This window comes from Ovis canadensis, chromosome 6, assembly GCF_042477335.2.
Source record: "Ovis canadensis isolate MfBH-ARS-UI-01 breed Bighorn chromosome 6, ARS-UI_OviCan_v2, whole genome shotgun sequence".
Taxonomy (NCBI): domain Eukaryota; kingdom Metazoa; phylum Chordata; class Mammalia; order Artiodactyla; family Bovidae; genus Ovis; species Ovis canadensis.
This window is the reverse complement of record NC_091250.1, coordinates 75,147,235-75,273,932: the sequence shown is the minus strand read 5'-3', so window position 1 is coordinate 75,273,932 and position 126,698 is coordinate 75,147,235. Positions and strand designations below refer to the sequence as shown.

The following is a 126,698-nucleotide window of genomic DNA, read 5'->3' as shown; positions in this document are numbered from 1 at the left end:
AAAGCAGTGAAACTCCAGCAGGTATGAAGGGATGGTACCTTATTATGAATACCATAGTGAATAGTTCATCAGATTATCTGTTGTGGACAGAACTGAGTCCCCCTCACCCCCCACCAACATTCTTACACTGAAGCCCTAACCCACAATATGGCTGTATCTGGAAAGAGGGCTTTTAGGAGTTAATTAAGGTTAAATTAGGTCATTAAGGTTAATTAAGGTTAAAATAGGGTAGACAGCTGATGCAATAGAATTAGCGTCGTTATGAGAAACTGGAGAACTTGTACACTCTCTCCCCACCTGCACTCCGAGGAACGGCCACATAGGACAGAGTAAGAAGGTGGCTGTCTACAGAGTCCAGGAAGAAGCCTCACCAGAAACGGGTCGGCTGGCAGTAAAACATTTAAGGGATGGGGCTTCCTCAATGACCCTGACCCCATCTCAGCAGTAGGAGACTCCAATGGCCTGCTTCCAGGATGGTTTTCTTCCTCTTCCCCATGGGACAAGGATTTTTCTTTTTCTTTCTCCAGCCTCATTTGATCTTCACTTGTAGTCTGGTGTGAAAGGCTGCTCTCCTTCTCAAGCAGATACTGCTTTTCTTACCTAGCAGAGATGAACCTGGGCAGGGCTTGTTTTTTTTTTTCCATAGCAGCAGTTTCTCACCTCCCCCTAGCTTGCACTACCAAGAGTTTCATCTCCGTTCTCCACTAGTATTGGGTGTTCCTTGTGAGTGCTGATAGAGGACCACGTAGAAGCACCTGCATGTAGGCATGACTTCCCCTGTGTGTCTCAGGCACCGGTCTTTAAATTTTAGGCCACTGGGTTGGCTCAGATCATGAACTCCTTATTGCCATATTAAGACTGAAATTGAAGAAAGTGGAGAAAACCACTAGACCATTCAGGTATGATCTAAATCAAATCCCTTATGACTATACAGTGGAAGTAAGAAATAGATTTAAGGGACTTAGATCTGGTTGACAGAGTGCCTGATGAACTATGGATGGATGTTCATGACATTCTACAGGAGACAAGAATCAAGACCGTCTCCAAAAATAAGAAATGCAAAAGAGCAAAATGGCTGTCTGAGGAGGCCTTACAAATAGCTGTGAAAAGAAGAGAAGCGAAAAGCAAAGGAGAAAAGGAAAGATATACCCATTTGAATGCAGAGTTCCAAAGAATAGCAAGGAGAGATAAGAAAGCCTTCCTCAATGATCAATGCAAAGAAACAGAGGAAAATAATAGAATGGGAAAGAACTAGAGATCTCTTCAAGAAAATTAGAGATACCAAGGGAACATTTCATGCAAAGATGGGCTCGATAAAGGACAGAAATGGTAGGGACCTAACAGAAGCAGAAGATATTAAGAAGAGGTGGCAAGAATACACAGAAGAACTATACAAAAAAGATCTAAATAACCCAGATAATCACGATGGTGTGATCACACCTAGAGCCAGACATCCTGGAATGTAAAGCTAGTGGGCCTTAGAAAGCATCAGTATGAACAAAGCTAGTGGAGGTGATGGAATTCCAGTTGAGCTGTTTCAAATCCTGAAAGATGACACTGAAAAGTGCTGCACTCAATATGCCAGCAAATTTGGAAGACTCAGCAGTGGCCACAGGACTGGAAAAGGTCAGTTTTCATTCCAATCCCAAAGAAAGGCAAGGCCAAAGAATGTTCAAACTACCACACAATTGCACTCATCTCACATGCTAGTAAAGTAATGCTCAAAATTATCCAAGCCAGGCTTCAGCAATACCTGAAAAGTGAACTTCCAGATGTTGAAGCTGGTTTTAGAAAGGCAGAGGAACCAGAGATCAAATTGCCAACATCCTCTGGATCACGGAAAAAGCAAGAGTTTCAGAAAAACATCTATTTCTGCTTTATTGACTATGCCAAAGCCTTTGTGTGGATCACAATAAACTGTGGAAAATTCTGAAAAAGATGGGAATACCAGGCCACCTGACCTGCCTCTTGAGAAACATGTATGCAGGTCAGGAAGCAACAGTTAGAACTGGACATGGAACAACAGACTGGTTCCAAATAGGAAAAGGAGTCCGTCAAGGCTGTATATTGTCACCCTGCTTATTTAACTTATATGCAGAGTACATCATGAGAAACGCTGGGCTGAAGGAAGCACAAGCTGGAGTCAAGATTGCCAGGAGAAATATCAATAACCTCAGATATGCAGATGACACCACCCTTATGAAAGAAAATGAAGAACTAAAGAGCCTCTTGATGAAAGAGGAGAGTGAAAAAGTTGGCTTAAAGCTCAACATTCAGAAAACTATGATCATGGCATCCGGTCCCATCACTTCATGGGAAATAGATGGGGAAACAGTGGAAACAGTGTCAGACTTCATTTTTCTGGGCTCCAAAATCACTGCAGATGGTGACTGCAGTCATGAAATTAAAAGACGCTTACTCCTTGGAAGAAAAGTTATGACCAACCTAGACAGCATATTAAAAAGCAGGAACATTACTGCCAACAAAAGTCCGTCTAGTCAAGGCTATGGTTTTTCCAGTGGTCATGTATGGATGTGAGAGTTGGACTGTGAAGAAAGCTGAGTGCCAAAGAATTGATGCTTTTGAGCCATGGTGTTGGAGAAGACTCTTGAGAGTCCTTTGGACTGCAAGGAAATCCAACCAGTCCATCCTAAAGGACATCAGTCCTGGGTTTTCATTGCCAGGACTGATGTTGAGGCTGAAACTCCAATACTTTGGCCACCTGATGCCAAGAGCTGACTCACTGGAAAAGACCCTGATGCTAAAATAGATTGAAGGCAGGAGAAGGGGACGACAGAGAATGAGATGGCTGGATGGCATCACAGACTCGATAGACATGGGTTTGAGTGGACTCCGGGAGTTGGTGATGGACAGTGTGCTGCGATTCATGGGGTTGCAGAGTCGGACTCGACTGAGTGACGGAACTGAACTGGGTTACTTCAGTTCTCTGATGGATTCAAGAAAAATTATGACTTTGTGGATTATCTGCCTTTTCTTATTAGAGTGGGAATCACCCTCTTTATGGCTTTCTGCATTCTAACCAGAAGGCAGAAGCCTGAAGCACCTGGATTTAAAATAATGAAATGAAAGTAAACTTCAATCACAGCAAACTTGCCATTCTACAATTTGGAATTTTTGTGTTTAGATTTTTTTTCTATTCAAGTTGCTAGAATCAATCCTTAAAAGCAAAATGTTGACAGCGTTGCAATTTCTGGAATATTCTGTGATACGGGACTTAATTTTTGACACTATCCTTAAATACTTTTCCTATAACTGGTAATCTATTGCTTCATGCAATACTTTTCAAAATTAAAACAAAAAGTTCTTTATTCAACTATGAGTAAGGACAAATAAAAATGAGTAAAATCTTTTTTGAACATTAATATGGGCTTCCCTGATATCTCAATTGGTAAAGAATCTGCCTGCGATGCAGGAGACCCTGGTTCGATTCCTAGGTCAGGAAGATCCCCTGGAGAAGGGATAGGCTACCCACTCCAGTATTCTTGGCTTCTCTTGTTGCTAAGCTGGTAAAGAATCCCCCTGCAATGTGGGAGACCTAGGTTCAATCCCTGGGTTGGGAAGATCCCCTAAGAAGGGAATGTCTACCCACTCCTGTATTCTGGCCTGGAGAATTCCATGGACTGTATAGTAAGGATAAATGAAAATCTGAGTATAATCTTTTTGAACATTAATATAGAAAGATCAATTTTGATAATATTACTAAATTTAGAGAAGATTCAAAAATTGCAATATTCATTGTATATCATTCTAATATGGTTTTCCTCTTTCTCAAAAAATATATTAATATAAATTAAAACTATTTACTTTTCCTTATTTGCACTGAGATTTTAAATTTTACATACATGAAGTTCAAGAAAAGAAAAATTTCACTGTATTTTATTATTATTTCAATGATTCCTGCAAATCATTGATTCCTCTGTAGCATAAAGGGTGTTAAAAAATGATCCACTGCAGGTGCTGAATAGATTGGGTATGTTATTGATAAAAAATAAAAAAGGAACAGTAGTTATTGGAATGATTCCTCTACATTATTATAACAAATAGGTAAATGAGTTGTTATTGTTCAGTTGCTCAGTTGTGTCCAACTCTTTGTTACTCCATAAACTGCAGCACGCCAGGCTTCCCTGTCTCTCACTATCTCCTGGAGCATGCCCAAGTTCATGTCCATTGCATCGGTGATGCCATCCAACCATCTCATCCTGTCACCCTCTTCTTCTGCTGCCCTCAATCTTTCCCAGCATCCGGATCTTTTCCAATGAGTTGGCTCTTTCCATCAGGTGGCCAAAGTATTAGAGGTTCAGCTTCAGCACCAGTCCTTCCAATGTATATTCAGGGTTGATTTCCTTTAGGATTGACTGGTTTGATCTCGCTAAGGGACTCAAGTCTTTGCTCTTGACTCTATTCTCTTCTTGACCATTACATAATTATTTTACCATTAATATATTCTTCTTGCTTTTAAAACTTGTCTCAAATCTATTCTGATACTTGTCAAGGGATAAATGAAGAGGAGTATGGGAAGGAGCTAGAACAGAAACAGATCTTTACAAGAAAAATATAGGACTTCCCTAGTGGTCCAAACGTTAAGAATCTGCCTGCGGTGTAGGAGACACAGGTTCAATCCCTGGTCTGGGAAAAGTTCATATGCCATGGGGCAACTAAGCTCATGCACCACGAGAGAAACCACCACAAAGAGAAGAAACACAGAGTAGCCCTGCTCATCACGACGACAGAAGGCCTACGTGCAGCAAGGAAGACCCACCACAGTCAAAACTGAATAAATTCTAAAGAAAAACAAACGAACATAACATAGGGCCTTTTGAATAGAGCTATTTTACACTCAATCCACTTTCCCCCCTTTTCTAAATCATTTCTTAGAATAATGCTTTGCCTGATTTTCGTAGTGGCCTAGAAGCTGAGCACTCAGCCCTAAAATCACCAAAGTACTGAAGGGCTTTTACGCTGAGACTTCTGATGGCCATTTAGATGCCTCTTATTTTCAAAACTGTGTCCACAAACATAACCTGCGTGCCTATGTTTGGCATGGCACATAAATAGCACCTTAGGGACCATGTCCACAGGTCAAAATGGTTCATAATTTCCATCAGAAAACATTGAGCATTCAGTTCAGTTGCTCAGTCCTGTCCGACTCTTTGTGACCCCATGGACTGCAGCACGTCAGGCCTCCCTGTCCATCACCAACTCCCGGAGTTTACTCAAACTTCATCGAGTCAGTGATGCCATCCGGCCATCTCATCCTCTGTCATCCCATCCTCTGTCATCCCCTTCTACCCTGCCCTCAATCTTTCCCAGCATCAGGGTCTTTTCCAATGAGTCAGTTCTTCACATCAGGTGGCCAAAGTACTGGACTTTCAGCTTCAGCCTCAGTCCTTCCAATGAATCTTCAAGACTGATTTCCTTTAGGATGGACTGATTGGATCTCCTGACTCTCAAGAGTCTTCTCCAACACCACAGTTCAAAAGCATCAATTCTTTGGTGCTCAGCTTTCTTTATAGTCCAACTCTCACAGCCGTACATGACTACTGGAAAAAACCATAGCCTAAACTAGATGAACCTTTGTTGGCAAAGTAATGTCTCTGCTTTTGAATATGCTGTCTAGGTTGTTCATAACTTTTCTTCCAAGGAGTAAGCATCTTTTAATTCCATGGCTGCAGTCACCATCTGCAGTGATTTTGGAACCCCCAAAAATAAAGTCATCCAGTGTTTCCAGTTTTCCCATCTATTTCTCATGAAGTGATGGGACCAGATGCCATGATCTTCGTTTTCTGAATGTTGAGTTTTAAGCCAACTTTTTCACTCTCCTCTTTCACTTTCATCAAGAGGCCCTTCAGTTCCTCTTCACTTTCTGCCATAAGGGTGGTGTCATCTGCATATCTGAAGTTATTGATATTTCTCCTGGCAATCTTGACTCCAGCTTGTGCTTCTTCCAGCCCAGTGTTTCTCATGATGTACTCTGCATAGAAGTTAAATAAGCAGGGTGACAATATACAGCCTTGATGGACTCCTTTTCCTATTTGGAACCAGTCTGTTGTTCCATGTCCAGTTCTAACTGTTGCTTCCTGACCTGCATACATGTTTCTCAAGAGGCAGGTCAGGTGGTCTGGTATTATCTCTTTCAGAATTTTCCAGTTTGTGGTGATCCACACAGTCAAAGGCTTTGGCATAGTCAAGAATGCAGAGATAGATGTTTTTCTGGAATTCTCTTGCTTTTTTGATGATCCATCGGATGTTGGCAATTTGATCTGTGGTTCCTCTGCCTTTTCTAAATCCAGCTTGAACATCTGGAAGTTCACAGTTCACGTACTATTGAAGCTGGGCATGGATAATTTTGAGTATTACTTTACTAGCAGGTGAGATGAGTGCAACTGTGCGGTAGTTGAGCATTCTTTGGCATTGCCTTTTTACTGAGCATTAGTACTCTGCCAGTCTCTGTGCTGGGGTTACAGGTAAAAAAGATGCGGCTCCAACCCTTAGGGAGTAAAAGACTGACATGAAAACAAACTCTGCTAATACAGTGTGATTACAGGCCTGCTATAATTAACCTTTACACAAAGAAGTTCAAGAGTCTGGAAAAAATTTATTGTGTCTGAAAGAGAGGGACTTCGGAGAACTTTAAGAGGAAAAGATTCAGAAAAGTGACATTTAGTTAAAAAGGGATTTAATTAGCAGGGAGACAGGATATTTCAGACTGGGTTGGAAGATGTGAAGAACATGGGTTTCGAGATAAGTCTGAATTCCAGCTACTTGATTAACAATGTACACATGCTGCTGCTGCTGCTAAGTCGCTTCAGTCGTGTACGACTCTGTGCAACCCCATAGACAGCAGCCCACCAGGCTCCCCCGTCCCTGGGATTCTCCAGGCAAGAACACTGGAGTGGGTTGCCATTTCCTTCTCCAGTGCATGAAAGTGAAAAGTGAAAGGGAAGTCATTCAGTCATGTCCGACCCTCAGCGACCCCATGGGACTGCAGCCTACCAGGCTCCTCCGTCCATGGGATTTTCCAGACAAGAGTACTGGAGTGGGGTGCCATTGCTTTCTCTGAATGAATACATGACACTTAGGCAAGTCACATCTCAATGTGAGTTTCTCATCAGTAAAAGCAAGAAAAATTGCCTGAAAGATCTCTATGGCTCTACGTACTTCCTACAGGATCTATTTACAGCCATCTACACTCTAGGCTCTGGAACTCTGCATTCAGGTGCTTATATCTTTCCTTTTCTACTTTGCTTTTCGCTTCTCTTTTCACAGCTATTTGTAAGGCCTCCCAAGACAGCCATTTTGCTTTTTTGCATTTCTTTTCCATGGGGATGGTCTTGATCCCTGTCTCCTGTACAATGTCACGAACCTCATTCCATAGTTCATTAGGCACTCTATCTATCAGATCTAGGCCCTGAAATCTATTTCTCACTTCCATTGTATAATCATAAGGGATTTGATTTAGGTCATACCTGAATGGTCTAGTGGTTTTACCTACTTTCTTCAATTTAAATCTGAATTTGGCAATAAGGAGTTCATTATCTGAGCCACAGTCAGCTCCTGGTCTGGTTTTTGTTGACTGTATAGAGCTTCTCCATCTTTGGCTGCAAAGAATATAATCAATCTGATTTCGGTGTTGACCATCCAGTGATGTCCATGTGTAGAGTCGTCTCTTGTGTTGTTGGAAGAGGGTGTTTGCTATGACCAGTGCATTTTCTTGGCAAAACTCTATTAGTCTTTGCCCTGCTTCATTCCGCATTCCAAGGCCAAATTTGCCTGTTACGCCAGGCAAATTACTCCTGTTTCTTGACTTCCTACTTTTGCATTCCAGTCCCCTATAATGAAAAGGACATCTTTTTTAGGTGTTAGTTCTAAAAGGTCTTGTAGGTCTTCATAGAACCGTTCAACTTCAGCTTCTTCAGCGTTACTGGTTGGGGCATAGACTTGGATAACTGTGATATTGAATGGTTTGCCTTGGAAACGAACAGAGATCATTCTGTCGTTTTTGAGATTGCATCCAAGCACTGCATTTCAGACTCTTTTGTTGACCATGATGGCTACTCCATTTCTTCTGAGGGATTCCTGCCCACAGTAGTAGACATAATGGTCATCTGAGTTAAATTTACCCATTCCAGTCCATTTTAGTTCGCTGATTCCTAGAATGTCGACGTTCACTGTTGCCATCTCTTGTTTGACCACTTCCAATCTGCCTTGATTCATGGACCTGACATTCCAGGTTCCTATGCAATATTGCTCTTTACAGCATCAGACCTTGCTTCTATCACCAGTCACATCTGCAGCTGGGTATTGTTTTTGCTTTGGCTCCATCCCTTCATTCTTTCTAGAGTTATTTCTCCACTGATCTCCAGTAGCATATTGGGCACCTACTGACCTGGGAAGTTCCTCTTTCAGTATCCTTCATTTTGCCTTTTCATACTGTTCATGGGGTTCTCAAGGCAAGAATAATGAAGTGGTTTGCCATTCCCTTCTCCAGTGGACTGCATTCTGTCAAATTGCCAACATCTGCTGGATCACGGAAAAAGCAAGAGAGTTCCAGAAAAACATCTATTTCTGCTTTATTGACTATGCCAAAGCCTTTGACTGTGTGGATCACAATAAACTGTGGAAAATTCTGAGAGAGATGGGAATACCAGACCACCTGACCTGCCTCTTGAGAAATCTGCATGCAGGTCAGGAAGCAACAGTTAGAACGGGACATGGAACAACAGACTGGTTCCAAATAGGAAAAGGAGTCCATCAAGGCTGTATATTGTCACCCTGCTTATTTAACTTCTATGCAGAGTACATCAGGAGAAACCCTGGACTAGAAGAAACACAAGCTGGAATCAAGACTGGCGGGAGAAATATCAATAACTTCAGATATGCAGATGACACCACCCTTACAGCAGAAAGTGAAGAGGAACTAAAAAGCCTCTTGATGAAAGTGAAAGAGGAGAGTGGAAAAGTTGGCTTAAAGCTCAACATTCAGAAAACTAAGATCATGGCATCCGGTCCCATCACTTCATGGGAAATAGATGGGGAAACAGTGGAAACAGTGTCAGACTTTATTTTTGGGGGCTCCAAAATCACTGCAGATGGTGACTGCAGCCATGAAATTAAAAGATGCTTACTCCTTGGAAGAAAAGTTATGACCAACCTAGACAGTATATTCAAAAGCAGAGACATTACTTTGCCGACTAAGGTCCATCTAGTCAAGGCTATGGTTTTTCCAGTGGTCATGTATGGATGTGAGAGTTGGACTGTGAAGAAGGCTGAGCACCGAAGAATTGATGCTTTTGAACTGTGGTGTTGGAGAAGACTCTTGAGAGTCCCTTGGACTGCAAGGAGATCCAACCAGTCCATTCTGAAGATCAGCCCTGGGATTTCTTTGGAAGGAATGATGCTAAAGCTGAAACTCCAGTACTTTGGCCACCTCATGTGAAGAGCTGACTCATTGGAAAAGACTCTGATGCTGGGAGGGATTGGGGGCAGGAGGAGAAGGGGACAACCGAGGATGAGATGGCTGGATGGCATCACGGACTCGATGGACATGAATCTGAGTGAACTCCGGGAGTTGGTGATGGACAGGGAGGCCTGGCATGCTGCGATTCATGGGGTTGCAAAGAGTCGGACATGATTGAGTGACTGAACTGAACTGAACACTCTAGGCTTCCCTGGTGGCTCAGCAGTAAAGAATTTGCTCACCAACATGGGAGATCCAGGAGATGGGAGTTTGATCCCTGGGTCGGGAAGATCCTCTGGAGAAGGAAGTGGTAACCCACTCCAATATTCCTGCCTGGGAAATTCCATAGACAGAGGAGCATGGTGGGCTACAGACCAGAGTCACAAAGGGTCACACACGACCTAGCAACTAAATAACAACAATGTATTTCTTGATTTCTCTTCCCACCAAAAGATAATTATCCTCCCTCTCCCTAACATCTTCAATTCCTCTCTCCCTATGGCATTTCTCTTTTGGTCACAAAGAGAGTCTGGGTAGGAGTTTATCATACCTTAGAAAGAAGGCTCACCTGATTCTACATAGTAATTACTTTCAACAGCCCAACTTCTCAAGTTTCAGCTCACCACTGTAACTTCTAGACTATTTGTTAATCCTATCATGTGATCAAAACTGCTCAGACTGGAAGAAAACAACTAAGAAAATGCAGAAAATATTTTCCCTATGAAACAACCAGCTCAGATCAGTTCCATCTTTCTGATGCCATTAATGTTGCTGGTGATGCCTCCTTAGTCCATTCAGTTCAGTCGCTCAATCATGTCCAATCTTTGCGACCCCATGGACGGCAGCATGCCAGGATTCCCTGTCCATCACCAACTCCCAGAGCTTGCTCAAACTCATGTCCATCGAGTCAATGATGCCATCTCATCCTCTGTTGTCACTGTTCTCCTCCTGCCTTCAATCTTTCCCGGCATCAGGGTCTTTTCCAAAGAGTGACAGTAAAGTAATGTCTCTGCTTTTTAATATGCTGGCTAGGTTGTTCATAACTTTTCTTCCAAGGAGCAAGCATCTTTTAATTTCATGGCTTCAGTCACCATCTGCAGTGATTCTGGAGCCCCAAAAAATAAAGTTTCTCACTGTTTTCATTGTTTCCCCATCTATTTGCCAAGAAGTGACGGGATCGGATGCCATGATCTTTGTTTTCTGAATGTTGAATTTTAAGCCAACTTTTTCACTCTCCTCTTTCACTTTCATCAAGAGGCTCTTTAGTTCTTCTTCACTTTCTGCCATAACGGTGGTGTCATCTGCATATCTGAAGTTATTTATATTCCTCCCAGCAATCCTGATTCCAGTTTGTGTTTCACCCAGCCCAGCATTTCACATGATGTACTCTGCATATAAGTTAAATAAGCAGGATGACAATATACAGCCTTCACATACTCCTTTCCCAATTTGGAACCAGTCTGTTGTTCCACGTCTGATTCTGTTGCTTCTTGACCTGGGTACAGATTTCTCAGGAGGCAGGGAAGGCAGTCTAGTATTCCCAAAATTCTCCTGAAGAATTTTCCAGTTTGTTGTGATCTACACAGTCAAAGGCTTTGGTGTAATAAAGAAAGCAGAAGTAGATGTTTTTCTGGAACTCTCTTGCTTTTTCTATGATCCAGTGGATGTTGGCCATTTAATCTCTGGTTCCTCTGGTTCCCATTTCGTCTGCCCTTTTTGATACTTTTCTTCAGTACACACATAATTCAATTCATCTGACATTTATTAAGTACCCAGTTTAGGTCATGAGAGTAACAAGATTGTATCTAAGGAGTTTACAACTTAAAAAAAAAAGTGGGAGTTTACAGGGAATTCCCTGGCAGTCCAGTGGTTATGACTCAGCACTTTCACTGCTGTGGCCCCAGGTTCAATTCCTGGTAGGGCTCCCCCAGTGGCTCAGCAGTAAAGAATTCACCTGCAATGCAGGAGACACAGGAGATGCAGGTTTGATCCTTGGGTCAGGAAGATCCCCTGGAGGGGAAATGGCAACCCACTCCAGTATTTTTGCCTGAAAAACCCATAGAGACAGGAGCCTGCCAGGCTACGGTCCATGGGGTCGCGAAGAGTCAAATGCGACTGACTAACTGAACATACACAAGGGAAATAAGATCTTGCAGGCAATGCAGTGAGACCAACAACAAAAAGTTTACAATCAACTGGGGAAACAACTAACAAGGAAATAAGGCAGAATGTAGACTAGTACTGGAACATTTATGGAGTCCTTTCAGAGACCTGGGGTGGTAGCATTTTGGGGCAGACTTGGAAGAAAATATTTCAATTTGTGGAAATGGAAGCAAATCATATCCAAAAGAAGCAATATTCATTTTAAATGCACAGTGACAGAAAGTACAATGTGTACTTGGAGAAACATTGCTATACAGTGAAAATGGAAGCTCTTTTAATATAAACACTTTATAAAAAGAAAAAAAATGATAGTCAAAGAAACAAGACTTACAGTGAAAATAATAGTCTTCTGCCCAGCCTTTTGTCTCTGATCCTCCTTTTTATAGATAAGCTTTCTCAACCATTTCTTCAGACACTGGCCATCATATTTTAAAATAATGTACTTTGAATACTGTTTCTTAGTTCATAAATTCTGGATATATCTACAATCTGCTCTGAGATGAAAATCTGACATTTTACTTGGGGCTTCCCAGAGGGTGCTAGTAGTAAGGAACCAGGCTACCAAGACAAGAGATGTGGGTTCAATCCTGGGGTCAGGAAGATCCCTTGGAGGAGGAAATGGCAACCCACTCCAATATTCTTGCCTGGCAAATCCCATGTACAGAGGAGCCTGGCAGGCTTCAGTCCATAGGGTCACAAGTTGGACATGACTTAGCAACCAAGCACACACAAAAGCACCAGCTCTCGTCTTACAACTCAGATTTATCATTGCATTTGGTTAAATCGATTATCAGTGTTTATTGCCTTGCAAATGTTGTTCATGAAGTACCAAGCTGTATAGTTGAAATGCTATATTTCTCCTCTTGAAAGGATTATTAGTTAACAGTAACGCAGCTCTGCAGCCATACTGGAGTTCAAACTCTGAATAAGGCAGTTCTTAGTTAACTTTGAGCAAGCTATTTATTTTATCCCTCTGCCATTTCCTCATGTGCAAAGTGAGCACAGGACCTACAGGGTTGTGATAAAATTAAATGAGTTAGTACATGTAAAAGTACGTAAAACAATTGCTAGTACTTAGTATATAGCCAGAAAATGTTAGCTATACCTATTACTTTGGGTTTTGTACTAGAGTTTACATTTATCTTTCTCCTGTGCTTTTCCAGTTGCTCCATCCATGCGAAACTATACACCATGGGGACCCACTCACATGGGAACAATAAACGTGGTTATAAGGCAATGTCTCCATATCTTAGTATTTTATCAAGTCTTTTCTTCTAAGAGTCCTCCCTCCCAAAACCTTGTCCTGCTCCAGTAGTTTTTTGTGTGTGCTGTCATCATGGGTCTTTCCTGTATTACTCTTCTGGATTAGATTCAGCTTCTTTGATCTCAAGTATCTTTATTTCATGATATACTCCAATTTGCTACAGCTTATCTACAAGTAACTTTCTTTTTAAAACATATATTATACATTTCAAAATTTCATTTATTTTTGGGCATGCTGGGTCTTTGTTGCTGCATGTGGAGGATTCTAGTATGCTGTGTGGGTTTGCCAGCTTCTCTCTGGAGTAGTTTCTCTAGTGGAGCACAGGCTGTAGAGTGTAGGCTCAGCAGTTTGCAGGCTTCTCTCTGGGGTTGCTTCTCTTGTGGAACATGGGTGCTAGAGTGCAGGCTCAGCAGCTGCAGCACACTGGGCTGATTTGCCCTGCAGCATATGGAATCTTTCCAGACCAGGGATCAAACCTGTGTCCTCTGAATTTGCAGGCAGGTTCTTAACCACTGCATCACCAGAGAAGTCCTACAACCAACTTCTAAAAATGGTGTATATAAGTAAAATTCTAAGTTTTTGTTTCAAAAACAGTTTTATTCCAGCCTAAGAAATGACAAATCACTGCAGATGGTGATTGCAGCCATGAAATTAAAAGACGCTTACTCCTTGGAAGGAAAGTTATGACCAACCTAGATAGTATATTCAAAAGCAGAGACATTACTTTGCTGACTAAGGTCCTTCTAGTCAAGGCTATGGTTTTTCCTGTGGTCATGTATGGATGTGAGAGTTGGACTGTGAAGAAGGCTGAGCGCCGAAGAATTGATGCTTTTGAACTGTGGTGTTGGAGAAGACTCTTGAGAGTCCCTTGGACTGCAAGGAGATCCAACCAGTTCATTCTGAAGGAGATCAGCCCTGGATTTCTTTGGAAGGAATGATGCTAAAGCTGAAACTCCAGTACTTTGGCCACCTCATGCAAAGACTTGACTCACTGGAAAAGACTCTGATGCTGGGAGGGATTTGGGGCAGGAGAAGAGGAAGACAGAGGATGAGATGGCTGGATGGCATCACAGACTTGATGGACCTGAGTCTGAGTGAACTCCGGGAGATGGTGGTGGACAGGGAGGCCTGGCGTGCTGCGATTCATGGGGTCACAAAGAGTTGGACACGACTGAGCAACTGAACTGACTGAAGAAATGACTGACAACTAAATGAAAATTTAGATGAAAAGTTTTTATCAGTGGTTAAAAACTCCTCCACTAACTCCTTGAAAATAGTGTAATTTTAAAGAAATCTGATGCTATTGATCCTTTTCTCTTCCAAGGAGCTTTTAGGATCCTTTCTTCTGTGCTCCAAAGTCTGACAAAGATATGTTTTGTGTTTTTAATTGATTACACTAAGCTACTGTATCTTTCAACCTGGAAATGTGTGTCCCTCAGCTCTCCATTTTTCTTGTACTATTTCTTTGGTAATGGAACCCCTCGTTTCTCTGTTCTCTTGGTGGACTTTATTCTCTTTCTGGGATCAGTTGTTGAAACATCTGGTTTGGTCCATTTCTCGTATTTTTGCTTTTATCTTCTCCATTTTGGTTTTGTTTTTTCCATTGACACATCCTCTACTACCTTTCTATTCATTCATTCACTCACTCAACAAGTATTTACTGATGACTAACCTACTACATTCTTCTACATCCCAGGCAATGTTCTGGCAACTGGAGATAAAGTAATACGTGAGATAATCCCAACCCTTAGGTTGGACAAAATTGAAAAGTAGGTTAATAGTGCCATAATGTACCATAAGAAAAATTAAGCAGTCAAGAGGAGATATGAATGGAAGTAAAAGCTGTTTTAGGTAGAAGGATCCAGGGAAGGCCTCACATTTGAACAGCAATGTAAATGAAATGATTATGCAAGACATGTAAGGATCTGGGAGAAACCATTCCAAGCATCGTTGACTCAATGGACATGAATTTGAGCAAACTCTGGGAGACAGTAAAGGATAGGGAAGCTGGTGTACTGCAGTCCATGGGGTCGCAGAGTCCAGAGTCGGACACGTCTGAGTGACTAAACAACAATTCCAAGCAGAGAGAACAGGCTATACAGGTTGTAAGAAGCCTGGTGTGTCTGATAAATACCAAGAGGCTAGTAAATCTACTGTAGGATGAGCAAGGGAGAGAAAGTGATTGATTTCCTTGGAGGAACAGTCAGGAACAGATGGGGTGGTAAAGTCACATTATGGACATGGTAAGGAATATGGGTTTTATTCTAAATTTAGCCATTGTGAACAGGTTAAGCACTACTTCATATGTGATACTGGCTTGGTTAGGTAAGTGGCAGGCAGCGATAAGTGGAAATCAGAACCAGAGTATATTTAAAGGCCGAGCTAGTAAGAGTTGTTAATGAACATGGGCCATTAGGTGGAAAAAAGGAGGAAAGGATGATTTGGGAAGTTTTTACTTGAGCAACTGAATTAATGATCTACCATTAAACCCCATAAAGAAAGAAAAAGGAAGCAGCAGATTTGGGAGGTAATGGAGAGGGAACAGGACTCTGTTTTGTTTTTTTTTTTTCATTTGTTTTGCTTGCTTGCTTGTTTTGGCTACACCTTAGTTCCCCAACCAGGCATCTATCCTAAGTCCCCTGCAGTGGAAGCATGGAGTCCTAACCACTGAACCACGAGGGAATTCCCAGGATTGTTTCTTAACCGTAAGTTTGAAATGTCCTACATAATGGTTAAAAGCAAGGAGGTGAGATGCATGCATGAGTTCAATTCCTAGACTGGATGGGGTTTGGAGCCTACAAAGATTTCCTTTTTCTCTTTAAGACAGAGATATAAGAGGAAGTGTGTAAACTGAAGTAAAAGAAAAAAGAGAAATTAATAATTCAGGAGCAAGATGTGAGTAAAGTCCTTAAATAGACTACAGGGAAGACAGAGGGAAGACAGAGTGTGTTTGTAACACAAGAGGCAGTTTCAGTTCAGTTCAGTCACTCAGTTGTGTCCGACTCTTTGAAACTCCATGAACTGCAGCACACCAGGCCACCCTGTCCACCAACCCCCAAAGTTTACTCAAACTCATGTCCATGGCCTCAGTGATGCCATCCAACCATCTCATCCTCTGTTGTCCCCTTCTACTCCTGCCCTCAATCTTTCCCAGCATCAGGGTATTATCCAATGAGTCAGTTCTTCACATCAGATGGCAAAAGTATTGGAGTTTCAGCTTCAGCCTCAGTTCTTCCAATGAATCTTCAGGACTGATTTCCTTTAGGATGGACTGGGTGGATCTCCTTGCAGTTGAAGGGACTCTCTAGTCTTCTCCAACACCACAGTTCAAAGCATCAATTCTTTGGCATTCAGCTTTCTTTATATAGTCCAACTCTCACAGCCATGCATGACTACTGGAAAAACTATAGCCCTGACTAGACGGACCTTTGTTGGCCAAGTAATGTCTCTGCTTTTCAATATGCTGTCTAGGTTGTTCATAACTTTTCTTCCAAGGAGCAAGCATCTTTTAATTTCATGGCTGCAGTCACCATCTGCAGCGATTCTGGAGCCCCAAAACATAAAATCAGCCAGTGTTTCCATTGCTTCTCCATCTATTTGCCATGAAGTGATGGGACCAGATGCCATGATCTTTGTTTTCTGAATGTTGAGCTTTAAGCCAACTTTTCCCCTCTCCTCTTTCCCTTTCATCAAGAGCCTCTTTAGTTCTTCACCTTCTGCCATAAGGGTGGTGTCATCTGCATATCTGAGGTTATTGATATTTCTTCCGGCAATCTTGATTCCAGCTTGTGCTTCATCCAGAGGCAGGTAGGCAGATATATTTGATAATGAAAACATGTAATGTTCCTGGCTTCTCTCTCTCAATAATACAAAAATTAGTTGATTAGTTATGAGCCATTAGAAGCTGTTGGAAATCTGAGCCAAGTATTGACTAAGTAGTGCAAAAGTCACCTCAAAGAGTGCAAGATTGAAATGATCAGAGAGATACAAGATTCTAGCTAAGCGCTAAAGGCCCACTTCAAAAAAGTGGTTATCAGTTGACTGTGAGAACCATCAGCACAACTGTGTCTTTCTCCAGGTAAAAATAGCCATGCAGATATATGTAGGAGCTGATTAGTCAGAGATGAGATAATGCGAGCAAATAATAAGGGGATGGTTATAAGGATGGTTCATGAAATCTAGACTGGATTGTTTAGATTTCAACAAACTTGTTATCAGTGTATCAGGTTCACCTGCAGGAATATGGAATGTGGAATCAAGAATAGTTACTGAAGGCACTTCCCTGGTGGTCCAGTGGTTGACTCCGAGCTTCCAATGCTGAGGGCATGGATTCGACCCCTCATGGGGGAATGAAGATGCTTGCAGCAGGATCAAAAGAATAGTTACTGAAGATTTTAAATCAACTACATAAATTATCACTTTTGATGTAAATGATCGAAACACATCAATTAAAAAAGGACTGTCAGAGTGGATTTAAAAGATCAAACTGTATATTTGCTAGTGATAAGAAATCTACTTAAAAAAATAAATATATTAAAAGTAAAGGGACAGGGACTTCCCCGGGGGTCCAGCAGCTAGGATCCCTCCCTCCCAGGGCACGGGCTCTGAGTTCGATCCCTGGTCAGGGAACTAGATCCCACACGCCACAACAAAGGTCCTATATGCAACAACTAAGACCCAGCACAACCAAATAAAAAAATATTTTTTTAAGGGATAAAGATATACCATGCAAACATTATCCAGAAGAAAGCTTGAGTGTTCATATTAATTTCATATAAAGTTTCAAAACTACAAATACTATCAGAGATAAAGAGGAACACTAGAAAATAACAGGTCAATTCCCCAAGATACCACGACACTAAATGTGAATACACCTAAAACAAGTGAGCTTCAAAATACATGAGGCAAAAATAATAGATATGAAAAGGAAAATATATTATGTCCGTAAACATAGTTGGAGACATCAACATTCCTCTCAGTAATTGATAATACAAGTAGGCAGGAAATTAATAAGGACACTGATGACCAGAGCAACACTATTAAACACCTTGATCAATTGACATTCAGAATATTCTACTCAATGATGTCAAGTTACACTTGTTTTCAAGTACACATGTAACCACTCACCAAAACAGACCATATGTTCCACACTATAGATCAAATCTTAATAAACTTAATAATAGAAAATCTGAAACAATATGTTATCAGATTATAATAGAATTAAACTAGGAATCAACAGCACAAATATCTGCAAAACTCCCAAACACCTGCTATCTAAGTAACCTTTGAATTAAACAGAAGTCTCAAGAGAATTCAAAAAATAATTTAGTCTGGAAAAAACGAAAATAACAGTGAAATTTGTGAGATGCACCTAAAGGAATACTTTATACTTTTTTGTAATATAAGTATTAACTGCTTATATAAGAAAAAAAAGAAAGCTCTAAAACAGCTTACACTTCTACCCTAAAAGAGCACATTAAATCTAAAGCAAACAGTAAGAACAATAAAGACTAAAGGAAAATTAATGAAAGTGAAAACAGAAAAACAGTAGAAATATTTAAGGAAAAATACTAAATTTACACAATGTCTTCAAGAAAATGGAAAAAAAGGAAACATTTTCATTTTATGAGGCCACTAATAATAAAACCAAAGACATAATAAGAAAAATACAAACCAATATCCCTTATGATCATAGATGAAAAATTCTCAACAACATATTAGCAAACTGAATTCAGCATCATATAAAAATAATAATGCATCATGACCAACTGGGGTTCATTTCAAAAATGCAAAGCTGGTTCAATATTTGAAAATTAATCATTGTTTAAACAGACTAAGAAAAGCCACATGATCATCTCAATAAATGTAGGATATGACAAAATTCCACATCCATTAAGGTTAGAAGGAAACTTTTCTAAATTAATAAAGAACATTTGTAAAAATCTACAGTTAACATAATGGTTAGAGGCTAAAGGCTTTCCCCCTAAAACTGGGAACAATTCAAGGATGGCCTCTGTTACCACCGATACTCAACATCACATTTAACAGGTTGAAAATGAAGTAAAACTGTCCTTAGTCATAGATTACATTATTGTCAACATAAAAAAGTACAGGACCGATCGGGGATGGTGGGGGCTGGGGAACTTCCCTGGTGGCTCAGCAGTCAAGACTCCGCCTGCAATGCAGGAGACTCAATCTCTGCATTGGGAAGAACCCCCAGAGAAAGAAATGGCAACCCACTCCAGTCTTCTTGCCTTAGAAATCCCATGGACAGAGGAGCCTGGCTGGCTACAGTTCAGGTTACAAGGGTGAGACACGACTTAGCAACTAAACCACCATCACCACCACCACCAGTTGAGAAGACTCAGGGAAAATGGCCTCATGGAGTAAAGCTTCAATTTCATTATGGCAATTTCAAGAATTAGGCATGGTGGAAGGATGTGGAGAAGGGTCAATTAGTAAGACTGAGTCAGATTAGGAAGTAAGTTTCTTAGGGTTAAAATCTATGTGCTGTCAAATAACCTTTGAGTCTTGTTTAGTTATGATTATACCTTCCTTCTCGGGATGGGTCCCTTCGGTTGATTGTGATGATAAAGTGTGTGACAGGTCATGGTGGTCTTATAAGTATTACAAGGCATTACTCTGGATCTCCCTTAAATGCTGTCAGGACAGAAATAAATTTGAAAGAATTTTTTCTAACGGTCATTTTTTTAAAGCTCTCATTTCTTAAAGATTCTTTTTTCACAGCAACTTGTATCGTATGGATCCAAAGAATTCTTCAAGGTCATCTTAACTAGACCTTTAAACTACTCTTCTGTTCCTTACATTGTTTCCACTCTTTTACATTGTCATTTCTCAAACTTTTTATCTTAGCTTTAGCATATGGTTAAGAGTGAGGCACTGAAAGACTGTGATTTTATTAGCTACCATCAGATCATCTATCAGTTCCTCATTTTATTAATCTTTCCCCCCATTATTTCATCCTTCTAGTTCTGTTGGTACTAAAATGGCTGTTCAAGGCTGCAACACAGCTGGCATGCTGGACTTCTCTTCTTCATTCCAGAAATAATTAGCTGATGTTGTACCTCGCCTTTCTTCCGCAAGGCTTACTTCTCTGTTTTGGTGGAGTCTATCATTCAGGTACTTACCAAGAAAGGGGCAATGGAAGACAAAAAGTTCTTGACACCTTGAATATATGAAAGCGTTCTACACTTGACAACTCAGCTTGAAATAGAATTGTTAAAAATAATTTTCACTCAGAACTTAGAAGCATCGCTTCCCCTTTCACTGATGAGAAACTTGATGCCATTCTTATTCCCAACTCATTTTAGGGGCCCAATTTCCACATTCCAATCCCATTTTTTTTTGGACTTTCTCATCTCGCCTTATGTTCTGAAACAAAACATGCCTTATCGTGGATCCTTTTCCATTAATTGAATTCATTTTACTAAGTGCTCTCAAAGTGGCATAGTGTGTCAAGTGTCCTTAATTACTTTGATACTTTGCTTTAAGAAATTTGTTAGATGTTAGACTTTCTGGAGTGATTTTTTTTTAAAATAAAATCCATCTTTTTGTATTTTTATTTTTTCATAATCCTTAAACTTGTTTTAAATATACTAACTTGTACTGTATTTTACAAAATCTATTTTCTAAGGCATTCTATAGCTTCTTCATGGATACAATCTCTTATCTTTGAAAACATTCATTTTCAGGTTTTCATCTCTATATTGATTGTTTTGGTTTTTATTAGTGTTGGGTCAATCTTCAATAATCTGATTTTTTAGTTTATTCATAGTCTAAAATTCACTTGATGGGGACTCATCTTTCTCATTGGAAAATCTTCAAATGTCCAGAGCTCTTTCCAGGTATTTTGTCTAGGACCACTGAGTTTCTACAGAAAATGTTCCTCCCTCTTTTCCCCTGAGACCTAACTGTTCTATTCTAGAAACTATGAATATGCCATCCAAATAGACAGAATTTATCTTCATTTTCATGTCTGGTTATCTGTTTGAAGATTTGTTTCAAATTCACAAAACACCAATTTTCATTCTACAGTAAAAGGTAAACTATCTAGCTACCTAACTGCATAGAATTAGGCTTTCAATCACCCCTATTTCCAGCTTAAAATCTGATCGCCACATTCAGCAGCAATTTTTCCCCCTTCCCATTTCTAGGTTGTTTTGAATTTTAAGGAGCAAATCAACTTGCTTCTAAATAAGCATTCCTTCTGTAGTTAATTAGGTTTACACTTCCTCTACTATACTGAAATCAGTTTCTACTCCTTAGTCCACTGTCCAGCTTCCATTCTCTGGCTCCACAGATTTATACCTTCAGAAATATGTCATTTCAGTGGAGTTCTATTGAGGAGGCAGCTAGTACTAAAGCATTTGTGGTATCCATTATGTTAAATCAAAGTCCAGGCAGCATAATTTGTAATAGATAAAAGTGGTAAACTATCCGCACAGCTAATAGGGTAACCAATATGTAAAATATGGCAGCCCGACTCAATGACTTATCTATAGCTATTTAAAATAATTACACAAAGAATTTTTTAAATTTTGGCTTCACCATGTGGCTTGTGGTATCTTAGTTCTGCAACCAAGGACTGACCTCAGGCCCCAACAGTGAAAGCACCACATCCTAATCACTGGATTGCCAAGGAATTTTTTAAAAACTGTGATTATCAGTTTTAAAGTCAAACACTGACAATCATAGAGCATTAACCTGTGTAAAACCATACAGCAAGGAGAGACTATCCCAAAATACTTAATTCTAGGATGCAGGGTTTAAACTTTTTGGGGTCTAAAACAAGAAATATGTATATAGAAAACCCAAGTTCTTAGTCAGACAAATTTCTTATCATTTCCAGGCAAGTCAAGGCCTCATTTTTTCGTATCTAATTGGAAGTGAAGAGCAATAGGATTTTCAGACCAAATTAAGTATTATGATGAAGGCCAGGCCCAAATGGAGTTAATGAATAAAGAAAAGGTACAAACTATTCAGGAAGCAGTATTTTATAAATGTAATAGGAAATGGAGTAGGAAAAGGAAATAAAAGTATGAATAATTTTATAAAAAGGGATAGTGTCAAAAAACCTCTAAAAGACCTACAGAAAGGAATTAACAGTGTAAGGAGGTATCCTTGGGAAGAGAAGCTTACTCAAAGAACCAGTGAAGAGCATCATCACTCTACTGAATTGAGCTGAAAGGGCTGGGGCTAGAATGTAACTTGAACAGATTAAAGATTACCATTTAGGGCCAAGGTCTTTGCCTAAACTTCCTACATATGCCTTCCCACACAGGCATTCTTTCCCCTTCCTAGCCTCCCTTCCAGAGGTTCACAACCTTGATCTTTTACTACATCTTGCCTTTCTTTCATCAACTCTCCCCATCTCTTCATCTTGTAATTAATACCCCAATCTAGCTATCAGTTTTCCTTTCAGTTTACTTTTGAATCCTACCTCTACCTCATTTCCAAAGCAGTTTGTTTCAGTGAGTAAATCCTTACCTGTACATTCCCTGCCCCTAAAATCACACTACTTTCTCAATGCTTTTGTGCATTCAACAGCCCTCCCTCAATATAAATTCCATTACTAAATGAAGATTAGGGATATAGAGAGTGAAGAGATACTAGTTGTAACTGATGCTACAGAAATGTAACTAACTTACTGTTATAAATAAAACCTAGAGTTAAAAGAGTAAGCATATTGTTTAGTCACCTGGAGGTAATTAACTTAAAAAAAAAACCAAAAAACAAAAACCTAAGCAGAGGAATTTAGAAGCTATTGTCTCTATGGACTAGTAGTAGAGGTAGGAAAAGGATCATACATTATACACGGAGGATTCTCTGCTACTACAAATTTTCAAAAATACCTCTTATTTGAGAAAAATTTTTAATGGAGAAAATCAACCCTCACCTCAGCAGATGATTCTCCTGAATGTTTATTAAAACTTTGCCCTTTAATTTTACCTCCAGGTCATACATGACATCTTAAGGTTAAACCAAGAGAAACTACCTCTTCTCACATACACAGAAATATGACGTTATGAAATTAAGAACTAAAGTATCTGTAATGGAATACAATGACTTTTAGGGCCAATTAAACTGTGCTATTTAGATAATCATTTTCTATGGGTCCCATAAACCAAAAACAATGGTATTTATTCTATTCCTCCAAATATCAGAAAAGTATTTTGTGCATGTGAAGCAAGTTTAGTAGAAGGATACTCTACAGTTGAACCTAGTTCATCAAAACATGCTATTCAATTCTCACCACGAGAACTGGTTTGTATATACTTTCCTTGAAGACCTCTCACCTGAACTCTTTTTCCTTTTCATTCATGCTTGCAAATGATCCCTCCACATTTCCTATTTTTAAGGAAAACAAGAATAACATTTCAGGTCTCAAAGACCAGGTTTAGTAGGCAAACATAAATAACAGTATTACGGGATTTCCCCCCAAAATAACCTATGACTAAGTTCCCTGATAGCTCAGTTGGTAAAGAATCTGCTTGCAATGCAGGAGACCCTGGTTCGATACCTGGGTTGGGAAGATCCGCAGGAAAAAGGATAGGCTACCCACTCCAGTATTCTTGGGTTTCCCTTGTGGCTCAGCTGGTAAAGAATCCACCTGTAGTGTGGGAGACCTGGGTCCAATCTCTGGGTTGGGAAGATCCTTTGGGAAAGGAAAAGGCTACCCACTCCAGTATTCTGGCCTGGAGAATTCCATGGACTGTCCATGGGGTCACAAAGAGTCGGACATGACAGAGCGACTTTCACTTTCACTGGGTATCCTACTTCCTTTAATTGATCTATTTCTAAAAAGGAGACTGACAGGTCTCCCTTTCCTTAAAATTCTGCAATCCTATGAATATGGCTAGGAGATACCAGTGGTATGTTATTAATCCTATTCCTCAGTATTAACCACTATAATACAAATAATGAACGTATATAGCAAAGGAATATATATTCACATATTAAAAATGGAGAGCTGAGGATTAAATACAATAATCAGAACATCAGCTATGTAAAACAAAAGGCACTATCTGTTGCCCTTAAATAAAAATTAGGTATTTTCTCTATATACTGTAAGGAAGAAACAAAGTACTAAGTATATTAACTCAGCAAGAAATAAAAAATTCTTGGGTTTCTGAAATTTTGCCCAGTTTTTTAGTGTTCACCCTGTTTTATCTGTGTTCTTGAAAAAAGGATCTACAACCATCAAGTATCGTTAACTGATTTTAAAACAGCTTGGCCTTCTTGACTTTGGTCAACATCCTATCAAAAAGTAATTTACTGTAATAGATAAGTAAAATTATAATGTTGTGCTTTAATGTATTTTTACTGAAATTAAATGATGGGAAATGAACTTTACAATATCTGAGTAGATGGTATATTACTACAGGACATACTCTCAGAAAATTTTAGAGAATTCATGTTAATTCTTTAATGAATGAAACAAAGCACATACCAAGTGTTTACCATCCTTTAGATTTGACCATCCTGTTCTAGGGAATATCATGAGTGGTCTTGAATTCCATTTGTTTTCCTTGACTACATAAAGATATAGCTTGCACAATACTTAGCCCTTCATCCTGCTACTCCAGTGAGAAGCAATTCCATCTCCAGGCTATAGTAACTCATAGGCCTGCTGAAAGCTGGTTATAAATGTCCTAGAGACACAAAGTAACAATCAGTTTGTCATCTGAAATAATTAATACAAATCCTAACAATATAGCCTCTTCTAATGATGAGTATCAACAGAGGCAGGAGTAATCCACAAACAGAATAACCCACTTCTGAAACAATTCAGTCCTTTCCATTGTAACAGGCAACCATTTCAGAAAGATTTTTGTGCTTACATGAAAATTAAAATGACTACTTTCAGTATCAACTACCTCTAGATTATTCTAAATTTCTGAATCAGAATCTAGCCAAATAATGTTATATTTTCAAATAAATTAATCAATTAAAATTAACTCCAATTCACTTTTAATCAATTGAAATTAACTCCAATTCAAAGGACAAATTTAATTTACTGCACTATCAACATACACTCATTACTATAAAGCTGTCTAGTAAAACTATCTACCGGTTCCTTTTCTTATTTAAAGTAATGTGGAGGCTTAATTGCCTGTTCATTGCTGAGTACCCAGAAAGAAGATATAAACCATTTTCAGGGGAAAACACGCATGCATTTATTTTTAAGAATTCCCAGTAAAGGGGGAAAAAAATTCAACATCTTTAAAAATGTGTTTATTTTTTAAAAAATCAGTTGTGTACAAAAGTGTTTCGTAGTTTTTAATTCTCAAGACAAATACCCAGCCCTCCACCCCCGGCCCACCCTGCTTCAATGGTCTTTCTGGTAACCCACCCATTATCCCCTTACAGGAAGTTAACGGCTCAGAATAGATCCTCCTATAGAATTTATCATCACTAACAGATTGTTTAGAATAGAGATCTAGAGAAGCTAACAAGCAAGATTCTTTCTCAGTGAGGTTAATGAGTATCCCTATAATGGCAGTAGACTTCCAGCAGACACCACAACAAAGCACCATCAATTGCTGAAAGCTAAAAAATAGATATTATTTTCAATAGTATTCCATTTTCTATTGGAAAAGTCTTTAAATTACATTAAATAAGTCTCTTTCCCCCCAAAGAAATAGTCTAGCTTTTATTACGATGCCTGTAAAAAGTAGGTAACAGCAAGCACACAAGGATCATTTAACAGCACAGTGCAAATGATTTTTGAATCCATTCATCCCCAGGACCAACTGATAAACTGTGCCACTCTGATTATATACAGCAGCATTGAATATATACATATACAGATATATTCAATGCCTGGTTGGAATAACCAAGCAAAAGGTGACACATTCACAACTTAACATTTAGGTGATGATCACAGGTTTATGAGGGTAGATCAGTCCAACAGAACAGTAACAACAAATGGGACAAGTGAGATGCTGACATTTCTCTAGCCCTATGCCACAAGATTTTTGACCCATATTGCAACAGTGCAAATAGAACATGTGACATAGTATGCAGACAAGGCAGAAAAGTCATACTTTAGAAAAGGCTATTTATCAGTAAATATTTCAAGTTAACTTCTCCCCCAGTGATAGTAAACAGCTGATTTAAGCATTTATTTTTAACTAGTACTAAAAGAATGGAAATGCAAATTTTCAAAGTCAATGGTTTGTACAAGAAAAAAGTGATTCATACATTATTTTGTAAAAATCCATGAAATAAAGTTAACTGTAAACAGCTTCCTCTTTCCTATCCAAACACTGTTTCCATCTATGTACAAGAAAGTATACAAAGCTCCAACTGTCCCATGCCCAAATGTATCTCTAAAACAAAAACAAAAACAAAGCTTGTTTCCTGTGTTACTAACAAGGATTGTGGACACATTATTATACCCCTATTGCAGAGTTTTAAAAGCTCCAATCAGGCATACACTTAGAGCTAAGAATTGCTTTTCACACTGATAAACTTGTTAAGCAGCAGTAACACAACATGCTGCGTTCTGTACTGCATAAATAAGCAATATGTATTTTATCTGCCAATTCTTTCTCATACTTTAAAATTATTTTGCATAGTTTAATGCACTATCAGCAATCACAAATGTGAAACACGTCCCCCCCCAAAAAAAACACAAAAAACCAGCTTTTCATTTCACAGAAAATGCTTCTCAAAAGCAAAATGGTCAGAATATAAACACACATACATATACTCGAATGCATTATGTGTTTATGTAAATCACAGCCACAATTCCAAACATTTGGGAGAGCCAGCATGGAGCATCTAATTTAGTACCAAGTTCATCAAATATTTATATACCTTACCGTATACTTATCTGGATCACAAACTGCTACTTATTCAGTCTGTACTGAAATACTAATACAACTAATTATTTGTTCTTTTAAAAGTCAGACACACACTCAGGAAATAGACCTGATCATCACAGAAGACTATTTGAGTATCAGTGACTTGCAGCAAACTGTCTGCCCAGATGGGATAAAACTACACATACATTTAACTATAATTTTTGAAGCCTTTACAACTAACAAATCACAAACCACTGAGAATTATAAAAATAATTTCCAACAGGGTATACTTTCCCTAGACCTGCACTTTTACTGTTCTTTTTCTAAACATACATAAGACAGGAGAAAAAATCAACTGCCTTTATTTTTATGTTTGGGGAAATAAATCTATCTGTAGAAAATAAGAGAAAATAGGAAAAAAACAAAAACCCGGTAAGAAGGCGATAGTGGGAAATGTACCAGAAAACAGATAATCACATTAAATGTAAATGAGGTAAATTTTTGAAATGAAGATCCATTATGGAGAACCTCTCATACCAAATATTGTAGTTTTCCATTTCCTGGACACTGGGGATGTTGAATTGCAGTTAGATGAGTATACCCTAAGGGGCTAATGTGCATAAAAGTCATAGGCAAGTTACAGCTGCCGCCAAGAGCAAAGTATACAATGCTTGATCCTTAGTAACTTCTGAGTTCTCTCTCTCATTTGTCAAACCACAGGACAATTAAATATACCCTGATAATACAGGCAAATAGTAAACTGGGTAGAGGTGTTTGATATTTAAAATAATGCAAATATTACTAACATTACCAAGCCACCCTCCACTAAACAAAAAAAAAATAATAATTCTAAACAACAATGGAACAAAAACTGTCCACATTTTCACACAATTCCAACCTTACCTCAAAATATAAAGAAAAGTACATGGTTTTAGCTATTTAAAATAAATAAAGAAAATCTTGTTTCCTTTGGCATCTTTAGAAAGTAACTAAATTACAATTAAAGAAGGTGATTGTATAAAGAAATTTATACTTAGGCAAACAAAGGGGAAAAAACAGCAACTCGTGTTTAGTATGCAATAAAATCAACTACAAGAGTTTTACTACTAATTAGGAAAACCTTATGTTTCTGGAAGAACCTTCACATCTTAACATTACAATATATTTAATAATGGTTCTTTTTATTGCTTCTAAGATTATTGAGAAGTCAAATGAAATTATGCTGAATTTACTGTTCAAAACTATTTTCCAAACACTTAACCATTATAATTTAGGATAAATAACACTTGAAGAAAGCAAAAACCTTTTATAATATGACTTTCCATATACAGCCTTACTTTAATTCATTCAGATTTCATTACATTTTTGTTATTTTTGCATTGGTCCTGAATATTTAATAAGAACTGTGTTTCTATGTATAGAACTGCCTACACAAATCCATTTCACCCTTCATAAAATGTTCACATTAGTGTTAGAGCTTGCAAAACTAATAATTTTCAAACTTTAAACTTGGAGTGAAGTTTAACTTTAATACGTATAGAAAGTCTGACTATGTACAAGAGAAGGTAAAGTTTTCAATTCTCATATTATCAGAAACATCATAAAGAAAGCTAGATTTATAACACACTTCTATTCCTATGTGCATCTGAAGTATGTACAGTAAAACACCAACACAGCTTTCATGTGTTAATAGGGGGAAGTGCAAGCAATCTCTATAAAGCCAAAATCAGGCTAAAAAACCTGCAAACAGTTGATTTCATCCTTGCAAGTTCTCAAAGAAAAAGTCCATCAGTTTAAAAATCAAAAGACGTTAAACTCACTGAAAAATTAAGCTGGGTTCTTTTCATTTAATCTGGGAATACTGCAACATCAAGTATTTACTGTTTTTACAAAAAAAAAAAAAAAAGAAAATTGGCAGCTCCATTTTTACAGTATTTATATAGGAAAGTTTTAAGAGTGGAGAATTGTGACAAAACATTCCAAATGGATGACCTAAAATGGAGCAAGGGATACTGTCCTTCAGCACATTTCCCCACCAAATATAAAGAAATTTATTATTAGAATATTAGCTGTGTGTGGAAAGAGGGGAAAAACAGATATGTTGTCCCAGTCTGTTGACAAGGACAAAAAGGCTCTGACTAGGTCACCATCTTCATTTCTGGATAAATCTCATATCGAAGAATTCTCAAATGCTTAAAATGGTGGTCTTTTCAGCTACCCATCCTAAGAAGTCAAGTACAAGCATGCAAGTAAATTCACAGGCACAGAGGATCCATGTTAAAAACAGTTAAGGTAGCTGTGATGCAACACCAACAATTTGAATGGCCCTGACACACTCAAAATATTATCTTAATTATTCAACGAAATCCTGAAGCAAACTCTTGCTAGTCTTGGTATACTGCTAAACACTAAAGTAGCATGTTTTTTCCATGGTTTTAGCTTAGCTCAAAAGAATTTTTACACTATTAAGTAAGAAAAAAATTAAAGTATTTCCCCTTTTTAAATTTACACAGACGTTTAATTAGCTTTATTTACAGAGCAGGGATTTTTTTCAGTCTCCAATGGTGCCTAGATAACATCATTAGGCAAGAATGCCAGTTTAAAAGAAATCTATGCAGAATCCTAAAAATAACAGATGTTGATGCTCCTCCAAGAAGGGGCAAGCTTGACTATATCAGCATCTCTCTTTATGTTTCAGTTACTCAGAAGCAATTCTGTTGCAGTCTCTACATCCCATGATTTTGAAGACAAGGCCACTATTACCGCATTCTGTAGAAAAGAAAAGGGGACAAAATAAAGTCTCAAGGAAATATTTTAAAAATACGGTATCACTCAGTCTTTATATTAAAGAAACCACACCTTGTTTTTTCATTTTTAAGTTACCCTGCACTTGTAGTGCATTAAAAACTCTAAAACCAATGGCTAGAGCTTCTTTGGTGGCTCAGAAGTAAAGAATCCGCCTGCCAATGCAGAAGACACAGGTTTGATTCCTGGTCGGGGAAGATCCCACATGCAGTGAAGCAACTGAGCCCACGTGCCACCATTACTGAACCTGTGCTCTACAACTCAGGAGTCACAACGACATGTGCCGCAACAAGAGAAGCCATCACAATAAGCAGCCCGCATGCCACAACTAGGGAGTGGCCCCAGCTCGCCATAACTAGAGCAAAAGCCCAAGCAACAGTGGAGACCCAGCACAGCCAAAAATAAGCAAATAAAATTATTTTTTAAAATAAAAAATCAATGACTGGAACCAGCCAAAGTTAAAAAAAAAATTACTAGTTTTAATAACAAAGTTTGCTTATCAAAATTAGATTCAGAGCACCACTGAACCACTTTTGTCAGCCAAGGATTTGCAACAATAATTTAACAAATAAATAAAAATCAACATGCCTGTATGTACTTACCCTATCAAAGCCCATAGCACATAGGTTTTCTATTTTTTTGGTGTACTCTGGACTAGAAACTGGTGCTCCAGCATACACATGTGCCCAAAGTCGAGCTGTCTGTTTGAACATTTCAGGATTTTGTTTGTACTATATGGAGGAAAAATTGTTTGATATGACAATGCAGTTATAGTATTCAAAATAGGAACTCATCTCTTAATTGCCTAAAAACCTGATTTTTCTAAATAAATATAGATTAGATTTTTTAAATGTGACTGATTCACTTTCCATAGCAAACTATGTCACTGAAGGAAAGACTGTTTAACGTGAACTTGCAATTCACAAGTTGCACTGATGAAAGAAAAACAATGATAAATATTTATCAACTTTAATCTCCAATTTCGACAAAGTAGTAGAAAACTAACAATAAACAGAGTTATTAGAGATGCCTCTAATCATCATGCAGTGGGAAACATTACACAGATAAACAGAATTACTAGCTTCTAAAATTAAGTGGACAGTAAGTAACTAATAAATGTGACCAATTTTTGTATTAATCACAGCTTGGGCTAGAATACAGAGTTGGCTGTTTTGTTAAGAGTTGTATTACTGTAGTGATTTAAGGAAACCCCATGTGCAGTCCTAACTTATAGCACATGTTTTAAGGTGATTATGAACTCACGACAGAGCACTTTTTAAAATGTAAGATTCTTCATATGCATTGGAAGAGGTAAATTTATTCTCAAGTATTCTGAGAATACCATTACTTAATAAAGCAAATTGTAAATTTAAAATATGAAATTCACTTTACTATTTAAGATGTTTTATACACACTGCGTTATTTCTATACATTAAAATAATAAATCTAGTTTCTACCATTATTAACAAGGAAATAAGTGAGAAGACCCAACAGAGTCAAAAGAAAACTGAGTCCAATCTTAACCTCTGAGGCTCAGAACTCAACAGGAAATCAAAGCTGAGGCCCAAGCCATGCTTCTATCAAAACTGAAATCAATAGGACATATATAACATGTTAAACCATAGTTCTAAACACTCTACGGCAAATAATAGTAGGACATATTAACAAGAATATACATAAAATAAGGAGTGAACAGTTTTTCAAAGGAAAGGAAGAAGTTTGCAAGAGGAAAAGTTTTCTTAGGCAGGAGGCATGACAGACTGGGTAAAATGACATGTAGGAATGAACATCTTGAATAGCATGAGTTTGAGGAACAGTAAGAATTTAGAACTGTGGTGTTGGAGAAGACTCTTGAGAGTCCCTTGGACTGCAAGGAGATCCAACCAGTCCATCCTAAAGGAGATCAGTCCTGGGTGTTCATTGGAAGGAATGATGCTAAAGCTGAAACTCCAATACTTTGGTCACCTGATGCGAAGAGCTGACTCTTTGGAAAAGACCCTGATCCTAGGAAAGACTGAGGGCAGGAGAAGGGGACAACAGAGGATGAGATGGTTGGATGGCATCATCGACTCGATGGACATGGGTTTGGGTGGACCCCGGGAGTTACTGATGGACAGGGAGGCCTGGCATGCTGCTGTTCATGGCGTCGCAAAGAGTCGGACATGACTGAGCGACTGAACTGAACTGAAGAATTTAGTAGATAGTTCAAATCATGGAGGAAGTTTTCAAACTAAATAATTTGGATTTACCAAGCAGGTGACAGCAGAGGTATTAATAGGTTTTTAATAGTAAAATGAAATAGGATTTGAACTTTATAAAGCTAACTGCTATCAGTGTAGAAGGTAAAGAGAAGAGGCTGAGGTAGGAAATTCCATCAGAGCAGTCAAGTAAGAATTTTTAAATATGTGAACTAAAGCAGTTAGAGAAGTATTATGACAGAGATATTGAGATATGAGAGAAAAGGAGACACAGAGAAGTACTCCATATCTGTGACTTGGATATATAAACAAGCTGTCTATAGAAGGATGGACAGGTTCACAGGGTTTATGAGTCTGCCTTCAGTTACGGGAATGTTGTACTAAGGTACCCATGGGATATTCATATAGAGCTCTCTGGTTCCAAACAGGTTTTTGGGTTTAGGAGAAAGGTCAAGCCTGACTATTGTTATCGACATACAGGTGACAACATCAGTGTGGATATGATCATCCAAATGAGAGTATAAAACAGAAAGTAAAAGAAAGGATGTAATAAGAACTGAGGAAGTGTATTTAAAAGGGAGGAGAGGGAATTCCCTGGGAGCTCAATGATTAGGACTCCACACTTCCACTGCAGGGGCGAGGGTTCCATTCCTGGTTGGGGAACTAAGATTTTAGAGGGCGGCAACATGGCCAAAAAAAAGGGGGGCGAGGGAGTAATGGTAGGAACTAAGAGGGAACAACCACAACTACAAAGATAGCAAGAGAAGTCAAGAGATGAAAAAAACTTCTGGGTTAAAAGAAAAAAACCCCTACAAGGCTCAATAAATCCTAATGGTTTAGAGTAGGAGCTGGCAACCTTTCTTACAATAATTATTCAGGCTTTCAGACCATGTGGTCCCTGTCATAATTATTCAATTCTGCCACCTTCTGCTGTAAACAAATGGGGGTGTTCCAATAAAACGTTATTTACACACCAGTCTGGTTGTAATTTGCTAACCTCTGCCTTGGAAATCAAAGATCAGAACTGAAAAATATTGATTCCATTTGGCAACTACAAGGTCCTAGATAACTTTCACCATGCCACTTCAGTGCCACAGCTGGAGCTGATTAACAGTATCATCAGGGAAAGATCATCACTGAATTAAAAGACAAATGGACACACACATGAAGTAAACTGTTAATCATAGAATCAAGACAGTAGGCAGATAAATGGATGTTCACTGTGTAACTCTTAAAAACGGCACAATATATTAGGAAAAAGCAACTGACTGTACTGGGTTTATTTAATACACCCAATTAAACTACTATGTTAAAAAAAATCACTAAATTAGGTTTTCCCTATTATATGTAATAGAATAATCTCACAGCAAGAAAGGAAACCATTTCCAGATTTAGTTTCAATAGACATATGCTTATGTCCTAACATTGCAAACCACGAGGTAAGGAAGTCTTTCAAAAGGAACCATCTTACCTGATTCGCCACCACTGCATCTTGTGGGTCGTCTGGTTCTGCAGCTGCCAGCAGAGCTTGTAATGACAACAATACCGTGCGCAGAGTCATCGCTGCCGCCCTAAAATTCAAAACCGGAAGATACCCCAGTTGAAAACAGTTTGCATGACAAAGTAGATGTTTTCTGAATAAATATGGAAACTACTGGAGCTAAAAAAGACTTTAATCTCAATCACATAATTAAGTCTTAGAAATGAATAATTATATATCTGCCTACCATACATATATATTTTTTAAAATAATATATATATAATACACAAATATATATATTTTAAAACAAGTAAATCTTTCCATTTCTTAAGATAACTCAAATTGCCTTAGCTTCCCTCCTGCCCCCATTACTGTTGCCAATATTCTGGTCAGCTTTATCTACTGACTTAACTTTCTATCCATTTCTCTAGACATAAACTTAAAGGGACAAAGTAACATGTGAAACTTCCTTTCTGTGTAACTCTAAAAACAAGATACCATCAAGCAAATATCCTTTACTTTCAAGAAAGTATAAAATTACTTGGAGGGCATTATGCTTAAGTGATATGTCACACACAAAAAATATAATAACATTTAAATGTGTAATCTAAAAAATAAAACAAACTAGTGCCTATAACAAAAAAGTAAACACTAGTGGTTAGCAGTGGGAGAGAGGAGAAGGGAGGGGCAATATAGGAGTAGGGATGTGTTAGGGTTAGTTATTCAGTTGTGTCTGACTCTTTGTGACCCCATAAACTGTAGCCCAGTAGGCTCCTCTGTCCATGGAATTCTCCAGGCAAGAATACTGGAATTAGTAGTCATACCCTTCTGCAGGGTATCTTCCTGACCCCAGGATTAAACCTGGTCTCCTGCACTGCACAATACTTGATCATCTGAGCCACCAGGGAAGCCCAGGGATGTAAGAAGTACAATTTATTAAGTATAAAATAAGCTGCATGGATATATTGTACAACAAATTCCACGGACAGAGGAGCCTGGCAGGCTAAAGTCCATGGGGTTGCAAAGCATTGGGCACAACTAAGCACTCAACAGTAACATAGCCAATCTTTTATAACTACAAATGGAATACAACCTTTAAAACTTGAAAATCACTATACTGTACACCAGTAACTTAGCAACTACAATAAAAAATTTTAAATGAAGAACGAAGGAAAATAAATCACTCCATAACATTCTGAAAAAAGAAAGCATTTTGCTTAATATTCATGCTTCTAAATGTTTATAAAGCAAATATTTATTTAGAAAATGCTGCCTACCTAACTAGTAAGGATTCTGAGCATTTCTGTTAAAAAATTATTCGACCAGTTACTATAAAAGTATTTATGAATACAACAGTGAAATAACATAATAGTGAACTATTTTAAATGTAGATTGTTAAACAACATGTCCATTTTCACACGTTCAGTTCAGTTGCTCAGTCGTGTCCGACTCTTTGTGACCCCATGAATCGCAGCACGCCAGGCCTCCCTGTCCATCACCAATTCCCGGAGTCTACCCAAATCCATGTCCATCGAGTTGGTGATGCCATCCAGCCATCTCATCTTCTGTCGTCCCCTTCTCCTCCTGCCCTGAATCCTTCCCAGCATTAGGGTCTTTTCCAATGAGTCAACTCTTGGCATGAGGTGGCCTAAGTATTGGAGTTTCAGCTTCAACATCAGTCCTCCCAAAGAACACCCAGGACTGATCTCCTTTAGGATGGACTGGTTGGATCTCCTTGAAGTACAAGGGACTCTCAAGAGTCTTCTCCAACACCACAGTTCAAAAGCATCAATTTTTGGCACTCAGCTTTCTTCATAGCCCAACTCTCACATCCATACATGACTACTGGAAAAACCATTGCCTTGACTAGATGGACTTTGTTGGCAAAGTAATGTCTCTGCTTTCAATATGCTATTTAGGTTGGTCATAACTTTCCTTCCAAGGAGCAAGCGTCTTTTTTTTTCTGAGTAAGCATCTTTTAATTTCATGGATGCAATCACCATCTGCAGTGATTTTGGAGCCCCCCAAAATAAAGTTTGACACAGATAATTCCAAACCAGTCTTTTTCAGCTGGGTTCTCCATTTTAATAAGAGAAGAGAAAATTAAGTATTGTCTCGATTTCCCTAAGAATGGTTATCTAAATAGTACCATCTCATGCTTAGGAAAGTTAATTTATTATCAGCAACAAATTTCTTGATGAACTGTGTCTCATACAGTTTCTTCAAGCAGTAGTGTCAGTATCACCTGGGAACTTGTAAGAAATGAAAATTCTTAGCCTCATCCCAGATCTACTGAATTAGAACCTCTTGGGTGGTTTAACAGATATTCTAAGTGATTCTGATGTAAGTTAATTTCTGAGAAATACTGCTCCAGTGCATACAACTTAAAGCTAATTGAGAAAGGCTGTTCTAAACTGAAATAAAATCAGTGCCACAAACATAGGACTATATTTTATCTATTAGAGAAAAATTATAATACAAATAGTTTTTTATCTAAATGCTGTTGGAACTGTCATTTATATTAAACTCCATAAAATGCAAATTAATCTGTACTGATAGCAGATAAGTGGTTGCTGCGAGATGGGGGAGCAGGAAGTCTGGAAGAAGCAATTACAAAGGAACCCACTAGAAAACTCTGGAGTATGTTGATTGTGTTCACTATCTTGATTTGTGAGTTTCATGGATGTATATGTGTCTAAACTTATCAAACTGTATATTTTTAATGTGTGTAATTTAAGGTCAATTAAACTTCAATAAAGTTTTTAAAAGTTGTGTTTTAAAAACCCCTACCTTGCCTTGTATCCTATATAAAAACAGAGAACTATGCTCAGTATCTTGTAATGATCTACAATGGAAAAGAATCAAAAAAGAATATGTATGTACAACTGAATCACTTCACATGTGAAACTAACAACATGTTAACCATTCTTCAATTTTTGAAAAATCAGAAAAAAAAAAAAAGAAAAAAATCAGTTCAAAATGGATCAAAGTCCTAAACCTAAAACTATTTTTGGCCACTGTGCCTGGCTTGTGGGATCTTAATTCCCCAACCGGGGATCAAACCCCACAGCCTGCAGTAAAAACAGTGAGTTCTGACTAGTGGACTGCCAGGGAATTCCCAAGACTAAAACTTCTTATAAAACTCTTAGAAGGTGAAACTAGGGTGAAAGCTCCATGACAGTGCAGCATGCCATGACTTCCAGCATATCAAAGGACAGGCAGAAGCACAGTTAACAGAGTAAAAACTAGAAAAATCGGCCTACAACTGTATCAAAATTAAGAACTCCTATGTAAAGAAAAAAAAGTTTTAATATAAATCTTCCTATGCAGTGAGTATAATCAATAGTGAAAGGCAACTCACACAATGGGGAGAAAATATTTACAAAATCATACATCTGACAAGGGAATTATATACAAGAACTATATATACAACTATGTAAGAATTATATATATATATGTATATATAAGAACTCCTACAACTTGTTAACAAAAAAATAAAATAAACTTCACAGACTACCTTATATCCATTTGGCTGGTTTTATTAAAAAATAGAAAATAACATTTGTTGGCAAGGATGTGGAGCAATTGGAATCCTGTACATTGTTGGTGGGAATGCAAAGGGACAGTTTGTTCTGAAAACTGAAGAAAAATCTAGAGTTGTAATTGGGTTTAATTCATAACAATCTTGATGAGAAAAGTCTTAAGTCTCCTGTATGCTTGAAAACTTTCATAATAAATGTTGGAGAGGTATTCATAAACCATTAAGAATTAATTGGTTTAAAAAGAAATTTAAATGCAAAGTTCTTAAGAGTTGAACACAAAATCAATGTAAACAACAATTTTTTCAAAATTAGTTGTAATACAATTAAATTAAAACAAAACTTATTCTTCTGGCCCTAAATACAATAGAAACTATAACATCTTTGATGGTATAAAGATATGTGTACATTTTTTGACTACTCCACATGAAATTTTGAATCTAAACTTGGCAATGTGAAAAAAAAGACAACTAAACATACAATCTTCAGTTTTCATTTATTTTTCTTTTCACAAAGTACTGATTAAATTCATACTACTAAAAATAAATAAATAAATTCATACTACTGATAACTTCGAGATTTTTAGCATACAATGTGTAACATTAGCATAAATCTATTAAAAACAAATCCTAACAGCCAAGAAGGAGTATGAAATTTCAAAATGTGTTAGCTAATTTTAATCAGTGGATATGAGTGAGCTGAAACTCCAATACTTTGGTCACCTGATGCAAAGAACTGATTCACTGCAAAAGACCAGATGCTGGGAAAGACTGAAGGCAGAAGTAGGGGACGACAGAGGATGAGATGGTTGAATGGCATCACTGACTCGATGGACATGAGTTTGAGCAAGCTTTGGGAATTGGTGATGGACAGGGAAGCCTGGGGTGCTGCAGTCCATGGGGTCGAAAAGAGTCAGACACACTGAGCAAATGAACTGATGACTGATGACTGAGTACTTTATAAACTATCTTCAGTAAATTAACTTTGCTCAGATCTCAAACTTGAATAAGCACAGTTAATATGGCTACTTATATATTCATTCATATGGACTGCCGCCGCTGCTGCTGCTAAGTCGCTTCAGTCCTGTCCGACTCTGTGTGACCCCCATAGACGACAGCCTACCAGGCTCCCCTGTCCCTGGGATTCTCCAGGCAGAACACTGGAGTGGGTTGGTGTTTCCTTCCCCAATGCATGAAAGTGAAAAGTGAAAGTGAAGTCGCTCAGTCGTGGCGACTTGTCGCGACCTCATGGACTACAGCCTACCAGGCTCCTCCATCCATGGGATTTTCCAGGCAAGAGTACTGGAGTGGGTTGCCATTGCCTTCTTCATCATATGGACTAGGTGGGGCCTTTAATATGTACAATAAAAAGCACTGAATTGTTTGTATTATAGACTAACTTGTCTGTCAAGGATCTTTCAGAAGACCATCAATAAATAATCTATTTTCATTCAAACACTGAATGCTACCTAAAGAGCATCTACTTAAAGAGAATGGCAGTTTTTTTTTGTTATAATTTTTTGTTAAGGTATACTAAGAGTAAACTGCCGGACAGCTAGATGAATTTTTATATATGTATATATTCATAGCAATCACCATCTAGATAAAAATATACAGTACTTCCAGCACTCAAAAAGCCTCCCTCTTGAACCTCTTGTTCACGACCCTTACCTATCCCCAACGCTGTCATAGTTTCTATCACCCAAAATTAGTTTTGACTCATCTTGAATTTCATAAAATGAAATCATAGAGTATGTACTTCTTTGTGTCTAGCTTTTGTCACTGAACATGTCTGAGAATTATTCATGTTATTGTGTCAACATGAACATGACTTTTTTTCTTACTGCCATGTAGTGTTTCGGTGTACAATTAATCCATTATATAGCCATTCTCTTGCTTATAGACATTAGGGTTACTTGCAGTTTGAATAAATCTGCTATGAATATTCTTGAACAAGTCTTCTGGTGGCCATATGCACTCATTTCTCTCAGATTTCTCTGACATATAATACTGAGGAGTAGAACTGTTATGCCATATTGAAGGTATATGCTTTGGCAGGAACAGCTGGTTGAGTGTCTGAAACACATTATTACCAGCAACGCCTGAGGACCATTTACAAGTGTGTAGTGGCATCATGGGCTTTTTTGGTGGCTCAGTCCATCAAGAATCCACCTGCAATGCAGGAGATCGTCTGCAGCACAGGAGACCTGGGTTCAATCCCTGGGTCTGGAAGTTCCTCTGGAGGAAATGGTAATTTACTCCAGTATTCTTGCCTGGAAAATCCCATGGAGAGAGAAGCCAGGTGGACTATAGAGTCCACGGGCTTGCAAAGAGTTAGATACGACTTAGTGACTAAACCACCACCACTACAGTGGTATCTAACTATGATTTTAATTTGCAATTCCCTGATGACTAATGGTGCTGAGCACAACTTATCAACCATACAAATGTTCTCTGCCTGTTCATGTCTTTTGAAAGAGCAGTATCAATGAGTGCTATTTTTACGTGTTGTCATTTTCTTCCCCAGTAAACAGACACCTTTAGTCATAAGAGGTGTCAGGGGAAAAACATTAGAAAATAGTTTGCATGTAGGGTTATGTTATGAAATAAAGAAATAAACCATACTAACATATAAGCCATCAAATATTAAAGGTAAATCACCATCCACATGTACTAATAAAAGATTCAGATTAACAAACTGTTTTCCAACATAATGATTCCAAATTAGCCTAAAAATTGACGTTTACAAATACACTGAAGGTCTATTACCTCAACAAAGCTGGTGGGCCAGGGGGAGGGCCAGTAAACCCATGGATATCCAATCTCAACTATTTTATCTGATGTCTCTGATACCTTTTATTATTTGAACGATAGAGATATGAAAAAAAAAATTCAGCTATATGATCCGCCTTAGAAAATGAAAATAGCTGACAACAGTGATCTGATACAAAAATTCAAGTTTTCTGTCTCTATATACACCATAATCTTTCAACTATTTATAGGAAGGTAATCAGAAGTGGTAGTACTGCTGGCCAACTCAGCAAAAAGAGAAGACAGTGAATAATTTTAGTGTGGAGTTTTGTTTTCAGAGAGGCAGAGGTTTTATTCTGTCTGCTAAGAATAGCCTGACTGAAGTTAAAAGCAGAGGGACAGGCTACCGCAATCATCCAGGCAAGAGGCAATGCAACTTGGACCAGGGTAGTAGTAACAGACTACCAATAAAACGCTGTTGGTTTCAATAACAGGATTTGCCAATGGAGTATAAGGGTACCAAAGAAAGAAAGAAGCATCACGGTGAGGTCTGGCCTTAGCAACTCTAAGGATGTTGCTGCCAAAACTTAAGATGGAGCAGAAATAAGTTTGGGGTTGGGGAAATATTACCAACAGTTTAGTTTCAACATGTTTTAAGTTTGAGATGTCTATTACATAGTCAACTATAGGTGCTATGCCTGGAGTTCAGAAAAGATAAATTTGTGAGCTGCTAGTATATAAAAGCTGAAGTTATGAAATCAGATGAGCTCACCAAGAAAGTGAGTACAGATGGAAAGAAGCAGAGGCCATGACTTAGCCCTGAGGTATTATCATGTGCAAAAGCTCAGGAGATCAGGGAGGAGCTAGTTAAGTCTGAGAGTGAGAAAAGGAAGGGGAAAAAAGAAGAAATGATGTCCTGGCAACCAACTGAAAAAAATGACAATGTCTCTAACACTGCAAATTTTCATTAATATCACTGAACAATAAGAGCTACTAGGGACCTTTGAGATGACTTTAAAGATAAAAACATGGAGGCATAGAAATTCAACAAATTATAAAGTTATAAATCAAAAGAATCACAGAAAATAGTTAGGTCTGTTCCATAATGTTCAACGTTTAAGAGTATGGAAACACAGATCAAGGAACTGGATCTCAAGAGATGATCTACTGAGGAAGAGGCTTTACTCAGATGTGCTATCAGAATGGAAAAACAAAACCAGGAACTCATGTCTGTTCATCCAGTTTCTAAATATACCAACTGACCCATATGCTAAATGTTGTCATTCCTATTCTATCTTATTCAGCTTCCATTCTTTCCCTTTCTTGACAAATCAAACACATAACTTGTTTTCTTCCACTCCAATGACTTTTTATCTCTTGTCTGAATTTTTCAATCTGTATTTCCAGGCTTTACTCAAAGAGAAACACATAAAACAACTCATTTAAGCTTCTCAATAGCCCTATGGAACAGACAGTAACCTCATTTTTTTTTTTCAGATAAGGAAATAAAGGCATAAAGACCAGGTTTACTTAAGACCACACAAGTAAGTAAATGGCAGAGCCACAATTTTAACCTAATGGTTAAACACAATGCTGCTAGGAAATCAGACAAAGTATGTGAAAGCACTGTACAAATGAAGACACCACCTATAGAGGCAGTGCTTCATAGAATCTTAGAACCTTAATCGTGTTCAATTAGCACAACTTCTAACATTTTGGTGCCTACACTCCACCCAAGTCAGAGCTGATTACTTCAATACTTCAGTTTTGTCTCTCATAAAAATCTTCCAAAGATAGCAAAAAATTAAAATTACCAAAACAAACAAAATCCAAGACTTTTCAAGATGTCAAGTTAGCATCTGATATTTCCTAATAAATCACTATTTAAATACAGATTCCAATTTCAATTATAACATATTTTCTCTAATGTACTTGAGAGATTTCATCAAGTTTTAAAATTACTTCCCAAATAAGAGAAAGTATAATATGCTTATGCTTTGAGGCCAAGTACATATTTAACACTCTAACAGACTTAGAATCATATGAGGCTTGAACATGAATTCAAAATCTCTTACCATTGATCTTTCAGGATATCCAAACAAATAGCCCCTGTGACGGAACTAATATTAGGATGCCATATTTTAGTGATAAACCGGACCTAGAATATAAAGCACATTTGAGTTTTTAAGTAACAGGAAAAAAAACCAACCATATAATTTAAGTAAAACTTCAAAAAAAAAAGAAATCCTCAAGTTTGTTTTTTTTTTAAAAAGCCCATACTTAACATTACATCATTTTGCCTAGGTCAAGGGATGGGTGTAGAAGACAAAGCATTCGGTAAGTTGAATGCTGTCAATGACGTACGTTAATAAATGCTCAAAGAAACCCACCAATTAACTATAACTAAAGGTGTTTATAATTTACCTAGCATAGTGTTAGATGTTATAAGAAATTTAACATGAATTAAGATCTATTTCGGTAGTACATAAAGTCAATATAGATAGCAAATGATGTTTTTTTTTTTTTTAGTGTGACAAAGGGTATAGACTAGGTTTGAAGGAAAAAGCAAAATCAATACATGAAAACAGATGTAGTAAGTGATGGCAAGATTGCTTCTGATTTTTCTGTAGTATTTTTTCCTCAAATACTTTAGAAAAATGTAATACTTAAAGGTCTACTATTATTTGCCAGGCATTGAGGCTTCTAAGAAATTTATTCAATATCAAATAACTAGCTAGCAATGGAAAATACAAACTCACACAATCTAATCTCAGATTCTAAATGTACCTGTTTGTCTTAGCATGAAAGAGCAAGAAATTAACAAGTGAAAATGCTAACTCTGAAATGAAATTAGGTTCATCAGCTCTTACTTATAAGCTTCTGGAGGAGGAATAGGAGAAGATGAAGGAGGGTTTTATCTGACATGTATATGATAGTCACCTAAGTCAAAATTCTTTAACACTTAACAGATTACTACAAGCCAAACCTAAAAGTACCTTGCAACAATTAATTCATCAATGTATGCTCCAATCTAAGCTATAAATAGAAAGTAGCTAAAATATTTACATTTCTGCTTCTCGTGATTTGTCTATGCTCCTGCTGCTAAATCACTTCAGTTGTGTCCGAATCTGCGCGACCCCACAGACAGCAGCCCACCAGGCTCCTCTGTCCACAGGATTCTCCAGGCAAGAATACTGGAGTGGGTTGCCATTTCCTTCTCCAATGCATATATGCATGCTAACTCGCTTCAATCGTGTCCAACTCTGTGCGACCCCATGGACAGCAGCCCACCAGGCTCCTCTGTCCACAGGATCCTCCAGGCAAGAGTACTGGTGGGTTGCCATTTCCTTCTCCTTGTCTATGCTATCTGTCCCTAATTCCCCACAAATTCACTAACATATTTACCATCTGAAAAAGCACTTTAAGTCACCAATGACTTCAAAATACCTAAAACTAATGGAGACTTTCCACTCCTAGTTCTTTCATAATTCTTAAAAAATTACACTTACTGCTTTCACTGATACCTACTTCTTTCCATCCACAGAACACCATTTCCTTAAAGGAGACTATCATTATGCTCCTGGCTTACTCAACAGTTTACTGACTTTACTGTTTTCAATTTTGTTCCCTCTAATCCATTTTCTACAGTGAAACCAGAGAGCTCTTTAAAACAAACCAGATTCATGACACCACTCACTTAAGGCCCCTTAAGGACTTCTCATTTCCTTTATGTAAGCCCACACTCTTAAACTGGCTCTAGCCTACCTTTCAAACCTCACTATCACCCCACATTCAAAGCAAGTACTCAATAAATCCTATTTGCCTCAGGGCCTTCATACATTTCTTCCAATAACACACCTTAATATCCTCTTCTGGCTAACTCACACTGATTCTCCAAGTTTCAACTTCCATAACCACTCTCCCCGACCTGATCCCATAGCATCCTGCACTTTTCTTTTTCACAGTACTGATCACACTTCTATAATCTCTTCCACATTTGCCTAGTCTTCCCTAAAATGCATGGTGTCTATTTGCTTAGTAGAGCACTCCAAGCATCTGAAGTGCCTCACACTGAATAAATATACAATTAAAATTAACATTACGACAAACTTGTTATTAAAAGGCTAAACATTATCCTTCTCAAATATAGTGAAGATCAAACAAGACAGGCATATAGGGCTCATGTACAAAAAACATTTCTGGTAACAGATATAACCATGATATTCACATCGTAATTTTTACCATTTGAGTTCAAAGCTTTACAATGATATAACAGTAAGCCACAATTTCAGTGACACAAGGATAGCAAAGCATTTTGATTTTTAATATTTTCAACAAGATTAGAAAAAAAAGAAAATTTCTTCTCCTTTTTGGCCACACCCACAAGGCATGCAGGATCTTAGTTCCCCTAACCAGGGAACAAACCTGTGCCCCAGGCAGTGGGAGCTCCGAGTCTTCAGCACTGGGCCACCAGGGAAGTCCCAAGGAAAACAATTTTAAACACTGACTACTGAGGATGTCAAAAGGTTTATGATTTAGGCTGATGATCTAAGGATGTGTGGATTGTGTACTGCTGTTTAAAGAAGCTTCAGTACACGATTCTCAGTAGACTCTACATGAAAACTAATATGCATATTATTATTAATATGTAAAATTATTAAACTTTATTTCTTTGTACTACGATCTACAATTAGGAACAAGTAACTCTGAATTTGGAGATAATAATAAAGAGAATAATTTTCAAAGTCGCTCCATTATCTACTAGCACAGATATAACTGTCCTGTAAGTAGTTCTTTGTGTGGTCTTCCACACACTTTTTTTTTAATTGGAGGATAATTGCTTTACAATGTTGTGTTGATTTCTGCTATACAACAACGTGAATCAGCCATAAGTATACACATATCCTTTCCCTCTTGACTCACCTTCCCTCCCACCCCACCCATCCCTCTAGGTCTTTACAGAGCACCAGGCAGAGCTCCCTGTGTCTGCAGCCACAAAATTAAAAGACTCTTGTTCCGGGAATTCCCTGGTGGTCCAGTGGCTAAGACTCTGAGCTCCCAGTGCAGGGGGCCCAGGTTCGATCCCTGGTCAGGGAGCTAGATCCCACATGCTACAACTAAGACCCAGAGCAGCCAAATAAATAAATAAAAATTAAAAAAAAAAAAAAAAAGACTCTTGTTCCTTGGAAGAAAAGCTATGACAAACCTAGATATCATATTAAAAAGCAACGACATTATTTTTCTGACAAAGATCCGTATAATCAAAGCTATGGCTTTTCCAGTAGTCATGTAGGAACGTGAGAGCTGGACCATGTGCTAAAGGCTAAGCGCTGAAGAACTGATTGATGGCTTTGAATTGTGGTGCTAGAGAAGACTTTCAAGAGTGCCATGGACAGCAAGGAGATCAAACCAGTCAATCCTAAAGGAAATTAATCCTGAATATTCATTGAAAGAACTGATGCTGAAGCTCCAAAACTTTGGCCATCTGATGCAAAGAGCCTGATGCTGGGAAAGACTGAGGGCAGGAGGAGAAGAGGGCAACAGAAGATGGTTGGATGGTATCACCAACTCAATGGGCATGAGTCTGAGCAAACTCCAGGAGATAGTGAAGGACAGGGAAGCGTGACATGGTACAGGCCATGGAGCTGCCAAGTCTGACATGAATGAACAACTGAACAATAATAAAAACAAATGGTACTAAAATACTTTTACAAGTAACAAGTCAAGCTTCCTTATTTTCACAAATGAAACCAATAATAGCACCATCTGGGTAACTTGACAACAATCATTAATTCTGAGGAGCTCTTAAAGAATTTAGAAACAAAAATCTTAATACCATGTACATAATGTGACCAGACTGAAGTGAAGGAAGGGGACTATTTTTCATTCTCTATATTAGTGCACCATCATCAGTAATCTTATCTCCTCCTACAGGATGTATCCTATTATTTTTACACTCTTTAATTCAACAAAAATTTCACCTTCTACCTCATGGCAGATATGAACTCTATTTCCATCAGGAATTTCCAGTTTCAAGCTTGGAACTCATGGAAGTTACAATATTAAACCTGCTTTAACTAACTTGTACAAAAGAAAGTGCTATTTTAAATATGCATATGCAGAAGAGAAGACTCACTAAAGGTTATTATTATTGGTACTTAAACTCATTTCACATATAAGAGTGTATTTGTAACACCAAGGATAAAGAAGAAAATTCACAATCTAATCTCCAACAATCAGCTGGACAAATCACTGAGCTAGTTTTCCTAATTTATTGAGTTTTTCATTAAGAGTGTATATTACAATTTACTTCTAAGTATGCATTGAATCAAATTCCTTCTACACTATAGTCAGCTGACTCAAAGATTTATCTTCTCTGTCCAGAAGTAAACCTTCTGCTCTTGAGGTCAATAGTTTATTGCAAAAAAAAATGAGCAGAAAATTCTCTGTGACCATGTTAAAATAAATCAATGTAAGCTTTCAATCTGGTGCAACTTCAGCTGCACAGCATTGAGAATTTAACAGTTAAACTTCAATACTTTAATCTCATAAAGTTTAAAATTAAATCTGAGGGGCTTGCTTGGTGGTGCAGAGGATAAGAATCTACCTACTAATGCAGTGGACACATGTTCAATCCCTGGTCCAAGAAGATTCCACATGCCTGGAGCAAATAAACCCACAAGCAGCAGCTACCAAGCGCCACACGCTAAACCTACTGAGCTTGTGTGCCACAACTACTGAAGCCTGAGCTCCACAAGAGACGCCACCACAGTGAGAAGGCCCCTGTCACCAACTAGAGAAAGGCCTTGCAAAGCAACAAAGACCCAGCACAACCAAAAATCAATTATTTTTTAAAAAGACTTCTGGAGAACAGTTTGGCAAGCATCCAAGGCACATAAGATGATTATTAAAAAAAAAATGAAACCTGAGGCTACATATTAAACATATGTGAACATAATTATGCAAGAAATTTACACAATTATTCCCCACTCTTTCCATTATATTTACCAAGCAGTAAAAATTCAAGTTTAATATAGGAAATATCCAAAATGTATTTATCATACATTAATTAGCATTTACTGCAAAAGCTTAATACCATAAATTAGAGGAGGACCATATTTAAAATGATACTAAATTCCAACTACAACTAACTGGTTGAAGTAAAAGGAAAGCAAATTTGGGCTGACTGAAGGAAGACTTTTCTAAATCTTGATGCTATCTCAATATGGAATGACTGGAATTAAGACAGTAGTGGCCTGAAAAGCAACATGAGCTATCAACAATAGCAAAAATATCAGACAGACCTCAGTTCTTATGCTTTTAGTCTATTCTAACTTTTCTAAAACTGGTGGAAAGAGGAAGGGTTAAAATAGTGATTTCAAAGATTAAATGAAATAATGTATCAAGTGCCTAAAACAGAGCTAGGACTATGACATCACTCTGGATTTATATTTATACACTATACATGGACATCACCAAATGGTCAATACCGAAATCAGATTGATTATATTCTTTGCAGTCAAAGATGGAGAAGCTCTACACAGTTAGCAAAAACAATCCCTGGAGCTGAATGTGGCTCAGACCATGAGCTTCTTATTGCAAAATTAAGATTTAAATTGAAGCACATAGGGAAGCCACTAGGCCATTCAGGTATGATCTAAATCAAGTCTCTTATGGTTACACACTGGAAGTGACAAATAGATTCAAGGAATAAGATCTGTAGACAGAAGGCCTGAAGAACTATGGACAGAAGTTTGTAATACTGCTCAGGAGGCAGTGACTAAAACCATCCCAAAGAAAAAGAGAGGCAAAAAACCAAAATAGTTGTCTGAGGAAGCCTTACAAATAGCTGAGAAAAGAAGAGAAGTGAAAGGCAAAGGAGAAAGAGAAAGACATACTCAACTGAATGCAGAGTTTCAGAGAATGGCAAAAAGAGATTCTTAACTGAACAATGCAAAGAAATATATGAAACAGAATGGGAAAGACTAGAGATCCCCTCAAGAAACTGAGAGATACCAAGGGAACATTTCATGCAAATATAGGCACAATAATAAAGGACAAAAATGACAAGGACCTAACAAGCAGAAGAGATTAAAAAAAAAGGTGGCAAGAATCACAGAACTATACAAAAAAGGTCTTAATGACCTAGGTAAACACTATGGTCACTCACCTATAGCCAGACATCCTGGAGTGTGAAGTCAATTGGGCCTTAGGAAGAGTTACTACAAACAAAGCTAGTGGAGGTAATGAAATTCCAGCTGAACTATTTCAAATGTGAAAAGATGATGCTATTAAAGTGCTGCACTCAATATACCAGCAAATTTGGAAAACTCAGCAATGGCCAGAGGACTGGAAAAGATCAATTTTCATTTCAATCCCAAAGAAAGGCAATGCCAAAGAATGTTCAAACTACTGTACAACTAGACTCCTTTCACATGCTAGCAAGGTAATTCTCAAAATCCTTCAAGCTAAGCTTCAACAGTACATGAACTGAGAACTTCCAGATGCACAAGGTGGATTTAGAAAAGGCAGAGTAACTGGAGATCAAACTGCCAGCATCTGCTGGATCATCACAGAGAAAGGGAATTCCAGAAAAACACCTATCTCTGCTTAACTGACAATGCTAAAGCCTTTGACTTTGTGGATCACAACAAACTGTGGAAAATTCTTACAGACATGGGAATATCAGACCACATTACCTGCCTCCCGAGAAACCTGTATGCAGCTCAAGCAGCAGCAGAATCGCACATGGAATAATGGACTGGTTCAAAACTGGGAAAGGAGTTTGTCAAGGCTTTAGATTGCCACCCTGCTTATTTAACTTTCATGCAAAGCACATCATGCAAAATGCCGGACTTAATGAATCAAGCTGGAATCAAGACTGCCAGAAGAAATATCAACAACCTCAGATATGCAGATAATTCGACTCTACTGGCAGAAAGCAAAAAGGAACTAAAGAGCGTCTTAATGAGGGTGAAAAAGGAGAGTGAGAAAGCTGGCTTAAAACTCACCATTCAGAAAACTAAGATCATGGCATCTGGTCCCATCACTTGATGTAAACAGATATGGAAAGAGGGGAAATAGTGGCAGATTTTATCTTTGTGAGCTCCAAAATCACTGCAGATGTTGACTGCAGCCATGAAATTGAAAGATTCTTGCTCCTTGGAAGAAAAGCTAGGACAAGCTTAGACAGAGTATCAAAAAGCAGAGAGAATACTTTGCCAATAAAGGTCCATATCCATATAGTCAAAGCTATGGTTTTTCCAGTAATCATGCACGGATGTGAGAGTTGGACCATAAAGAAGGCTGAGTGCTAAAGAATCAATGTTTTTGAATTGTGGTGCTGGAGAAGACTCTTCAGAGTCCCCTGGACAGCACGGAGAACAAACCCGCTAATCCTAAAGGAAACCCAACACTGAATATGCATCAGGACTGATGCTGAAGCTGAAGCTCCAATATTTGGCCACCTGATGCAAAGAACTGACTCATGGAAAAGACCCTGACACTCAGGAAGACTGAGGGCAGGAGAAGAGGACAGCAGAGGATGAGATGGTTGGAGGGCATCATCAACTCAATTGACCTGAATTTGAGCAAACTCCAAACTCTAGGAGATAGTGAAGGACAGGGAAGCCTGGCATGCTGCAGTCCACGGGGTTGCAAAGAGTCAGACACGACTTAGCAACTGAATGAAAACAGAGGGAAATAAACACTTTTATTGAGACAATAATCCATCCTCATTTAAAACGCACAACTTCTTGGTGGTAAGTATATTCAGAGTTGTACAACCGCCACCAAAATATAATTTTTGACCATTTCAACACCTCAGAAAGAATTATGTAACCACCAGGAGTCACTCCCCATTCCTTCATACTCCTCCAGCCATAAGCAACCAACAAATTACTTTTCTCTACGATTTTCCTCTTCTAATGTTCATGCAAACGACATTATACAATGTGTGGCTTTTTATGCCTGGCTTTTTCATTTAGGATGATGTTTTCAAAGTTCATCTATTTTATAGAACATATCAGCACATTCATCATTATAAACAGAAGTGGTAAATACACCACATTTAATTTTTCCATTAAGTTGACGGACATTTAGAGAGCTTCCACTTTTTGGCAGTTACGAACTAGTGCTGGTATGAACACCTGTGTACAAGTTGTTGTATGGACACATTTTCATTTCTCTTGAGTAAATATCTAGAATTGCTATGTGTTGTATGAAAGGAAAGGTTAGCACTCCCCTTGATAAAGACAGAAGAGACTCTAGAGCCTGACAACATGCATATGGTTAAGGCACTGCCACCTACCTCACTGCATCTAATCATGTTTTTCGGTAAAAAATAATGCTCGCTAATATTTACAGCATGCTGTTCTAAGTACTGTATTTTACTGAACCACAGGTACCATCAACTACTCAATACACCATTATTTTATATACCATGAGAAAGAAAAAAACTGGGCCAATTAAATTATCTCATCCACTAAAAGATATACCCTGATTTGAGAAATATTAAAAATGTGAAAAAAAAGTTTCATAGCATAATTCAGATACAATTTTTTAAATGGACTACTCCTTCGAAAGGATTTTACAAATGAAGAAACACCTTAGACAACTTGCCTAAGATCAAAGTCTGTCAAATGCTGTAAGATCTGAACTGTGGGTGATTATTCTTGTTCTTGGCAGGTCCACATTCACGGTTTCAGAGATTCGGCCCTTACCCCTTTCTCATTAGGGTCAAGGAAGTAGAGCACGGTGGGCCTTACAAATCAAGTTTCTATTGGACCTCTAACCCTCAGTTCCCTCATTCATTAAGACTATCTTAGGAAGGCATATAAAATTCTTAGCACAATGCAAGTGACATCTTAATAGTAAAAATATAGTGGCTGTTTTTCTTTTTTAACTTAATAGTAAAAATACAGTGTTTGAAAGCAGTCTCTCTTGAGATCTTTTCTTTCTTCCCTCATTTCCATTAGAAAAATTGTTTAGGCTTGGAGGTCATCCTTATCTCAAAACATTTAAAAATCTTTTCTTAAATTTATAGTATTCTACAATTAATATAAACTAAAGAGAATACTACTTATTTTATTTTAATGACAATATTGACAATCAAGATTACCTAGTTAGAGGGTAACTAAGACGAGGATGAATATTATGTCACAGATATAAAATGAAAGTTTAATAGTGGTCACCTCTAAGTGGTCATACTGAAAAGATGTTCTTTTTAAAGAAATACATCACCATTCAAATTTCTACAGCAAATACAAACTACTTTATAACAGCAGGGGGGGAAAAAAATCAACCAGGCTTGAAAGGTAGGAACAACCAAAATGCCCATCAATGGATAAATAAAATGCAGTGTTTATGGAATACTATTAAGACTTAAAAAAGAAAGAAGTTCCAATACAAATTATTACATAGATGAGCCTTAAAGACATTAAGTGAAATAAACCAGGTATAAAAGAATACAAACTGAGTGATTCCACTTAAATGAGGTACCTAGAGTAGACCAAAATTCATAAAGTATAACTGGTTCCCAGCATGAGGAAACAGGGAGTTGTTATTTAGTAGATGAAAAAAGGTTCTGAAGATGGATGGTAGTGATAGATGCAAAACAAACGGAATCTGCTTAATGCCACTAAACTGTGCATGTACAATTGGTTAAGGTAGCAAGTTTTATGTTTACTTACCACAATCTAAAAAATCAATCAGGTTTATCAGAAAATAGATGAACATAAATAACAGAGAATCAGGCACCTCACAATGGTAGGTGACACTTTACCCTGGAACTTCCATTACCCTGTCTATTCTTTTTTTTTTTTTTTACCCTGTCTATTATTAAACACTCAACCAGTAGGTTGAGTGAATGAATTCTGGAAAGACTAATATATGCTCAAGGGACACTGTACTTTTAGGAATCAGAGAAAACACAAAGGTGTATTAAGACATGGTCTTTTCCAGAAATTATAAAACTCCTGGAGGAGAACATAGGCAGAACACTCTCCGACATAAATCACAGCAGGATCCTCTATGATCCACCTCCCAGAATTCTGGAAATAAAAGCAAAAATAAACAAATGGGATCTAACTAAAATTAAAAGCTTCTGCACAACAAAGGAAAATATAAGCAAGGAGAAAAGACAGCCTTCTGAATGGGAGAAAATAATAGCAAATGAAGCAACTGACAAACAACTAATCTCAAAAATATACAAGCAACTTATGCAGCTCAATTCCAGAAAAATAAACGACCCAATCAAAAAATGGGCCAAAGAACTAAATAGACATTTCTCCAAAGAAGACATACGGATGGCTAACAAACACATGAAAAGATGCTCAACATCACTCATTATTAGAGAAATGCAAATCAAAACCACAATGAGGTACCACTTCACACCAGTCAGAATGGCTGCGATCCAAAAATCTGCAAGCAATAAATGCTGGAGAGGGTGTGGAGAAAAGGGAACCCTCCTACACTGTTGGTGGGAATGCAAACTAGTACAGCCACTATGGAGAACAGTGTGGAGAGTCCTTAAAAAATTGCAAATAGAACTACCTTATGACCCAGCAATCCCACTGCTGGGCATACACACCGAGGAAACCAGAATTGAAGGAGACACATGTACCCCAATGTTCATTGCAGCACTGTTTATAATAGCCAGGACATGGAAACAACCTAGATGTCCATCAGCAGATGAATGGATAAGAAAGCTGTGGTACATATACACAATGGAGTATTACTCAGCCGTTGAAAAGAATTCATTTGAATCAGTTCTGATGAGATGGATGAAACTGGAGCCGATTATACAGAGTGAAGTAAGCCAGAAAGAAAAACACCAATACAGTATACTAACACATATATATGGAATTTAGAAAGATGGCAATGATGACCCTGTATGCAAGACAGCAAAAAAGACACAGATGGGTATAACGGACTTTTGGACTCAGAGGGAGAGGGAGAGGGTGGGATGATTTGGGAGAATGGCATTGTAACAGGTATACTATCATGTAAGAATCGAATCACCAGTCTATGTCCGATGCAGGATACAGCATGCTTGGGGCTGGTGCACGGTGATGACCCAGAGAGATGTTATGGGGAGGGAGGTGGGAGGGGGGTTCATGTTTGGGAACGCATGTACACCCGTGGTGGATTCATGTTAATGTATGGCAAAACCAATACAGTATTGTAAAGTAAAATAAAGTAAAAATAAAAAAAGTAAAAAATAAAAAAAGACATGGTCTTTGACCTCAGGAACACAAAAGCTAGTAAAAGATATATATCCCCAAATAATACAATACATTAATTCATACTATAACTGTGTTAGTCCTATATAAGTTATATAAAATGCTATTGAGGTAAAGGGAGAAACATTTTGACAGGCACAGCTTAATGGAGAAAGTAATACTTTACCCAGACCTCAAAAGAAAACCAGCATTGTCAATGACAGGGATAATGATTCAAGTGAAAATGACAGGAAAGTGTGAAAGAATAAGCATTATACAAACAGCAAATAATCTAGGTTGGAAAATGAAACCGATTTTGTGGGTCAAAGTGGAAAAGACCACAGAAGCACATTATAGGAGATTTTAAATGCCCATCGCTATAAGGAGTTTAGACTATTAACAAGGAAAGAGAAGAAACAAAACATGATCAAAAACTCACTTTAGGAAGATTTACAGTACAGCACTACAAAGAATGAACAGTAGTGGCAAAAATGAAATGGGGATTAAGTAACAGGCAAAACAGAGGAAGTAACAAGGCTGAAAGCCTAAACTAAAATGGTGAGGACAATAAAAGGAAAGACGGAAAGGAAGCAGTTCAGTCAAAATGTAAGTTTAGGCTAGTTCCACTTGTTATACACAATCCTAGGTTATTCTGTTTCCTCTTTAACATTTATCACTATTGCAGTGATTTGTTCATTTTTTTCATCCCACTAGAACATGAGCTCTATGACAGCAAGGACAGTAAAAGCTTTATTTACTGCTATACTGGCACAAAGCATTCAAATAAATGCTGAATAAATCCAGAATACACTATTCCCTTAAAAAAATACACACACACACACATATTTCTTTGAGGCAAATAAAAATGTTTACGATTCTCTAAATTTGGGACACTGCAAGTTTTTCCAGACCTAGAATTTAAGCCACTGTCAGATATAGATCTTGTTCCTGTCTAAATACATTACTAGCTGCCTCTAAGTAAGCTTGCTTTTCATTCTAATTCCAGAAGCAAACTGTTTGCCATTACCTGAAACCTTGTCCACACCAAACTTACAAAGCAAACACACACACAAAATCTGTAATTTTAATAAATACTAAAGTATGTATTAATTAAATGAACCAAGAAATATAGTTCATGCATAAAAATGGGCTTACAATACCTTAGGGGGATTAAATGGATATGTTTCTGGTATTTTAATCTCTAGTTGATATCTTCCTCCTAAAAAATGGGGAAAACAGAAAGTTAAGAATGTCGCTTGCCTCAAATATGTGAAGCCAAATACAGTGATAGAACTTTTCAAAACATATACTATTTTATATTCAATTACAACAGATTCACTTTAAATTTGAAACCCAAAAAGGAAACAGACAAAATATTACTAGTTTTTAATTTAAAAGTCACTTAAAGCATACACAATACCCATTTTATACAACTGATATTAGCTTATCAGTGAATAATCAGACTAGAGATGGATGAATACATTAAATCTATAGACAATCCAACGCCAAAGACTTCACTGGAACAATTACGGAGTGCAGGTTCTATCTGCTTTTGCTTCCTTTAGTCCACACTGATAAAAGCTGCTAAATAAGACAAAAAAATGGAAAGAAAAAAGGAAAGAAGATAGGGAAGTATAAAGGCACAGAAGGTACAGAGAATAAAGATACACAGATTATGCCATAAACTGAAAAAATCTATATTGAGCTGGTTCTCTCAAATGTGAAATTGTCCCAAACTTTTATTTGGGACATAAAATGCCAATACTTCTTGTTAAAATTTAAAAATCAAAATTCAACAATAAGACAAGAGGTAGGCACAAAGACAAAAATCTACTCTCTTCCCCTAAATAGGTATATAAAATGCAAAACTTTACAAAAAGATTGTTCTAACCAGTAATATATACACAGTAGGCAACATACTGGTATGAAGTTATCTTGAGCAACTAGCAGCTAACAGGGTATTTGTTTAAAAAAGTTTATCTAGCTTTCCATACTAAGATATTAAAAGCGAGGATAACTACCCCTCAGGAAACTCTGAAGTGGGGGAGTCTTGCACTGGACTTCAGACTGGATTTGAGTCCAAACTCTAAAATAACTTCTAATTCTAAAATTTTATGTTCCATTAACATAGAGTATTTACCATTCCAAAATACAACAAACAAAACTGTGCCAGTGAAATAGTTATATATAAAACTACGTCTTGAATTTGCTTCAAAATAATCAAGCAAATTAGATCAAAGACTGGCCATGAATTGATAGTTATTAACGCTGGCTGATGAGTACATGGAAGTTTCATTATACTATTTGCCTTCTGTATGTATCTGAAATTTTCCATAATAAAAAGTAACAAAATACAAATAGTAACTGTGAACTAGGAACACTATTGATTTCAAAATTCTATACACTCAATCCTCAGTATATCCTTCACTTCTTTCACTGTTAGGAATAAATGAATGCGGATCTGAGAATGAAAAGAGTAATTCACTTGGTACCACTTTCTTCGCTCCTTTTTGGTTCCAATTCTTCTTTTCTTGCTTATTCTTTTTAATAGACTCTCAGACTGACTGGTATACAAGTAGAACTAGATGCCTGAAGCACAGAGCACGTGACAGCAGTGAAATAGGAAGTAAAGAAGCCAAAATGAAACAAAAGAAAAAGAGCCAAGAGAAGAGGATCTCAGGAAATTTTTGTGTATACAGAGATAACTTTATGTTCAGAGTTATAAATGTTAGCTTCAAATGTAGGTATAATAAATTTGGCCTGAGTAATATGTACAGTCTTCTTTTTTCCTCCTATGAACTTTACTTTTTTCCATTAAATTTCAAATTACTGTCTCTATAACCTTTCATATAAGGTTCTTCCTTCTTGAATGTCCAAAACAATCTCTTAGGAGCAGTATGAGAGCCCTGAAATACTACAGAAATAATGCTGGACCCTGCTGCGGCTGCTAAGCCGCTTCAGTCGTGTCCGACTCTGTGCGACCCCATAGACGGCAGCCCACCAGGCTCCCCCGTCCCTGGGATTCTCCAGGCAAGAACACTGGAGTGGGTTGCCATTTCCTTCTCCAATGCCATGAAAGTGAGAAGTGAAAGTGAAGTCGCTCAGTTGTGTCCGACTCTTAGCGACCCCATGGACTGCAGCCCACCAGGCTCCTCTGTCTGTGGGATTTTCCGGACCCTAGAGTCCCCCAAATCCTATTTCTACTCCATATGCTGTTAGTATGCTCTGTCTTGCATTATTTGACAACTTCAATATATAATCAATACAGCATTAACCGCAACATTATTTGATATGTATCAGAACAACACAACTAAGAAGGCTTTATAATATTCAATAACTATATTACTATCATAACAGCTTTCACTATAAAATATTTACTTCTTGAACAACAGCTTTTAATATTAAACATCTATAATCTTTAAATTTAACTTAGTCCAAAGGGAAGCTGGGGTAGCAGTGAGATTTTTTTTTTTAAACATCAAGAATGACTCCGTAAATTTAAAACAGCTCTTAGGGAGAAAGGCTCAAGAACTGAATTGTTCCTTTGCCACTGAGCCATTAAGGCAAAAGAAGAAAATTGAGGTAACATACAATAACATGGTCATTTTAACTCAATCTGATTACTTTCTACACTATATAAAATAGCTGCCTGATTTCTTAATGATGGCTATTAACAATTTAACATTCCCATGTAAACTTTTGCCTTAGCTATTGAGATTAAAAAAAAAACAAAAACCCTCAAAACTTATCAAGAGCCCTGAGATACACATTATCAAAATATTTTATTCCATTCATGTTGCAAAAAAAAGTATCTAAGCTAATGCCCTCAAATGATGCTTTTCTTAAACAAAATGAACTTCTCTTCAACAGTTTTATGAGAATACAATTTAAATTAATCTATTTCAAATACATATCCAAGAAGCATATTAAAACTAAAGTTATAAAACATTAATGTCTCAGTGGCAGCAGCAGAAGAAATAAGCACTTAAAAATGATCAAGCTTGTTTCTAACTAATGAATGTGGTATAGTTATAACTTAATCATCCTGCAAGTAAGTATGTATTGTCCAATTTTTAAAAACTTCATGTACCTCTATTAAGAGTTGCTAAGAAGGGAACAAACTCTTTGTCTAGTTCAGGAGCTCTCTTGTTTATAAATATCAATTTACTGGAAGAGCTGCAGTGTGATAATGCCCTACTATCTTTTAAAAACACATCTAAACAACCTAAAAAAAAACTAACTCAAGAATATTTATAATGTATGCCTTCAGAAGAAGCTAGTATATCATAAATAACATATGCTACTAAGGACGAACTTGATTTTTGCAAGATAACTCAAGATCTCTTCTCCAACTAACAACTATCAAAAGGACTTCAAGAATAATCATTCATGAAAGAATCCAGATGAGGCCTGGTATATAGGAGGTACTATAAAAAATTAAGTAAGTCTAGAAATGGCTCATATGAACTATAAAACAAAAAATAAAATTTTATCATTTCAGATTTGGTAGAATGTGCTAAGGATATTTTAGGGCCTTTAAAAATTCAAATGAAAACAGAAAAATAGTCTAGGACACTTAATTCTTCTGAAAAACTTTAAGTTATTGTTCATTACAGAATTATAGAACCACTACATTCAAAAGAGACATCATTGTCACTTCCAACAATCAATCAATCCTGTTTTCAAGAGCAGAAAGAGATTAGGAAAAAAGGCTTTAGAGTCAAAGGCTATTAGAGACTCAAATCCCAGCTGTGCAGCTTAGATGACTTAAACAGTTACTTAACTTTCTTGAGCTTAAGTTTCTTCATCTGTGAAACAGTGATAACCGTACTTACCTCGTAAGATATGTTTTAAGGACTGAATGAGAAAAGACACATAAACCTCAAAATAAGAACTCAATAAATGCTACTACAAACAATATTACATGACTTCTATCAAGCATGTGAATGCCTATTATATGCAAGAATCTTGGCTATACCATATAAACTCAAATATATAATAATATTCACTACTGAAGATCTGCCTAAATAAAAAGCTTACAAAGCTTCTTTCTATATCTTACCACCCCAATTCCATGGTCTAAAGTATAAAGACTTAGTATGTCAACAGAGTTCAGGAAAGCTGCCTCCTTTCTTTTCTATATGCCTTGAAATGATCACTTAAAGCTTTCCCGAATAAAGAAAATTAAATATTTGGAATACAGCCTGTATAAAGACATATGAGTGAATTACACGCTAAATGACAAACAGGGAAGAGGAACTTTGCTTTAAAAAATAAACATAAGTCAGAAATTTAAGACAAAGTTTGTTACAAATACCATATGAAGGGTAACTGAGAGTTCGCGTAAGTTAAATGTTTAACATGCTAGTTGTAAATTTAATTTTACACTGTTAAATTCTAACATAATATTACCTGTAGCTAAGCTCTACTAAATCTGTTTTGGGAAAAGAAAAAAGTTAGCTAAAATTCAGTAAGAAAAATCAGTCTAGGTAAGTATCTAAATTTATTATTTAAAAACTGCTGTATATATCCTTAAGCCAAATGAAGTTACCTTCCACGTAGCTTATAAATGCTTAAGATTATTCTGATTTAGTGTTTCAGATAAGTTCTAATACGCACAATATTTTGATACAGAAAAAAGTACTTGCCTTCATATGGTGTGTCTGGAGGTCCTGCTATTTCTCCTCTTAATTCTGTAAAATTCTCATCTACAAGATCTACTTTAATTTGATTTTTGCTCGTCTTAAAAATAAACAGAAAATAAATGTTAGTTATATCAGCAAGGAAAAAAACCTATTTTTATTAAAGTATTACCTATAAAAATTTTTTGAAACCCGTTCTTTCAAGCTTATCTACTCTAGTAAAAATAATATTCTGTAATTTTCAAGACTGTAATGAGCCAATCTGAAGAATACTTAAAACAGAAACACTAACAAAATTTAACTTCAATGTTTTTAACGACATTACGCCATTTTGAATAATAGTACAATGTCCTGTTGACTTTATTATAGGAATGTTTAGAGAAAACTAGCTAACACCTATTTTATACCTGCCAAATTCATGTGTATTAGATCCAAAGTGATAATTCTATTCATCTATAGACGAACACTGCCATCTGATACCCTGGGCTACATGGGTTAGAGATAAACAGAAAAGTCAGGGTCATTATAAGTCATTTAGGCTATACACGCTCATTTAAATTTCTAGATGCATAGGTTAACTGAAAATATTACACCATCAAGCAGGATGATGAAAGCCATGTCTAGTTAATCCCTTTCCAAACAATTTCCTGAAGCCTAAATGCCCACTAGAATCTTCCAATGCCTTCCTCAATCTGTTTTTTTGCTTAGTTTACTTCAATGGCAATTACTTACTTTTCAAAACAGATTTTTGTATTATATTTATCTACATCTACTATATTTTGTACATTTCTCAAAGTACTGTCGTATCAATCTTATCACTTCAATCTCTCAATGATCTTTAACAATCCATTCTCATAGAGAATAATGATTGTGATTCAGAAAACCCTCCAGTGGGATTCACTTCAGTGGTCACATGTACTTGCTTGCAAATGGGCTCTCCACTTAGATTTTGTAACCTTCACTAGTGTCTGGTCTATTCACCTAACACAACAATCCTCCCCTTTCCTCAATTTTTAAAACCTTAATTCCTCAAAATACAGGTTTTGTTTTCATTTTTTGGTTAGGATTTAAATATTTATCTACATTTAATTATTTTGTGGGGCTTCCCATATGGTAAAGAATCCACCTGCCAAGCAGGAGACTCAAGTTCAGTCCCTGGGTCGGGAAGAGTCCCTGGAGAAGGACAGCAACCCACTCCAGTATTCTTGCCTGGGAAATCTCATGGACAGAGGAGCCTGACGGGCTACAATCCCTGGGGTCGCTAAGAGTCAGGTACAACTTAGCAACTAAACAACAACTTACTTTGTACTTTACACTTTATACCTAAGTGACACATGTACTCTTACAAAAGAGAGCCCCATAAGATTTCAAAAGAAAATTTTTGCTTTTGAACATACCTCTTAATCTTGCTTACTAGATGGAAAAATGTAAGATTATTTTAAAGTCCTTAACTTTGCCACCATCCCAAAAGAAGATATCATCATTTTCACTTTTTCTAAACAATTTAGTATCGAATGTTAAGTACAGAAAAAATATAACTTTAAAACCCAAATTTTAAAGATTTTATGTGACTTTTATCTTATTTTTTAATAATATAGGATTAAAAATCTTAGTTTATGCATTTTAACTAAAATTAGATTCACAACCATTTCTGCATTTGAGATTAAAGTATTTCATATTTTTCTGAAGATAATTTTACCCCCAAATTAGATTTAATTATAAATATGCATAATAGGGAACTTCTTCCTATGCCCTAAAAAAAAAAATCATTATCATCTTTAATATCTGCAGAAGAGGATGAAATGTACAGCTTTAGTAATGGTAAAATACTTTGTTGAGTAAGCACAGGAATGAAGAATGTTAAAATGAAAATCAGCGGTATTAGATGTTCACTAACCAATTTACGAAGCCAAAAGTGTAACTTACAGAATCTATTTTTCTCCCCTAGGACTTCTAAGGAAAACAAAAGAGTAAATGGATCTTGCAAATCATGAATGCTTTCAAAGTTCTCTATAGCACCCCACAATATCTGCTTCCCCCAAAGAAGTAAGTAACCTTAAAACCGCAGGATACTAAAGGACACTATTACACTAAAGTTCAGGGGAGGGCAGAAAGCAGTAACAAATTAGAAAAGTTGCCCTGCAAATTGCCCCAATTGTCTCATCAGTAAAATGCTAAAGAATTATTAATTGTCATAGCTCTGTCCTTATTTCTGTCCTCACTTCCCCCCAAATTACAACTCAGAGAAAAATGGGTCTTATTTTTTTCACTCCAGGGAAAGAAAACTTTGTGTATAAAAATTTACTACAAAAGCTTAAGAAAATACATCACCATGATGAATCCCATTATAAAGAAGTATTCTGTTCTAGAGTCGGTTTTTCTGGAAAGTTAAAGATGAAGATTTTTCACAGCTTAATTTTTATATCATGCCAATTATTCTTTATTACATTCATACTCTAATGCAAACATCCAGTATTTCACAATCCAAAACTCCAAGACCACTGCCCACACAAACTAACTTAAAATCCCACTTTAAGACTGAGAACTATATGGGAGAAAGAAAATAGCAAAATGACAGACAATATTTTTAAAAATCATAGTTTTTGGATTCAGACAGAAAGGAGTTAATTTCCAGTTCTGCCAGTTACTTATGATGCTAATTCAGGTAAGTCACTTACCATTTAACTCTCAATTTTATTATAAAATGAGAATACACTTCAGAATTAAATGAAAATTTCCTGGATAGAAGTAGCACACATACCCTTCCCCTAAAAATATTAATTACAAAAACCTTTGATTTCAAGCCCTGTATTATAAAATTTATTTCACAGGCCTGTTTTCAAACTAAGAATGGAAACTGTAATTTCTAAAAATAAAATTACATGTTTCTAAATTTTAATGACCAAAACCACCAGAGAGGCTGAGGCTTTTGGATAAAACCTTAAAGAATGCTGCTATCATTATACATTTTTTCTGAGAACAGCTGGAAGGTGCTTTACTATACTTTCTTCTCCTAACTCATCTAAACATACAGTGGAGCCTCTAGTTGTCTTGATTTTTCTGACATTTCCTTGTGGCTCCAATACATTTCCAACACATAGAAGGAAAAGAGATGAAAAGAAGCCACAGCTCCTAATAAACAATTTTTAAATAAACTATTTTATTGATATAACATGCATGAAGTATGCAAAACAGTACATAATACTGAAGTTAATCTGATATATGAATGAACATTACTGACAATAAGCAACAGTGCAGAATTTAAAGGAATTCTGGTAGATTCTCAAAACCAAGTCTCGTGACGAACTGACATCATCAAAATCACAAAATTCTTTCACATACTTCCTGGGATCTACTACATATTATATCTTAAATGTCAGTGAAACAACTAAGTAACAAAACCAAGCTCTTGCCCACTTGGAGCTTACATTCTCCTGTGAAAAACTAAAAACTGAAATATTTTATCACAAAAGCACAAAGTATAAAGCTACTTTTGTTTAACCTGTTTAAAACTCATTAGCTACCTGACTCTGAGCAAGTTAAATAACCACTCTGTACCTCAGTTTCATCCTCAGTCAACTGCAGATCATAATAGGACCTACCATATACAGTCATGGGGGAATTTAATGAATACAGTACTGATAATGCCAGCAAAACAGTAAATGCTTAAATGTACAGTAGTCACTTAACACTGCAATATGTTGACTTTTGATGATGATGCTGGAGCAGAAAACTTTGAAACTGTACTTTAAAGGGATAATTTATCACATTAGCCTCTCTTCTATTTATTCTGAGGAAAGTTTTCTAAAATACAATTTAAATCCAAATTTCAGATAAGCAAATATAATTCTAAATGACCCCTGAAGTTACCGATAATTCTCATATGCTATTTTAAAAAGTTAGTTTGTTCCCTAGACAAATCACAATTACCAAATTCAGGAACACTGCTTATTACTATCATGTAAATAAATGTAAAATTCAATGCTTCCATATTTGTTGGAAATGAGGCTTAAAAGATTTAACAGTTGCCATTATTTCCTCATAATTTAATATAAATAACTTATGTTTTCCCTACTGTTCCAGGGCTCAAGAAAAAAGATTTCTACCTTCTAAGCAATTAAAAACCTGAAGCTTAGGACATGTCATATTTCCAAAGCAGGGCTGATATGAAAACTGAGAGACTAGAAAAACTAAGAAACTAAGAAAAATGGGAAATTGAGGCCATGGGGATGCATTAGCGGTACTTACAAAAAACAAATTCTAGACCAGGGCTGTCCAACAGAAATAGAACATAAACCACAAATGTGGTTTTTCCAGTTTTTTTTAAGTGACTGTATTTTTTAAATTGAGGTATATAGCTGATTTACAATGTTGTGCTAGCTTCTGGTATACAGCAAAATCATCCAGCTATACATATATATTCTTTTTCATATTCTGTCCCATTGTGGCTTATTACAGGATATTTAACATAGTTATTACCTGTGCTAAATGGTAGGACTTTGTTTTATCTTTTTATATGCAGCAACTTGTATCTACTAATCCCAAACTCCCAATTTATCCACCCCCAATTTTGATAACTGTAAGTTTGTACACTATGTCTGTAAGTCTGTTTTTATTTTGTAAATAAGTTCATTTGCTTTTTTTTTCTGGCCACGCCATGCATGTTGTGGGATCTTAGTTTCCCAATCAGGGACTGAACTTGGGTCTCCTCAAAGAAAGCATAGAGTCCTAACCACTTGACCACTAGGGAATTCAGTATTTTTAACTTTTTTTTTTTTTAGGTCCCACCTGTAAGTGGTATCAAATGATATTTCTCTGACTTCATTTAATATGATTATCTCTAGGCCTATCCATGTTGCTGCAAATGGCACTGTTTCTTTTAATGGCTGAGTAGTATTCCATCATGTGTGTGTATGTACACATATATGTATCTCACATCTCTTTTATCCATTCATCTGTTGATGGACATCAAGGGCACTTCCAGGTCTTGCCTACTGTAAATACTGGGTTGGCTAAAAAGTTCCTTCAGTTTTTAAGTAAAAATAAAAGACATTTTTCATCTTCACCAAGAACTTTATTGAACAACGCATTCACCATTTTGTTTCACTACCTTCCGCCATTTTTCAGGCACCTTCATAATACCATCTTCCCAAAACTTTTTATCTTTTTGAACAAAAACTTCCAGGTGCTTTTTACAGTCTCAGGGAACTGTAACATTTATTAAGAGAATTTTGTAAAGACCAAAATAAATGGAGATCTGAAGGTGAAAGGTCTGGTGAAAATAACAGCTGAATCAGAACTTTCCAGCCAAGCTGTAACAGTCTTTGCCTGGTCAACAAAGAAACGGACAGTCTTGAGTTAGTCTGATGAAAGATTATGCATTTTCTGTTAACTAATTTCAGACACTTCTGTGGGGTGCTGGTTTCAGTTGGTCTCAATGGGAGACGTACATGTTGGAATTAATCATTTGGTTTTCCAGAAGGAGCTCATAATAGAAGACTCCCTTTCCAATCCTACCATATACATCACCTTTGGATGAAGACTGGCCTTTAATGTGGTTGGTGGTGGTTCATTTCACCTGCCCCACAATCTATTTATGCTTCACATTATTGTACTGTATCCCCTTTTCACTACCCATCACAATTTGTTTCAAAAACGGAATGTTTTCCTCACAAGTAGAAAACTGCACGTGGAAATATGGTCAAGAAATTTTTTTTGCCTAACTTATGCTATACCCCAAACCAAAGTGATTAATACCATAACCAAGCTGTTGCTAATGATTTTTAATGCTTGATTTGGGTATTTTGAATATACTGGCTATCTCCAGCCTGGCATAATGTTGGTTATTCTCAATTAATACCTTGATTTGATTGCTATCAACTTCAACTGCTCTACCTGACCACTGAGCATTGGCCAGCAAGAAATCTCCAGCCAGAATCTTCACAAGCCACTTTTGACACATTTGATTAGTCACAGCACCGTCTCCATACACTGAACAAATCTTTTTTTCTTTCAGTTTCATTTTTACCTTTCTTGAAATAATAAAGCACAATATATTGAAAATGTTACTTTTTTCTTCCATCTTCAATATTAAAATGGCTACACAAAAATTCACCAATTTTGATTTTTTTTAAATGCACACTGATATGACAACTGTCACAATACAATCTAAAATGTTTCAAACTAAAGACAACTAAGCACTACTAAAGCCGTCTTACACAAAACCGAATCAAATTTCTGGCCAACCCAACAGTGCTGTTACAAACGCTGGAGTGCATGGATCTTTTTGTACGATAGTTCTGTCTGGATACATGCCCAGGAATGGAATCACTAGATCATATGGCATCTCCATTTTCAATTTTTTAAGGAACCTCCATACTGTTGTCCATTGTGGCTGCATCAATTCACGTTCGCACTAGTCATATAAGGGAGGGTTCCTTTTTCTCCACACCCTCTCCTACAAATTTATAATTTGTAGATTTTTAAATGATGGCCAGTTCTAACTGGTGTGAGGTTATACTTCAGTGTAGTTTTGGTTCATATTTCTCTTAATAATTAACAATGCTGACCATTCCATGTGCCCACTGGTAATCTGTATGTTTTCTTTAGAGAAATGGCTACTTTAGGTTTTCTATCCATTTTTCAAAATTGGGTTTTTGTTGTTGTTGTTGTTAGTGAGCTGTTTGTATATTTTGGAAATTAAGCCCTTGTCAGCTCCATCATTTGCAAATATTTCCTCGTAATCCATAGGTGGTTTTTTTGCTTTCTTTATGGTTTTCTTTGCTATGTAACCTTATAAATTTGATCAGTTCCCACTTGTTTATTCTTGCTCTTATTTCTTTTGCCTTTGGGAGACTGACCTAAGAAAACACTGATATGATTTACGCCAAAGAATGTTTTACCTATGTTCTCTTCTAGTTTTATAGTATTGTGTCTTATATTTAAGTCTTTAAGCCATTTTGAGTTTCTTTTTATGTATGGTATGAGAGTGTTCCATAAACCATTTTTAAATTTTGTAGTAATCACATTAACAAGAGTAAAAGTAAACAGGAGAAATTAACTTTAATATTTTCTTCCAACATATTAAAAATTATCATTTTAACATGTCATTAAAATTTCGGAGACATTTCACATTTTATACTACTAAGTCTTCAAGATCCAGCGTCTAATTTACAATTACAAAACATTTTGATTTGGAACGGCCACACTTCAAGTGTTCCAAAGCCACAGGTGACAGGCAGATGGACAGAAACAGGAAGTAAAATACTGGTTTCTGGGGAAGGACGGGGAAATGAGAAGAACCTATTAATGGGTAACAATTCTTTTGGGGGTGATGAGAATGTTCTGGAATTAGATACTGGTAATAGTTGCACAACCCTGTGAATATACTAAAAATCACTGAATTATTCAAAAGAGTAGTTTTTTTTTAAATTTGAAGGAGAAATTGTCACACACAGCTAGTGGGTGCAGTATTGGACAGTGCAGCTCCAGAGAACCAGGAAGTAGTAGCCTCTCCAATTACAACAACAGCGTGCCATTAAAATTTTACTTTCTGGACTGCTGTCATCACACTTGACACAATCTAGATGCAGAATAATTAAGGTTCTGAACCTACTAGTTTCATGAATATTTACTGAGTACCCACTATCTGCAAAGCAAATAGGTACTGGTGGTAAAAGCATCAACAGCAATGTTCTCTAACATAACCTAAAGCCATAAACAAATTTTCATTCTAAGGTATTAAACAGCAATTTAATTTTTTAAATATAATCACAACAGTAAAAGATGTTTATCAATTTTCACAATCCACAGTCAAAAAATAAATTATATAATTTTTAAAAGAAGTGTAGGATACTAAAAGAGTCATGAAGAAGATTCCCTGAGGAAACTATCATTAAAGATTAACTTAGGTAAGGCCAATGATAGCATTTCAGGCAGAAAGTTCATCCTGTAGAAAGAAAACAGAGGCAAAGAAGGACTTGGCATGTTTAGGAACTGAAAAGCCACCAATGTGACTAAAATACACAGAATAAAAAGGTAAGGGGAAAAAAAGAGCAGAAATGAGGAAGGAAAAGTAGGCAATAGCCAGATTATGCAGGGTCATGAAGAACAGTGAGAAAAATATGTTTGTGGCATGACAAACAGGTTTGAGTCTTTTAAAACAACTTGTCTGTATTGGGAGGGAAATGCCTGGAGAGAGATTAAAGCAGATACACAGAAAAAGGTTAGGAATCCAGTGAGAATTATTAGAAAGTTCACTGAGATGAAGAGAAGTAGCTGAATTAAGAGAGGCAGGAGATAAAATATATAGTATTTAGCTATTACATACTGCAAGTGTATGATCTTAAGGAAGGAAACAAGGATCGCTCTTATGGTTTTGATTTTCCACTGAGTGGATGGTATAACAACTAAGATGAGGAAACATGAAATTGAGGGGTCAGAGAGAAAATTAAAAAGGGAAAGAGAGAAGAGAAAATAAAAGAAGAGAGGAAAAGAGAAAATAAAAAATTCCATTTTAAACATGTTGAAAAAAGATGTCTACAAAAATCCAAAATGTCAAGTAGACAGCTGAAAATTCAGAGTGATCTGTGCTGATGATATGGTGAGCAAGAGGAAAATTCAGGATCATCTGTTATCACTGGCACCAAAGAAAGAAAAATGTTTCAAAGAGTAGCTAACACTGCTGAGAGACTAATAATAATAACAGCTACTATACCTTATAAATTGTATCCTGATTTATATGTAATAATTCATTTAATCCTCATAATAATTTCATGTGTCTACCAATAAGGAAACTAAGACACAAAGAGATCACACAAAGCTAATAATCAGCAAAGCCTGGTTCCAAAAGTGACATACGAGCCACGGCATATACTTTCTATTTCATTGTCATCAATTACAGGACGCCCTGCTGTGTGCCAATTAAAAAAAAAAATTTACACTATGACAGTTTTTATCATTTAGAATTTTTATTTTACACAAATTCAAAGAGATTTTAGATTTGACATACATCACTCTTAAGACTACATAAGGAAAAATAAGCAAACATTATTTTCTTTGCAGTGAAAGCCCTAAACATGTACACACACAATTCTGAAAACACACACAAGAAACTGGCAATGGGGGGTAGGAATCCCTTAGAGTAGGAAAACAAAGAACTATGAATCTGAGATAAATGAGAGGCTATGGTGCTGTTTGAAAACTACTTTAAAGACACATACATACAACTTTTGTTACAGAACACTTTTAAAAGCCTGATGGACAGCAACAGGAAAGTCTTTGCAAAGTGAAAAGATAAAAACACCTATTATACCTGGTCGTATATGAAAGGTGAGGGAGTGAAGGGCAATGATTAGAGAGAACTCTTCCAAACACTGACCATAAAGAGGGGAATGAGAAACAAAGTAGTTTGGACAGAGAAAGAGGGCAGAAGGTTGATTTTCTTCACAACACAGCCATTAGGCAGTATGTTTAAATGCTCATGGGATAGCTACGGTAGAGGGCTGAGAAATTAAAAATAAGGACGACAGGTAACGTAACGAAGAAGGTGGAATTGGCTAGAATGGGTGAAATCCTGAATGAGAATAATAAATATCTAAACTGAAAATCAACTACTCTTAAATCCAGAGACTGGAAGTTACAGGCTCAACCACTGGCCCCAAAACAGAGACAAATGGGCAAAAAAGGAGAATCAAACCAGAACAAAAGATCACAAGCATCTCTGCTTGAACCATTACCAAAGAATGAAAACCTAAATTATAGTTGACATTGCTGGCGGCACAGTGGGGCTAAGTTTGAGAGTGAAAAACTTCCAGAAGACACTTTTTTGAAGTTTTACCTCCAGGATTCCTATAAGGTTTTCTGAGAGAAGATCAGAGAAAACTCCTTTCAAGATTCTGGCAAGGGAAGGGAGAAAGAAGCCATTTTTCTCATTTAGAAATAAACCCAAAGTATTCGGTTCTTCCTAACAAGGCCTGCCCTCCTCAAGAGAAACTATTTTGCCAGCGTGTAACATCAACTGGGGTTTTAACAGATCCAACCCATCTGAGAGAGGGGCAATATCCTCCAGCCCCCTCTAGCCTGACACCTATAGCTACTACAGATAGTAAATACAGCCTAATTGCTAGCCAGATAAACATAAAACCTCAGACTAAAGGCCTACTTACATAGTTCCTTTTATCAGATACACGTGCCTCACTTTCACGAAGAAAATTACAAGGTATACTAAAACACAAAAAACAGTTTAAAAAGGCTGAGCAAGCATCAGAATCAGACTCAGATATGGCAGAAGTGTGGGAATTAGACTTGAAATTTAAAACCATGATTAACATGCTAAGTGCTCTAAGAGAAAGAGCTGCTGCTGCTAAGTTACTTCAGTCGTGTCCGACTCTGTGTGACCCCATAGACGACAGCCCATCAGGCTTCCCTGTCCCTGGGATTCTCTAGGCAAGAACACTGGAGTGGGTTGCCATTTCCTTCTCCAATGCATGAAAGTGAAAAGTGAAAGTGAAGTCGCTCAGTCATGTCCGACCCTTAGCGACCCCATGGACTGCAGCCTAGCAGGCTCCTCTGTCCCTGGTATTTTCCAGGCAAGAGTACTGGAGTGGGTTGCCATTGCCTTCTCTGAGAAAGATCTGACAACATCCAAAACAGATAGATAATGTAAAGAGACAGATGGAAACTCTAAGGATCAAAAGTAAATGCTAGAAACCAAAAACATTGTCTAACCAATAAAAAAATGCTTTTGATAAACTCATTAGTACCTAAACATGGAGAAAGAATCAGTGAGCTAGAAGAAATGTCAATAAACTTCCAAAACCGAAATAAGAATTTTGGGAATACCAGATGGAGAAAAAAAGAAGAAATATTTGAAGCAATAATAACTGAGAATTCCCCTGAATTAATGACAGATACCAAATCACAGATTCAGGAAACAGAGTTCAAACCAAGCTAAATCTCCCCAAAATCGATACCGAAGTGTACTGTTGTTCAGTCGCTAAGTCGTGTCCAACTCTTTGAGACCCCATGGACTGTAGCCCACCAGGCTCCTCTGTCCATGGGATTTCCAAGGCAAGAATAACATTCAAACTGAAGAAAATCAAAACAAAGAAAACATCTTGAAAGAATCGAAAGGAAAAAAGGCACCCTGCCTACAGAGGACTGTTCTACATTAGACTTCTCTTTAGAATTTCATGAAAACTACATGAAAACACTGATGTATTTCAAATGTTAAAAAAAAAAAGCCCCCTAAAATTCAGCACCCATTTATGATAAAAACTCTTCAAAAAATGGGCATAGAAGAAACCTACCTCAACATAATAAAGGCCCTATACAACATACCCACAGCAAGCAAACATTATTCTCAACAGTGAAAAACTAAAAGCATTCCCTCTAAGATCAGGAACAAGACAAGGGTGTTGACTCTCACCACTATTATTCAACATAGGTTTGGAAGTCCTAGCTATGGCAATCAGAGAAGAAAAAGAATTAAAAAGAATCCAGATTGGAAAAGAACAAGTAAAATTCTCACTGTACACAGATGACATGATACTATACATAGAACACCCTAAAGATACTATCACAAATTTATTAGAGAGCTAATCAGTGACTTTAGTAAAGTCACAGGTTACAAAATCAATACACAGAAAGCATTTGCATTTCTATACATTAACAATAAAAAATCAGAAAGAGAAATTAAGGAATAAATCCCATTTACCATCACAACAAAATGAACAAAATACCTAGGAATAAACCTACCTAATGAGACAAAAAAGTGCTGTATACAGGAAACTATAAGACACTGATGAAAGAAATCAAAGATAACTTTAACAGGTGGAGATATTCCATGTTCCTGGGTAGGAAGAATCAATACTGTAAACATGACTATACTACCAAATGTAACCTACAGTTTAATGCAATCCCCATCAAACTACCAATAGCATTTTTCACAGAACCAGAACGAAAAATTTCACAATTTGTATGGAAACACAAAAGACCCTAAATAGCCAAGGAAATCTTGAGAAAGAAGAATGGAACTGGAGGAATCAACTTTCCTAACTTCAGACTATACTACAAAGCTATAGTCATCCAAGCAGTATGGTGCTGGCACAAAAACAGAAATACAGACCAATGGAACAAGAGAGAAAGCCCTGAGATAAACCCATTCACTTATGGGCACCTTATCTTTGATAAAGGAGGCAAGAATATACGATGGCAAAAAGATGGGCTCTTCAATAAGTGGTGCTGGGAGAACTGGACAGTTACATGTAAAAGAATGAAACTAGACACTTCCTAACACCATACACAAAGATAAACTCGAAATGGACTAAAGACCTAAATGTAAGACCAGAAACTATAGACCTCTTAGAGAAAACATAGACAGAACACTCAATGACATAAACCACAGCAAGATCCTCTATGACCCACCTAACAGAGTACTGGAAATAAAAACAAAAATAAACAAGTGGGACAGAATTAAACATAAAAGCTTTTGCACAGCAAAGCAAGCTATAAACAAGGTGAAAAGACAACCCTCAGACTGGGAGAAAATAATAGCAAATGAAACAACTGACAAAGGATTAATTTCCAAATTATACAAGCAGCTCATACAACTTAATACCAGATAAACAACCCAATCAAAAATCAGACAAAAGACCTAAACAGATATTTCTCCAAAGAAGACATACACATGGCTAACAGACACATGAAAAGATACTCAACATCGCTCATCACTCAGAGAAATGCAAATCAAAACTACAATGAGATATTATTACCTCACCCTGGTCAGAATGTCCGTCATCAAAAAATTTACCAACAATAAAGGCTGCAAAGAGTGTGGAAAAAAGGGAACCCTCTTTACACTGTTGGTGGGCATGTAAACTGATGCAGCCACCATGGAAGACAGCATGTAGATTCCTCAAAAACTGGGAGCAGAACTACCGTATGACCCAGCAAGCCCACCACCAGGCATATACCTTGAGGAAGCCAAAATCCAAAAAGGCACATATACCCCAGTGTTCACTGCAGTACTAGGGTAACAGCTGGGACACGGAAGCAGCCTAGATGTCCGTCAACAGATGAATGGATAAAGAAACTGTTGTACATACGTACAATGGAATATTAGTCATAAAAAAGAACACATTTGAGTCAGTTCTAATGAGGTGGATGAACCTAGAGCCTATTACACAGACTGAAGTAAGATAGAGGGAAAAACCCCACAAATATCACATACAGGGAATCTGGAAAGATGGCCCCGATGAACCTATGTATGGGGCAGCAGAGTAGACGCAGCACAGAAAGCAGAGTTAGGGATACAGGAGGGGTGGGGAGGAAGAGAGGGCGGGAGGAATGAAGACAACAACGTGGAGGCATACACACTTCCATATGCAAAACAGACAACTCATGAGCATTTGCTATATGACTCAGGGAAGTCAAACTAGGGCTCTGTAACAACCTAGAGGTGGGAAGGGGTGGGAGGTGGGAAGCCAGTTCAAGGGCAGGGGACGTATGTATACTTATGACTGGCTCAAGTTGATGTATGGGGAAGCCAACACAATATTGTGAAGCAATTATCCTTCAATTAAAAATAAATTTTAAAAAGGAAGAAGTCCCACAAACCTAGATTTTAATATACAATAAAATTATCCCTCAGAAATCAAGAATAAAGACATTTCAGACAAACAAAAAATTGAGGGAATCTGTTGCCAGCAAGATGCAAGAAACATTACAAGAAATTTTTCAGAAAGAAGGGTAATGATATAGATCAGAAACTTTAAATGTATATGAAGAAAGGAATGGCATTATAAGTGAAGATAAAACATGTACTACCTATGAAGTAATGTAATGTAATTTGGAAGAGCACTTTTTTTTGGCTATGCCACACAGCTTCTGGGATCCTAAGTCCCCCACCAGGGATGGAACCCAGGACCCTGGCAGTGGAAGCATGGAGTCCTAATCACTGACCACAGGGATTTTCCAGGAGAGCACTTTTAAGTAAGTGTATATGGCACATTCAACAGTAACTACTAGAAAAGCTTTTTTAAAAAAGCATAGTTGCTATGCTAAGAAGAAAAAAGCCAGAATCATATAAAATAATCAATTAAAGCAAGATAAGGCAGAAAAGAATAAAAGGTGAAAGAAAAAGGCAAGGAACAGAAAACCATTTTAAAAATATGGTAGGCACTAATCGAACTGAATCAATGATAACCTTAAATGTCAATGGTATAAATATAATAATACAATATACTACTGAAGTGGATAAAAAAAGATTCAACTTTATGTTGTCCATAAAAATCGCACTTTAAATACAAAGACACAGATACAACAGCAATAAAGGGAAAAAAAAACTGAAAGTCAAAAAACAAAACACAAAAGAAAAGCTTTGTGACACAGAATTGTCAATGACCTCTTGAATATGACACCAAAACACAGGCAACAAAAGTAAAAATAAAATGGATTACATCAAGATGAAAAAATTCTGTGTATCAAAGGATAAAATAAAGAGTAAAAAAGGCAAACTATGGAATGGGAGAAAATATTCGCAAATCATATAAATGACAAGTTGTTAGTATCCAAAATACATAAAGAGCTCTTGAACTCAACAACCAAAAACAAACCACCTATTTTAAAAATGGGCAAAGAACTCAAACAGATTATTTCTCCACACAATATACAAATGGTCATCAAGCAAACAAAAAGAGGCTCAACATCACTAGTACTACCATTAGGAAAATGCAAATCAAAACCGCAAGATACCACTTCACATCCACTGAGATGGCTACTATGAAAAAAAATGGAAATAACAAGAGTTGGCAAGGATGTGGAGAAATTGGAACCCTGAGCACTGCTGGTAGGAATATAAAATGGTGCAGCCACAATGGAAAACAGTATGGTTCATCAAAAAATTGAAAACAAAATTACCATGTGATCCAGCAATTCTACTTTTGGGTATATACTCATGAGAAATGAGACAGGGTCTCAAATAAGAAAATCTGCACACTCTTGTTCATGACAGCATTATTCAAAAAACCAAAAGGGAGAAGCTACCTGTCCATTGGCAGATGAACAGATAAACAAAATGTGCTCTGCACATACAATGGAATATTGTCCAGCTCTAAAACAGGAAGGAAATCTGACACGCGCTACAACATGGATGCACCTTGAGGACATCATGCTGAGTGAAATCCATCAAAGAAAGGTATATATTGTATGATTTAGAGCCAGAAAGTAAAATCCACTGGGTGCAGAGTTTCAGTTTTACTAGATGAAAATATTCTGAAGACTGGATACACAGCAATGTGAATGGTTAAGAGAGTAACTTTTGTGTGTATTTTATCACAATTTTGGGGAAAAAAAAGGATGGAGAAAAGTATACTATGTTAACACTAATCAAAGAAAGCTGTAGTCATTTTAATTTCAGATAAATTCAAAGCAAGGAAAATTACCAGAGGAACATTATATAATGATAAACAGGTCAATTATCCAAGATAATGTTAAAAATACTTAAACTGGGAAATTCTCTGGTAGCACACTGGTTAGGACTTGGTGTATTCACTGCCAGACCCCAGGTTTGAAATCTGGTCAGGGAACTAAGATTCTGTAAAACTCAAGGTGTGGCAAAAAAAATAAATAAATAAAAAACTTAAACTGTATGAGCACAAGAAAATTTCAAAATACCTGAGGCAAAAGCAATAGAACTACAGGGAAAAATAGATGAGTCCAGTGTTATAGCCAGAGACTTCAACATTCCGACATCAGTATTTGACAGATTCAGCAGGCAGAAAAACAAAAACAGAGTCGAACTAATCGACACCAACAATCAAATTGATATGTTATAATTGATATCTATAGACTGTTTCATCCAACAAAGAGCAAGATTCACACTCTTCTCAAGGTCACATAGATTATTCACCATGTAGACATATCTGGTGCCATAAAACAAACTTTACAAATTCAAAAGAACAGAAACTATACAAAAATTGCTTTCAGAACACAACAGGAATAAACTAGAAATCAATGACAGAAAGACAGCAAGAAAACCTCAAAATACTAAACAGAGTTCTAAATAATACATGTGTGAAATAAGACAAACTAAGAGAAATTTTAAAATATTTTGAAATTTGAAAACAAGAATACAACAAAACTTGTGGGATTTGGTGAAGTAGTGCTTAGAGCAAACTTTACACTGAATGCATATATTAGAAAAGAAGAAAAATAAAAAGCAATAATCTAAGATTCTACCTTATGGAACTAAAAAAAGAAAAAATTAAATATAAAGTATGCAAAAGAAAAAACAATTTAAAAATTAGAGCAGAAATCAATGAAACTGAGAACACAAAATAAACAAAGGAAAACCAACCAAATCAAAAGCAGGTCCTTTGAAAAATCAAGTAAATTGATAGGTCTCTGCTGCTGCTGCTGCTGCTGCTACTAAGTTGCTGCAATCGTGTCCGACTCTGTGCAACCCCATAGACGGCAGCCCACCAGGCTCCCTCGTCCCTGGGATTCTCCAGTGCCATTGCCTTCTCCAATGCAGGAAAGGGAAAAGTGAAAGTGAAATTGCTCACTTGTGTCCGACTCTTAGCAACCCCATGGACTGTAGCCTACCAGGCTCCTCCGTCCATGGGATTTTCCAGGCAAGAGTACTGGAGATAGGTCTCTACACAGGTTAAAAAACAGCAAAAGACAAGACACAAATTATTAAATATCAGAAATGAAAGAAGCCACCTCTCCTAATCCCATGGACATCAAAGGAATAAAGAGTATTACAAATGACTATGCTCACAAATTTGATAACCCAGATGTAGTGGATTGATTCCCTAAAAGACAATCTGTTAAAACTCGCAAAGACAAGTAGACACTCTGAATGGGACTATATAGATTAAGAAGGCTGAATTAATAATAATTTTTCAAAACAAACAATGCCAGCCCCAAATGTGTCAATGATGAATTCTACCAAACATTTAAGGAAGAGATTTTCTACAATCTCTTTCACAGACTAGTGGTAAAAGGACCATTCCTAATTCATTCTGTGAGGCCAGCATTACCTTAGACTTCATTAGAGTAAAAAACTAAAACTTTTCTGCATAAGAAAAGATCAAGGGAGTGAAGACTAGACTGGGAGACAATATCTGCACAAAAAAGTATCTGGCAAAAAGGACTGTTTGAGCAAGCTCTGGGAGTTGGTGACGGACAGGGAAGCCTGGAGAGCTGCAGTTCATGGGGTCGCAGAGGCGGACACAACTGAGCGACTGAACTGACTGAAAGGACTGTTATCCCAAATACACAAAGAATGCCTATACCTCAATGAAGAAAAAATTTTTAATGGACCAAAGACCTAAACAGACACCTCAGCAAAGACAGATGACAAGCATATGAAAAGACATGCCAGTCAAGTCACAGGGAAATGCAAACTAAAATGGGATATCACTATACACTTATTAGAAGGGCCCACAACCAACACACTGACAAGAGCAAATGCTAACAAGGCTTGCGGAGCAACAGGTACTCTCATCCACTGCCAGTAGGAATACAAAATTATGCAGATACTTTGAAAAGAGTTTGGCAGTTTGTCAAAAAACTAAACATAGTCTTAACATATGATCTGGCAATAAGACTACTTGGTATTTACCGAAAGGATCTGAAAACTTATGTCCACACAAAAACCTGTAAGCAGATGTTTACAGCAGGTTTATTCACGATTGCCAAAATGTGGAAGCCAACGAGATGTCCTTTAGCAACTGAATGAATAAGTATTACAACCAGACAATAAGACGTTATACAGCAATAAAAATCATTATCAAGCCATAAGAAGATATGGAGAAAACTTAAACATGTAAATGGAGAAAACTTAAAACACGCAAAAACTTAAAAACTGAAAACGAACCAATCTGAAAAGGCTATATATTGTAAAATCCCAACTCTTTAACATTTTGGAAAATCAAACATACGGAGACAGTTGAAAAATCAGTGGCTGGTAGGATTCTGGGGAGAGGGAGGAATGAATAGACAGAGCACAGAGGATTTTTAGGGCAGTGAAAATATACTATATACTATAATGATAAATACATGTCATTATACATTTGTCCAAACAGTAAACACCACTAACAGTGAACCCAAAGGTAAACTATGAACTTTGGGTGATATGATGTATCGATGTAGATTCATCCATTATAACAAATGTACGTACATGTTGGTGGGGGATGTTGATAATAAGGGAGGCTATGCACATGTGGAGGCAGGAGGTTTATGCAAAATCTCTGTATGTTTCTTTCTATTTTGTGTGAACCTAAGACTGCTATTTTTTTAAAGTCTTTAAATTAAAAAAATGAATACTAAACAAACATTCAAAAGTGTTCCTGATATGTAAAGAAAAAAAAACAGAAGCAGAACTGTGATTACCAACTACAAAAATCTGCAGAATAAAAACTAAAAAGATAGCAAAAATGAAAGAGTCTTTGCATGTTTTTGAGACAACTGAAGAAATTGAATATGGACTTTATTACATGATATCAAGATGTTTTGGTTAATTTGTTAGAAGTAATACTGGTACTTCTTTGTAAGAAAATGTTTTTAAATATATTAAAACAAAAAGGATATTAACATAAGCTGAGAATATGGAAGACATTTATACATGAGGCTAATAAGATAAGATAACCTACATATGCTTTAAAATTCCTGAATAAAGAAAATGCAAGGTGAAAATTATCCTTGGGTCACTAACGTATTTCCAAGACCTGAAGGACCTGAAACTATCAAACAATTACCGTATCTGCAGACACAATAGGCTTCAAATACAAAGTCTGAGAGATAAGAATACTAGAATATTAAATGATAAATAAGATATTAACGTATCTAAACAACTGGCAATTTCAAATGTGTCACTACATATATTAATAACAAAACCCAGTAGTCATTACCTATCATCTAAAAAGCACTGAGAAACAACAAGCACATCAAAAATACTGTAATATTTATTTGGCTAGCATCAGAAAAATAAGCAGAAATACAAAAAGTAAATAAATTTTAATCACAGACCTCAACATTTCCTTGCAGGTAAACTAATTTTAAAAAACTCATCAAATATATCGCTGCTGTTGTTTAGTCACGAAGTTGTTCTCCAGCTCTTTTGCTACCCTACCCACATGGACTGTAACCTGCCAGGTTCCTCTGTCCATGGTGTATCCCAAGCAAGAACACTGGAGTGGGTTGCCATTTCCTTCTCCAGGGAATCTTCTCGCCCTAGGTATGGAACCTGAGTCTCCTGCATTGGCAGGCAGATTCTTTACCACTAAGCCACCAGCGAAGCCCTAAAATACTTGTAATGTTGTCTGTACTCTTGTCTGTATTTATAAAAGTTCAGGAACTTTCCTAAATAATAAACACAGGATGGAAAAAGCAGGATACAGGCCCTAGATAGTTAAAGTGAAAGTGTCAGCTGCTCAGTCATGTCGGACTCTCTGCAACTTCATGGTCTGTAGCCCGCCAAGCTCCACCGTCCACGGGATTTTTCTAGGCAAGAACACTAGAGTGGGTTGCCGGTTCCTTCTCCAGGGGATCTTCCTGACCCAGGAATCAAACCCTGCAGTGCAGGCATTCTTTCCTGTCTGAGCCACCAAGGAAGCCCCTAGATAGTTAAGGTACATAACAAAGGAATGATTTCATTTAGTCCAGACTCACATCTTCCCATACATAGAAAAGTGCTTGAGATGTCTAGTTTTCTTTAACTGATAGTAACCGTTTCATGTTCCGACTATCTGCAAAACTCCTATAAGCCCTGGATCCTCCCTTACTTAGAGTCAGTTCCTTAGACCAATCTGAGAGTCTTCCATGCTTAAATCCTCAGAAAACCCACCAAATAAAACAGAATTCTCAACTTTTAGGCTGTGCTTTTTCTTTCAGTTGACAAACTAGAAGTTCCTATGTTTTCTGAATATGTAAACACATAGAAAAAGTTGTTAAAGATTCCCTCTGAAAGAGAGGGAAGGAAGGAAAAAATGGATGGGTAACAAGAACTTTTACTCTATATTTCCATAATTGAAAATTTTTAATAATGGAATCCTGTAGCCATAAAAAACAACTTTTTTTAACCTTCCAAACTTCTGTATCATTTAAAAGGAAAGTTTAAAGGGTTCAAACTACTGACTGTAAAAAAATTTAAAAAGAGAACTGAACCAAACAAAAATGAAGAAAAACAATGAAACCATGACTCAATAAAATAAAACCAAAAGTCATAGGCTCACCTGATAGAATAGAGAATATGTGAACTAAAGGCAGGAGAAAGAAAGGAAACAAAAAAAAGAGATAAAGCAAAAAAAAAAAAAAAAGATAAACCATATCCTGTGTTGACCACATATTAAAAACAGACCGTAATTAATAAATGAAATCTAGCACATTTTAAGTAAGAGACTTTTTAAAGCCTCAACTGACAAAAATTTAGCAGCCACATTCTAAAAAACCACTTGGTCCTCAAACATACATCCCACTTTACAAAAATAAAAAACAACAACCAAAGATCTCACAGTTTCAAAAAAAAAAAAGAGAGAGAGATAGAATGATTACAAATACATTTTATAGGACAAATAATAGTTTTGATCCCCCAAACTTAGCCAGCACAATTCTGAACAAATATTCACTAGTCTCACTTGTGTGTTAGTCACTTGGTCATGTCTGACTCTGTAACCCCATGGACTATACAACCCACCAGGCTCCTCTGTCCAGGGAATTCTCCAGGCAAGAATACTGGAGTGTACTGCCATGCCCTTCTCCAGGGAATCTTCCTGACTCAAGGATCACACCTGTATCTCCGCACTGCAGGCAGATTCTTTACCATCTGAGCCACCAGGGAAGCCATAAAAAGATACACAATTCTCCACAAACTCTTGGTTAACATACCGTAACAAATCTAAAGTACTATTCACTATGCTGCAGTCCATGGGGTCACAAAGAGTTGGATACAACTGAGCAACTGAACAACAACATTTACTATGACCAAGAGGGTTTTTACTCCAAGAATTCAAGAATATAGTTCCATGAAAATTTTTATCAGAAAGGTATCTGGAAATGCCTTAACTTGACAAATACAACTCTTAATCTGAAAAAGAACATATATATCTAAAGTTGAGGTAAAATTACATTTTCTTTAAAAAAGGGAAAAGATAAGAATATCTGCCATTACTGTTACCACTTACAGCAATCCTTCCACTTAAACACAAACTCTTTTATAAAATTAAACACAAATTTATTTTGCATAAAATTTAACCACAAGAATTTTCAAACAGACACCAATCTCAAATTACTTTCAAAGCTGTAACTTTAAGTACCTATCCTCTAGAACTGTGAGAAAATTAACTTCTGTTGTTTATGCCACCCAGTCTACGGTATTTTCCTGGGGCAGCATCGGCTAACACATCCACACCCTGATTAAAAAGAGAAGAAAATCCTCTGTTGCCACTGGAGGTGACTATTATATCATATCTTGACTCATTTCAGTTTACTTGCTAACTGTAAAAGGAATAAAACATATCTCTTCACAAAAAGATCTTGTGGCTCCCACCTCAATCAAGTTATTACCCAAGTGACCTAACATCACTAACAATGAGAAAGCCCGGTATTACACATATATGTTAACATGATTCAACATGAATTACACATTACAATTGGAGTCCTGACAAAAATGTTTAATGTGATAATCTAGTCAAACCTTTATACCTTAACTCCCAGTTTATAAGAAATACAAGTTAAAACACCACCATGAGGAAATCTCCAGGATTAAAAATGGAGGGATTTGCAGGAGAACTATCATAAAGTTTAAAAGACTAAAAACTACACTCAGGGAATTCCCTGGCTAGAACTCAGCGCTTTCACTGCCATTCAGTTCATTTCAGTTGCATCCGACTCTTTGCAACCCCATGAATCGCAGCATGCCAGGCCTACTTGTCCATCATCAACTCCCGGAGTCCACCCAAACTCATGTGCATCGAGTCAGTGATGTCATCCAGCCATCTCATCCTCTGTCGTCCCCTTCTCCTCCTGCCCCCAATCCCTCCCAGCATCAGGGTCTTTTCCAAATGAGTCAACTCTTCTCATGAGGTGGCCAAATTATTGGAGTTTCAGCGTTAGCATCAGTCCTTCCAAAGAACACCCACGACTGATCTACTTTAGGATGGACTGGTTGGATCTCCTTGCAGTCCAAGGGACTCTCAAGAGTCTTCTCCAACACCACAGTTCAAAAGCATCAATTCTCTGGCACTCAGCTTTCTTCACAGTCCAACCCTCACATCCATACATGACTACTAGAAAAACCATAGCCTTGACTAGATGGACCTTTGATGGCAAAGTAATATCTCTGCGTTTAAATATGCTATCTAGGTTGGTCATAACTTTCCTTCCAAGGAGTAAGCATCTTTTAATTTCATGGCTGCAATCACCATCTGCAGTGATTTTGGAGCCCAAAAAAATAAAGTCTGACACTGTTTCCACTGTTCCCCCATCTATTTCCCATGAAGTGATGGGACCAGATGCCATGATCTTCGTTTTCTGAATGTTGAGCTTTAAACCAACTTTTTCACTCTCCTCTTTCACTTTCATCAAGAGGCCATTACCAGGGTTCAATATGCAACGTGTAAACCTTAAGTGGATCCTAATAAAGCAGGGAAAAAAAAAAAAGACTACAGAAGACATTTTTTAAGTAACTGGGGAGATACGGGAAAATATGAATATTAGATACTAAGGAATTAACAATTTTCCTAGGTAGAATACTACTACTGTGGTTATGTAAAAGAATGTCATTCAGAGAAGCTACATGCTCAGCTCAGTAGTCTTTCAGTAGTAAATTATCTTCATGACAGCACCTTTAACAGTTGTTGAATCTAGGCAGTGATGACAGAAGCATACTGAAAATTTTAATAAAAAGTCAAATAAAAATTAAAAAAAATTTTTTTTCCCACCACTTGTCCATAGAATGTCTAGAACACAGAACTTGCTCAAGTTGACTGGATAAACGAGGGCTTGGTCAAATGTTTATACAAATAAACTCAATGTTTTTCCAAGGGGAAAAAAGTTAAACAGATAAAACTGGACAGTTAACTTTTCTGACTTATTAAAAAAGGTCACATTAAATGTTGAGAATATGATGAAATGGGCTGCCTCATGCACTGCCAGTGCCGGAGAAATTTACAACAACTTTTCTAGAAAGCACCTTGGTTATAAGGTCAGATTCTATGATCTAGTAATTTCTTTCCAGGAATCTATCTTAGGGAAATAAACTCAGAAGTATTATGTAAAGATATTACTTTCAGTGGGAAAAAATAGAAACAACATATAAATGCTCAAAAAAAGATGGTTCACTAGGTAGTACTAAATATTAAATATATAAATACTATTTAATTCTAATGCTCAAGTTAAACACTAAATACTTAAAAAGAATACTTCATGTCCCAAAGAAAAAACACAAATGTATTAACAGGAAAAAAATATACACTAAGATTCTGATTTGATTAAAAAACAGAAGGATGTTAATATCAACAGCTATCTATAGTTGAAAGAGACTGCTGCCTGCTTTGTCATCTTTGTACATTTCTTCTCAATTCTCACAGAAGAGCAAGGAGACAGGATTAGGACTGAATGGGTTCCAAATACTGATAGACTGTAAGCTCCTATCTCCACATAATCATAGCCTTCATTTTGTTGTTGTTCAGCCATCCAATTATCTCATCCTCTGCCATCCTGTTTACCTTCAATCTTTCCCAGCATCAGAGTCTTTAAGTCGGTTCTTTGCATAACGTGGCCAAAGTATTGTAGTTTCAGCTTCAGCATCAGTCCTTCCAATGAATATTCAGGATTGATTTAGCACCGACCAGTTTGATCTTGTCACAGGGACTCTCAAGAATCTTCTCCAACACCACAGTTCAAAAGCGCAAATTCTTTATGTTCAGCCTTCTTTATGGTCCAACTCTCACATCCATACATGACTACAGGAAAAACCATAGCTTTGACTAGACAGACCTTTGTCGGCAATGTCTCTGCTTTTTAACACTGCCTAGGTTTGTCTTGCTTTTCTTTCAAGGAGCAAGTGTCTTAATTTTGTAGCTGCAGTCACCATCTGCAGTGATTTTGGAACCCAAGAAAACAAAGTCTGTCACTGTTTCCATTGTTTCCCCATCTATTTGCCATGAAGTGACAGGACCAGATGTCATGATCTTCATTTTTTGAATGTTGAGTTTTAAGCCAACTTTTTCACTCTCCTCTTTCACCTTCATCAAGAGGCTATTTAGTTCCTCTTCACTTTCTGTCATAAGGGTGGTGTCATCTGCATATGCAAAGTTATTGGTATCTCCCCCAGCAATCCTGATTCCAGCTTCTGCTTCATCCAGCACAGCATTTCTCACGATGTACTCTGCACAGAAGTTAAATAAGCAGGGTGACAAATAATACAGCCTTGATGTACTCCTTTGCCAATTTTGAACCAGTCCATTGTTCCATGTCTGATTCTAACTGTTGCTTCTTGAGCCGCATACAGGTTTCTCAGGAGGCAAGTAAGGTGGTCTGGTATTCCCATCTCTTTAAGAATTTCCCAGTTTGTTGTGATCCACACAGTCAAAGGCTTTAGCATAGTCAATGAAGCAGTAGTAGTTGTTTTTCTGTAATTCTCTTGCTTTTTCTATGATTCAACAGATGTTGCCAATTTCATCTCTGGTTCCTCTGCCTTTTCTAAATCCAGCTTGAACATCTAGATATTCTCGGTTCACATACTGTTGAAGCCTGGCTTGGAGAATTTTGAGCACTACTTTGAAGTCGGACACGACTGAGCAACTAAACTTGCTAGCATGTGAAATGAGTGCAATTGTGCGGTAGTTTGAGCATTCTTTGGCATTGCCTTTCTTTGGGAGTGGAATGAAAACTGACCTTTTCCAGTTCTGTGGCCACTGCTGAGTTGTCCAAATTTCCTAGCATATTGAGTGCAGCATTTTAACAGCATCCATCTTTTAGGATTTGAAACAGCTCAGCTCGAATTCCATCACCTCTACTAGCTCTGTTCATAGCGATGCTTCCTAAGGCCCACTTGACTTCACACTGGCTCTAGCTGAGTGATCACACTATCATGGTTATCTGGGTCATTAGTATCTTTTCTGTATAGTTCTTCTGTGTCTTTTTGCCACCTCTTCTTAATATCCTCTGCTTCAGTTAGGTCCATACTGTTTCTGTCCTTTGTTGTGCCCATCTTTGCATGAAGTGTTCCCTTGGTATCTCTAATTTTCTTGAAGAGATCTCTAGTCTTTCCCATTCTATTGTTTTCCTCTATTTCTTTGCATTGATCACTGAAGAAGGCTCTCATCTCTCCTTCCTTTTCTTTGGAACTCCGCATTCAGATGCGTATATGTTTCCTTTTCTCTTTTTCCTTTTCTTTTTGCCTTTCACTTCTCTTCTTTTTTCCTTAGCTCTCTGTAAGGCCTCCTCAGACAGCCATTTGGCCGTTTTGCATTTCAGTTCAGTTCCTCAGTCGTGTCCGACTCTTTGCGACCCCACGAACCACAGCACACCAGGCCTCCCCGTCCACCACCAACTCCTGGAGCCTACCCAAACTCATGTCCATTGAGTTGGTGATGCCATCCAGCCATCTCATCCTCTGTCGTCCCCTTCTCCTCCTGCCCTCAATCTTTCCCAGCATCAGCGTCTTTTCCAATGAGTCAGCTCTTCGCATCAGGTGACCAAAGTATTGGGAGTTTCAGGTTCAACAGTATTCCTTCCAATGAACACCCAGGACTGATCTCCTTTAGGATGGACTGGTTGGATCTCCTTGCAGTCCAAGGGACTCTCCAACACCACAGTTCAAAAGCATCAATTCTTTGGCACTCAGCTTTCTTCACAGTCCAACTCTCACATCCATACATGACTACTGGAAAAACCATAGCCTTGACTAGACAGACCTTTGTTGACAAAGTAATGTCTCTGCTTTTTAATGTGCTGTCTAGGTTGGTCATAACTTTCCTTCCAAGGAGTAAGCGTCTTTTAATTTCATGGCTGCAATCACCATCTGCAGTGATTTTGGAGCCCCCCCAAAAACAGTCTGACACTGTTTCCCCATCTATTTGCATTTGCCATCACCTAAACCAGCACCTTCTCCAAAACTCATTTTAGGTTCCTCAGATTCCCAACTTCTGTGGATTCAATAAATTCACTTTGATACTCCCAACCCAGCTATTAGATCACTTCATCAAAACAGAACCACTCTCCCTCATTATCAATCATCTTTACTGTCCTCACTTCCCTCCTTAACCAGTTTTGATTTCTTGGACATTCATCATAATCAATCCTTTGCAAATACTCTTGACAAACGATACTTTCCTTCCTTTAGTGTACTCATATGGCAAAGCCCCGATGCTAATTAAACTCATTCCCCCAATTAACTGAAAAACAAACAAATAAAAAAAACTCTTTGCATCTACCCCTAGCACCTTTGTTGGGGGAGGGGCAAGGGACAACCACCATTAATAAGTCTCCTGTTCAAGTGAAAACCACAAATCCCAAGTGGAAACTTAACATTGCCCTAAGTATCTCTGCTCATATTAAAGATTAATCCTTCCACTTATATTTGGAACATTGCACCCTGTTCTTCTCCAGGACTTTGCACCTTCAATTACTCCTCCTCTCTCTAGCATAATCAATTTTTCCCATTCATTAATATACAAACATACTCTGATAAGCTAATAGAAAATTGTTTTAAAGATCTCTGAAGTCATGGTCTTCTCCAGCTCCCTATCTTCTCTCCTTTCCTATCAAAGCAAAACTCCTTTAAAAAGCTGACCATCCATAGTTGCCAATTAGTTCATCTCACTCCTCTCACAATCCACTTCGATAAGACACACACACCGTTCCAATTAAAATACTCCACTCAACGTCACCAACAATCACACTGCAAACTCAACGGTCATTTCCCCTATTCAGCAGCATTACAAAGTTGATCACTCTCTTCTTGGAATTCCGTCTTCTCTTAGCCTCAATGACATCACACTCTCCTTTGTAGGTGCTCATCAATTCAACATATGCCAGGGACCCAAGACAAAGTCCAGACTTTGTCCTAGACCCCTCCCTTTCTAATCAAATTCTCCTACTAGAGTTAAGTCATCCAGCCTAAGTTTTAAACTATACCATCTCTATACCTATGATGCCCTGATCTCTCTCCAGCTCTAACCTCCAGATTCACATCATCAACTGCTTGTTACTCTCTAGCCTTGAAACCTAACAAGAATAAGACAAAGTTCTCATCTTCCTCAACCTCCAGTGTGCCTTCCCCACTCCTATTTATTTAAATCACTACTACTGTTTCTTTTGTTATATCCAGCAAAACCCAACCTTTAAATACTAAACCTTTCCTCACATCTTCAGTGTCAATTCATTTTCCACAGCAGCCAAAATGATCTTTAAAAAGACACAAATTCTGTCTGTTGCTTTAAATCCTCAAATGGCTTTCAGAGTCACTTAAAATCCAAACTCCTTACTCTGGGCTTATAAAGTTGTATGTGATCTGGCTCCTGCTGCTGCTGCTAAGTCCTGTGTACATCTCCAAATTCATCTTACACCATTCTCCACCCTTACCCACAATACTCCAGTCTCAACCTTTTTGGCTGCTGAGACACTGCAAATTCATTCCCAACTTTAAAGACTTTAACAGTTTCCTCTGATTTGGACTGTTCTTTCCCTAGAGACACGCTTTTATCATTCAGACCTCAATTTAAGTTTACAATTCTAGGAGAGGCCTTTTCTGAACACCCTATCAAAACCAACTAATTAGTTTCATCAGTATTATTTTATCAATTTTATTTTCATCAATATTATTATTATAGCTGTACAATATTACTATACTACTCTGCACTGCATTTATTACTTACTTGTCTGTCTTCCCTTGCCCCATTCATTGCTATATCCCCAACACATATCATGGTGCCTAGCATAGAGGGAGCCCTCAAGTATCTTTTAAAGAGCTCTTGGTACTAATAATACAAAGATGGATGAGACATGATGCCTACCTGTGAGAAGCTTGCAGTCTCATAGGGAAAACAGCTTCAAATGATTTTAAAAATTACAGATTGGGTTAAAGTCCCGTGGGAACTGTATTCAAAGCTTTCCCCAATACCAAATTAAAAATACTCATACATATGTACATACACAGATAAAATGAAAGGAATATCAAAATTAAGATGTATTTCTATATATATGAAATATTTCATAAACAAAACAAACTTTGCTTTAAAATAAAGAATTATCTCTTAGGAGTGAAATTACAGATAATTTTTACTTGACTATGGTTCCCCATATTTATCAAAGTTTAATGTTTGTTACTTTTACATTCACAAGAATTTGACTATTTATGTAAAAGAGAAAAGCAATTATATTGTTTACATTCTTCACTATATAATGACTATTAGCTTTCTATGTGCATGCAAGAGTTGATCATCCTAATGTATGACTAAGTTAATTTTAATTTATCTTCCCCAGTATTAGTTTAAGGGTTATCTCCAAGGAACTCTTCCCCTGAGTTTAGGTTACCTCATCCTCACAGTTCTCCTTAAACTCAGCAAGCACACACAACTACCTGTTCAATGTTTTACTGTCTTACTGGACCATAATGTACTCCATAAGGGCATGGACCATGTCTATCTTATTAACAAACATAAGTGACTTTTAATAAATATTTGTTGAATAAATGAAGAAAATGTAGAATTACTAAAGAGTTTAAACCATCAGACTTCCCCAGTGGTCCAATGGTTAACATGCTCTGCTTCCATTGCAGGGGACACAGGTTTGATCCCTGGTCAGGGAAGTTCTGTGTGCCGTGAAGCGCACCAAGAAAAGCTTAAACAGTAAGTACAGACGATGTCATAAATAATACTAAGTAGATGCCCCCTGAGATCATCAAAGGAGAACCACCAAAAAAAAGCAGAAAAGATTCGCTTCCCTCCATCTTATTTTCAAGTTTTGGACTTAGACCTGCTATCACCCCAACTCAGAACCTAACTACATTATCAAAAGAAACTCAACTTCAGTGGAGGCCATCTTTATCAGCATATTCAACTCTTCCTAGTACCAGAAGTAGGATGAAAGATTACTTTCATAGGGCTTGAGGATTAGCTTCTGGACCTTAAGAAATCCTTAAACTCATTCACGAATACAAATGCCTCTTGCTTATCAGGCAATGTGTTAAGCAATGGAGAATAGAAAAATCAGGAAGATAGGTCTCTGTCCTCAATGACTCACACTCAGTTTCATTGGGCAGATGGAGACAAAGCACCTAAGAAAACACCTAAGGATATAATCAAAATATGACCAAGCCAAGAGATATTTTTTAAAAAGTCTGACATACCCACTTAAAATTTCATCCAAATATCCATATACCCTAAATTCTTGCACACATGCATCAGCAAGAAACTGGAAATAAACCAAATATCTAATGCATAAACTGTAGTATACTATACACACACACATTTTAAAAATAAAGGAACTAAATCCAAAATCACTGAAGATGGTGATTGCAGCCATGAAATTAAAAGACGCTTACTCCTTGGAAGAAAAGTTATGACCAACCTAGATAGCATATTCAAAAGCAAAGACATTACTTTGCCATCAAAGGTCCGTCTAGTCAAGGCTATGGTTTTTCCAGTGGTCATGTATAGATGTGAGAGTTGGACTGTGAAGAAAGCTGAGTGCCAAAGAATTGATGCTTTTGAACTGTGGTGTTGGAGAAGACTCTTGAGAGTCCCTTGGACTGCAAGGAGATCCAACCAGTCCATCCTAAAGGAGACCAGTCCTGGGTGTTCATTGGAAGGACTGATTCTAAAGCTGAAACTCCAATACTTTGGCCACCTCATGCGAAGAGTTGACTCATTGGAAAAGACTCTGATGCTGGAAGGGATTGGGGGCAGGAGGAGAAGGGGATGACAGAGGATGAGATGGCTGGATGCCATCACCGACTTGATGGACATGAGTTTGAGAGAACTCCAGGAGTTGGTGATGGACAGGGAGGCCTGGCGTGCTGCAATTTATGGGGTCACAAAGAGTTGGACACAACTGAACAACTGAACTGAACTACAGAAAATTTTAAGAAAAATGAAGCACAAAATATTTTATATCACTTTTGAAAATCAACAGTCTCAGACAATCCACAATTAAGTACACTAATCCCAAACAGGATGGTTCACATAAAACAACGAAACCTGAAAGTAAAGCATCCCACAGTCACTTGAGAAAAAAAACTACACGTGCTAGCTAGCCCTGCATTTGTAATTACTAGAAAAATTCATAATCACACAAAGGCTAAAAATAATGAACAGAGTAAACAGATCCGTTCTAAACCTAGGTAAAGAGCACTTTAAGCAACGGCTCTAAAAGATTAGACACCTTTTAAAGATTTGGAGCATACTTTAAATGTTACTAAGCTTACTACAATTCAGGCACCATGCTGGTTGCTGAAGAGAAAAATATGAGACCCCTCAAAGAGCTCAATGATCTAGCAGGAGCGGAAAGACATATATACAATCATTAACAATACAGTAACTGCTCTAAAAAGATCCTGACAAAGTGATACTAGGAAAAAGAGGTAATCTGCGTTCAAGAAAAGCTTATTAGGAATGGCATTTTAGAATGAGTTTTTCGAAAGAAAGAAGATACGGGCTTATTCCATGCAGACAAAACAACTCAACAGTAAGCAATTAATTTAGTTAGCTAAAGGTTGGAGGGAGAGTGAGGGTCTGAGGTATGTTTAGGCATGAAGCTGAGTTGAGACTTGACAGGAAGCAGGTCAGGAAAGGTAGGCTAGAAAAGAAAAGGTTGTGACTTCACGCAATAAGGGGTAGACAATCTAAAAGAAAATGACAAGATTGTGTTTTAAAAATTAAATCCAAGGACTTTCCCAGTGGTCCAGAGGTTTATCCTCCATGTTTCCAATGCAAAGGGGCACAGGTTTGATCTGTGGTTAGGGAACTAAGATTCCACGTGCCTTAAGGCGAGGACTAAAAAATATTTTAAAAAAGTAAATAAATAACCCAGTAGCACGGCACCAGGGGGGTTGAATTAAAAGTTGGGACAGACTAAAGGCAGAGAACTAAATGTAAGTTAGCAAACTATTTTAATACAAAGAGTTTATCTAAGAAAGCCTGAGCTAAGACAATTGACAAAAAGAACACAAAAGAGGAAACAAAGATTCAGGAGATATACGGAGGATGAGAGATGAAATCAGGCTTATAAAGGGTATTAACAGAAGTTAAAGAAAAACCAAAATTTAGTATCAGAGCAACTGAAAGAGGAAAGCTGTAAGACAGAACTGGAAATGCTGAAGAAAGATATCTGCATTTAACAACTTAGAAGATGTTAGTAATGCCTGAAAAAGTAATTTCAGTATGACAAGAAACTGAAGAAGCCGGAGTACAGAAGCTAAAGAATTAGGACTTCGCTAATGGTACAGAGCATAAGAATCCACCTGCCAAGGCAGAGACTCGGGTTCAATCCCTGGTCCGAAAGATTCCGCATGCCGCAGGCAACTAAAGCCTGCGCACAATGCACAGGCTCTAGGGCCCACAAGCCACAAGTAACGAACCTGCATGCAGCAACCACTAAAACCCACATGCCCTGGAACCTGTGCTCTGCAACGAGAAGCCACCACAACGAGAACCCCGAGCACCATAAGCAAGAGCAGCCCCTGTTCATCACAACTAGAGAAAGCCCGTGCCCACGAAGGAAGATCCAGCACAACCAAAACCAAAAAAGAATGAACTAACTTTTAAGAACCAAATACATGAGAGTATCTTTATGATAACCAGAGTAGGAAAATATTCCTTAAACAAGATATTGGGTTGGCCAAAATGTTCCTTCAAATTTTTCCAAAAGATGCTATGGGAAAACCCAAAAGAACTTTTTAGCCAATCCAATACAAAAAAAAAAAGCACACCTCATAGGAAAAAACAGACAAATTTGACCACTTTAAAGGTAAACTCAGTAAGATCAAAGATGTGATAACGTTAAGTGAAATAAGCCAGTAAAACAAATAATGTATAATACAGTAGTCAAATTCACAGAGACAAAAAGTAGAGCGCTGACTACAAGAGCTGGGCATGGGAGAAATAAGGAGTTAAGTGTTTAATGGGTACAGTTTCAATTTTACAAAATGCAGAGTCTTGGAGCTAGATGGTGGTATTGATTGTGCAACAATGTGAATGTACTTAACACCACTGAAATTGCCCACTTAAAAATACACAAAGTGGAAAGTTTTATATGAGTGTTTACCACTATTTTTAAAAAGAGCATTAAAAAAAGTAAGACAAAAGTTAGAAATTAAGCCACATAATAGAATTAGACAAAATTATAGATAATTCTTACAAATCAGTAAGAAAAATACAAACCACAGAAATTCTTAAAAATGGGTAAACAATGAAAACACTAAATTTACAAAAGAAAGCCTCACAGCCAATAGACACAGAAATATGTTTAATATCTCTACTGACAAAGGAAATGAAAATTAAAATAAGCTACCATTTCATATCCATCAGACTAACAAAAATCTAAATTTTGTAGATGTCAGGTTACTAGAATTCCTACACATTTCTAGAGGGAGTGTAAACTGATATAATCATTGGGAGAACAATAATGCAATATCCAATCATGCAGAAGATGCAAATACACTCAGATCCTGCAAATCTACTTCCTAAAAAATACCCAAGCAAACATTTATAATGTTCAATGTGTCTTTTTTATAACTATATGCCATCAACAGGAAAATGAATCTGTACAGTTGACCTTAAACAACAAGGGGGATAGGGATGCCAAACCTCTGTTCAGACAAAAATCAAAGTATAACTTATAGTTGGCCCTCCATATACAGTTTCTCCACATCTACACATTCAACCAACAGCGAATCATTGTGGACTGCAGTATTTACTACTGAAAAAAATCCACATATAAGTAGATTCATGCAGTTCAAACTCATATCGGTCACTGCATTTTAAAACTGAAGAACTAGAGCAATTTATGCATTGTCACAGATAAACCTTAAAAAATAACGCTGAGAAGAAAAGTTGCAGGAGATGCAGAATATTATAACCATCTACCAAAGCCTTTGACTGTGTGGATCACAATAAACTGTGGAAAATTCTGAAAGAGATGGAATACCAGAGCACCTGACCTGCCTCTTGAAAAACCTATATGCAGGTCAGGAAACAACAGTTAGAATTGGACATGGAACAACAGACGGGTTCCAAATAGGAAAAGGAGTACGTCAAGGCTGTATACTGTCACCCTGCTTATTTAACTTTTATGCAGAGTACATCATGAGAAACACTGGGCTGGAAGAAGCACAAGCTGGAATCAAGATTGCCAGGAGAAACAGCAATAACCTCAGACATGCAGATGACACCACCCTTATGTCAGAAAGTGAAGAGGAACTAAAAAGCCTCTTGATGAAAACAAAAGAAAGTGAAAAGGTTGGCTTAAAGCTCAACATTCAGAAAACGAAGATCATGGCATCCAGTCCCATCACTTCATGGGAAATGGATGGGGAACAGTGGAAACAGTGTCAGACTATTTTTGGGGGACTCCAAAATCACTGCAGATGGTGACTACAGCCATGAAATTAAAACAGTTACTCCTTGGAAGAAAAGTTATGACCAACCTAGACAGCATATTCAAAAGCAGAAACATTACTTTGCCAACAAAGATCCGTCTAGTCAAGGCTATGGTTTTTCCTGTCGTTATGTATGGATGTGAGAGTTGGACTGTGAAGAAAGCTGAGTGCCAAAGAATTGATGTGTTTGAATTGTGGTGTTGGAGAAGACTCTTGAGAGTCCCTTGGACTGCAACGAGATCCAACCAGTCCATTCTGAAGATCAGCTCTAGGATTTCTTTGGAGGGAATGACGCTAAAGCTGAAACTCCAGTACTTTGGCCACCTCATGCAAAGAGTTGACTCATTGGAAAAGACTCTGATGCTGGGAGGGATTGGGGGCAGGAGGAGAAGAGGACGACAGAGGATGGGATGGCTGGATGGCATCACTGACTCGATGGATGTAAGTCTGAGTGAACTCCGGGAGTTGGTGATGGACAGGGAGGCCTGGCGTGCTGCCATTCATGGGGTAGCAAAGAGTCGGACACGACTGAACAACTGAACTGATGAAATTTTTCTAAAGAATTTTAAAACACTAAAAAGTGACCTTACACTCAAAAATACTATGTTTATCAGTAGTAAAAAAGTTTATGTATGGGAAGGATATACTCAACTTTAGCATAATGGTTACTTCCAAGAAGTAGAGTACAGAATAGAGAAAACGTTAGAAAGTGAGCTTCCTCTGTAGGTTTTATTTCTTGGGGGGTTGAGGAGAGGCTAAAGCTAGTATGAGAATTAAGATCTATTAAATCTGGACCATGGATATAAAGGTTCATATATTATTTCTAAACTTCTAAGTCTAAAATGTAATTTTTAAAAGCAGCTTTAGAAATAATGGATTGGAAGCAAGCAGCATATGATTATTCTTTCCACCATAATAAGTTAAATGGAGTCAAGAGACCTGGTTTTAAACCTCTGCTTGGACTAAAAAGCTTGACGCGCTGCAGTCCACGGGGTCAGAAAGAATTAGACACCTCTTAGCAACTGAACCACCACCACCAGCACCAAGCTACTTGACAATGTGGAAAATTAATTTCTTCAGAGCTACAACTTTCTGACCTGAAATAGAAGCAACCCATCTCATAAGGCTGTCATAGATATAAAATACCCAATAGTAGGCATTCAACTACAGGTAGTTATCATTTTAAATTTGCAGTAAAAGGAAAGAACTAAATGGAGGGAAATGGCAAGGGTTTTGAACGCAATGAACTTGCCTCACCTTTTCAGAATTACATAGCAGAACGTAACATTGATGTCAGATGTATGCGACTACCACTTTCCAGCTTCCAAGACCCAATTTTAAAATAGGGATTTTACAAAGGAATTCAAAATTACACACCACAGGATTACAATCTGGATTCCATGGTCCAGTTAAAGGAGACCAGAGTCACGTGAAGAAATCCAAAATAATCCCACTGTCTCCTTAAGAAAGACTAACCAACATTTTCAGAACTAAGTCCAAATATACTTTTGCATTCCCCTCAGCCACCAGTCCCCATAGGTTATTTACACACAAAGAAACATTATCAGAAGTATCAGTACTAAAGTCCCTCATCACCTTCAGCCTTTTCTCGAGCCACATTCACATAGAGCTATCACTGAACCATTGAAGGAAATTTTTATGATCCAAGGACGACAATAAGCAGAATATGAAAGTATAATTAATTCAGACATCTTCACAACTATCCACTTACTGAATATTCCTAGCACTGCTCTAAGCACTGAAAAGACTCTCTTGATCTCCTATTTTGAGAGAAGAAAACTGAAATAGTGCTGTAGGTATTAAGCTGAAAAGCCAGGACTGAAATTCCAAAGCCCACAGTCTTAATCACTAAGCTAAACTTACTACATTATGCTTGGGAAACTAAGTATCTCTGCCTCCTGGCAAACTTAAGTTCTCACACCACGATAGAAAAGCAGAATATATTTAAAGATTAATGCAATTCTCAATATTGAATGACATGTCATCTACTGTTGTAATGATACAGTTATACTAGCATTCAACTTTTATAGTATTGTTTATGAAAAATATCATCTCATTAAGCAATCATATATAACAGCTGGAGTAAACTGGTATGCAAAAAACCTGGACGAGGGGGCTTCCCTGGTGGCACAGTGGTTAAGTATCTGCCTGCCAATGCAGGGTACACAGGTTCGATCTCTAGTCAGGGAAGATCCCACATGCTGCAGGGTAATGCGCCCATGTGCCGCAACTACTGAAGCCTGTGTGCATACAGTCTGTGCTCCTCAACAAGACAAGCCACTGCAATGAGAAGCCTGAGCCCCACAAGGAAGAGTCGCCCCAAATCGCTACAACTAGAGAAAGCCCACATTGAGTAACGAAGACTCACAACCAAAAAAACAAAAATCTTATTAAAAAAAACACAGCCCAGGGGAAGTTCACCATTAACCAGACCTAGGTGTCACTGAGCAACAATCAATCTATCTAGGCTTCAGTTTCCTGAACTTACAGGTGAGGTTTTTCACCTATATCTAAGGCCTCTTTCAACTAAAACATTCAATGCATTTTAACACATTCTAGACACTGTTAATGTATTTTCTGAACAAAGGCTTTGAAAGGCAGCTTTTGAAAAATCTTTAAAATTAAATCATATAGTATATGCTCTTATGTCTATCCTTTTACTCAAATATATCCAAAGCTAACCTGTGTTATTAAAAATCAGAAACTGACTGAAAAGGGGTGGGTGTGGGGATTCTGATGATGCTGGTAATATTAACATTGTTTGTTTTGGGTGTTGGTCACACTTTCACCATATGTGCTTTGTACATTACCATTTATTATTTTGACCTGAAAAAGGTGGCTTTCCTCCAAAGATAACTTGTGTGTTCTAACTCCATAACTATGTTTGTGTATAATAGAGCTGTGCAACCTTTGTTATTAATATATAAATGTTTCCAGCTTAATTTTGTCCACAACTCCTGCTCCCTAACTCCAATTCAGGAGTCTACAGAAGAGATCATTTACTTATGGATTATACAGCATTCCTGTAATTCTTTTAAGACTGTCTCCTGAAATTCAGTCTTAACTTTCCTTTGGAACCGAGCTCAACAACCTCTCTTCCTACATACACACACCCTCAGAATTCCCAGAGCACTGATTCTCTCCATCATTTTTATCTGTCTCCAACCAAGTAAGTCTTTCAGGGTTGTTTGCAAATATCCTCAATAAATGCTGATAACATATTTACTGAGAAATAAGAAAACATATTCTTTACAAAGGGATGATCTGCAAAGGAATCCCAGATGATTGATTGATAGATCAAAGCCTTTAAAAAATTAAAAAAAGAAATGCACTCCAAGAGCATTACTTGGACAGGCTTTTAATTTTTTTACCTCAGTCAGTAACAAACCCAGAACCTCATAAGGTTAAGCTACACTGAACTAAAAACTTACATAGCTGTAAAAAATCGCTTTTCTACTCGTAAAAAATTGTTCAAATTCTAGTTATATTAGTTTATAGCAGAAAATTTCACCTTTGTCTTTAAACTAGAAAGGAAAAAGTTTAAAAGAAAAAGATAATAATTAATTGATAAACCAGGGGCAAAGTCTTAAAAACACAACACTCAAAGCTAGTAGTGAAAGTGAAAGTGAAGTCGCTCAGTCGTTTCCGACTCTGCGATCCCATGGACTGTAGTCTACCAGGCTTTTCTGTCCATGGGATTTTCCAGCCAAGAGTACTGGAGTGGGCAGTAGTCATGCTATATTAATTTTTTTGTACCGTTACTGTCCATTCATCTTTTAGATAAATTATACTACAAACTCTAGTTAACTGTCTTAAATGTTCTTCTAAAGAGTTCTGTCTACAGCAGTGCTTCTCAACATTTGACAAAGTATGGAGACATTTTTAGTTGACACAATGGCAGGGAAATGGTAGGGAGGTGGGAGGAAGATTGCCTGTGCTATTGGCATCTAGTGCTCTTAGTCAGCGATTGTGCTAAACATCCTACAATGCACAGGAGAACCACCCACAACAAAGAAGTCATTACCTGCCCCACATGTCAACAGTGCCAAGGTTGAGAAACCATGGTCAACAGAAATTAAAAGACTTCCCTTTAAAGATTCGTAACTACTTCTATACAGAATAGTCAAATACATAAAATTTAAAATGACAACAGGTACAAAAATCCACTTAAATACTTAAGGGAAATTTATACAGTAGTAGTTTTCATGAAACCAATTTGTTAATGCCACATATTTAAATATTCCCTAAGAGACTTCTAGAAAATGATAGCAAAGTGCGGTTACAATATGAAAAAAACTACAGGGACCATACAGGACGAGAATAAACAAGCGTATGTGGACTGATTTACGGGCATTTTACTTCAGTGAACTTCAAAGTTTAAAATATTTTGCATAGTGAAATGCAAGCAAACCTTTAATTACAGGTAAAGCTTAATGTTTAAACAATTAAATTAGGCTGCATTTAAATCTTTTAATCAGTAATACAAACCAAGTTCAATTATTTTTAAATAATTAAAAGTATGCCTACATCTGACAAGTCAGGACAGCATGGTATAATATAAACACAAGCAAACTTAGATCTAAATCCCAGAGGTGTATGTTCGCAGACAAATAATTTAACTTCTCTGAATCTCAATTTTCTCATGTAAGAAATAAAAAATCTAATTCAAGGACCTGTTCTTGAGAATTAGCAGTAATGTATATAAACAAATGGAGCTGCTAGTTCCTTTACAAATGGTGGTTGTTAATACCAGTAACAATTTATAATAAATAATAATATAACCTATGAGTACAGATTATAGCTTTACTCCGTCCTCATAAGCTACAATTCACTTATGTAATTCAACTAAAAATACACCTATTAAGTGTACTGTAAATCAATTTTCTATTCCTTGCAACTTTGAAATATTACTTCTACAGATTTAAATAAATTAATATCTCAGACAAGTGACAGATTTTCAAACACAGTTTCATGGAAAAAAGGCCTACATGGTTTATTTATTTTTAGTAAATAACATATTAGCATGATTCAAAATTCAAAAGGATTCTTTTGATCCCTGTTGCCCCAGACACCCAATTCTTCTACAGAGAAACAATGTTACCAATTTCTCCTTAATCCTTTCACCTATACAAATACACATACTTCCCTACTTCTGACACTAATGGTGGCCTCTTCTCACTGATTCTATCCTGTACTTTCCACATTTAATTTATCTTGAGGCTGTATTTTAATTAACAACACACTCCAACAGTGGCCATTTACAACTTCTTACCGCCAGATGTAAGCTATCTTTACAAAGACACTTAAAAGGGGGAGGGGAAATCCTTAAAATCAATCAAGATTCTTAGTAAACACAAAAATATGAAATAAACTTTGGTAAAATGAAGATTTACATAGATGACATGAGGAAATAATTATACCAGCCACTCAAATACTGCATTTACATACATAAAAAGGAAACATGTGGACTGTACTTCAATGTACTGAAAATAATCAACATAATACACCTATAGAATTGGACTTAAGTATCAATGAAATAAAATATATTGGTGAAAATAAAGCTATTTATTGGTTATAAATTCCAATATTAAATTATCTGTAATTAGTTGAATTACATTTCCTAAATGTTCTTTCTGGAAGAAGTTTCATTCCAGATTTATAAAGACACTGTTCTTAAAAAAATAATTTTCCTGTTTGGATTTTGTTTTCTTCCTCTGAAACACTACGTCACTTACTTGAAACAAGGTTTCATCATTCATTGCTCATATATAAAAAGCTGTATTATTTTAACAATATGCATTACTAGAGCAATACAAGATTTCTTTTAAACTTCAAGTAGTAAGAATATCATGGTGAAAAGTCACTTCACATAATGCAGAGACTATACGAATTACAAGAGCAGTGACTACTTTTAAGTAATAGAAAATAAAGCATTAAAGTCTTATACTAAGTTTCAGGCTTGTACAACCGCACTACAGAAGAAATGTTCTAGGCTACTGGCAATAATACTAGCTGCAAACTTTCATTAGGAAGATATATGTCAAGTATCCTGGAAAATCTTTTCTTACTAAAGAAAAATTTAGAATCACTGTCTCACTATATATCACAGTGCAGGTATTTATGATTCTTTTTCTGCACTGTACCACAAAAACACAAAGTCATCCTTCCATTCAGAGTTTTGGCACTTGAACAAATACAGAGGTCAGAGTTTATACACATGCTCTGTAAAACCAATCATTACTTATATACTATTATATTCAATAAATCTGCTAGGATTTGGCATTTTTAAATAATTTTAAAGAATCTTCTCCACGTCTAACTGTAAAGACACAAAATCACTTCAGATTCAGTGGCACAAATAAAGTTCAAGTGCTTGCTATCAGACTTGTCAATAACTCATCACATACTTAGAATGCTGAATTTCACAAATAAGAGAAAAGCACAAATAGCAATAATATATTTGATAACGATATTTGACATCTTGAAAATAACCATTCAGTATTTTTAATCTTTGTTGAGTCCAAGGAGGAAAAACAAACTAGCATTCCTGTTGATTATGGGTGTGAAAAATGTACTATACTTTCATAATTTTGAGTCAAATTACCGAAACATTTAAAATATATTAACAAATGTGGCCAATATCAGCGTACCTAAAATTTCTACAGGACTGAAGAGTAGTAGCTTGAGACAAAAATTTTTCATCATTTCAGATATATGTTGGAATAAACCTACTTAATAAAGAAACATAACAATGTATTAATCCGAAATCTCATGTTTTTAAGTAGGACACTTTTTCAAAAGTAAGAACTAACTATGGGGACATCATAATGAAGTTTCATGGCACAAATGGCACAACACAAGTGTCACAGAGGCATTGTCTTAGGACAGACTCATCTATAACTTGTAAACAGTATTTTGAAATAAGCTACTCATACACTCCACTATTTTTTCCTTATCTTAGCTAAAAATATTTAAACGTATTTAATATACCGAACGTGCCTTTACCTAGTCAAAAAGCTTCAGATGTCAATCGAAAAAGAGGCCTAGAATGTCGGAGTAAGTGGAAATGAGATAATAGTCTAATACGGAATTAATTTTCTATCTCTGGTGAAAATTCCCTTATCGCCCACTCAAATAAGCTAGTACCCCATTATGTCTTCTCTTTTCTCCCAACACCCAACCGAGAGGGAGTTAACTCCGAACATCCTTCTCTCATCAATCACTCCTTCGGTAAGGAAAGGAGGGTGGCAGCCAGACCGGCTATAACCCAGAATACCCTGAAAAGTGTGGGCCTTTGAGCGACGCGGCTCTCCGGATCCAGTTACCACCTTTCCCCTTCCCCCAACCCACTTCCCGGGTTTTCTCAGGCTCGGCCTGCTACCTCCCCACCCTACAGCCACACTTCCAGCTGTTGCCACTGCCGTGGGGCGCTCTCTAGAGCTCACACCCGACGATAAGCGCCCTTTCTCCATCTGCCCCTTAAACCTTATTCCTCCCCAGACCCCCCGCCCGCGAGACCGTCCATCCCAGGGCCCGGGGAGGGGAGGGGAAGGCGGCGGAAAGAGGGGGAGACTGCTGCTTCCCCACAGGCAGAAGGGCGGCCGCAAAGAAGGCCAACCGGGGGTTACCAGGGATATTGGGATTGCCACCGGAAGGGCCCTCCCGCCCTGGGCTGATGTGGGGGACGTCCGGGAGTTCATTTCTGACCTCCTCGCTCTTCAGCACCTCCTTGAACTCCCGCTTGATTCGCTGCACCGCGATGTTGGCCATGTCTCCGCCCGCAGCTGATTCGTACCCGCCTCCTCCGCCACCGCTACGACCACCGCCACCGCCGCCACCTCTTCCTCCACCGCCTCCTCCCCCGGCGATTCACACCCGAGCACACGAACGCTGCCACTGCCACCCCGGCCGCCGCACTATCTTCAGTGTGGAATCACCTCCGCGCCCGGCCACCAAAATGGCGCCGGGTCCGCGCATGCGCACGACGCTGACCCGGCCCGGCGGCGCAGCCGCTCCCGTTGTAGCCCCATACGCCTTAGCCGCGAACCTGCGCCGCGCTGTGCGGCGCGTCTCTGCCTGAGCTGCGGCCGCGTGGCTCCGCCCTGTCGGCGTCTGGAGCCAGGAGGGTGCGGCTTCCGCGCGGGCCAGGGCTTCCCGGGCCTCACGGGTCGTCTCCGGCGCCTCCGCCCCTGTACGAACGTAGGTGGTACGGTGGAGGCTTCCAGACCTTCGCCTCTAGCCGAAGGTTCGAGTCCAACCTGACGGGTTCACGCGGCCCCTCTAAGCTTGGAGCGGCGCCCTGACTCAGCCAGACCACGGGCTTAATGTATCCGGCTGTGTCTAGTGTCGGAAAACACTGTCCGGGAACTCGGTCTGGCCCATTTTCTGTTGGTTCTGAAAAGCCACTGCGGTTCGTTTTTGTCCTGCAGCCGTTACAGTTCTATTACTGCAGTCATCCCAGGATCTTTCCAGGTACAACAAATCATTAAATTAAGTATGGTCATTGTTGTATCTCAGTTGTAATTGAGACCGGGTCTCAGTGGAGATGCCTGAGATGAGTTTAGAAGCCAGATGTTGATCTTTGGCCTACTTAGATAATTAATAACAAGCCGTGGAACTAAAACCATAGCTTTAAAACTTGAATGTACATCAGGATCCCTGGAGAGCTTAAGAAAAAACAAAAGAGTGTAAGGTGGGCCTAATTTGCATTTTTAGCAAGTTCCCAGGTGCTGCTGGTTCAGAGACCACAGTATGAAAACCACTGAACTAAGATATGTTCAGTAACTGAATATATAGGGAAAACTGGAGAAACCTATCCCTCTTGGGGGGGAAAGGCAGCTTTACTTCTGTAAGCCTAGAGTCTACAACAGTGGCTAGTGCTAGTAGGCACTCAATGAATATTGAATGAATAAATGAGTAAAGAGTAAATGTTTTAAGTGAGAAGTAAATTTGAAAGGCAATTGAAAAGTGGTTTTTAGGGCTTCCAGTAATATGGTTTTGATACTAAGGGATGCTTTGAGTAGAAAACATTTTGTAATAAATATTTATTTAGAAGTTTATATTTCATGCATTTCTTTCACCTAACTAATCAGTAAAGCATCCTGTTAGGAAAATATCACGAATACACCGTCTTAGCAAAAATTACCAAAATTGTGGCAGTAAAAAAAAATAAGCCCCTGGGTATGAGTCATTCAGTGGAGGCACATGGCAAGAAAAGAATTTCTTGAACTGCCGCAGGAACCAAGAGGGGATTTTAAATTCCAGCCCCCTTCCATACCAGCTCTCTCTCTTCAACCTTGGTTTCCTCTTCTGCAAGATAAGGAAGCTGGATGAGATGATCTCCAAGTTTTAAGAGTTTAGAATTCTAAAGCATCTGGAAACATTCCCCTAAACGGAAGAACTATAAAAACCCTTCCAGCAGAGCCCCCTAGTGGTCCTAAGGCGAACCAACTATACATGTGGGTCATGGCACAATAAAATGGTATAATGTATAAGTGTTGCAATGCTATGTGTATTTGTGCCAGTACATTAAAAATAATTACTTCAATGTGTGAAAAAACTTTTTGAATACTTTACCTTTATCACTTTAATTCAGTCCCCAATATTAATCTTGGCGCTTCAAAGAAATTTAAAACACTCAAATCACAGGGGAACTAATTAGAAGGGTATGCTAATTTCTTTGGGGAAGAGAAGCTTGGTCATTTTTAAATGCACATAATCACTGGCCCTGAAATTCCACTTTCACTCCATTTTTACAGTCCTTCCTATTAACAGAATATGAGGCGACTGCCAATTAACTGACATGAGGCAATCCTCAAAATACGTTTTAGGGAGAAAAAGAACACTATGCTGAAAGTGATGTGGTATCCTGGATTGGACCCTGGAACCAAAAGGACATAACTAATGAGATCTGAAAAAATTTTGTAATTTAGTTAATAGTGTGACTGTTAATTTCTTAATTTTGACATGGTACTATGATTATGTAAGATGCTAACATTAATAGAAGTTAGTATAGGGTATACAAGATTCTGTGAAACATTTCTGTAAATCCAAAATTATTCCAAAAGAAAAAGTTTACTTTAAAAATCATTATTAGGACTTTCCTGGTGGTCCAGTGGCTAAGGCAGCGTGCTCCCAATACAGGGGGCCCAGGTTCGATCCCTGGTTGGGGAACTAGATCACACATGCCTCAACTAAGAGTTCATATGCCACAACTGAACATCTTGCATGCTGCAACTAAGACCCAGTGCAGCCAAATAAATAAATAATTGCTGTTTTTAAAAAATTACGATTCTGTCCAGATTGTGTATAATATACCACCGTTTATGTGAGGGAAGAAAGGAATATGTGTGTGTATATGCTTGTGAATCCATAAAGTATCACTGGAAAAATACATCAGAAACTGACAGCAGTGGTAATCTCTGAGATAGCAGTTTAAGTTCCTTGGGGAAGGCAAAGTGGGAGACTTTTCATCATGTATCCTATTGTATGTTTTACCTATTCATATCTAAATTTTTAAAAATGAATTTCCAGAAAGCATGTTATAATCTCTTCGCTGATATAAGTTAGTGCTGATTACTTCATTAAATAATTAATTAAATAAATAATTATTGAATGCCTACTGTGTGCCAAGCATGATCTAATCCCTGGAGGCATACCAGTGAACAAGATCAAAAAAACCCTCAAATGGTAGGGTTTACATTCTAGCAAGGATAAGGAAATACTCATCTCAGAGTATAGTCTGCAGTCACCTGGGAAGAGGGATCCCTGAGATGTCTGCAATGCCTAAACTATTATCAAATAAACCTAGGACATTATTTTCCTTTTTACCGTGTTGATATAAAAGCAGTGTTTGTGTGTTAGTCGCGTCCAACTCTTTGCAACCCCCAAAGGATCTTCCCAACTCAGGAATCGAGCCCTCGTCTGCTGCATTGCAGGCAGACTCTTCACCATTTGAGCTACAGGGAAGTCTTTTTTTAAAAATGGTATAATGGTGCTGTAAAAGCAGTAGTGAGCAAAAAAATTACTGTGCTAGTATGTTACTAAACTCATCCACTCACTATTTTAAAATCTTTCACTTTAGAATGTCTTCACTGAAGCAGTCGGGATTATTAATTATATTAAACCTCAACTTTCAAGTAAAGTCTCAATGTTTTGTATGATACATGGAAAGTGAGTTTCCCTGGTGGCTAAGATAGTGAAAAATCTGCCTGCAATGCAAGAGACCTGGGTTTGATCGTTGGATTGGGAAGATCCCCTGGAGAAGGGAACGGGCGACCCACTCCAGTATTCTTGCCTGGAGAATTCCATGGACAGAGGAGTCTGGTGGGCTACAGTCCATGGGGTGGCAAGGAGTCAGATACAACTGAGCGACTCTCACACACAGGAAAAGGATACATAAAGGACTTCTGTATACCAAAGCTCATGGTAAAGCACTTGTACAAAATGGTTGAGCTGCAAGCTGAACTTAATCATTTTTTTCATGGAACACCATTTTCCCTTAATGATTGAGACAAACAAGAGTTGGCCATTTGGCAGATAATTTATCAAAAATGAACAATGTAAGCTATCACATCAAGGAAAAATAACTGACAATTTGTTAAACATGATAAATTCAAGCTTTCAACTGAAAAAGTTTTACAAAACATGTCTGCCACTGTGACTTGATAGCTTACCAATATGCTTAAAGACCTTTCTGATTAAATTGGGTGATATTGACAAATGTGATTACTAGAAATTATACAATGGAGTATGTCAACATTTGGAAGATCTGCATAAATTAGTGAGGTAGTAATTGGTCCAAATACCAATGCATAGTGTTACAAAATCATCATGGGGAAAACATCCATTCAAGGATCAAGACAAAAAAAAAAAAAAAAGGATCAAGACAGACTGATGGATTTTAATAGTACAAAAAGTTCATAACATTTCAGCTAATCTTTGAGAAGTGACCACTTGTCTAGATTTAGTGTAGTGTTAATAATATCCGCAGTTATCTGAAAAGGTTATTAAAATATTCCTTCCCTTTCCAATCTGCATAAGGCTAGATTTTCTTTCTGTACTTCAATCAGAGCAACATGTGCAACGTATTGAATGCAAAGGCATATATTAAAATTCAGCTGTGTTCCATTAAGCCAGCATTAAAGAGATTTTGTTTTAGAAAATAGTTATTTTTCACTGAAGTTATACTATTTATATAAGCATATAATGGATTTTATTATAGTTATTTATTAGTAAATATTTCAGTAATTTCTTAGTTTTAATTTCTAACACAATGCCCTTTAACTGATGTAAACAAATGCTTTTTGGAATCCTCAGTATATTCTTTAAGAGTACAATGAAGTACATTTGAGCATACTGTACTATTTCCCAGGTGTCACAGTTGGTAAAGAATCCACCTGCCAATGTAGGAGACTCAAGAGACACTGGTTTGATCCCTGGGTCAGGAAGATCCCCTGAAGTAGGAAATGGCAAGCCACTCCAGTGTTCTCGCCTGGAAAATTCTGTGGTCAGAGAAGCCTGGTGGGTTACAGTCCATGGGGTCACAAAGAGTTGGACACAACTGAGCATACACCACCGCTTGGTCCCTGGTGCCTGTGACTATTTAAATGTACTGCTGAAGCATGAGATTTAGATCTAGAAAGTTCTCCACTTTCAGAATATCTAGTGTATATAAACATTATTTAATAATTACTTATTTATTGAAGTGTGTGAAATTGGTTTTAGATGTATGGAGGAAAGTTCATCTGCCAGCTCTCTGCTGTCTCTAACAGAACAATGTGTTTTGATATGTTGATTCGCATAAAAAGAATTGTGGCAAGGCATAATCGTGCTTTGCTGACCATTGATAATACTCCCCTACATTGGAAACAAGTAAGTCTTCCTTTTTGTAGCTCCTGCTAGTTACTATGACTGCTCTACAGGTTCAAATATCCTGTTCTATATGTAGAGGAACTTTTTTTTCCTACAGCCCTCTCCTGACCTTGTGTTTTGCTAGTTTTTTTGAGACTTTTTTCCTTTGTCCCTCACCACTGCCTATTCTATCCAAGCCCCTCACTTAACTCTCCTTTTGAAACACCCAGTCATAATTCTAAGGTCAGTTTGCATTTTTTTCCCCCTCTTTCACTGAGTCCTACCCTTCCCATCTTGTTAGCTCCTCTCCCCTACCACCCCAGCTGGGATGACGAACTCTAGCAGCAAGAGTGGAAACCAGCATTCAGATACACAGTTGAACTGTTGAGCTTAGCTCCAGGCCAGTAGGCACCACAGTATTGATTGTAATGCACACTGTATTATTTCAAATATAGAGAATAGATCAGAACCCCCACCACTGTGGCTTTCAGAATATCTGTAGCATGGCAGGGAAAGCTGTTTCAATAGCACAGAATAATGTTCCCTTGCCTTAAATTACCTTTTCTTCCTGTCAGACACAGAGGCGGTTTAGGTGGGAGCTTTTTAGGAAAGGACCTCAGAATTCCACTCCGTCCAAGGAATATGCAACTACAGCTGGGACATGGTTACAGGACCTTCATACTTCATAGTCAAGATACCAACCACCTTTCCGGTAGACTGCCCTCTGCTGATCATCCCAATTATTTTTGCTGAGTTCCTGAATTCCTTTCTGTCCTCTAAACCAGAATGCTCTCTTTTAGACCCTAGAATCACTGGGTCTCCAGTGAAAGATCCCAATCCTCCAGAGGCCACTCGTCAAATTCCTCTTCTTTTAGTTGTCTCAAAGACCATGAACTAGTCAACATGGGTCTTCCTGCTAACTAAAATCCACAACTAACTTCTACCTACCTAGTCCCTTGATTGTCAATTACCTATCATTCATTCAGAATACAGATTTTGACAAATCATATAAGCCGCATTAAATTGGCCAGATATTCTTTGTTTGCTCCTCCAAATTCGCTCCCCACTGTTCTCTACTCTGTGCCTCTGGATGCTGGAAGAATGGGCTGCCAAGGAGTTCACTACATATACAAAGCTTTCTTACTTTCTGGATTCCAGTTGAACACAGCCAGTGGAATGCTCTGGCAGGAGATGAGGCCAAGGGTTAACATGCTACCTTTCCCTCCCAAAGGCCACAATTTCAATAGCTCTTTCCTTCAGCTGCAGGCTTCCCTGGTGGCTCAGACGGTAAAGCATCTGCCTGCAGTGCAGGAGACCCGGGTTCAATCCCTGGGTTGGGAAAATCCCCTGGAGAAGGAAATGGCAACCCACTCCAGTACTCTTGTCTGGAAAATTACATGGGCTGAGGAGCCTGGTAGGCTACAGTCCATGGGATCACAAAGAGTCGGACACGACTGAGCAACTTCAGTTTCAGTTTCCTTCAGCTGCAGCTACAGCTACTGCTATAGTTCTTTCAAGATTCCAGGAATTATGGGCTCCTATCCTTTCAAGCCTGGAGGCACCAAGAGCTCCCTGCTTTTGTTAGCCTTTGCTAGCTTCCTTTAACATTTTGTAAACAGTCTCTTGAACAAATTCTTCTCATTAACCACCGACTTCCTGCCGGGACCCTGTCTGATAGACCAAGGTACAACCATAATTCCCTACTCTCCTGAATGTGGTTGCTCTTTAGAAAAATTACCAATCAATCTCTCCTGCTCTACAGTCTCTAAATCAGGATTCTTTTGAGGAACTCAAAGTTACAGTTCTCCCCACTAAGGTGAAACTCTGAAGGGTCAGCTGAGGCATTGCCTTATGAACAGTAGATCAGTATCTTTCCCTTAATTGGTGCTCCCTGGAGTGGAGATTCACATCCGCTTTCCCCTCTCTACAGCTGAGCATTCAGCTGTACTGTCCTAAGAAATGACTCCTTCCATGGTTAACAATTCAGCCTCTATCCAGAGGCTTGGGGAAGCATATGCAAAAGAATTCCCCCATAGGTCCTGAAGTTAGCAAGGCCCACGACTTAGACACACTAAAGAAACATAAGGAAAATCATAATTTAAAGTAGCAGAAGACGTGTTTATTATATAAACATCTCAGCAAAAGCACTGTGCTCAGTAAAAACTACATTTTACTCTTTTTCAAGTGATTTTGATGTGTTAGCCAGTAGTATGAATTCTTATCCACTTTGGCCCAGCCGCTTCATTCGTTCTGGGGCTATTGGTAATTCTCCTCTGCTCTTCCCCAGTAACGTATCGGACGCTTTCAGAGATGGGGGACTCATCTTTTGGTGTCATATCTTTTTGGCCTTTTATACAATTCATGAGGGTCTTATGGCAAGTATACTGAGGTGGTTTGCTTTCCCTCCTCCAGTGGATCACGCTTTGTCAGAGCTCTGCCGTGACCCATCAGTATTGGGTGGCCCTGCACCGCATGGCTCACAGCTTCATTGAGTTATGCAAGCCCCTTCACCACAAGAAGGCAGTGATCCATGAAGGGGTTTTGCACTCAGTATGTCAGCAAATCTGGAAGGCCTAGTAGTGGCCACAGGACTGGGAAAGGTCAATCCTCATCCCAATCCCCAAGAAGGGTAGTACTAAACAATGTGCTAACCATCAGAAAATCACACTCATCTCCCGTGCTAGTAAGGCCATGCTTAAAATCTTGCATGCTAGGCTTCAGCATTATGCGAACCAAAAACCTCCAGATATCCAGACTGGGTTTGGAAAAGGAAGAGGAGCTAGAGATCAAATTGCCACATTTGCTGGATTATAGAGAAAACAAGGGAGTTTCAGAAAAACGTCTATCTCTGTTTTCATCAACTACACTAAAGCCTTTGTGTGGATCATGACAAACTGTGAAAGTTCTTAGAAAGATAAGAATACCAGTCCATCTTTACTGTCTTCTGAGAAACCTATATATGGGTCAAGAAGCTACAGTTAGAACCCTGTGTGGAACAACTGATTGGTTCAAGATCAAGAAAGGAGTATGGCAGGGCTGTCTGCTGTCACCCTTTTTATATAACCTATATCTGAGCACATTGTGAGAAATGCCAGGCTGGATGAGTTACAAGCTGGAATCAAGACAGCAGATGATACCACTCTAATGGCAGAAAGTGAAGAGGAACTAAAGAGCCTCTTGATGAAAGTGAAAGAGGAGAGTGAAGAAGCTAGCTTAAAACTCAACATTCAAAAAACAAAGATCACTTCATGGCAAATAGATGGAGAAACAATGGAAACAGTGAGAGGCTTTATTTTCTTGGGCTCCAAAATCACTGCAGATGGTGACTGCAGCCATGAAATTAAAAGACATTTGCTCCGTGGAAGAAAAGCTATGACCAACCTAGACAGTATATTAAAAAACAGAGACATTACTTTGCTGACAAAGGTCCACCTAGTTAAAGCTATGGTTTTTTCTGTAGTCGTGTATGGATGTAAGAGAGCTGGACCATAAAGAAAACTGAGCACAGAAGAACTGATGCTTTTGAACAGTGGTGTTGGAGAAGACTCTTAGAGAGTCCTTTGGACTGCAGGGAGATCAAACCAGTCCATCCTAAAGGAAATCAGTCCTGAATATTCATTGGAAGGACTGATGCTGAAGCTGAAACCCCAATACTTTGGCCACCTGATGCGAAGAACTGACTCATTGGAAAAACCCTGATACTAGGAAAGATTGAAGGCCTCAGGAGAAGGGAACAACAGAAGATGAAATGGTTAGATGGCGTCACTGACTATGGACAAGCTCCGGAAGTTGGTGATGGACAGGGAAGCATGGCGTGCTGCAGTCCATGGGGTCACAAAGAGTTAGACAAGACTGAGTGAATATAAACTGAACTGACTACACCGATTAGAGTCTCAGATATGTCTAGATTAGTGTGTAGACGAAGCACATTCGCTGCTGAATGGAATTATTTTTAAAAAACATAAAGGCTTGTTCGATATTTTAATATGTATTTGGCTGCTCTAGTTGCAGCATGTTGGATCTTCCATCTTCATTGAGGCATGGGAACTCCTAGTTGCAACATGTAGGATCTGGTTCCCTGACCAAGGATCCAGCCTGAGCCAGGAGCACCACAGGAGTCCACACAATGCCTTATTCTTGACACTGGATAATTAGATTTTTAGATTTCCGCCATTATATAAAACTAAGTACCAAGGGTTTCTATAAAGGCTCTCATTAAACTTCTTTGCAACACTTCATTACAGCTTTTTTTTTGTTTTGAAATTTTGGTAAAAAAAATTAAAATTCTGGTAAAAAAAAAATTACTATTACTCATTTTTAAGTGTACTTTTCAGCGGCGTTAAATACACTCACGTTGTTGTGTAACTATCACCACCATCCATCTCTGAAACTTTTTCATCATCCCAAGTTGAAATTCACATCCATTAAAAAATAACTCTCCATTCCTCCCTCTTTTCAGCCTCCAGTAACAGTATTATACTTTCTGTATCTATGAATTTGACTATTCTAGTTACCTCATGTAAGTAGCATCAGACGGTATTTGTCCTTTTGTGTCTGTCTCATTTCACTTAACAGTATTTTCAGAGTTCATCTACATTGTAGCATGTTACCAGACTTTCCTTTCTTTTCAAAAGAGAGTAATTTAAGATTCCGTTGCACATATATGCCACACTTAGTTTATTTGTTCATCATCAAAGGACAACTGGATTTTTTTTTCGTCTTTTAGCTACTATGAATAATGCTGCTATGAACATGGGTCTACAAATTCTCTTTGAGACTCTGCTTCAGTTCTTTCGAATATATACCCAGAAGTGAAATTGGTGGATCATTTGGTAATTCTGTTTAATTTTTTGAGGAACCATCATACCATTGTCCACAGTGGTTGCACCATCTTAGACTTCTACCAGCCGTGCAGCAGGGTTCCAGCTTCTTTACATCTTTGTCAACACTTTATTACTTTTTTTTTTTTTAAACAATAGCTATCCTAATGGGTGTAAGGTGATATCTCATTGTGGTCTTGATATGCATTTCCCTAGTGATTAATGATGTCAAGCATCTTTTCACGTGCTTATTGGCATTTGTATATCTTATTTAGAGAGGTAAGTATCTAGTCATGTCCTTTGCTCATTTTTGAATCAAGTTGTTTGTTTTGTTGTTGAGTTGTTGGAGATTTAAAATATATATATTCTCAATATTAATCCCTTATTCAGATAGATGATTTGCAAATATTTTCTCCTATTTTGTGCGTTAACTTTTCTCTAACTTGATAGTGTCCTTTGATGCAAAAAAAGTATTACATTTTGATGAAGTCCAGTTATTTTGTCACCCAGGCTTTTGGTGTCATATCTAAAAAATCATTGTCAAACCCATTGTCATAAGATTTTCCTCTATATTTTCTTCCAAGGCTTTTACAGTTTTTGATGTTTTATAGTTTTAGTTGTTTAGCTGTCTTTGATCCACTTTTAGTTAATTTTGCATTTGGTATAAGAGTCCTACTACATTCTTTTACATGTGGATATCTAGTTTTCCCAGCCTTATTTGTTGAAGAGACTATCCTTTCTCTCTTGAAGGGTCTTAGCCTTGTCAGAATCACTTGACAGTATATTTGAGGAATCATCTCAAGCTTTTAACCACAGAAGGTTAGTCTTATCTTTCTTTCCAGGCAGAATTTTAAATTTGAATAAATGCCACTATAATTATCAACATTTATGGATGTTCAAGTAACTATAATGCAAGAGATCAAGTTAGATGAAAGGGATACATGGAGAAAAAAGATATGGCCTCTGGTTATGAAACTACCTATTTTGGGGGGGAGATAGAATATCTCATTTAAAAATGACTACAAATACAGGATAGCACATGCTAATTTTAAAATAGCACAGAAATTACATGTCTTGAGAGTTCAGAGCTTGTGGTTTTAGAAATGGATTTTAAGCATTAAAATACCAGTATGTGCACAAATATTCACAGCAGTGTTATTCATATTGGGCTTTCCAAGTGGCGCAGTGGTGAAGAACCTTCCTGCCAATGCAGGAGATGCAAGAGACGCAGGTTGGATCAATCCCTGGGGTTGAGAAGATCCCCTAGAGTAGGAAATGGAAAACCCAGTCCAGTATTCTTGCCTGGAAAATTCCATGGACAGAGGAGCCTGGTGGGCTTCAGTCCGTGGGGTCACGAAGAGTCAGACAGAACTGAGCAACTAAGCACATTATCTATATCAGCAAAAAAATGGAAGTTATGCAAATGTCCGTCAGCTGATGAATGGATAAACCATATGTGATCATACTGAATAATGAAATATTACTCAGCAGTTAAAAGAAAATGGTGACTGCCACATGGATGAACCTTAAAAACATTATGCTAAGTGGAAGAAACCAGTCATAAAGGACCACATATTGTGTTACTCCATTTTTATAAACTGCCAAGAATAAGGAAATCCATACAAAATGGAAAGTAAATTACTGGTTGCCTAGGTCTGGATGGAAGGGGAGGAAGAGAGGAGGGAGGAATGGAAAGTGACTGCTAATGGGCATAGAATTTGTTTTGGGGCTGATGAGAGTATTTTGAAACTGATTATGATGGTAATTATGCAACTCTGTAAATGGTTGAATTGTATGGTATGCAAGTTATATTCCAATAAAGATGTTATTTTAAAAATAGCCTCACCAATCCCATCTGTCCAGGTAAAAATGTGAATTTTATATGTGAACTACATCTCAACAAAGCAGTTATTACAAATGGAAGAAAAGAGGACTTGCCTGGCAGTCCACTGGTTAAGACTCTGGTCTTCCAATACAGGGGGCACAGGTTCAGTCCCTGGTTGGAGAACTAAGATCCTGCACAGCGAGGCAAAAAAGAAAACATACCAAAGATTCGAATCAGTAATCCAGAAAGAGCTATAGTCTGGGCCAGATGACCTGTTTCTCTTAGGTTTATAAAATCCTATCTGAAGCAATGCAAGAGTATGAATTTTTAATATCTGAGACAGTGGGCAATTATTGAATGTTTTTGTTTACGGTAATGATACACTTATATGTTTTAGGAACATTGATACTGATGCCTCTCATTAGGCTGGACTGGAATGGAGAGGGACTGGAAGAATAAAACTTGCTTAGGTAGCTGTTAAATTATTTTAGAATAGTAGTTTCCAAATGCTGACTAACAGTGTCAACATCACCTAGGAATTTGTTAGAAAGGCAAATTCTTGGTTCCCACCTCAGAGCTAGAATCAGAAACTACCTTAGGGTCCAACAGTCTGTTTTAATACATCCTCTTGGAGATTCTGATACAGGAAAATATTTGAGAATATTTCTGTTCTAGGAGAAAAGTAATGGGTGTCTGAGAGACAGTGGTAATGATGTGCATGGAGAAATACTTATAATATATAGGTAATGTATTTCCAGTCAACTATTTGAAAATAAAGGCAAGAAGAAGGAAGCACAGAAGATTCACAGATTTTCTTTGGTATCATTAACAGATATAGGGAGGAGAGGTGGAGGTGCTAGTATAGGAAGAAGACAGTGAGTTCAAACATTTACATTCTGAGCTGATTTATGAAGTGGACACTGTTAATTGCCTGTCCAAATTTGATTCCCTCACCTGCCCCATTTCCTTCTTAGCTAAGTCCCTTTTTGTTCAAGTGTTCATCCTCCATGTGGCCATGTACTTCAGGGAGTCTGGGCACCTCCTTAAGACCCAAAAGGTGACTGTTGATTGATAGTAGTTACAGTTGCATGTTCTATAATTCTAATTCTGGTCAGTGAGCAATGAGGGGAGATCTGCTGGAGTTCTGAGATGGGAGAAGGAGATTTCTTTAAAGGGACATAAATCCGAGTCATTCCTCTTTTCCCTACCTCTAGGTTAGCTGACACACACAGTCAAAGGTTTTGGCATAGTCAGTGAAGCAGAAATAGATGTTTTTCTGGAATTCTCTTGCTTTTTCGATGATCCAGCAGATGTTGGCAGTTTGATCTCTGGTTCCTCTGCCTTTTCTAAAACCAGCTTGAACATGTGGAAGTTCATGGTTCATGTATTGCTAATGCCTGGCTTGGAGAATTTTGAGCATTACTTTACTAGCATCTGAGATGAGTGCAGTAGTTTGAGCATTCTTTGGTATTACCTTTCTTTGGGATTGGAATGAAAACTGACCTTTTCCAGTCCTGTGACCACTGCTGAGTTTTCCAAATTTGCTGGCATATTGAGTGCAGCACTTTCACAGCATCTTCTTTCAGGATTTGAAATAGCTCAACTGGAATTCCATCACCTCCACTAGCTTTGTTCATAGTGATGCTTCCTAAGACCCACTTGACTTCACATTCCAGGATGTCTGGCTCTAGGTGAGTGATCACACCATCATGATTTTCTGGGTTGTGAAGATCTTTACTGTACAATTCTGTGTATTCTTGCCACCTCTTCTTAATATCTTCTGCTTCTGTTAGGGTTAGGGTTAGGGTGTGGAAAATTCTGAAAGAGATGGGAATACCAGACCACCTGATCTGCCTCTTGAAAAACCTATATGCAGGTCAGGAAGCAACAGTTAGAACCGGACATGGAACAACAGACTGGTTCCAAATAGGAAAAGGAGTACATGAAGGCTGTATATTGTCACCCTGCTTATTTAACTTATATGCAGAGTACATCATGAGAGACACTGGGCTGGAAGAAGCACAAGCTGGAATCAAGATTGCTGGGAGAAATATCAATAACCTCAGATATGCAGATGTCACCACCCTTATGGCAGAAAGAGAAGAAGAGCTAAGGAGCCTCTTGATGAAAATGAAAAAGGAGAGTGAAAAGTTGGCTTAAAGCTCAACATTCAGAAAACTAAGATCATGGCATCCGGTCCTATCACTTCATGGCAAATAGATGGAGAAACAGTGGAAACAGTGGCTGACTTTATTTTGAGGGGCTCCAAAATCACTGCAGATGGTGACTACAGCCATGAAATTAAAAGACACTTACTCCTTGGAAGAAAATTTATGACCAGCTAGACAGCATATTAAAAAGCAGAGACATTACTTTGTCAACAAAGGTCCATCTAGTCAAGCCTGTGGTTTTTCCAGTAGTCATGTGTGGATGTGAGAGTTGGACTATAAAGAAAGCTGCTGCTGCTAAGTCACTTCAGTCATGTCCAACTCTGTGCGACCCCATAGATGGCAGCCTGCCAGGCTCCTCTGTCCCTGGGATTCTCCAGGCAAGAATACTGGAGTGGGTTGCCATTGCCTTCTCCAATGCATGCATGCATGCTAAGTCACTTCAGTCATGTCTGACTCTGTGTGACCCTGTTGATAGCAGCCCTCCAGGCTCCTCTGTCCACAGGATTCTCCATGCTAGAATACTGGAGTGGGTTGCCATTTCCTTCTTCCTAAAGAAAGCTGAGTACCGAAGAATTGATGCTTTTGAACTGTGGTGTTGGAGAAGACTCTTGAGAGTCCCTTAGACTGCAAGGAGATCCAACCAGTCCATCCTAAAGGGCATCAGTCCTGGGTGTTCATTGGAAGGACTGATGTTGAAGCTGAAACTCCAATACTTTGGCCACCTGATATGAAGAGCTGACTCATTTGAAAAGACCTTGATGCTGGGAAAGATTGAGGGGGCAAGGAGGAGAAGGGGATGACAGAGGATGAGATAGTTGGATGGCATCACCAACTCAATGGACATGGGTTTGGGTAGACTCTGGCAGTTGGTGATGGACAGGGAGGCCTGGCATGCTGTGGTTCATGGGGTCGCAAAGAATTGGACATGACTGAGTGACTGAACTGAGGTTAGCTGAACTGGAACTGCTACAGCCATCTCATTACTGTAAGGGTACTATTTAACAGTGTTCTGATAGTTCTAGACAGTTCAAAGTTCCAGGGAATAGAAGGAACATTTTGAGAATTTACTTAGTGTCAGACATGCTCAGGTACTTTACACATGTGATTATGTTATTAGAATGTAAGTTAACTTTTAACCTCATAATAACCTCATTTTGCAGATAAGGAAACTGAAAGATGGCAAATTAACGTGCCCCACACAAAGTTAAATACTAGGAAATGAAAAAGGATTCCCACAGGTCTTTGACTCCAGAACTTACACCCTTAACGTCAGTGCTCAACTTACAATGATCAGAAAACAGGGGACAAGATTGTAATTATTTGTAGATACTATGACTGTTAACAAAAGGAAAATATTAATGAAAGTTATTTAGAAATATTGAATTCAGGATGTATAAAAAATTAACTAGTATAAATCTCAACTAGGTAGAGCTGGAAGATCAGAATGGGGAACTCTCGTGCCCTGTAGTGATAGCAGAGCCCAATAGGAAGAAGAAAGACTCTTTTTCCTGTTAAGGACTCAGCCAATGAAAAGCTAAGAACTCTTTGTTTATTATAGCCCTTCCAACTCCTCTTTCAACCTACAAACTTGTTCTCCTTCCCTTGCCATGAGGAGGACTGTTTGTGGTTGCAGACCCCAAATTGCAATAATATTCTAATCCCAGATAAACCCATCATTGCTGAAGAGATATCTGGCAGTGTGTTTGTTTTAGGTCAACATTTTGGTGGCCCATACAGGGACCAGAGAAGACCCTGGAAGACCCTGGAGCTGATGAGCAAACAAGTGCAGAACCTACAAACGGAGCCCATTGTCACTCACTGCTTTTCTCACTGATCCTGAAGTTTGGAGGTGCATCTTTCTCCTGGATCCAATCTCACATCCTGTTTACATTTTGAAGATCTTCAGGTTTCTAAGGTTTTTTTCTTCCAGGGTAAGTCTTGGTTCTGTATTCCAGTACTTGTTTGGCCCTTCATTCTGATTTTTTGATCAAACTGTTTGAATTAAAACTAGCTGAAATCTCACTTGGCTCATTCCTTTGGAAATAGAAGCTGCCTCATGGAAATTGTACCAGGTTTTTCAGCTGGAAACTGACTTTAAAAAGCATTTCACCTGGCTCCTCCAGGACCAAGCTCTTTCCTTAGAATTGATTGTGATTAACTTGGAAGCAGTTTGAATTAGCTGTTTGAACAGTGAAATCTTTGAGTTGTTTAAAATCATTTTTTTAAACTCTAGAGAAAAACCTCTAAGAATTGAGAACCCAGTTATCTAAATATTTTGAGGGTGCTTCCCCCAACAGGGTTCCAGCTGATTTTGTTTAAAAGCAATGGTCCTTGCTCGTGTGTCTTCTAACTGAATGGGCTGTCTTGCCCAAAGGCAGTTTGGAATACCAGTGGCCATTATGGGGAGCTTTTGAAATTCTCAAACTTAATTTCCTTAAAGCCAGATTTAATTACAATAGCTCAAAAATTTCCAGACCTAAGTGGAATGCTTATTTGGTATTTTCGGGCTTCCCAGCATGATCAGGAGTCTCCATAAAATTTCCGCTTTAAATAAAACTTTAAAATGAACTGAGGCAAACAGTTAAAATGGCTCCCAAAGCTTCAGGCTCTTCCTTAAGCTTTTTGGCCTCAGGCTCTGCCTCCAGTGCTATCTCGTCTCTCTCCCTCTGCCCCTTTCGCCTGGACTCTACTGCTCGCACCATCTTCCTACTTCCTTTCTGTTACCGAAAGCACTGACTGAAACCGCCCACCCTGGCTAGACACCATAGTAACTATTTACATGGAGTTGTTTTACAACAGGAGGTCCTGGTAAGGAACATGGAACTAATAAGCTACGACCAAGGTCAAAAGGTGACACCATGTGTCCAACCACCTCTCAGAATCCTCGCTGGCATCCATCTTGGCTGAACAATGCATGCACCACCAGGAAGGACTCTGAGTCAGAATGATTCGCCAAAGACAACCCAGTGACTAATCTCATCACCATAAAACCCAAGACTGTGAGCCATGTGGCAGAGCAGTTCTCCTGGGTTCCCTTACTCTCCTGCTCTCTGCCCAGACACCCCTTCCCAATAAAACCTCTTGCTTTGTCAGCACATGTGTCTTCTTGAACAATTCATTTCCGAGTATGAGACAAGAGCCCACTTTTGGGTCCTGGAAGGGGTCCCCCTTCCTGCAACAAGTGGTGACTCTGGTGGGACTCTTCTTCGCTGTGACTGATATCCTGACCACTTAGGGTACTTAAGAACCAGCTTGCCCACCAATGGACCAGACCCAGCAGCTGCAACTGGGACCCTTTTGTCTGTGGTCTCCTCTTGATGCAGACAACTGGCCAGAGTGCCCCAACAGGGTAAGGAATAAGAGACTTTATTGACCTCTCTTCCCATCCCTCTCTCTTTCCTCTCCTTCAGTTCAGTTCAGCTCAGTCGCTCAGTTGTGTCCGACTCTTTGCAACCCCATGAATCATAGCACGCCAGGCCTCCCTGTCCATCACCAACTCCCGGAGTCTACCTAAACTCATATCCAACAAGTCAGTGATGCCATCCAACCATCTCATCCTCTGTCGTCCCCTTCTCCTCCTGCCCCCAATCCTTCCCAGCATTAGAGTCTTTTCAAATGAGTCAGCTCTCCACATGAGGTGGCCAAAGTATTGGAGTTTCAACTTCAACATCAGTCCTTCCAAAGAACACCCAGGTCTGATCTCCTTTAGGATGGACTGGTTGGATCTTCTTGCAGTCCAAGGGACTCTCAAGAGTCTTCTCCAACACCACAGTTCAAAAGCATCAATTCTTCAGCGCTCAGCTTTCTTCACAGTTCAACTCTCACATCTATACATGACTACTGGAAAAACCATAACCTTGATTAGATGGACCTTTGTTGGCAAAGTAATGTCTCTGCTTTTGAATATGCTATCTAGGTTGGTCATAACTTTCCTTCCAAGGAGTAAGCGTCTTTTAATTTCATGGCTTCAATCACCATCTGCAGTGATATTGGAGCCCATGTACTTTGCATATAATTTAAATAAGCAGGATGACAATATACAGCCTTGATGTACTCCTTTTCCTATTTGGAACCAGCCTGTTCCATGTCCAATTCTAACTGTTGCTTCCTGACCTGCATACAGATTTCTCAAGAGGCAGGTCAGGTAGTCTGATATTCCCATCACTCAGAATTTTCCACAGTTTATTGTGATCCACAGTCAAAGGCTTTGGCATAGTCAATACAGCAGAAATAGATGTTTTTCTGGAACTCTCTTGCTTTTTTGATGATCCAGCAGATCCTCTCCTTAACCTTTCCTATCCTACACTTTTCTTCTAGTCCCCCAGTCCTGCACACAGAAATCTGGTCAAAGGGCCTCAGCCTGAGTTGAGGCTTGTAGGCTGATCACCTCCTCTTGGCAGAGAACTCAAATTCTGTTCTGGTCTGGTTTCTGGTTTGAATTCTGGTTCTGTGCAGTCTCATCTGGTTTCTGGTAGGGCCAAGTTCCTCCCTTCTCTGGAGGTTCAGTGTAAAGTTCCATAACACCTGGTTGTCTGCAGGTGTCAGGAGACGTCTGTAAGGCCACCCCTTTTGCCCCCCTCTCCTGCCTCCACCTCCCTTTTCTTTCAACCTGGTTTCCTTTCCTCTCTTTGAAATCTTTGAGGACCTGAGATACTTTCTTTTATTCTGTTAGTGCTTGCATCTGAAGTTCTATGTCTCTATAGCAGGCTTTCTGAGAGACTAATCTTGCATTTAAGGGAGTGTCTGATTGGGGCTGCCAGGTCTGTGTGTTCTGTGTCGTGATTTGTAATGGCCATTTTGCTTTGTGTGGTCACCATTTGGTTTAGACCTGCAGCCATTTTGTTAGAACTTGATTTTCTTTCCCTGTGCTTTGAGACCACCGCTCTCAGGCTCACTTATCTAGACCATCTCTAACTCCTGAGACTGAGAAAAAATGGGAAGAAGCCTTTAACAATTTTATTTATTCCAACTGTTATTTATAAACTAGTGAATTTTATATTTTAATATAAAATTACAATATAATTTCTAAACTTAGAATTGTTTAGAAAATGAAGCTAGACCTTGCATTTTGTCTGTCTGAAAATGCGTATGTCTTGGTATGTCTTTGTCTCTGGATAATATTTTTAAGATTTATTTGTAAATGAGCTCTATAATTGGCTTAAAGAAAAATAAGTGTTTACAAATAAATACTTCTAAATTAAACTAAATGAATTCCAGGTTCATGTGAACTGGGAAATATTCAATATTAAATTGATACCTGGTAACATAGACATGTCTTCAGAACTATCAGTAAGTATAATACTTCTGTTGTACCTAGGTTTACTAGAGGTCAAATAAGACTGTATTCTGTTACAAATTTGTCAACAAGAAACATACCTCATTGTGGAAAACAGGGAAACTAAAATGTGTTTTCAGTAGAAGACATATATAAAAAAATACTGAAAAGAGTTACCCATGATCAGGATTGGATTACAATTAGTTAGATAAATAGATTTTGTTAGGAATGACATGACCATAGGAAAACTGGTTAGAGCCAACTAGGTCCAATGTGGCGGAGCTGACTTTCATTAGACCTTGAGCCTCCGGTATATACACCCATTGAGACATATCAACAAGCTAAATGATCCACCCATCAGCATTGACTAAATCTGATGGAATGTTCTAAACCCTTTTGATTGATTTTTTTTGGACACAACTTCCTAAATTGAATTCTGTTGAAGTTCTTTTGACCTCTAGCTATCTTTGGGATGCTTTAGAGGGCCCCTGAAACATCCCAAAGAAAGTTATTAAACTAATTGTGTTTATTTGGTTGGTTAAATTACATGGGAAATACTATCAAATGAGTACTAAATCCTCTCAGGTTAAAATGTATGGTAAATATTACTAATATAGATATCCTAGAAATTATATGGAGCTCCTAATGTTCTAATATGTCCTGGTATTCTAATGGGAAAGCTGATGACTTCACAAAAGTTAACAAAAGGACTGAGTGAACCAGCAAATATGCTTGTAACTTTTATGGTTTCTATCTGAAAAAATTAGAGGTTTGAATCTGCGTTTTCCAGAAGTAGGGGAAACCTTCCCCTCAAACTAATTATGACAGTAATTTGGTAAAATTATACTTTATAAACAAATTTTAAAAATTATATTTTCTCTCTATTTGACTCCTCCAGAGATTGAAAATTCTTAGGTTTCCAGTAACTTTATCAGATGAGTTAGGAAGGTTATCTCACTAACAGGTACAGAAATCTCATGGAATTTTTGAGACCTTGAAAAGGGAAAAATTCACCTAGGTTTGTTAGGTGAAATCTGTGATAAGCCTTTAGCATGACTTTCCCAGCCCTGTTTTATTTTAAAAGGTCAGTCTGAGACTATAAAAGTTTCAACAAAGCAAAAAGTCTATGATCAATTATGATTATATAAATCATCAGGCCAAATTTATTTCACAAACAAACTAGTCTTAATTTGGTTATATTTGATAAAAATAAGGGTAATTTTAGGGAGAAAAAGATGTTTCAAAGATGTTGCTGCTAAGTCACTTCAGTTGTGTCTGACTCTGTGCGACCCCATAGACGGCAGCCCGCCAGGCTCCCCCGTCCCTGGGACTCTCCAGGCAAGAACACTAGAGTGGGTCGCCATTTCCTTCTCCAATGCATGAAAGTGAAAAGTGAAAGGAGTGAAAGGGAAGTTGCTCAATCATGTCCGACTCTTCGCGACCCCATGGACTGCAGCCTACCAGGCTTCTCCATCCATGGGATTTTCAGGTTGTTAATGGAGGTCTGTATCTAGTAAGATTCGTTTCCTGGATAGTTCTTTGCTATTGTGTGTTATTAATGTAAAATTAAATTCTTTAAAACCACGCTGTTTGTTTCTGAAGCTTATCTCAGTCATCTATCTTTGGATAAAGATCCCTCATGACCTACAACCAGGACTGAAAAAAGACATAATTTAAGGACTGTTTCCAACCTGGATGGAAGGACCTTTTATCAAATACTCTTAACTAACTAATGCACAGTGAAATAGAAAGGAAATTGACTCTTAAATTAATTCCCACTTCCAAAGGCCCCTACACTGGACTGGTCTATAGAGAGGACAGCTGACCTGATCTCACCTTAAAATGACTCTCAAACAGAAGAGAAACTACACTACACCAGGACAAGAAGATGACAACATCAGAGATAGACAGCTTGCCCAAGATGCTGGACCTGATTCATATAATCATACATAATGTTTTCTTGACTTTTTAGATCTTTGCATATAAATCAAGTGCTTTTCCATCATAGGTCTGATCCTATGCTTGTCTTAGAAATCAAACCAATTGTTGGCTTTGTGACCAATTACCTGTGTCTAGTTCTGGGTTACCTTGGGAAATTTCTCTACTCCAAGGCTCTAACTAGTTGGCCCTGAAAATTTTTACTTGAAAGATTATAGTCATATTCAGATCACTATTGATATTACTAAATGAGATCCCCTCACCTGGCCAATTAATAATGCCTGCTCCTGACCTTGGCCATAAATTTGAGTTTTCTCCTACTACTCAAGCTCAATCAGAACAACCAGCAATGTTTCAACAAAGGAAAAAAATCTCCCTCAATTATGGGATAGATTTATATAGATAACACCAGGCTATGGTAATTTAGGTTGAAAGTCTCCTCTATATTGGAAACAATTAAATCATGCTAAGGATAATCAGTTTAGTAACACTAGGAAACTGGGTTATATGCCTTATAGACAGTGCCAGTATATAATTTCCCTGGAAGATAAAAATTCTTAGTACAGAATAGACTAAGTCGGGTGACCTGGGATATACTAGGCTACATCTAATGGAAGTTCTTAAGTCTTACTTATGACTTTACTAATACTGCTGGGCTATGTTATTTGGACAGGGAAGCCTGGCATACTGCAGTCCATGGGATCACAAAGAGTTGGACATGACAGAGTGACTGAACTGAACTGAGCTGATATTATTTGTATTTTGCCTGTTTTACAAAATTGCTATTTCTTAAACTGCCAAATGTGTGACTGAGGCCTCTGACAAAACAATATGTAGTTCCATATGAGATCAATGATGTTAACAGTATAACTCTAGATATGGGAAGAAACAACAAGAGGAAATGTTTTCTTGGACCAAGAGGCTAGTAAGACAAGTGGTCCAGAGAACTTTGGATACTGTTTTATGGCCCAGTCCAGTAATAACACATTGAGTGGCCTGTCAACAGAATCTTTGCCAGACCTGAGAGTGAACGTTCTCAGCACCATGGGATGACATGGTCATGAAATGCCCCCCACTCAAAATCATGGTAAAGTTTACGACCAAGAAAGGGCCCTGCCAACTGAAAAGGGACACTTGCCATCTACCTCCAGAAAGGTTAAATCATGGCCACTGCAGCTGTTGACCTTCAAGACCCCTGAAAAGAGTTCAGGGTGAAAATCAGGAATAAGGCACTCTGTGTTCTGGGAAAAACTGCAGAACAGGCCTTTAGATAGTTAGATCTTTTCACGAGAAGATTTTATGAGTCCCAGTTCTTGCATCTTCTCATACCTAGAAAAACAATGACATCGTTAATAGTGATATCTGCTTTGGCTATTAAGGAAAATTTTACAATTAAAAGTCAAAATAGAGTAGCTATGGTTCAGACATCCAAGGAAATAACTAGGTGATACTATGGGTGTAATTTCAGATTAGACCTTGTATTGCTAAATACTTGAGTTTTCTGAGTTGTGTCAGGCTTGGATACCACCAGACATTCTCAGAAAAGTGTTTGCTGGCAGCTAGTAACTACAACCTTACTTTTTATAAAACTAGGCAGCTGGCTACCTGGCTCCAAGTCTCCCTGAAGTGCCACGTCCAGACTGGGTTTCAGGTCTATTCTTGAAAAGAAACGAGATTTGTTTTGTCTATTTAAATTCTTGTTGTCACTCCTCCAATTATTTCTAATTGGGTCTGTTACACCAGAATGTCAGACCAAGGGATTGAGATTTTAATCATACAAGACTCAGATCTAGGACTCAGAACTCAAGAATACTTCTAATTCAGTGTCTATTTGCCAAACTGAAACAGTCCTATGCCCCATTTTGACAGGAAGTTATCAAAGTCATAGTTGCCCAGTTCCCTGAGTTAAAACTGAGCAGGATTCTGTGGGGCTCTGGAGTATGGATCCATTCTATGTTCTCCATTTCTTATTTGTAGGATGTAGGCTTCATTCAGCCTCCTTGACCTTTCCTGAGTCCCAAAGGGCAGATTCAAACAATTGCTGATCAGGAAAGGGAGGGAGTATGGAAACGAAGGAGAAACAATCAAATAATAGTACAGCCTTGAGGCAGGGTCCTGATTTCTACTCAAGAAATACGCTTAACAGTGTCTTTGAGTTTTTTTGCAGAACTGGGGCCCCCACCCAGGTGGAAGATGGTAACTTCAGGCTGAGCCCAAGATTCCTGGAGCACCGCTCTGTTGCCTCACCACCAGCAACCAGTCAGAAGAAAGTCACACACCCTGCAGCCCCTGCCCCAAATGTTGCCTTCTCTTTCTAGGGTCCAGTGATGGCCATGGGCGACAGAAGATGAGATGGTTGGACGGCATCCCTGACTCAATAGGCATGGTGTGAGCAGGATCCAGGAATTGGTGATGGACAGGAAAGCCTGGTGTGCTGCAGTCCACGGGATCACAAAGGGTCGAACATGACTGAACGACTGAACTGAACTGATGACCATCCTTCTAGGCTTCCTGTTTGGCCCTGTCTGTTTAATCTCTGTGAGGGGATTAAACCTAAATTGCTGTTTTTACAAGGGTAAATGCTGGTTTCAGACACAGAATACCTTGAGTTAGATCAGGTAGAGAGAGACTTATGCTCTGGTAGGCAGGCCTCCACCCATACACAGCAGAAAGAAGTTACAGAAGAAAGAGAACACCCCAATTCCCAAAAAGTATCTTGGGAATATACTTAGGAATATAAAGTCTCTCAAGGGGCAGTTGTTAGGGGAAGCACACTGACTGAAACCGCCCACCCTGGCCAGACACCATAGTAACCATTTGCATGAGTTATTTTACATCAGGAGGGCCTGGTAAGGAACAGGGAACTAATAAGCCACCACCAACTGGAAGAATTCAGGAAAGGTCAAAAGGTGACACCACGTGTCCAACCACCTCCCAGAATCCTTCTCGGTGGCATCCACCTTGGTTGAACAATGCATGCGCCACCAGGAGTCAGTCATTCTGACTCAGAGTCACCATCATAAAACCTGAGACTTAGAGCCACGTGGCAGAGCGGTTCTCCTGGGTTCTCTTACCCTCCTGCTCTCTGCCCAGGTGCCCTTTCCCAGTAAAATCTCTTGCTTTGTCAGCACACGTGCCTCCTTGGACAATTTATTTCTGAGTGTTAGACGAGCCCACTTTTGGGCCCTGGAAGGGGGTTCCCTTTCCTGCAACATTTCTATGTCACTGCTGCTGCTGCTGCTGCTGCTGCATTACTTCAGTCGTGTCCGACTCTGTGCGACCCCATGGACAGCAGCCCACCAGGCTCCCCTGTCCCTGGGATTCTCCAGGCGAGAATACTGGAGTGGGTTGCCAGTTCCTTCTCCAGTGCGTGAAAGTGAAGTCGCTCAGTGTGTCCGACTCATAGCAACCCCATGGACTGCAGCCTACCAGGCTCCTCCACCCATGGGATTTTCCAGGCAAGAGCACTGGAGTGGGGTGCCATCGCCTTCTCCGTTATGCCACCTATACTTTGTCTATTCCCTCAAATACCCCGACACAGATTCTTTCACCAAACTTTCACTTTTCTCTGAAACTCTTCCTACTCCCCTTTCCTTTGAACTTGTCCCTTTAAAATTAAGCCTTCTGAGGATCCAAATGTCAAATCCTTAATTTCTTGTATTCCCTAGACAAAACTGAACTGCAACCCACAAAGATTCTGGCAGAGTAACTGAAGATTCTCACATATTTGTTAAGAAATTTAACATAGACATTCAAACTTATTGACCTGATTTCTATGACTTATAGGAGCTAGTTCATAGGCTTACGTGCGAAAGCCAGGCCCAGCAGTTAGATACAAACTGCTAATTAGGAAAATCCTGGAAGCTCTCTAGAATTACAGAGAGGAGACCAGTCTGCGAACTTATTATATAATCAGGTTTGGGCAATTTCTAGGCAACTTCACCAAGCAAGACCTAGAACTTTTCCAAAGCCCGTTGACTGGACCAAAATTCAGGCTTGTATGCAAAAATCTGATGAGTCTGTTCATGACTATTATAATTGATTTCAGATTATTTTTAAAGAAAAGTCTGGTCTTCCATCAGGTGTTGATTCCATGTGGGTGGCTTTTAACTCTGTTTATCGGTTGGCTAAACCAGGATCTTTGGGCTTCCCTGGTGGCTCAGTCAGTAAAGAATTTGCCTGCAAAGTGGGAGACCTGGGTTCGATCCCTGGGTTGGGAAGATCCCCTGGAATAGGAAATGGCAACCCACTCAAGTATTCGTGCCTGGAGAATTCCATGGACAGAGGAGCCTGGTGGGCTTCAGTCCCTGGGGTCGAAAAGAGTTGGACATGACTGAGCTACTTACCACAGCATAGCACAGGACCTTTACTTTTAGTAAAAAATGATCAGGATGGAATGGGAAACTATATCCACTCCATATTTTGTTAATCTGTCAAAGCAGCTCTCTCACACTCTAGATGAGTCATCTGAAAGAAAGACCACCAAACTTCATTATCTTCAACTCCAGCAAATGATGGCTTGCTTCTAAATGAAACCAGAACCCTTCTAGTTTCCATTGCTGCAAAGCACGAGGACATTGGAAAAGAGAGTACTACAAATATAAGCACTCTAAGGGCCTTCAGTCCTCTAACCAGACTTTCTGACATCCTCCCAGTTCTCCATGATGAGGTTCTGAGGAACAGCAGGGACTCTTCTCAATCCTCACTTTTAATTAGCTTGGAGAAACATTTCTCCAGACTGGGGATTAATCTCTTCCAGTCCTAACTGACCCTGGAGCCGCACTTTCGATGCTTGACCCCACCGCTATGAAATAGCCCTTGCCTCAGAGTATTAAAACAGTTCAAATAGTGGGGCTCTCTTCTCAAGGGTTTCCTGCCCTTGAACCTGTTCTGATTTATTTAGCCCCATTGAGAGATACACACCATTTTCTCCTACCTTCTCCACCCTTACCCATTTATTAGGCTGAGACTTCTTAGAGAAATATTGTGCCAGAATTTTCTCTCTCCTGAAAGGGTGAACTAACTCTAGAATTCGACAGTAGTTGTCAAAATAACCCGCTAGGTGAATCAAACCATACTTTGACATTTTTTATTTGCTCCATCTCTGATGACACTAGAACAGATTCTGGAAACCCATTCCTAATGGGCAAAATTTCTAGCTGCTGTTGACAAAATTTACATAGCTCACCTCTCATCAAGATTCAAATAGATCCCTCAAAACCTCTTCCCAGAATTAATACTTTATGTGTAAATGAGCCCTTCAAGGCGCAAGACCCATAATACAATATTTGAAGGCTCAAGGCCTCATAATTCCTTGTACTAGGCTCTCTAACACTTTCAATTTACCAGTGAGAAAACCTAAGGGCTGAGGGTAGAGGTTTGTCCAGGACCTCCAAGCAACAAACTGCATCATTATTGACACCCCATTGTTTACAAGCCTGATAAGTTACTAACTTCCATTCCCATGGGAAGTAAATTCTCTACTGTAATTGATTTATGCAGTACATTCTTTAGTATTTCAGCTGATGAAGCTAACCAATACCCTTTTGCTTTTGCTTGGAAAGAAAAACAATTCACCTGAAGAGGATTCCCCAGGGTTTTACTGAGAGTTGTTGTGTCCCCAAAATCATGAAGGCTGATTTGAATGATATAAAATTCTCAAGAGGCCCTGCTTTGTTGTAGTATGTGGGTAATTCGTTCTTCTCAAGCCTCCTCACAGGAAGGCAGCACTCATGTACTAACATTTTTAGCCTTAAAAAAATAAAATACAATTTTTAGCTTTAAAGGGACATAAGATCGCCAAAAACTACATTTTGCCCGA

General features: G+C 38.0%; 1 protein-coding gene, 1 long non-coding RNA gene and 1 other non-coding gene across 7 annotated transcripts; 2 read left to right on the top strand and 1 right to left on the bottom strand.

Annotated features, from left to right (window-relative positions):
- Window positions 1-29,230: 29,230 nt before the first annotated feature.
- UBE2K (ubiquitin conjugating enzyme E2 K) lies at window positions 29,231-100,552 on the bottom strand. 3 transcript variants are annotated; one of them, XM_069593978.1, is made up of 7 exons: window positions 99,704-100,552; window positions 58,375-58,468; window positions 53,887-53,945; window positions 41,582-41,664; window positions 33,209-33,308; window positions 30,142-30,270; window positions 29,231-29,503 (listed from the first exon to the last, which is right to left on the bottom strand). In XM_069593978.1, exons 1-7 carry the CDS (start codon window positions 99,764-99,766, stop codon window positions 29,429-29,431), a joined length of 603 nt encoding a protein of 200 aa, XP_069450079.1. In that variant the 5' UTR covers window positions 99,767-100,552; the 3' UTR covers window positions 29,231-29,428. The 3 variants fall into 3 exon arrangements, with proteins under 3 accessions (XP_069450079.1, XP_069450080.1, XP_069450081.1); XM_069593979.1 differs by lacking the exon at window positions 99,704-100,552 and adding an exon at window positions 98,647-99,700; XM_069593980.1 differs by lacking the exon at window positions 99,704-100,552 and adding an exon at window positions 99,002-99,601.
- Window positions 49,719-49,841, top strand: LOC138443035 (U6atac minor spliceosomal RNA). Its single transcript, XR_011257964.1, has one exon. It is a non-coding gene; the product is annotated as a U6atac minor spliceosomal RNA (small nuclear RNA).
- LOC138442504 (uncharacterized) lies at window positions 100,027-116,759 on the top strand. Of its 3 annotated transcripts, XR_011257752.1 has the most exons (4): window positions 100,101-100,468; window positions 113,080-113,184; window positions 115,377-115,595; window positions 116,464-116,759. It is a non-coding gene; the product is annotated as an uncharacterized lncRNA (long non-coding RNA). The 3 variants fall into 3 exon arrangements; XR_011257751.1 differs by lacking the exon at window positions 113,080-113,184 and having other exon boundaries at window positions 100,027-100,468; window positions 115,402-115,595; XR_011257750.1 differs by lacking the exon at window positions 113,080-113,184 and having other exon boundaries at window positions 100,040-100,468.
- The last annotated feature ends 9,939 nt before the right edge of the window (window positions 116,760-126,698 follow it).

Excerpts from the sequence above, each read along its gene's own strand:
- UBE2K (XM_069593978.1), bottom strand. The coding sequence starts at position 99,766 with ATGGCCAACATCGCGGTGCAGCGAATCAAGCGGGAGTTCAAGGAGGTG. Across the intron at positions 58,469-99,703 it reads AGGTGCTGAAGAGCGAGGAG|ACGAGCAAAAATCAAATTAA; the intron begins GTCAGAAATGAA and ends TTTATTTTTAAG. Across the intron at positions 29,504-30,141 it reads GTGCTATGGGCTTTGATAGG|AATGCGGTAATAGTGGCCTT; the intron begins GTAAGTACATAC and ends TCTTTTCTACAG.